General features: G+C 54.3%; 12 protein-coding genes across 34 annotated transcripts in view; 10 read left to right on the top strand and 2 right to left on the bottom strand.

Annotated features, from left to right (window-relative positions):
• FIZ1 (FLT3 interacting zinc finger 1) overlaps positions 1 to 1,639 on the bottom strand; it is a 5,143-nt gene extending 3,504 nt beyond the window's left edge. The window contains exon 1 of one of the 3 annotated variants that reach the window (XM_056796540.1): positions 960 to 1,639. The gene's annotated coding sequence lies outside the window, so the exon portion shown is untranslated. Of the gene's footprint in view, positions 274 to 702; positions 893 to 959 lie in introns of those variants that run through there. The other 2 variants (XM_056796538.1, XM_056796539.1) reach the window with 2 other exon arrangements.
• Positions 1,640 to 1,773: 134 nt separating this feature from the next.
• Positions 1,774 to 7,815, top strand: ZNF524 (zinc finger protein 524). Its single transcript, XM_056796545.1, has 2 exons — positions 1,774 to 1,859; positions 6,589 to 7,815. The coding sequence occupies exon 2, from the start codon at positions 6,628 to 6,630 to the stop codon at positions 7,498 to 7,500; it is 873 nt and encodes a 290-aa protein (XP_056652523.1). The 5' UTR covers positions 1,774 to 1,859; positions 6,589 to 6,627; the 3' UTR covers positions 7,501 to 7,815.
• A 2,476-nt stretch (positions 7,816 to 10,291) lies between these two features.
• Positions 10,292 to 15,745, top strand: ZNF865 (zinc finger protein 865). Of its 5 annotated transcripts, none has more exons than XM_056796529.1 (3): positions 10,292 to 10,834; positions 11,911 to 12,021; positions 12,168 to 15,745. In XM_056796529.1, exons 2-3 carry the CDS (start codon positions 11,992 to 11,994, stop codon positions 15,252 to 15,254), a joined length of 3,117 nt encoding a protein of 1,038 aa, XP_056652507.1. In that variant the 5' UTR covers positions 10,292 to 10,834; positions 11,911 to 11,991; the 3' UTR covers positions 15,255 to 15,745. The 5 variants fall into 5 exon arrangements, with proteins under 5 accessions (XP_056652507.1, XP_056652511.1, XP_056652510.1 ...); XM_056796532.1 differs by having other exon boundaries at positions 10,296 to 10,834; positions 11,911 to 12,059; XM_056796530.1 differs by lacking the exon at positions 10,292 to 10,834 and adding an exon at positions 10,843 to 11,591.
• A 17,639-nt stretch (positions 15,746 to 33,384) lies between these two features.
• Positions 33,385 to 36,573, top strand: LOC130453992 (zinc finger protein 580-like). The gene has a single exon (XM_056796550.1). The coding sequence runs from the start codon at positions 33,385 to 33,387 to the stop codon at positions 33,844 to 33,846; it is 462 nt and encodes a 153-aa protein (XP_056652528.1). The 3' UTR covers positions 33,847 to 36,573.
• Positions 36,574 to 46,060: 9,487 nt separating this feature from the next.
• Positions 46,061 to 48,989, top strand: ZNF580 (zinc finger protein 580). Its single transcript, XM_007506385.3, has 3 exons — positions 46,061 to 46,499; positions 46,814 to 47,014; positions 48,078 to 48,989. The coding sequence occupies exon 3, from the start codon at positions 48,152 to 48,154 to the stop codon at positions 48,593 to 48,595; it is 444 nt and encodes a 147-aa protein (XP_007506447.1). The 5' UTR covers positions 46,061 to 46,499; positions 46,814 to 47,014; positions 48,078 to 48,151; the 3' UTR covers positions 48,596 to 48,989.
• A 72-nt stretch (positions 48,990 to 49,061) lies between these two features.
• Positions 49,062 to 50,706, top strand: ZNF581 (zinc finger protein 581). The gene is made up of 2 exons (XM_007506383.3): positions 49,062 to 49,270; positions 49,932 to 50,706. The coding sequence occupies exon 2, from the start codon at positions 49,935 to 49,937 to the stop codon at positions 50,466 to 50,468; it is 534 nt and encodes a 177-aa protein (XP_007506445.1). The 5' UTR covers positions 49,062 to 49,270; positions 49,932 to 49,934; the 3' UTR covers positions 50,469 to 50,706.
• On the top strand, positions 50,600 to 55,596 carry CCDC106 (coiled-coil domain containing 106). 7 transcript variants are annotated; one of them, XM_056796546.1, is made up of 6 exons: positions 50,600 to 50,695; positions 52,151 to 52,226; positions 52,386 to 52,496; positions 52,573 to 52,749; positions 52,838 to 53,047; positions 54,055 to 55,596. In XM_056796546.1, the coding sequence occupies exons 2-6, from the start codon at positions 52,196 to 52,198 to the stop codon at positions 54,369 to 54,371; spliced, it is 846 nt and encodes a 281-aa protein (XP_056652524.1). In that variant the 5' UTR covers positions 50,600 to 50,695; positions 52,151 to 52,195; the 3' UTR covers positions 54,372 to 55,596. The 7 variants fall into 7 exon arrangements, with proteins under 7 accessions (XP_056652524.1, XP_056652526.1, XP_001363994.1 ...); XM_001363957.3 differs by lacking the exon at positions 50,600 to 50,695 and adding an exon at positions 50,763 to 51,727; XM_007506381.3 differs by lacking the exon at positions 50,600 to 50,695 and adding an exon at positions 50,764 to 51,355.
• U2AF2 (U2 small nuclear RNA auxiliary factor 2) lies at positions 54,664 to 66,795 on the top strand. Of its 2 annotated transcripts, none has more exons than XM_056796544.1 (12): positions 54,664 to 56,727; positions 60,478 to 60,613; positions 62,335 to 62,379; positions 62,552 to 62,655; positions 62,749 to 62,900; positions 63,949 to 64,065; positions 64,172 to 64,310; positions 65,032 to 65,111; positions 65,192 to 65,314; positions 65,512 to 65,598; positions 65,857 to 66,105; positions 66,197 to 66,795. In XM_056796544.1, exons 1-12 carry the CDS (start codon positions 56,679 to 56,681, stop codon positions 66,329 to 66,331), a joined length of 1,416 nt encoding a protein of 471 aa, XP_056652522.1. In that variant the 5' UTR covers positions 54,664 to 56,678; the 3' UTR covers positions 66,332 to 66,795. The 2 variants fall into 2 exon arrangements, with proteins under 2 accessions (XP_056652522.1, XP_056652521.1); XM_056796543.1 differs by having other exon boundaries at positions 65,512 to 65,610.
• Positions 66,796 to 67,035: 240 nt separating this feature from the next.
• On the top strand, positions 67,036 to 71,771 carry EPN1 (epsin 1). Of its 4 annotated transcripts, none has more exons than XM_056796536.1 (11): positions 67,036 to 67,182; positions 68,041 to 68,342; positions 68,436 to 68,685; positions 69,051 to 69,175; positions 69,303 to 69,377; positions 69,549 to 69,632; positions 69,711 to 70,002; positions 70,162 to 70,278; positions 70,389 to 70,475; positions 70,688 to 70,945; positions 71,177 to 71,771. In XM_056796536.1, exons 2-11 carry the CDS (start codon positions 68,115 to 68,117, stop codon positions 71,389 to 71,391), a joined length of 1,731 nt encoding a protein of 576 aa, XP_056652514.1. In that variant the 5' UTR covers positions 67,036 to 67,182; positions 68,041 to 68,114; the 3' UTR covers positions 71,392 to 71,771. The 4 variants fall into 4 exon arrangements, with proteins under 4 accessions (XP_056652514.1, XP_056652515.1, XP_056652512.1 ...); XM_056796534.1 differs by having other exon boundaries at positions 67,089 to 67,240; XM_056796537.1 differs by lacking the exon at positions 69,303 to 69,377.
• Positions 71,772 to 89,271: 17,500 nt separating this feature from the next.
• On the top strand, positions 89,272 to 104,029 carry LOC100029905 (NACHT, LRR and PYD domains-containing protein 14). Of its 4 annotated transcripts, none has more exons than XM_007506379.3 (13): positions 89,272 to 89,386; positions 89,935 to 89,994; positions 90,073 to 90,162; positions 90,341 to 90,424; positions 90,846 to 92,526; positions 92,607 to 92,780; positions 93,203 to 93,370; positions 94,361 to 94,531; positions 99,931 to 100,101; positions 101,637 to 101,807; positions 102,026 to 102,196; positions 102,511 to 102,681; positions 103,685 to 104,029. In XM_007506379.3, exons 2-13 carry the CDS (start codon positions 89,973 to 89,975, stop codon positions 103,824 to 103,826), a joined length of 3,216 nt encoding a protein of 1,071 aa, XP_007506441.1. In that variant the 5' UTR covers positions 89,272 to 89,386; positions 89,935 to 89,972; the 3' UTR covers positions 103,827 to 104,029. The 4 variants fall into 4 exon arrangements, with proteins under 4 accessions (XP_007506441.1, XP_007506439.1, XP_056652505.1 ...); XM_007506377.3 differs by having other exon boundaries at positions 89,275 to 89,534; XM_056796527.1 differs by having other exon boundaries at positions 89,302 to 89,372.
• Positions 104,030 to 129,065: 25,036 nt separating this feature from the next.
• Positions 129,066 to 134,950, top strand: part of LOC130453987 (iron-regulated protein FrpA-like) — a 19,117-nt gene continuing 13,232 nt past the window's right edge. The window contains exons 1-2 of one of the 2 annotated variants that reach the window (XR_008911673.1): positions 129,071 to 129,508; positions 133,777 to 133,968. Coding sequence is in view for 1 of the 2 variants with exons in the window: in XM_056796526.1 (XP_056652504.1) it covers positions 130,775 to 131,866 (1,092 nt within the window). In the remaining variant the exon portion in view is untranslated. Of the gene's footprint in view, positions 133,969 to 134,950 lie in introns of both variants that reach the window. The other variant, XM_056796526.1, reaches the window with a different exon arrangement.
• The window catches only part of WDR87 (WD repeat domain 87), a 66,836-nt gene continuing 63,969 nt past the window's right edge, over positions 132,084 to 134,950 (bottom strand). For all 3 annotated transcript variants that reach the window (XM_056796524.1, XM_056796525.1, XM_056796523.1), the window contains one exon: positions 132,084 to 134,950. This exon is cut by the window's right edge and continues 10,642 nt beyond it. In XM_056796524.1, coding sequence (XP_056652502.1) covers positions 132,760 to 134,950 — 2,191 coding nt within the window. In that variant the 3' untranslated portion in view covers positions 132,084 to 132,759.

Raw genomic sequence — 134,950 nt, 5'->3', positions numbered from 1 at the left:
TTCTAAGCAACACACCCTCTTCTAAGAACCTCTTCTCAGCCACTCCCACTTTCCTGTCAGTCCCTACCTTTCTTGCTCAAGCCCCACCCTCTTTCCTAAGACCCACCCCTTCTAAGGACCTTCTCTTTACCCCCCCATTCAAAATTCCCCTCTGCTGGACTTAAGCCCCTCCTCTTTCCTCTAAACTGTCCGGGGAGCACCCTCCACGCTAAGCCACACCTCTACCAAGGACCGCCTCTCAACTCTCAAGCCCCGCCCACTTCCGAGAGCCTCCCCACCCCTCCAGTCCTCCCCCTTTCCCAAGAGCCCCTCCCCCTCTTCTCTGTGAACCCCTCCTATTCATCCATCGAGGGCCATCCCCTCCCCCCACAAAGCCCCCACCTCCGCATGAAAGACCCCCCCTCCACCTCTAAGTCCCACCCCCTCGCGGCCCTCCCCCTAACCCCTTCCCCCATATTCTTTGTGCCCCTTTCGGTCTCCCTCCCCACCCCCACCACCCCCCCACCCCCCGCCGCCGGGCCGTAAATGGTCCCATCCGCGCAGCCCCGCGGCCCCGGGGGCAGGCGGCCCAGCCGGGCCAGCTCGGATCGGTCCATCCGGCTCCTCAGGGCGGGGGGCGCGAGAAAGGACCGAGTCCCGGGGCATTCGGGCCCCAGGGGGGTCTCGGACCGCGCCGTGCCCCTCTCTCCTTTAATTACTTACACCTCCCTCTGGGCGCCGACATTTTGGGCCGCGGGGGTGGCGTCACTTCCACCCGGGGGGGCCCCTCAACTTCCGGGTCCCCCTTCCTTCCTTGCCCCCCCACCTCGGCGTTCCCTTCCCCTCAGATGTTGCGCCTGCACAGAAGCCGAGCTGGAACGGAAGCCATTTTTGATAAGGGCGGGCGCGGGCGCGAGCGGAGGAGGCGTGGCCTGTGCACCATCTTAGCTAAGGGCACCGCGCGGGGGTCTGGAATATACCTCCTCGGGGGCGTGCAAAGTTCACTGGCGCCATCTTGATTGTGGGCAGTGAAACCCGTGCGGACGCCATCTCTGTAGCCTCAGGTTTCCCGGCGCCATCACTTCCTGTCCGCCTCCGGAGCCCCGGCGGCGATGACGTCAGGGGCCGTGGGAGGAAAGCGCGTGCCTGACCTCACTGTGTGACCTTGGGCAGTGCCCTGGCCCTCTCTGGGCTTGTCCAAGCCCTAGAGCCCCCTTATAGTGTCGCGGGCAGGTTCAGATTTTACACTGCGGCGTCCTCCCCATCCTACCCCAGCTGCGAGGCCCCAGTGAGACCCTACCCTCAGTCTCCCTGTCTGTCAAATGGGTGCGGAGCTCGAGGATCTCCAAGCACCTTTCCCAACAGCACAGGTTATTCTCGGACTCCCCAGGGCGGCTTTGCCTCAAGATATTTCATGGCTCTTTCCTTGGTTCCTGGATCTCCCTGCTTCCTTCCCCCTGGATATATCCTGACACTGATGGTGCGCCCACCCTAGACCGGTCCTACAGGTCCCGTGTCGCGTTAGGCTCCGAAGGGAACTTCTTTGGGCCTCAATTCCTTCGACTTTAAAATGGGCAATCAGCTCTGGGGCAGTCACATGGCGCCGAGCCGACAGGGACGCAAAGTTAGTGCGCAGGCGCCGCACAGACCTTAGAAGAAGGGGCACTAGGACCGCACGAGCTCCCCGAGAGCCTCCCTCCGCCTTTGTGGCCCGAACGCGGGGAGGGCCCGAGGGGGCGGGGCCGGCGCTATCACGCGGCCGCCTCCACCTCCGCCCCCTCCCCCGGCCCCGCCCCGCCCTCCCCGGGCCCTGGCCCACGCGCCCGCCCTCCCGCCCTCCCCGCCGCCCCCCGCGCGCCCTTAAGCGACATGCAAATGAGGTACCAGGGCGGGGAGGGGGTGGAGGGCGGGGAGGGGAGGCAGCGGACAGGGAGGGGAGGAGGGGGAGGGCAGAGAAGGGAGGGAGGACTCGGCCACCCGCTGCACGCGACCCCAGCCCCTGAGCAGCGGCCCGCGCGCGCCCCGCGGATCCCCTTCCCCCCTTGCGCGCCCCCGCGGCTACCCCGCCGCACTTGGCCACTGTGCGCACTCCATTGGCTATTTTTCTCTCGCTCCGCCCCTTCCGCTCCAGCGCGCGCGCACCCGGCCCTAGCCTCGCCCTCCCTGAGGTCCAGTAGGCCCTAATGCGCGTGCGCGCTGGTGCCCTCTCCCGCGCACCCCTCTTCCCCCCCCCACCCCACCCCCGGCCCGCGGAAACGAAGCACTGGCGCGCGCTCCCCTGCCCCTCCCCCAGCCTGGCTAGCTGGGGGGGGGGGGTTGGGGGGACCGTCCAGCACTGCGGACTCAGTTCCGGATTCCATCTCTGCAAGCTTGGTCGCCCACAGGAGTGCCCCCTCCTCACCGGGAAATTCGCCGGCTGGAGGGCCATGGGTCACGCCTCCCAATTGCAATCGTTATCCCCCTTGACTACCCCCTCATGTGACCCCGCCATCCCCTTGTGTTGGAGGTTGTCCCTGGACTGAGCCCGGAGCTGACCATGCAGGGAAGGGTCCTGAGGCACAGCCCTCCCCTCACTGCAGTGGCCCACTCAGAGCCTCTGATCTCTTTCCAATGCCTATGCCTTGTCCTGGGGCCCAAGTGTACCAGCCTTGGCTGTGACTGCTGTGCCTTTGGAGGGGCAGCCCAAGGCTAGAGCTTTTTTGGCCCCAGTCAGGCTGGCCTTCTCAGCTCTGGTTTGGGGCCAGGCTGACCCCTAGGACCAGGGGCCCCGGAGGGAGGACCTGCCCTTTGAGTGGCCATTCTTCCTCGTTGGCTTGCCTCTGCCCTACTCCTAAAGCCTGACCATCCTTTGCTGCCCCGTCGGGCAGGATCCCCTGGAGCTGGGCAGGATCCCCTGGAGCAGGGCAGGATCCCCCAGGAGCAGGGCAGGATCCCCTGGAGCAGGGCAGGATCTCCAAGGAGCTGGGCAGGATCCCCTGGAGCAGGGCAGGATCTCCCAGGAGCTGGGCAGGATCCCCTGGAGCAGGGCAGGATCTCCCAGGAGCTGGGCAGGATCCCCTGGAGCAGGGCAGGATCTCCCAGGAGCAGGGCAGGATCTCCCAGGAGCAGGGCAGGATCCCCTGGATCAGGGCAGGATCTCCCAGGAGCTGGGCAGGATCCCCTGCAGCAGGGCAGGATCCCCCTGAAGTAGGGCAGGATCCCCCAGGAGCAGGGCAAGATCCCCTGGAGCAGGGCAGGATCTCCCAGGAGCTGGGCAGGATCCCCCTGGAGCAGGGCAGGATCCTCCAAGAGCAGGGTAGGATCCCCCTGGAGCAGGGCAGGATCCCCCAGGAACAGGGCAGGATCCCCCAGGAGCAGGGTAGGAGCTGGGCAGGATCCCCTGAAGCAGGGCAGGATCCCCCGGGAGCAGGGCAGGATCCCCCAGGAGCTGGGCAGGATCCCCCTGGAGCAGGGCAGGATCTCCCAGGAGCTGGGCAGGATCCCCCTGGAGCAGGGCAGTAGCTGGGCAGGATCCCCCAGGAGCAGGGCAGGATCCCCCAGGAGCAGGGCAGGATCCCCCAGGAGCAGGGCAGGATCCTCCAGGAGCAGGGCAGGATCCTCCAGGAGCAGGGCAGGATCCCCCTGAAGTAGGGCAGGATCCCCCAGGAGCAGGGCAAGATCCCCAGGAGCAGGGCAAGATCCCCTGGAGCAGGGCAGGATCTCCCAGGAGCTGGGCAGGATCCCCCTGCAGCAGGGTAGGATCTGAGCAGGATCCCCTGGAGCAGGGCAGGAGCTGGGCAGGATCCCCCTGGAGCAGGGCAGGATCCTCCAGGAGCAGGGCAGGATCCTCCAGGAGCAGGGCAGGATCCCCCTGAAGTAGGGCAGGATCCCCCAGGAGCAGGGCAGGATCCCCCAGGAGCAGGGCAGGATCCTCCAGGAGCAGGGCAGGATCCTCCAGGAGCAGGGCAGGATCCCCCTGAAGTAGGGCAGGATCCCCCAGGAGCAGGGCAAGATCCCCAGGAGCAGGGCAAGATCCCCTGGAGCAGGGCAGGATCTCCCAGGAGCTGGGCAGGATCCCCCTGCAGCAGGGTAGGATCTGAGCAGGATCCCCTGGAGCAGGGCAGGAGCTGGGCAGGATCCCCCTGGAGCAGGGCAGGAGCTGGGCAGGATCCCCCAGGAGCTGGGCAGGATCCCCCTGGAGCAGGGCAGGATCCCCCAGGAGCAGGGTAGGATCCCCTGGAGCAGGGCAGGATCCCCCTGGAGCAGGGCAGGATCCCCCAGGAACAGGGCAGGATCCCCCAGGAGCAGAGCAGGTATCTGAGCAGGATCCCCTGGAGCAGGGCAGGAGCTGGGCAGGATCCCCCTGAAGCAGGGCAGGATCCCCCTGGAGCAGGGCAGGATCCCCCAGGAACAGGGCAGGAGCTGGGCAGGATCCCCCTGGAGCAGGGCAGGATCCCCCAGGAGCAGGGTAGGAGCTGGGCAGGATCCCCTGAAGCAGGGCAGGATCTCCCAGGAGCTGGGCAGGATCCCCCAGGAACAGGGCAGGATCCCCCTGGAGCAGGGCAGGAGCTGGGCAGGATCCCCTGAAGCAGGGCAGGAGCTGGGCAGGATCCCCCAGGAGCAGGGCAAGATCCCCTGGAGCAGGGCAGGAGCTGGGCAGGATCCCCCAGGAGCAGGGCAAGATCCCCTGGAGCAGGGCAGGATCTCCCAGGAGCTGGGCAGGATCCCCCTGGAGCAGGGCAGGAGCTGGGCAGGATCCCCCAGGAGCAGGGCAAGATCCCCTGGAGCAGGGCAGGATCCCCCAGGAACAGGGCAGGATCCCCCTGGAGCAGGGCAGGAGCTGGGCAGGATCCCCCAGGAGCAGGGCAAGATCCCCTGGAGCAGGGCAGGATCTCCCAGGAGCTGGGCAGGATCCCCCTGGAGCAGGGCAGGAGCTGGGCAGGATCCCCTGGAGCAGGGCAGGAGCTGGGCAGGATCCCCTGGAGCAGGGCAAGATCCCCTGGAGCAGGGCAGGATCTCCCAGGAGCTGGGCAGGATCCCCTGGAGCAGGGCAGGAGCTGGGCAGGATCCCCTGGAGCAGGGCAGGAGCTGGGCAGGATCCCCTGCGCTGGGCGAGCTCCTGCTCCCTTCTTCCCCTCCTCAGTGCTGCCCAGGCACCTTCTGGCGGTTGCGGGGTAGGACGGGCCTCCTCCAGAGCAGCCACGGGCTCCGGCGTCCAGCTGCCCAGGCCCACTCCCCGCCCGCCGTGTGGGCTTTGTGCTTCCTTTGCAGAGAAGCAGAGAAAGCGGCCGTCGGCGGGCTCGCTCGTGCCAGGAGCGGCCGCCTTCTCCCGGGCCTCGCGGTTTAGGAAAAAGGAGGCCAAACTTCTGCTTCGCTTGCTTTGCGCTCCTTCCGTACCGGGTGATCAGCACGACCCGGTTAGGCCATTTTTCGTTGGGACGCTCTCAGGGCCCCCGGAGGAGAGCCTCAGAGGCTCGGCGGGGAGGCAGCCTCGGGAGCCCGGCGGCTTCTGGGCTCGCTCCTCGGGCTGGTCTTTGCCCTCGTCCCGGCACCCCCATTGCGTGGCGCTTCGGGGACTCCTCCCTTCCTGGCTTCTCCCGCCTCTGGAGAGAGGAAGCGATTCGTGGGGAAGCCCAAGCGCCCCTCGCTTTGCTCAGAGAGCTCCGAGCCTCAGGCTTGGCCTGCACGGCGGGTCCCGCTCCTAATCTGTGGCCCTTTGGGGCTCCCACCTTGCCTCTCCCCGAAATTCATTTCCCTTGGCCTCGCCCGAGCCTGCCCTCTTTTTGTTTTTGAACCCCGACCTTCCCTCTAAGGGTCCGAGCTGCGCGTTCGCTCCGAGGCCCAAGGGCGCCCAGGTGCGCAGCGGGGTGACGTGACTTGCCCAGGGTCACACGGCGAGGCGCTTTCAGAGGCGCTCCGTCCTCTTGATGGCCGGCCCTTCTCTGTCTCCTTACTTGTCTTTGAGAGGGAAGAAGCCCCCTGGGCCACGGTCCAGGTCTGGGTTTCCCCCGTGCCTCCTCTCTGTGGCCCGGGGGGCTTCTCTCGGGCCGTGCGCCCTCCGTCCCTGCTGTCTGAGGCTGGGGCAGACGCCGGCCGCTTCGGGAGCTTTGGGGTCCCAGGGCCGCTCCGGGCTCCTTCAGAGAGCGTCGTGGGTGCCGCGGCCCGGGATGGGGCAGGCGTCCCCCCGTCTGGCCCCCTGCCCCACCCCGCCCCCGGCACTTTGGGCTCTTCTTTACGGGGGGGTCTTTTCTCCCCGCAAGCTGGTTCCCTTCTTTCTCCCCCCATCCTGGTCCTCCTCCCCAGCCTTCTCCCCTCGCCGCCACCCTTCCTTCACTGGGGCCGTTTCGTCGCCATCCCGGCCTCCCCCCGCCCCGTGTGGCCCTTCTTCCTCCAGCCTGGGCCCGCCTCTGCGGGGTGACTCTGCTCCCCGTCGCCGGCTCCTTCCCCGGGTCCTCCTGGCTCCTCCTCGCCAGCCCCGACTCCCGCGTGCCTCAGTTTCCCCTGTAGCCCCTGCCTCCCGTCGGGCCCCGAGGGCCTCGGCGTGCCAGAAAGGAAAGGCCGCGTGGGAGGGCCGGACACTCCGTCGCGATCGATCGCCGCTCTGACCGCTGCCTGCTTTCTCCCCCCCAGCCTAGGTCCTGCGGACAGCCCCCACGTCCCCGGCACCCGATGGACCCTTCCAGCCCAGAGCCAGCAGCCAAGGAGGCAGAGCCCTCCGGCCCGCCGCCCAACACCCTGGGCGTCCGCCTCCGACGCCGGCGCCCCCCGGCGGGGCGGGGCGCCCCCTCCACATTCTCCCCGGCCGCCCGCAAACGGCGCGGGCCCCGAGGCTCGGCCCCGGGGGAGCCCGCCGAGGCCCCGGGGCCGCCGGCCCCGGCCGAGGACGAGGGCGGCGTCCTGCTGATCGACGCGCAGGGCGTCCCGTACACCGTGCCCCAGGCCGGCGAGGAGGGGGGCGGACCCCGGGCCCGGCGGGCCCCCCATTTCTGCCCCGTCTGCCTGCGTGCCTTCCCCTACCTCTCTGACCTGGAAAGGCACAGCATCTCTCACTCGGAACTCAAGCCACACACCTGCCCGGCCTGCGGCAAGGCCTTCAAACGCGCCAGCCACTTGCGGCGGCACCGGAACATCCACGCCGGCCTGCGGCCCTTCCACTGCGCCCTGTGCCCCCGGCGCTTCCGGGAGGCCGGGGAGCTGGCCCACCACGGCCGCGTGCACTCGGGCGAGCGCCCCTACCAGTGCCCCATCTGCAGGCTCCGCTTCACGGAAGGCAACACCCTGCGGCGCCATGCCCGCCGCAAGCACCCGCCGCCCCCGGATTCCCCCAGCTCCCTGGCCGGCCCGGGCATGGATCCGCCCTGGCTGCAGGCCCTGGTCCCGGAGCCGTCCCCCAGCCCAGACCCGGCCGGCCCCGAGGAAGGCCCCGAGAAGCCCCCCAGCCCGGAGCCCGCATCCACAGACGTGGAAGGCTCTGAGGAAGGCCCCAAGCGGCCCCCCGCGGCCCAGGAAGCCCCGGAAGATGTGGGGGCACCGCCTGAGTGAGGGTCCCGGCCCTCTGCAGCGCCCGCAGAGCACCGCCTGCCTTCAGACAGCCGGGCCCCCCCGCAGGTCAGGCACGTGCCACCCGGCCTGAGGGTCCCCCGCGGGCCCCGAAGGAGACGCGGCCTGGGCAGGCTCGAGCTGAGGCCGGGGCCCCCGGGCGGGGCTCAGAACAAACGACGGGGGCTGGGCGGGGGGCTGGCTCTCCGAGGTAAGGCTCCTTACTCAGAACCGGATCGGGGGCCACGTCGGGGCCCAGGAAATAAATGTCTGTCTGCCGGCCATCAGCGTGTGCTCACTGGGGGAGGCGCCGCAGGGAGAGAGGCCGAGCCGGGCGTGGGCAGAGTGCAGGCCGGCCGGAAGGCCCGGGGGCTGCGGCGGAGAAGGCTGCAAAGGAGGTCCGGGGGCTCCCCGCTGGGAGACCCTGGGCCAGTCACCAAAGCCCCTCAGAGCCCACAAGCAGGATGCGGTCTAGGATGGATGCGAAGGGCTTTTAATGAGCGTGAAGCAAACGTAGTAATTATATTAGAAAAGGAGGTCTGAGGCCCCGTCAGGCCCGGGAGCCAGGCCGGGCGCGAGGAGACGCTGACAGGAAGGAGCCCGTGGGTCTTCTCTGCGGGGAAGACGGTGACGCCAGGGGCCTGGAAGAGGAGGCAGGAGTGGGGGGCCCGGGACACCCGAGGTGTCTGCAGAGTGTCCCCTCGGGCCCGGGGAGGGCTGGGACCCATCCAGCCTAGGAGTGGCCACACCGCCCGGGCCCGGCGAGAGGGGGAGCAGCACGAATGCCCTCCCTTGAAGCCACACGAGGGCTGTTCACGCGAAATGAGAGGTATCCGGGGAGGCCCGGCTTGAGGGGACGGAGACAAGAAGCCTCTGCTGGGCACCGAGGGGGAATCCACAGGGACGGCCCCCGGCAGCTCCCAGGGACCCGCCTAGCAAAGGCCTGATGGGCCGCACTTGCTGCCCCATGTCTGGTCTGAGCAGCACCCTTTCCCCTGGCAGAGGATGTGTAGCGGGCCTGGCATTCGAGGCCCTCTCAGCCCCCTAGAACAGAGGACACACTCTTGACCCTGGCATCAAGCTAGGCCCCGGCCCTCCTTTCTCCTCTGTTTCTCAGGGCTCTCCTTCGCTGCTCCACCGGAAGGCCTCTTTCCCAGTTCTGGTGTGAAGGCTGGCCCGCGCTCCCATTCCATCTTGGCCTTTGGAGCCGGAAGTCAGAAGGGAAAGGGCTTGGCGAGGCTCTGGGGACTTTCCCCAAGTAGGCCTGCCTTGGTTCCTGCCTAAGAAGCCTCTCACTTTTCATTCACTTCCCCTTGAAGTTGTGAGTCCCAAATCCGTTCCTTTCTTCCAGATCGGCTACAGATGGACCCTGTGTAGTCACGCCAAGCACTTCCCCCACGAGTCATTTTGTGGGGGACCTCAAAGGAAAGTCGAACAAGAAAAGGGGTGACCTGGCGATCGGAGGAGGGGCGTTCAGGCTTCCTGGGTCCTTCACGCCCTCTTGGATCCCTGCATGCCGAGGTCCTTTGCTCCCCTTCAGCCAACAGTAGCACCATCGCTGCGCGCACTGCTCCCTGGCTCCGCTCACTCCTCCCGCGCGGTGGCCCTGTCCTATTCCATGGCCGGCATGCCAGCAGACGCCCAGGGCCGGGCCCAAGGGCTTCTCTCAGTCCCCCTTTTCCTTGGCGTCTCTGACCTCATTCTCTAGGTTTTTGGGGTGCCCCCCTCGAGTGGTTTTCCTGGAGTAGAGGCCCAAGCACGGCACACCTCACCCCCTCCGTAAACTCCAGTGGCTCCCTGTTGCCTCCAATGCTGTTTGGCCTTCAAAGCCTTTCATAAGCGCCAGCCTCTCTGTGCACCCCCTTCCCCACGTGCTCTGCTGCAGAGACGCTGGCCTCCCTTTACAACAGCCCCAGGCCTTTCCTCTGGCGGCCAACATGCCTGCCATGTTCTCCTTCCACTCCACTACCGGCCTCCCAGGCCTGAAGTCCCAGCCGAAATCCCTGCAAACCCGCCCTGGCTCCGGGCCTTCCCTGGGACCCTGCTTCCCATTGACCCTGTGGGAGTGCCTGGAGGGCAGGGGCCCTGGGCTGGCCCTTCGGATGTCCTGAGGCTTGGCACAGTGCCGGGCACCTAGGATTCCCTGCTTTTGCATTGCCATAGAAGTAGCCCTCAAAGCCCGGGTGGGAGGGAGGGGCAGTTCTGCCATTAATATGGCGCCTACTCGGCGCTAAGGGCCTCACAGAGTCATCTCATGATCCTCACAACTCTGGGAGGCAGGTGCCTGTTATTATCCTCATTGTGCAGCCGAGGAAACTGAGGCAGACAGTGGTTAGGTGGCTGACCTAGATCACCCCGCTAGGAAGTGTCTGAGGCTAGACCTGAATTTGCGTGCCCCAGACTCCAGGACCAACACCCAGAGCTGCTCCCTGGAGTCCCCAATCCCAGATGAAGGGCTGAGAGGAGGAGCTAAAATAGGCGCTGAAGAGGCGGGGCTGAAAGCTCATGGGGGAGGAGCTAAAGAGGAGGGGCGGGGCTTGAAGAGGATGAGGGTGGGCTAAGGGGAGGGACTAGGCATGGTGGGTGTGGTTTGGGGGCTTCGGTGAGCGTGGAGCTAAGAATAGGGGCAGGGATTTAGAAGGGGAGGGGGAGGAGGAGGGGAGAGCGGGAGTTGAAAGGAAGAGCAGGGCTGAAGGGGGCCGGATGAAAACAAACCAGGATGGAAGGCTGAAAGGAGTGGGAAGCAATGATGACAAATGTTGGAGGGCCTGAGGGGAGGGGAGAGGGGCGGCTGTGGTTTAAGCGAGGGGATGGGAACGAGGGGAGGGGCGTAGAGAGCGGCAGAAAGGAGTGGCGAAGCCAGTCCCGGTGCGCAGACGCTAGCACCGCACAGAGAGCGAGGACAGCTATTTTCCCTCCCCGACGCATATAGCGCACGCGCAGATTCTTCCGCTCTTCCCCGCCCCACCTTCTGCTCTCAAAAGTGCACAGGCTGACTCCCGCACGCGGCCCCTTTCCCGTCTCGCACTGCGCAGGCGTTAATTAATCCGCTCGGCCACCCCGCCCCGTTCCCCTCTCGTACTGCGCAGGCTCAGACTCCCTCGCTTCCCCCATTCCGCCCGCCTATCTCCACGCCAGCGTCCTCCTCTCCCCCTCCACTTCCACCCGAAACCCTACGTTACTTCCGCTTCCGGCGGCCGGCCCGGCGATCGACGCGGGAGGGGGCGGGGGCCGCGGGGCGGGGGGGCGGCACTTCCGGTCGGGCCTTCGGGTCTCCCCGGAGCTGCGGCGCCTCCTCCGCCCGCCCGCCCCCCATCTGCCCCCGGCCACGGCCCAGGTGAGTGACGCGCGCGGCCGGGGGACGCCCGGGAGCCGCCCTTTGCCCGACCCGGCGCTTGGAGATTCCTTGGCCGGAAGAAGGTTTGGGGATCCTCCCGCCAGCGGGGGCGCGCTCGGAGATCCCCCCCGAAGGCCCGGGGTCCGAGAGGACTCGCGCCAGGGGCGCTCTGAGATCTCCCCCGGTCTGGGAGGGTTTTTAGAGATCCGCCTTCCCTCCCCCAGCGGGGACTGGGTCGGAGTGGGCTCCGGGCTTGGAAGGTGCTTGGAGATCCTTCCCGTGCTGGGAGGGCGCTTAGAGTTTCTCCTGCCTCCAAAAGCCTGGAGCCAGTTTCCAAGAGAATTCGAGGACGAGAGTGCTTGAAGATCCTTCCTTGAGTGACCAGGGTCCTAACAGACTTAGGGTCAGGTTAGAGGACCTTCTTGGAGCTCTAAAGGTGCTTGGACACCCCGCTCCAAGGGCCCCTTCCTGGGGAAGATACTTGGAGATCTCTCACTGGAGAAACGCGGGGTCGGGGAGGGCCAGCAGGGTGCTTGGAGATCCTCCCCAGACTGACAGGGCTTGCGCGAGGGCTCCAGACCTGCAAGATGCTCGGAGATCCTTTTCAAATAGGAAATGTTTTGAAAGAAAGCCATCTGTAGGATGTCCCAGATGCCCTTGCCCGTTCTCCATCCCATTGTACAGACAGGAAACTGAGGCAGGTCTAATAGAGGCTGCAGGCACCCCTGGTGGGGGGGTGTCCTCTGGAGCAGCTCAGGTGAGAGACCTCCCCAAGGCCCCCAACTAGGCGGGGGCTCCCGTGGGGGACCAGGAGGAGGCTTCCAGGGCCTTGGGAAGAAGAATGGAGAGAGATGCCAGGATGGCTGGGAGAGGGGAGGAGGAGCAGGGGCCAGAGATGGGGAGATGGAGGCTGGGTTCCTCAGTTTACCGCCCCCAGCCCCACATGGGGCAGAGCCCATGGGATTCGCGGTGAGCTTGGAGGAAGGAGCAAGGGGAAATTCAGTGAAGACCAGGGTGGTGCGGGGGTGGGATCAGGGCGGAGGAGACTTTCCTTAGCTTCTGTGTGTCCGTTCCAGGGAGAGCCCCCTCGCTGCCACCCAGCAATGGGAACTAAGGGCAGAATCTGAGAAGAGACTCGGGGAGGGCCTGAGCGGGGCATGGAGCAGACTTGGGGTGAGACCGAGAGGGTAAGGCCGAGGAAGGGTCACTGAAGAGGAGGCTGAGGGTAAGGCTGAGGGGGCACCTGGGGGGACCCTCGAGGCCGGCGGGGGGTTCCATGGCCTGGGCCCCGGGCAGCGGCGTGTCCTCACCCGACTCCCTTCTCCCGTCACAGAGAGGACTGCTCTCCCCGCTGCCCGCGATGGAGGCGAACCCTGGTGGCGGCGGGGGCGGGAGCGGCGTGGGGGGCGAGGACGGCGTCCACTTCCAGAGCTATCCCTTTGACTTTCTGGAGTTTCTCAACCATCAGCGCTTCGAGCCCATGGAGCTGTATGGGGAGCACGCCAAGGCCGTGGCGGCCCTGCCCTGCCCCCCCGGGCCCCCTCCCCAGGCCCCGCCACAGCCCCCACCCCCCCAGTACGACTACCCGCCGCCGCCACCGGCCTTCAAGCCCAAGGCGGAGACGCCGTCCTCCTCGTCCTCCTCCTCGTCGTCGTCCTCCTCTTCCTCCTCCTCCTCCTCCTCTTCGTCCTCCACCTCCCAGGGGAAGAAGCCTGAGCCGGCCCTGCCCCCCGGCTTCGGGGCGCCCCCACCTCCACCCCTCTTCGATGCCGCCTTCCCCGCCCCACAGTGGGGGATCGTGGACCTCTCTGGGCACCAGCACCTTTTCGGGAACCTCAAGCGGCCGGGGACGGCGGCTGGGCCCGGGGCCGGACCGGCCACCCCGGGCCCCCTGCCCAGCCCCAGCCCCGGGCCCCCGGGGGCTCCCGTGGCCGGCGACCTGAGCGCGGCGGCCAAGGACGACAAGGGGTACTTCCGCCGGCTGAAGTACCTGATGGAGCGGCGCTTCCCCTGCGGCGTCTGCCAGAAGTCCTTCAAGCAGTCCTCGCACCTGGTCCAGCACATGCTGGTGCACTCGGGGGAGCGGCCCTACGAGTGCGGCGTCTGCGGGCGCACCTACAACCACGTGTCCAGCCTGATCCGCCACCGCCGCTGCCACAAGGATGCCCCTCCGCTCCCTGGGGCCCCCCCCGCCCCGCCCCTCCCCCCCCCGCTGCCCCCGCCAGCCCCCGCCGCCTCGGCCGGGGTGGAGGGCGGGCCCCCCGCCCCCGGCATGGCGCCCGTGGCCCCGGGCCCCGGCGGGGAGGGCCCCTTCACGTGCCCCCTCTGCTGGAAAGTGTTCAAGAAGCCCAGCCACCTCCACCAGCACCAGATCATCCACACCGGGGAGAAGCCCTTCTCCTGCACCGTGTGCAACAAGAGCTTTAACCGCCGCGAGAGCCTCAAGCGCCACGTGAAGACCCACTCGGCCGAGCTGCTGCGGCTGCCCTGCGGGGTGTGCGGGAAGGCCTTCCGCGACGCGGCCTACCTCCTCAAGCACCAGGCGGCCCACGCGGCCGCCGCCGGAGCGCCCGCGCCGCGCCCCGAGTACCCCTGCGACCTGTGCGGCAAGTCCTACTCGGCCCCGCAGAGCCTGCTGCGCCACAAGGCGGCCCACGGCCCGAGCGCCGCCGCCGCGGGCGGCCCCGAGGCCCCCAAGGACGGCTCGACCCCGGCCCCGCCGCCCGCCTTTCCCCCCGGGCCCTACCTGCTGCCGCCCGAGCCCCCCGGGGATGGCGGAGACAAGGCGGCGGCGGCGGCGGCGGCCGCCGTGGTCTACGGGGCTGTCTCCGTCCCGCTGCTGGGGGCCCACCCGCTTCTGCTGGGGGGTGCGGGCCCTGCGGGAGGAGGGGGCGGCGGGGCCATCGGGCCAGGGGCCCCCACCCCAGGGAAGACCTTCTGCTGTGGCATATGTGGGAGGGGCTTTGGGCGCCGGGAGACGCTGAAGCGCCACGAGCGGATCCACACAGGCGAGAAGCCCCACCAGTGCCCCGTGTGCGGGAAGCGCTTCCGAGAGTCCTTCCACCTGAGCAAGCACCACGTGGTGCACACACGGGAGCGGCCCTACAAGTGTGAGCTCTGTGGCAAGGTCTTCGGCTACCCGCAGAGCCTCACCCGCCACCGCCAGGTGCACCGGCTCCAGCTGCCTTGTGCCCTGGCAGCCCCCGGTGGGCTCGGCCCAGCCTCTGGGCCCGGGGCTGGCCAAGCCTCCGCCCCTGGAGGGGCTGCCCCTCCCGAAGGCCTCAGCTACGCCTGCTCGGACTGCGGGGAGCACTTCCCTGACCTCTTCCATGTCATGAGCCACAAGGAGGCGCACATGGCCGAGAAGCCCTACGGCTGTGATGCCTGTGGCAAAGCTTTCGGCTTCATCGAGAACCTCATGTGGCACAAGCTGGTCCACCAGGCGGCCCCCGAGCGCCTCCTGCCGCCCCCGGCCCCTGATGGGCCTGGCCCGGATGCCCCAGCCACCGGCCTAGACAACGGGCTGGCAGGAGAAGTGGGAGCGGCCGTGGCGGCTCTGGCGGCTGGAGAGGAGGCGGGCACGGGGGCTGGGGCGGGCACGGGCCCCGGTCCTGGGGGCCCCGAGCGCTTTAGCTGTGCCACTTGCGGCCAGAGCTTCAAGCACTTCCTGGGGCTGGTGACCCACAAGTACGTGCACCTGGTGCGCCGGACACTGGGCTGTGGCCTGTGCGGCCAGAGCTTCGCGGGCGCCTACGACCTGCTTTTGCACCGCCGCAGCCACCGCCAGAAGCGCGGCTTCCGCTGCCCCGTGTGTGGCAAGCGCTTCTGGGAGGCGGCTCTGCTGATGCGCCACCAGCGCTGCCACACCGAGCAGCGGCCCTACCGCTGTGGTGTCTGCGGACGGGGCTTCCTGCGCTCCTGGTACCTGCGACAGCACCGTGTTGTGCACACCGGGGAGCGTGCCTTCAAATGTGCCGTGTGCGCCAAGCGCTTCGCCCAGTCCTCCAGCCTGGCTGAGCACCGCCGCCTGCATGCCGTGGCCCGGCCCCAGCGCTGCGGCGCCTGCGGCAAGACCTTCCGCTACCGCTCCAACCTGCTGGAACACCAGCGGCTGCACTTAGGGGAGCGTGCCTATCGCTGCGAGCACTGTGGCAAGGCCTTCTTCTACCTGAGCTCAGTGCTGAGGCACCAGCGGGCGCATGAGCCCGCGCGGCCTGAGCTGCGCTGCCCAGCCTGCCTCAAGGTCTTCAAGGACCCCGGCTACTTCCGCAAGCACCTGGCTGCCCACCAGGGTGGTCGACCTTTTCGCTGCTCAGCCTGTGGAGAGGGCTTCTCCAACACGTACGGCCTTAAGAAGCACCGATTGGTCCACAAGGCCGAGAGGCTGGGGGCCGCCACCGCTGGGGCCAAGGAATCCTGAGTGTTAGGATGGGCTGCCTCCTCCTGCTCCTGGGCATCACCAACAGGCTGGGGGATGGGAAGGGGGTCTCCACTTGCCAATCCCCCACCTTTCTCCCAAAGCCTGGTCGGGGGGGGGCTTCACTCCATAGGGATCTGGCCACTCCTGTCATGAGGGATGGACTGAATTTTTCACCTCTCTTTCCCCTGCCCCCTCCCACATCCTGGGAACTCTAGGACCCCCTCTAACACCAGACTCCTTTTCCATCTGCCCCTTTGTAATCCTGTCCCCCCATGCCCGACTCTGTAGGAATTGAGGCTCATTACCACCACCCTAATCACCACCACCATCTTGGAATCTGGCTGGAATAGGGGAGGGGGAGGTGGGTTGGGAGAGACATGGGGTTGGGGGGCTGATGGCCGTTTGGATGTGTGGGGAGGGGGTGGGATGGGGGTGGGGGGAGACGCAGTTTGTACAGACAAAGTCGGGAATAAATATTATCCTTGTGGCACGACTCCATCCTTTGCCCCTACCTAAGAGACCCAGGGTGCTTTGGGGTCTGATGTAAGCGCATCCTCTTTTCTTTTCAGACACGGGATATCCTTTTTCTATTAGCTTCTTCCCTGTACTCCAACTTCGAGGGAAAAGAAAATAATGGCAGGTCCCCTAGGGAATATGTGATGGGAATTTGGGCCCCATGCTGCCTTCCCCACAAGCCTCTAAGAGAGAGAGCCAAGAGCAGGGCCCTGAGGTGGTTCTGCTGAACATGTGGGGAGAGCACCATGAGCCAAGCTTAGCTCTTCCCTTGCCAGTGATGGGGGAAACACCCCAGTAGCCCTCCTTGGCCTTGAGATAAAGCCACTTTGGTGTTTCCTCATGACCCTTGATTTAAATCCTATCTCTGCCCTTCTTCCTTCATTGTTTGACCCTGGAAGAGCTTGTTCATCTGTGAAAATGGAGGTGAGACCCTAGCTTTGTGCTTTGCAAAACTCTCGTGCCTATCCTTTCCACCCAGGATCCCCATTAGAGTGTAGGCCCTCTCCTCCGTTGAACTCTTCATTAACTTCTTTCATTGGCTTCCCTTTCTTACATCTCCACACAACTCCCAAATTGGTATTCCTGAAGCGCAGAACTGCACTACTCTCCAGCTCAGGAAGTTTGAGTGGCTTCCTGTTGCCTCCAGGAAAAAGCTCAGTTCTCTGTGTGCCTTTTAGGGTCAATCCTTTGTCCCTCCTCCCCAGCCTCCCTGTGGGTTCCTCTCACACTGTGTTCTCCCATCTCTGCCTTTGCACTGGCCATCCATCACATCTGGTATGCTCTGCCATTCTCTTCTCATGATTCAACACAAATGCCATGTCTCGTACCAGGCAGGCCTTTCCCCTTTCCTTGTGCAATTGTTAATGCTTTCCCTTAACCCACATTATCTTCTCCTTACCTAGTAGTATATTTTGTACTTGAATAGTTTGATGACATACACCGCCAATGATGGCAGCTCCTGGGGACCTCTCATCAGCTTGTGCATTGGAAAGGTATTGGCAGCTTTCTATGTAGCTTTAGGCAAGGCATTGGCTTCATCTTTGGGAACCCCAAGCCCTTCCCCTAAAACTATCATTGTGGACAGGAAGTTCTCCAATTTCCTATCAACTTGCCAAGTAAAAAGTTGTTCTGGGGGCAGCTGGGTAGCTCAGTGGATTGAGAGCCAGGCCTAGAGATGGGAGGTCCTGGGTTCCAATCTGGCCTCAAGACATTTCCTAGCTGTGTGACCCTGGGCAAGTCATTTGACCCCCATTGCCTAGCCCTTACCACTCTTTTGTCTTGGAACCAATACACGGTATCGATTCCAAGATGGAAGGTGAGGGTTTAAAAAACAACACAACAAAACTTGTTTCACCTGGTCTTTGAGGGCAGAACCAAGAGCAAAGACTAGAAGCTACAAAGAGGTGGACTTCAGCTTGATATCCCCAAATCTTCACTGACTAAAGTGGAGGTGGTGGCTTCTCTCCTTGTAGAGGTCTTTAAGAATGAGCTGATGATGACCACTTGTAGTGTAAGTCATGGTTTACAGCTGCTTCTCTCCTCACATGGGGTGGGCTAACCGGTCCCTTATATTTCTTCTAACCAGAAGATTACGTGGTTCAGTGATTTGACAAGAGGCATCTCTTAGCATCCCTTGTCCTATCACTTTGTACGTTTCCACATCTCGGGCCCAAGTTATTCTTCCCCATCAACCTCCTCCATTCCTGATCTCAGTGCTGGGCAACAACAGTCAGAAGACAGAATGGGTCCATTGCAGATTGATGTCAGCTTGGTTTCTTATTTCTGCCTAATTAACTATTCTCACAGTCCAAGCTTCCCTTGTCAAGGCCCCTACACCACTACTTCCTGCCACCCTCTAGCAGAGAATCGCCCTGAAAACAGACCACTCACGATGAGTTGTACCTGATTTCATACTCTAGATAGAACCTTCTTGGCGTTGTTCTGCACTATCTCTTGATGAAGTCTCTTGAGGCAAAAGTAGCCTTTCCCCCCAATGCTGACCACTTTCCCCGTGTCCTTCATCTCATTCCCTCCTACTTCCTCCAAAAACTTGTTCACCTTTAATAATTCTTTCAATTTCTTTTATCCATTTGCTACTTCCAAAGATGGCCACAGTTCTTCCATTCTGAAAAAAAAGCTTCACCTGACTGCCATCCCCCCAAGCTCTCATCCTGAGTCGGCCTCATTGCCTGTGTGACATTAGGAAAGACACTTTGTGCTTCAATTTCCTTCTCGGAGAAATCGGGGCATGAGACTAGGTGACTTCTGGGGTTCTTTAATTCAAGATCCCTTCTCCCTCAGGCCTTTTCTTCTGCTCACAACCTGATTCATAGAACGGCCACTATACTCATTGTTCAATCGTTATGCAAAAAACAAGTTTTGTGAAGTTCTATAGGCCAGGCCCAATTCTGGATGCTGGAAATCTGAGGTCAAAAGGGAAACACCTTTTGTATTTGTGGAGCTTCCATTTTACAGGGAAGCAACATGTATGCCTATGAATGACCCCATCTTGGCAAAGGTAATCGAATGGTTTGCCATTTCCTTCTCCAGCTCATTTTATAGATGAGGAAACTGAGACAAATGGGCTAAATTGACCTGCCAAGAGTTGGAGGATCAAAGAGTATGTGGAGGACAATAAGGCGTAAATGTATTGGAAAGGGATGTGAAGGATAGATTATGAAACACACGATAGAGGAGCTTGAATGTGTTTAGTGGAATGTGTGTGTGTGTCTACACACATGATGTGATTGGACAGTTGGGTGGAGGATGGATTAGAAAGGGGAGAGACAAAGGAGAACTATTAGAAAGTTATTGCAGTGGTTCAGCTGAGAGAGTGTAAGAACCTGTACTTGGGTAGTGGTTGGCCACATGAAGAAGTCGGAATATATTTTGCTTCCCGTGATTACCTCCATCCTTCCTCTTTACCACCATCACTCAGCAACTCTTCCTCCTTTGATGCTCATTTTCTCCAAATGTATTGCTCAGTCCAGATCTTAAATGCCATTACCTCCTGCTGCCCCCTGGATATTCCGCCTCCTTCCTCAATAAATCTGGTACCTGACTTACAATCTCCTTTTCCATTCCCTCTCTTGCCCCTCTGCTGGAAGGCTTCAGCCCACTTGATGCTCTCTCTGCGTACGACCCGATTGCTCAGTCTGTTCCACTTGCACCTCAGCTATGCACAGGGTTGGTCCAGGCTCCATGTCATCTCCACTTGCAGGCATTTCTCGGCTGTGGTCACTACCCCGGGGTTGTTCCACCTCTCCCTTTGCCTTATTCCTGCTAACTCTGGTTTACATCCTTACTAGTAACTCAAGTTCCTGCAGCTCCCAGTACGTTACCAAGCTCTCACATTCTCCTCCTTTCCCAATCTTGACTCCTCGGGGAACTGGTTCAACTTGATATGATTCTCTACCCTGGAGTCTGTGTGTTATTGTCAGTCACACCTTGCCAAGCTGTAACCCAGACTTTCCCACCTTGGGTTGCTGAATAAATAGCTTCTGTGACAGTCACATGCTAAATGGATCCACTATAGATGGTACCCAAACCCCAACTGTGCCCCGCAGTTCTTTTCATCTTCCCTAACTAATTCTTCATCCCACTCTCCACAAGGGCTATTCTAAACTCCTGCTTTCCTCAGGCTTCCCAGAGCGCTTTCCGCTCCACTCTCGGCTGAGAATGTTGCCTCATAATTTGCCTTTTCCCTTTCTCATGCCATATCCCATCTTTCCTCTTGTCTCTGATGAAGAGCTGGTCCTCGTCGGGCTTGGCCCTACTACATACAGCTTGGGTTCCATTCCCTGCTATCTTTTCTATCAAATTGCTGCACCATCACCCTTCCTTTTAATTAATATTAATAATAAGTTGTGATTGTAAGACTGTTGCCGTGGTCCAGGAGAGTAATTTAATCTCTCCCTATAAGTTCCTTCTCTGCTGCTTGCAAACATGCAGAAGTCTCTCCCATTCTGAGAAAACCTCCACTAGAACTAGCTATGAGCCTGTACCTACCCCCCCCCCCAATCGACCTCAGAACTCAGTTTAGGGGAAAAGCTGCAACCTTGGTGTGTCTACATCTCCTCCCGCTCCCTTCCCAACTCTGCAGTTTGGCTGGAAACCTTAGCACCTGCTGAACCTGCTCCCTCCAAAGTCACCAACGATCCCTTAATTGACAAATCGAATGGCCTGCTGTTCCCGAGTCCTTATTCTTCTTGACCTCCTGGCAGCCTCGTACCCCTTGAACACCGTCTCTCCCAGATACTCTCATCTACTCACTTAGTTCTCTTACCTGTTTTGACTGCTGCTTCTCCATCTCCACCGATTCCTCACTACCTTTGATACACCCCAAGGTTCGCCTTCAGCATGTCCTCAACCTCTTTGTCATCTGCTTGCTAACTTTCTGGGGATGTCTTCCTTGACCTTATCTACATGCATCCTCACTTAATAGACACTTCGAAACCCAGCCTGTCTATCTGGGTGGAATCTAAAAGAACTCTTGCTATGGCAATGAGATCTCAGAGAATCTGGGATTTCCTCAGTACTATAGTGGGGCCTTAAGAGAGGTCTTTGGTGAACATTTCAACTAGAACATATTTTTAAATCGTTTTAAGTTCTTCATAACTGAGTCACTCAATTCTCAGTTGTTTTTTATAGGATGAAAGAAGCATGTGAAAGAGTTTAATTCATAAAAGGAGGGGTTTGGACCAGCTCTCCCATCTCTAAATCCTATAGCTCAGTGATGGCGAACCTATGGTGTAGGTGCCAAAGATGCCATGCAGAGCCCTCTATGGGTATGAGCTGCCTTCCTCCCGCCACCCCCCACATCCCCAGAGTTTGTTACTAGAAAGGCAGAGGGACTTGAGTGGAGCTGCTCTCTTGGCCCTCGGCCCAGTAGCCCAATGGGAGTGCACAGGGGGTAAGGTGGGCGGCTCATAGGCAGCAGAGCTAGAAGTGAGTGGAGGGCTTGGGCCACTCCCTTCCCCTCTCAACACACCCAGAAGACATTCCTCACTTGACCCACCCCTCTGGGTGAAGCAGCCCAATAGGAGTGCTTCCTCCCTTTCCTGTGTAGAGTAAGGGTGGTGAGGGGTGTGGCAGGCAGGGAGGGACTCAGCAAGTGGTCTCTGGTGAGGGTGTCTCTAATCTAGGGGTCCCCAAACTTTTTACACAGGGTGTCAGTTCACTGACCCTCAGACTGTTGGAGGGCTGGACTATTAAAAAAAAAAAACTGAACAAATCTGTATAGCGCTGTCTGGGATAGGGGAGGCTGCAGCACTGGCTGGGATGGGCCTGTCACACCTTGCACAGGCCCGTCACTACCACCATTATACCTGGCAGCAGTATACACAGTGTGGAATCCCCTCCCCCAGATTGCCCTCACCATGCTGACGTCTTCCATTGTGCAGCCACATAATCCTTTGAGCGGCACCTCGTTCTCCTTCAGTTACTCTCAGAACAAGGCACCAGGCAAAGGATTGTCACTGGAAGTAGTCCTGTATGTGAGTGATGCTCTCACATACAGAGCTCCTCCCACTGACCACCAATGAAAGAGGTGCCCCTTCCAGAAGTGGGGTGGGGGCCAGATGTGACTCACAGGCTGTAGTTTGGGGATCCCTGCAAAAGGTTTGCCATCACTGCTACAGACCCTCTGGAGAGGGGTGGAAAACTATGAGGGTGGAGTATTTTGTTCTTTTGGAGATGGGATAATTGTCTTAGTTTTGCTTAGCTTTTAAAAATGAAACTTTTTTTTTTTAATGAAAAGATGTTTGGGGCTTGGCAGATTGACTCTCCAGTTCCCTTCCAATTCCAAAATCTTGATTCTGGGTTCTCCAGAGAATACAACTTGTTTTGTTTTGTTATGGCTTGGAGGGCAGAGGGGTGGAGTAGATCTCCCTAGAAGTGGGAAAACAATGGGCAGCAGTCCTCCCCATCCCTCATCCTGACTGTAGAATCCTCAGCAGTGGCCCTGTGATTTCACAGGGCACAACAGCACCATCGAGGCCCCTTTATGCTGGTAGACTCTTTCCCCTTGTCCTGCCATAAATTAACTGTAAGGGATCCATCTTATAAAATGGGATTTTGTTCCCTCTGCATTTTTAAATATTTTAACATTAACCAGGTACTAGTATAGGATATACTCACCTCCATTTCTAATCCCTCACTCTCAATGCATGGCTCTCTCACCCCCTTTCCTCCTCATTCATCTTTTTGATGGCATCTTTTGCTTGCCACTTGTTGATGATGATATGCTGAAATGCCCACCATGCACCTCTCTGTTGTCCTTTTCAAGCAGACCACAATTGTGATTCTTTGGAAATTGTGAAATTCCATGACCTGCCGTATCACTTGAAGAATATTAGTGTTCAAAGGGTTTGGGGGGGAGAGGAACTTAGGTGATTCAGTGGATTGAAAGCCAGGCCTAAAGGCAGGAGGTCCTGGGCTCAAATGTGGCCTCAGATACTTCGTAGCTGGGTGACTCCACGCAAGTCAGTTGACCCCAATTTCCAAGCCTGTATGTCCCACGCTTCTGCCTTGAAACCAATATTTATTATTGATTCCAAGATGGAAGGCAAGGGTTTTTTAAAAAGTTTTGGAGGTTTGCAATTTTTCTTTTTTCTTTCTTTCTTTCTTTTTTTTGAACAAGGGAAAAGCTTGGTCATTAAAAATACTGCACAACTTCCTGGGACAATTCAGACCTCTTTCCTCTTATTCAGTTGTGGGTGCTACTTATAAATACTTTTAAGTCCAGTTCAGCAGGTTTTCTATCCAATTGCAAATTCAATTTTGGACAAATTCATCCACTTAGCTGTAACTGTGTGGATAGTTCAGCTACCCATGGATCCATTTGGGATGATCTGCAACAAACTAGGCCTTGTTGAACTAGCATGTATCCCTTGAGCAGCCTGAAGAAATTTTGTAAATCTCTTATTCCTCTGCCTTTGTACCTCTTTATGTCCTCACTTTTATCCCTATTCCAAGATCTCTGTTTACCCCTTTTTTGCATTTCAGGTAGAGAGCTGGAATTTGAACATAGGCCCTCTGATTCCAAGTCCAGCAATTGTTCCACACTACCATGCTATCCTCTTCCGTCCTCACTTCTTCATGTCTCCCTAAGTCACAAATTAGTGTCAGAATGAAGACTTAGGACTTACTATCATAGGATTTAGAGTTGAGTAGTCCCCTAGAGGTCATCTAATCAAAACTTCCCTTTGAGATATGACAAGAGAGTCTTAGAGAAATTCTGCAATTTGCCCAAGTTCACACAGGTAGTTGCAGCTGTCTCCAAACAGAGTATTTTTTCCATTATTAGGATTGGCCACAGGACTCCACTTCATGATCTAAAGTTGAATAAATTCCATGGATTACTTTGGAAAGAGAGAAGATACCTTTAACCTTCCGCATGTGACCTTAAATTGGGCAGCACCAGCCTAAAAATGTTGGGGCCCTGCCCAAGGGCTCTGCTCCTCCACCTTTTCACCCTCCAAAGATGGTTAGGTGGCCTGGATGGTCCTGAGTGTGCTTCTCATTCCATCTCTAACCATTAGGCAAACCCAAGCTTTTGTGGAAACTCTGGAAGACCTGACTCCAACTCCATCTACTTGGTGCTTTCTATCAGTTCTGTCTGACCTGTTTCTGTCCTGGATCAGGGATTGTTCAGTTTGGGGCCCAGAATGATGGACAATGTGGTTCCAAAGGATGCTTGGCTTCTATAACAAGTCCATATTTAGGGACAATTCATCTCCTTGCCTGACTCAAGCAGTTCTGGATAGTGTCCTGTATTGAATCATATTCCTCATGCCCTGGCTCATAATGGTATTTTCAGCCTCAGCAGGATTCTAGAGAAGGGGGTGATTTGGGGGGAAGAGTCAAGGTAGGGGAAGTCAGGTGGAATCTAGAAAACAGAAGATTCCCCTCTACAGTGTTACCCCGCCCCACTTCCCCATATCCCTGGAAAACTGGCTACTGTTCTACTTCCCTTTGGGACCAAGAAATCATTCTCACAGGATTATAAAATCATGAGTTTAGATCTAGAAGCATATAATAACAGCCTGGAGAGGTTATGACACCTCCCTCTCCATCCTCCTGTGATCATGTGAGCCCATTGGGGAAGGGGGAGGAATTCTGAAAGGGATTATCAGCCCCAGATTATAGATGTAAGGAAGGCAGTCATTTGGGTGTAGTGGGAATGCAGGATAAAGTTTGCCACTGCCATCTGTATTGCCATTATTTCTAGATGAAGATCTTAGGTAATTTGAATAGCCAGATCTGAACTAGGAACACTTACTGTCCTTGTGTAAAGTTATAGGTCTGACTCACAAAAGAGCTAACATAGGGCTCATTTTGCAAATGAGGAAGTTGAGGTCTAGAAAAGGATGATGAATTGCTCATGATCAGACAATCTGATCAGGAAAGGGACATGGTGTACAGAACTCAAGTTTCCTGAATTGCAGAGGGTGGAGGATCAGTCGAGAAATCCAGATGATACTGAGAACTCTTTTTACAGCTTAATCTTTGGTTCATACGGTCAATTTTCATGAGACTTCCCATTGGTGGATATTAATTACTGAGTGCTCTACATCTGTGTGAGGGACAGGGCAGAATCCATCAAAGGCAGAGAAAGAAAACCCTGGAACCTTTTGATTTCTAGTTTTGAGACAGAAGATCCACAATTCCAACCTTTCTTCAGGTCCTTGGACGGAGAAAGACTGGGAAGAAACCAACATGTAGTTCTTTGATTGGGTCCCTATTTCCAGTTTGCTACACTTTGGGGAATTTCCCCTTGGGTTAGGTCCAGCACTTTCTCATGGTTAAACTTAGTTATCTTCCAAATAATGTCTGGTATATGTTCATATGTATACTTTCTCCAATTTCTGTTTTGCCATCAAATGGATAAACCAATATCTTTGCTATTTGCCAGATTGTGGAACTGGCATTTGGCAGGAAGAGGATCAAATCTTGGATATGGAACTTGGGGCCTTCCTTTTCTCATTATTAGAAAGCAATCAGGAGTTTAGCTTGAACCTGAGCTGTATTTCCCTAGGCTAATAAGATTTAAGGAACCAAATAGATCCAATTCTGGCCCAGAATCCCCTCCCTCTGAGGAGAGCAGAGTGGCCATTCTCTGGCCCCAACTTCTTGTTTCCCCTTCTGGCAGGAATGTGAGTCTCCCTTGAAGAAGAGTAGGGAGGAGACACTAGAGATGCCTATTTATATTTCCCTGTGAACCATCTCCAGACAGACCCACGTGGATATATATAACTACATAGGTAAAAACAACAACAGCATACACACATCCCTTTACCATTGGAAAATGAATTTTATCCTTGAGTGCCTTCCTCAGTACCCACTCTTTCTCTCAAACAGATCCAGCCAAGGAAATCCTCATCCTATCCTTTGCCTTGATTGGAGGGATTTGGGGTCTGTGAGGTTGTTTCACAGGAGGAAAGGGGGGAAAGAGGTCATCAAAAGTGGAGAGCGAGTCTAGGAAGCTCAAGAGGACCAGTGCAAGGTCATAGAGAAATCTGGGAGAAGGAAGGAAGAAAATGAGCATTTATTGAGTGCCTGCTCTATGCCAGGTATTGCACTAAGTGCTTTATGCATATTATTGAATTTGATCATAATAAACTGCTCTCACTTGTGGCTTCCAGTAGCTGCTAGCATGCGGCAGCAGCCACACTCCGGGCAACGGCTTTGACAGGCCAGCCAAACCTTGTGAGAGTAGCCATTGGATCGTCGACCCCTGGTGAACCAGGGCCTTGCTCACCCAGCATGTGAAGACTGCTTCAGCTGAACAGACGGAAGAAACCAACAAGAAGGTGCCACGGCTGAGATGGCGACGCAGCAAAGCACTGTGGAGTGCTCAGGGCATGTTGGAGCACAAAGGACAACACTGTTGGAGCACAAAGGACAACACGGCCATCCAATGCAGCTGAGGAAGTTTCCAGCTGTAACGACTTTTCATGCTGCTGGACCCAGGCTTCCAACACCGAGAGAGTGGGACTGTCTCTGTGCATCGACTTTTCCACTTAAATCTTCACACACAAGTGTCTTTGTGCGCAAAAACACACAAAGACAGTCATCATCCTCGGTTACCAAGAGACTACTACTACTCCTCATAATAACCCTGAAAGATAGGTGCTATTATTATCCCCATTTTACAGTTAGGGAAACTGAAGCAGACAGCTGAAGTGACTTGCCTAGGGCCACAGATCTAGGAAATGTCTCTGAGACTGGATTTGAACTCAGGTCTTCTTGACTCCAGGTTCAAATTCCTATCCATCACAACATCTAGCTTCCCTGAAAGGGAAGTGAGACAGATCAGTAGGATCACAGAGAGGAGGTAGACAGGTAGGGAGATCTTGGGTGATGAGATTAATCCAAGAAGATCAAACTTAAGAGAGAGAAATGTTCAGGTCTTTGAAGTTCCATCAGATGGAAGCAGGATTCGACTCCTATTTGAGATTCAGAGGGAAAAGCTAGTGGCAGTGGTTGGCAAGAGGCACTTTGAGACTTTGTATAAAGAAAAACCATCCACAAGTGGCTTGAGCTGCCCAGGAGGTAGGGGATTTCTCCTCATATTAGAGGTCTAGGAAGACCCTGGAAGCCCACTAGTTGGGAATGGTGTAGAGGGCATCTCAATCCTGTCCAGGCTGTACCAAATAGCTCAGAGGCCACTTACACCTCTGAGAACTTTTGATACTGTGAAATAATGGAAATCTTGAGGGATCCTGGGTTGAAGGGAAAACCAGAGAATCTTGCTCAATGAGGCAGGCTTCTGAGGTTTCAGGTTAGCCAAAGGAGGAGAATAAAAAGACCCCGTGATGATGAAGAAGGAAGAGTAAGATGCTGAGACCTGCTGGCTTCTGAGGACCCTTCCAAACCCAAACTCTGTGACAGAAGGATGACTAGAGCCTGGGGGAACAAGGTGAAAAGACTACATTGTGGCCGAGACAACATGAGCATACCATGAGAACAATCAGCCGTGGGTGCCCTAATGTGCTGAAGACACGAGCGGCCTTGGCCGTGCCGCTCCTATGTGTGTGCTTACCATGGATGCTGTGACCACTCATGGAAGTACCCTCGGCTTGGAGAGGGAAGGTTTTCCAGAGCCTTTTTTAAGGAACCATGCCTTCTCAGTAAAAGCAGCTGTATCTATTGGCTGATTACTAAAGGAGAGCACATTGGTAGGGGCTGCTACTTACATCTTATTAGAATGTCCAGCCATTTTCAAAACTTCCGATGAGGCACCTTTTTTCACGTTGGCTCTGACCAGTCAGTATATGTCTGTCGATTAGAGGCCAAGCTTAAGCCAATGGCTTTTTTAGTGGGCCTCATCTGGAGGGCCCCTGAAGTAGAGCTGGGGACTTCATCCCTGTTGCATTCCAGTTTCAGTCCAGAACCCCTGGGTTCCTTGAATTCACTAGCTGGCCTGCAGTCCGGGATGTGTCCATCTCAGGTTAGAGACTTGTTCCTCAAAGATTCAGAAAGAACAAATAACAACTAAGGAGAGAGGAAAGCGGGAGCCCCGCCTAGTGGAGTCCCTTTGTACCATCTAGCTGCCACATGCACAGAGAAACCAGCAGGCTAGATTGGAGAAAAGCCTGTCCTTCTTTTGCTCTCAACACGAGAATCAGATTACTTGATGCCACTTGAAGAGTTGAAGGAGATGCCCAGCCAGAAGCTGGCTCTGCAGAGTTCAAAGTGGTCAGAGGGCAGTAGGAAGGATAAATGACTACTCAGGGCTTTGCCTCATCACACCTTTCAGTGCCAGGCCATCGTATGACTGGAAGCTGGCCCCAAAGCTTTCACGTAATCAATCAATCAGAATTGGGAAGGGGAGCTTGGTGTGCTCCAGGGAATGGCACCATCCCTGACTCTCATGTTACCAGACTGACATGTCCAGACAGCCCTGGGCCACTCCTGTATGCCCTCAGTGACACATCCCAGCCAGGATTCGGGAGCCCTCATTTGTTGGAAGTGGCCACCCCTCTGGAAAGGACCTCAACTTGACACACTGAGCCCCTTGTGGTCAGGGCCTCTGTGAGTGGCCATCCTGGATGCCACCCATGCATCCGTCAGGGTGAAGAGTGATGGCTTTGCACCATGCCATCATCCAGAGGGAAGCTGCTTCACTTCAACGTCAATCACTCTTCTCACTGGGAAAGCCCCCAGCTTTCTCGGGCATGATCCATGTAGTTGGTGCCCACAAAAGACCAGCAGTCTTCCGTCCCCTGATGAGTTACGGCAGCCCTCGCCTCAATTCTCAGTCCCAATGTACCCCAGTGATGCAACGGTGTTCATCAACAGCAGCGCTTCAATGTACTTTGCAAGCAACAGTATAAATTATGGCAAATATCTGAATGCTTTTAGGTCTTCAGGTGTGCAGGCCAGGCAGTATAAGTGACCTTGGCCAAGTCTGCTGTCAGGGTCACAAAGCAGATGTGTCATCTGAAAAAGGAAGGGAGTAACCACAGCGGATTCCCACAATGCCAGAGAGATCCTGGACACCCCTCACAGTGTTGTCCCTCTGGCATCTCACCCCCTCCAACCATTCCCCACACCGATGGGCCCCTTGAAAAACTTTGCTTGGCTTTGAGGCAAGGTTTGGGCCAGCCAGTACTCAAAAGTATGTATCAAAAGCCCTCCCAATGGGTTTGCCCCCACAGACCAACCCAAAGATATATTGCTTCTCTCTACGTTGTAGTGTTTCCTCCCTCCCCAGGACCTTTCCCTTGGCAGCCCTTTTGATTCCAGGGGCCTTAGCAGCCAGCCCATGCTAGTGTATCCCTGGCCGGCCACCCCAGATGGACTATATTTAAACGAGACCCCAAGAAACTAGCCGTTCACTTCCTCACGGACAAAGCATCACTTCTCAACTCTGATGTTCTCCTCCTTCGAAGGCCAGGAGAAATGTGGTAAGAAGGCAGTGGGAACCCCAGATTGGTGCAGAGGTGGTAAGAGAGCATTTAGCTGCTCTGCATTCAGTCAAATGGCCAGGACGGCCAAACTACAAAGCTCGCTCTTCAAAACCTTGTGAGGTACCTAGTGCAGGTTTCAGTATTCCCATTTTCCGGAGGAGAATCCCGAGTCATCATCGTCATCAGTCTTGCCGCCATTTTGGTAATGTTTCACGGTCGGCAAAGGACTCCACACATGTTGTCCGACTTCATCCTCACAACAACCCTACAGTGCCCCCATCTTACAGAGGAGAACACTGAGGATAAAGCAGTTGACTATTCCGTCAGCTAGTTCCTCATCCAAGTCTGATAATCCGACCCTGGAAGTTACTCGAATTGCCCAAAGCTGCCTAGCTGATGAGCGGGAGAGTTGGGACCTGAACCCTTAGCTCTGATCAGGGCGACAGCTGAAGACAGAGAGATACAGGACAGGGACCAAAATGGGGAGGGAATGAGAACAGAGAGAACCACCAATGGAAGTCAATGGAGAGTTCCAGGAGGTTCAGGAGCCTCATTCCTCAGATCCCTTATTTATCCTTGGTGGAGGAGGCTGGGAATCAGAAAGTCAAGATCCGGGTTGGCAAAGCCGTGGCATGGGTGCTGGGGTGACACGGAGGGGGCTGCTCCATTCCCCTTCTCCATAGCGCTCGAGGACATTTTTGGCATGCCCTGCTCCTCTGCCTAGCTGCCTAACTCACCCTCTGCTGGCTGGGGTAATGGAGGTAAGGAGGGCACACAGGCAGTTTGTTGCAGTTTGGGCACGGGATCTGGAGAATGTTTGCCTGCACTGGCCTAGACTAAGCCTGACCTTGCAGCAGCTCTACGGCTTCTCTACACCTCACCTTCTTCAACTTTAAAATGAGGTTGGGGGGCAGCTGGGTGGCTCAGTGGATAGAGGCAGACCTGGAGAGGGAAGGTCTTGGGTTCTAACCTGGCCTCAGATACTTCCTAGCTGTGGCCCTGGGCAAGTCACTTAACCCCAATTGCCTGGCCCTTCCTGCTCTTCTGCTTTGGAACACACAAGTACCTCTAAAGCAGGAAGTAAAGATAAAACATGAGGGGGTTGGCCTGGATCATTTCTAAGCTACCCAAATGATCTCAGCAGAGGGGATGGGGACGAGGCTCGGCTCAGACCCAAGGTTCCTCCAGGCCCAGCCGGAGGCCAGGATCTTATTGCAGTAAACCAGTGACCTCTAGCAGTGAGGCTCTTCGGGGGGCAGGGTCAGAGTCCGGGCTCTGAGGGGGCACCACGGGCCCAGGCCCCTTTGGTAAGGGGGACCAATGGCCTGAAGAAAGCCTTCGAGCAGGGCAGGACAAGATCTGGTTCTCCTCCTCCCCAGAACCTGTCCCAAGGCCAGCCCCAGCCGCTGTGTGAGGCCTCTCCTGCCACCGGCCTGCCGTCCCCCATGGCCTGGCTTTTGGCCCCTGTTTACCAGTCTGTAACCAGCTTCTCTCATGGACTAGAAGTTCCCAGAAGGCCCAGCGCACACAGCGCAGGCTCTTAATAAAGCTCCCCATTCTCCTCCGAGGTCTCCCTCCCTCGGGCTAGGGGAAAGGGCAGGAAGGCCCTGAGGAGGGGCCACCAGGGGCAGGGACGGTGGCCAAAGGGCTAGTGAGGGCCGGCCCAGGCTGCCTCAAGGTCCCCAAGCCTCCAAGAGGATGGGCTACAGACCCTCGTGATGATGAGCAGTGCCCATGCAAGGGCTAAAGGGAAAGTGCTGCCAGGGGCACAGGAGGCACCAAATCACGGTGTCTTGCCCTCGCTGGGCCCGTTTCCCTCGTTTGTAAAATAAGGCTGGACAAGCTGGCCTTCTAGCGTCCTGCTGGCCTTCACTAAGTAGCCACGTGGGGAGGCCCGGGAGAGCCTCAGGTTCCACATCTCGGAAATGGGCTGGATCATTGGGGAAAACGCTTTGTCAGCTTCCGGGCCACAACACTGCTGGTCACGAAGGGGCGTCGGGTGTCGGGGTCCCCTCAAAGGGAGATGCACAGAGCGCTGCAGGGGAGACACGGGATAGAGACCCAGAAGATGAACAGCGAGAAGAGGGGAGGAGGGCTAGAGAGGATCCGCTCCCCCCAACCATAGAGAGGCCCTGGAGGTGCAGGCTAGAGACTCCTCTTCCCTCTCCCCCCTCCCCCCAACACACCGTGGCCCGGAGGGGTCAGGGGACCGCGGCAGCGGGCTAGAGACCGCCATCCCTGGAGTGGGAGAAGCTGGGTGGTTGGGTGCACTGTGCTGGCCCTGGCGGCATGAATGGCGGGTGGAAACCCGAAGCTGTTGTTTATGCGGCTCCCCTCCCCGCCTCAGTTTCCCCAGCTGTAAAGCGAGATTTGGGGATCTCTAAGCACCCTCCAGCTCAGACTCTGGATCTGCACCTGGGTCCTGGACATGCTGTGAGAGAACCTCGGACTCAGTCCAGACCCAGATGAGGATCCCATCTCGAGGCCTTTCTTCCCTTTCACCCCTTCCCCCACGGTGGGCGTCAGTTCCTGGGGACCGAAAGGGGGCGTGCCTCCCAACCCCAGGCAGGCCCCCCCCCCCCTGCAGGGCGCAGCTCAGTGCTTGTGACTGGGGTGGAATGGCAGGAGGAGCCCTTCATTGGGAATGCAGCTCAGACAAAGGAGGGTCCTGGATGGACAGTATCTGGGAAAGCCAGAAGGGAGACACCAATAGTTTGGGCCCAGAGATGTTGACAGTGATGAACGGCGGGACTGCGTCTGGAGGCAGAAAGACCCGAGTTCAAGTGTGACTTCAGACACACTGCCGGAGTGGCCCTGAGCAAGTCACTCTCCCCAGATTGCCTCGGTTTCCTCGTCTGTAAGATGAACTGGAAAAGGAAAAAAAGGAAAAGGAAAAAAAGAAAGAAAAAACTGGCAAACCACTTCAGTATCTTTGCCAAGAAAAACCCCAAGAGGGCCCCCAGTGAGTCAGACACGACTGAACAGCAGTTTGTAAGGCCAGAAAGAAAAACCCGGAGGATGGGCTCCAAATAGAGCACTGGGGAGGGGAAGGGAGGGAGGGAGGGAAGGAGGAAGGAAGGAAGGGAGGTGGGAAAAAGGAAGGAAGGGAGGGAGGAGGGAAGGAAGGGAGGAAGAGAGGAGGGAAGCAGGAAGGAAGGGAGGGAGGAAGGAGGGAAGGAAGGAGAGAGAGAGGCAGGAAGGAAGGGAAGTGGGAGGAAGGAAGGACGAAGGGAGGGAAGAAGGGAGGCAGGGAGGAAGGAAGGAGAGAGGGAGGCAGGAAGTACGGGAAGTGGGAAGAAGGAAGGGAGGGAGGAAGGAAGGGAAGACGGGAGGAGGGAAGCAGGAAGGGAGGGAAGAAGGAAGGAGGGAGGAAGAGAGGAGGGAAGCAGGAAGGAAGGGAGGGAGGGAGGAGGGAAGGAAGGAGAGAGAGAGGCAGGAAGGAAGGGAAGTGGGAGGAAGGAAGGACGAAGGGAGGGCGAAAAAATGCCCCGCTGGGGCCCAGGGAAAAGGAAGGTGCTGGAGGGAGGGGAAAGATTGCGAGGTGGCAGAAAAAAAGGAAGAGAAGGCTTCCACCAGAGGGAGCCGGGAGAAGGAGAGGAAGGGGCATGGAGCTCCAGCGAGGGATGAGCCGGGCTGATGGGGGAGGGAGGCCCGGGAGTTAGGAGCCTGGAAGCCGGAGGAGGGACGGTTGGATGTTGCCTGGAGGCAAAGATGGGCTGGCTGGGCTGATGGACAGGTGCAGAAGCTATCCTTCCCCGCTAAGATCCCGGCTCACACGAGCCTGCTGTGGGCGGACTCGGTACCACTTGGGCTCTCGTCCCCCCCACCCCAGATTACAGAGAAGGAAGCTAAGGCAGAGGGCGGGTCAGTGAATCGGTCTGCGCCCCACAGCCAAGAGGCGGCTAAGGTTGGATTTGAACTCGCGACTCCTTGGCTCGGCGCCCAGTGGCGCCCCCTAGCGGCCCCGTTAGGCCTCCGCTTCCCTGAGGGTAAAACGTGGGCTTAGTTCGGATAGGGATCTCAAAGCACCTTGGGCCCAGACCCTCGGCATGAATGGGGGGAGCTTTGGGGCTGGGGGGCTCGGGGGAATTAGGCCCCAATCCTAACAATCTGCCCGAAGAATTGGGCGAGGAGGGGGAAAGAGAGGGTAGTCCCCAGAGGGCGTGGCCTTGTGTCCCCTCACACACACCTCGGGCTGGGCGGAAGCGGCGGACTCCTTCTTCCGGGGCCTTCTTTCCAGCCGGAACCCTTTGCCGGGAGCGAGCAGCTTCACAGTCCCCGGGGTCCGCCCAGTACGGAAGGCGAGAGGGGCCAGGTGGGGTGGGGACCTAGAGGCTGGGCGGAGGCGGGCCTGCGTTAGCTCGCTCGGGTGTCGGGGCGCCCCGGGAGCGTGGGCGCGGGTGACTGGGGTTGTGGCTATGGGCGTGCCCGCGGGGGGCGCGGGGGGAGGAGGGGATGAGCATCGATTGAGCGCCTAGTGGGTGTCCTCGTGGGGGGGGGGCTTACGTCTGGAGACACCCGGCTTCGGCGTCGGCTTCCGTGCTGGAGGCGGACTGGGCTCCTGAGCGGGCCAGACCCGGGGGGGGGGGGGGGGGGCGCTTCCCGGTGGCTGCTGGGGGCTGCGGGCGGAGGCGCGCCTGCCTGAGATTCTCCGCCACCTTTCCTCCGGTCTCCTGCCGCCCCTCGCGGCCTGTGACTCCATGGAGCCCTGCCCCCCTCAGGCACCTCCCTCCCCGGAGCGGGGCCTGGGCTCCCCCTCCCCCTCCCCCGGAGCCCTGGCTCCCCAGGCGCCCCCAAAGCTGGGCCGCCACCTGCTGATTGATGGCAACGGGGTCCCCTATATGTACACGGTTCGCCTGGAGGAAGAGCAGCCCAGGAGGGAGCTGAAGGCGCCCCCGGGGGAGGCAGCCAAGGCTTACAGCTGCCCCGAGTGCTCTCAGCTCTTTAAGAACCCCGACTGCCTGAAGCGCCACGGAATCCTGCACTCGGACCTCCGGCCCTACGCGTGCGGCTTGTGCGCCAAAGCCTTCAAGTGGCCCACCAGCCTGCGGCAGCACCTGCTCACGCACGGCACCCGGAGCAAGCGCCGGCACGCCTGCCCCCTCTGCCCGCGGCGCTTCCTGGCCCCCCGGGAGCTGGCCCAGCACCTCCGCGGGCACTAGGCGCCCCGGACCCCCCTTCCATCCCCTTTGGGCGGCGCTCCGGCCTCGCCACCTTCCCTGTCCGCCAATAAATCCCTCCCTTTCTTTTGAAGCTGCGCTGCGCTGGTCCTTGCCCTGGGGAAGCGGCGCCCCCCAGCCCACCCCCACGGAGCCGGCCCTGGCGCTCTGGGGGCTGTGGAGAAGGCTTGACTTCCCCAGATCTGCGGGGGACCTGCCGGCCATGCCTCGCGGGGCCGCCCCGCCCCCTGGCCCTGCGCACCACCTCCTGCCCCCGGCTGGCCCGGGCTCCCCTCCGGGGTCCTGCGCCCCAGGCCACCGGGTGGGGCGGCGTGAGCCAGGCTCTCCCCTTGGGCCCCTCCTTTCTGTCATTCTCATCCCACAGGCATGCCCACCGCCCCCTATTCCAAGCCTTCACCTCATCCTGCCTGCTCCTCTCAAGTCACTGATGGGCAAAAGCGTATTAAATGCTTGGTACGGGCCAGGTGCTGGGCTGGGAATTGGGGTCCCCCCAAAAATGTTCTCCTCTCAAAGAGCCGGTGTGTGCATCAGTAATACATGGGAGGGGAGCAGCTGGGGCTCAGTGGAGAGCCGGGCCCAGCTGGGTGACCCTGGGCAAGTCACTTGGCCCCCATGGCCTAGCCCTGACTCTTCTGCCTTGGAGCCATACCCAGTGTTGACTCTAAGATGAGGGTAAAAAAAAGTATGTGGGAGACAGCGTAGTAGTGAGGGAGGCAGCAGCAGTAACCGGGATTGGGAAAGGGCCCGCGTTTGACCTGCATCTTCGAGGAAGGTAGGGGTTTGAAGGGCAAAGCTGAGGATTCCTGGCATAGGGAATGGATGGTGCCAAGGCACGGAGGGAGGAAACAGGGCCTTGTGGTCACTTACCCTGTGCCAAGGACCTTGCAAACACTTGGCGGAGGAACAGCCACCTCGTTCCCCAACTCCCCCACATTCCCTTCCTGATCCCCCCATTTCCGGTGAGTGTAGCGCCCTCTTCCACTGACCCAGGTCAGCGACTGGAGTCGTCTTTGACTCTCCTCTAGCCCCAGGAGCTGCTCCACCAAATCTTTCATCCGCTCGTTCCGGGACCGTCACTTCCAGTCTCAACGCGTTGCCCAGCGGATCCATGACCTCAGCCGTGTGGCTCTAAGCCGGCGGCCCATCCTGTGGAGCTCTTTTGTCCACAACCCACGGAGAGATTGCAGCATGGGTCCACCCACTGTGCTTCCTCCCGTCCTAAAGAGATTGGCATCGTTTGGGCAGTCCTTGGGGCTCCCTGCTGCCATGTGACCAGCCCATGGTCTTCTAGAGATCCTGGATCCTTCCCACCGTCCACTCCTGGCCAGTGTGCACATGGCCGCAGATGTCTCTTTGGGCGATCGTTTTCTGGCATTTTGTGATCCGTGTTCCCCTCCCCCGGTACATAGCCAGATCTCGGCCAGGCCAGTGCCTTCCGGAGAGATGGATTTCCACGTCTCTTTCAAGCGCAGGCTTTGGTTTTAGGGAGGAATTTGGGGTCATTTGCAATTTCCCAGAAACGATAGAGCTTGCTCCACTCATCTTGCTTATTTCTGGTCTCAATTTGCCGTGTGTGTGCGTGCGTGCCACGTGTGTCTTCAAGGCCCAGCTTGAACTCCGCCATCTAGGAGAAGCCTCTCCAACCTGTCTTGTCTCCAGTGCCTCCCCTCAGTGGATGATCTTCCAGTTCCTCTCATTAGACTGTGAGTTCCTTGAGAGCAGAAACTATCTTCAGCCTTTCTTTGTACAGTCGGCATTTAGTGCAGTGCCTAGCACACAGTAGGCACTTCATAAATGCGTGTTGACCAACCATCCAACTGCATGTCTCAGCTGGCCAATTGGCTTCATTCACTGGGTGGAAGGTCAGCCCAGCCTCTTTTATTTGAGAGGTTATAGATGTCCTGGAGACGCCGCCATGCGCGGGGCCACCCACACAACGCACCGGCCAAACAGGAGCACCTGGAGGATCTCACTCCCCAGAGAAGGCCCTTCTGGATTCAGCCCCCAGCCGTGCCTCCCGCAGCACCACGCTCAGCTTATGGCTTGCCTGCTACGAAGGATCAGAGGGCCTTCGGACAAGGCTCTCACTGTTGTAGGTCCCTGGAAATCTTTGGCTCTTTTTGACGTGTTCTTGGGAGACACTCATTGCAGGAGAGCTAAAGGCCACTATTTGCCTGTCAAGTAGCTGCTTCTTTTTTCAGTCAACAATGAGCCCAGACGACAATGCATTCTCCCTATCTTGTGGTCTCCTGTTAAATTTATTTGTCCCATTTTTTTCCAGGTCCTTTCTGACATCTGCAGATGTCTACTTGCTCTTCTCATTAAAATTTAATACGGGGACAGCCGGGTAGCTCAGTGGATAGAGAGCTAGGCCTAGAGATAAGAGGTCCTGGGTTCAAATATGACCTCAGACACTTCCCAGATGTGTGACCCTGGGCAAGTCACCTGACCCCATTGCCTAGCCCTTACCACTCCTCTGCCTTGGAACGCTTCCAGGGCAGGACTTGCTTCTTTTATCTTTGTTTTCCCATTTCACTACTCCAGGCCCAAAGTGGGCTTCTGACAAATTCCTGTTGATTGACGGCTCTCTAGTCCAGCTTTTTCAAAACTTGGTTTACTTTATTTAGATCTGACCATGTCACTCCCCTATGAGAAGTCTTCCCTGGCTCTCTGTGCCCTTGAGTGTGACATTAACATGCCTTTACAGTTTGCCTTTTACACGATCCATGTTCCGTCCGGGTGGGATGGCGTCAAGGACAATGGGCCCACAGAAGTGCAGCTCAGAAGCCAAAGTGGGAGACAGCAGTTTATTCTTTTGCAAAAGGGACATTCTTAGCTCTAGATGCCTAAGGAATGTCCAAGTATTGAGTCCAAAGATTTAATTTAGAGAGCAGTGATGGCAAACCTTTTGGAGACCTGCCCCCTCCCAAGCGCCCCAGACCCAGTGCCATACCTGCTCCCCTGATAGAGACTGAGTGCCAAGCCCCTCCCCCAGTACATGCTGTGTGTGCCCCCCCCCCCCCGCCCTTACCCCACACAGGGGACAGAGAAAGTGCTCCCATTGGACTGCTGGGAGGAGGGGTGGGTGAAATGAGGAATGTCCTTAGTAAGTGTAGAGAGGGAGAGGGGAGTGATTGAACCCTCCACTCCCCTCTAGCTCTGCTGCCTGTGAGCCACCCACCTTACCCCCTATGTGCTCCCATTGACTGCTGCGCTAAGGGGCAGGGCAGAAGGGGAGCAACTCCACCTACATCCCTTTGCCTTTCTAGTAATGAATAAGGGGGTGGCTTTGTGTGCCATCTTTGGCACTTGTGCCATAGGTTTGCCATCTCTGTTACATGGTCTCCCAATCAAAGAAACTCCTCCCCTTCTCTCCTTTTGTTCTGATAAAAGATGAATGAATCACCAGATTGTAGATGAAAAGATTTGATGGAAGGTGAGCTGTTCTACCCCTCAAGGCCTTTGAAATGGGAAAGGCCAACATGTTTCTTTTTAGAGGAAGGTTGATGTCTAAAAGGCAGGGAAAGTGCTAATATAGCAACCTCCCTTGGGAGTCCTACAACATTTACTTGTGGGAATAACCTGAGGTGGGGAGAGGAGGCTAAGGAAATGGGAGAATAATAATGACTCAAAGGCAGAAGTAGAAACACACAGGGAGTAACACGAACTCCGAGGAAGTAAGAAGATTAAGAGAATAGGTGGGGAGTATCAACCCCTTGATACTCCTATAGACAAGAGAGTCTGCTTTGGGGGCAACAGCTTTGCTAGGAAAAGTGGGGAGCCTCAACTCCTTGGTGCCTCCTATAGACAATAGAGTCTAAGCCTTAGTAGGAGGCACTGGGAGATAGAGAAGCAAGAGCTGTAAGAGGAGAGGAGGGTAAGGGAGAGAGAGGCAGTAAGTGAGAATAAGAGAGGAGATTCGCACTAGTACCCCAGTATTTATTGAGGGTTTTAGGACCCTATAGGTATCATGACATAAGTTTTAACATTGGTTGAGTTGACAATGACGAGATCAAAGAGGTGGAGTTTAATCCATCCCGGGCTTTGCAAATGAATGTACTCCACACTGAGGGCTCTAATAGAACCGCCCTGTGTTAATGACAGTACTCAGAGCTGAGGCAGGGTGGCTGTCCACGCCCAGCCCAAGGATTTGCCCGACCCTGGCTAGTCCCCTGAACTGTCCCTATTACACAATGACCATTAGGAGGTCTGACCATGTGTCTGGTGATACAATATCAATACATCAGTCATACTTCCCAGATGCTAACATGCCTGGTGTGCTACAGCTAACCTCTGTCCAGGTTCTTAGTACTTCTTAGGAGAAAGACACAGATCTGATTTTGTGCCATTCACAGCCAAAACTTGGTTCTCTTTTATTGGGTGATATGAGTTGAATGGTCCTCCACCCTTCCTGGGAAGATTTGGAAAATGATTCTGGAATCGAAATCTGGTTTGCCTTTTGACTTTCACATCTCTGTTTGCCAGATGAGCCAAGCATTGTGTTGTTGCTGTTGAATGAAGGTGCTTCTTAGGTCTCTGTTATGAGAATGGATTTGTCATTGACTTACATCAGTTCTGCTTGTATTTGGAGCAACTGGGGTGGGTGGATAGAACAGCAACCCTGGAGTCAGAAGGACCTCAGTTCAAATCAGACCTTAGACTCTTACTAGCTGTGTGGCCTGGGGCAAATTTCTTAACTCTGTTTGACTCAGTTTCCTCATCTGTCAAATGAGCTGGAGAAGGAAATGGCCAACTACTCCAGTATCTTTGGGAAGAACACCCCAAATAGGGTCATGAAGAGTCCGATGCAACTGAAAGGCCCGAACAACAGAAGCTTCTATATGAAAGTGGTGTGGTCAAAGTCGATGTCTTTTCTCCTAGTCCATGCTCAGTTTTCCTTATCAGTGATTTAAACAGGTAAACTTGACTCACACACCATGTCTTTTCCTTTACATTTTTCTTCTTGTTTAACATGAATAGTGATCCTTGTATCAACCTGTTGGTGGGCCAACTGTATGGACCATTTTGGGAAATGAATCCAGCATCAGGAATGCCGTAGTTTCTGGCTGTAAAAATATAACCACGTTCTCTTTTGGTCATTTTATTTGTCACTTTTATATGTGAGGCACTGGGAATACCAGAAGAGATCCGGGCCTCCCGGTAACGACTACCTGCCTTTCACTCTGTGGATGTGGATAAGGATTGCTTGGACCTCACCAATCTCAAAGCTTGTTTTCCCTGGTAATGTTCTGTCTAGGATCCTCCCTGGTCATGTGGGGCAGAACCAAGAGCAGAGTGTCTTCTTTTCTTCTTCTTTCCTTGATAAAAATCTCCATGACAAGTAGTAAGGAGACTTCTGCAAAGTTTACAATTCTTCATCCTCTCTATCTGGTTTTCGCTAGTCTCACTAATCCCCACTGTAATCACTGCATCTCTTCCCTCTGCTAGATTGTTTTATTTGGAAGGCTTTCTTGAAAAATTATTTTGATTAAATTTTGTTTTTCTTCAGTCACATGACAACTTTTGACAATTGTCTCCTGATATTTTGTGATTTGGATTCTCTTCCCCCAAGCAGTGACCAGTCTGATATAGAGGATCCTGGTGCTAGCATGCAGTACATATTTCTGTATTTCTCCCCCCCCCCCCATGTTACATATATAATAAAAAAAACTCCTGAAGGAAATAAAGGGAAGGATGGTATGAAATTTAAATTGTGGTTGGACTCTGAATGTATATATTAGGTGGTCGCCAAGGATTTAATTCTAAATCCCAAAATGAATTACTGAAGTAAATAGAATTTTGGCAGTTTATTTACAATATTTACAATAGAAGGAAGAAAATGAAGGGAGGGGGAGAGAGAGAGAGAGTGAGAGAGAATTCTGGCTTCTTCTGATACCAATGAAAATTTCTAAGCCCCAGCCAGGGGAAGAGAGTCTCAACAAGTCGGGCCTTACCTAGAGGTTTCACACCTCCAGGCTAGGTCACTAAGTCAGCTTTTCACTCACCAACAGTAACAGTCTAAAAGAGGTCTGGGTGTTGGTCTTCCAGTTGCTCCTCCAAGTCAGTGCCCGAATCTTCACATGCTCGAATGTTTGAATGTCCATCTTCCCTTTAGCTCCGAGTGACTGATCCTTCACTCCAGGCCCAGGGTGACTGACTGTCTGAATCTGAAAAAAGTGATTTTGCCTTTTGGTCCTCTTTTCAAAGATCTTTTTCTCTTGTGTCACCTCCCCTAAATTTCTGTAACATACCAGGCATATTAGCATTTGGGAAGTATGATTGATGTATTAATATTGTACTACCAGACACATGGTCAGAAATCTGGATGTTAAAGGAACAGTCCTAGGTACTAGCAAAGGATGGGCAAATTCTTGGGCTGGGCGTGGAGACAGCCATGCTGCCTCTGCTGGGAGCAAGCTCATTAACATAGCGCAGTTTGAATCAGGGCTTTGCTGGCTCAGACTTCATTTACAAAAGTGCAGGATGGATTAATCCCCACTTCTTTGATATCATCATTGTCAATTTGACCAATGGAAATACCCATGTCATGTTATGTGTACATTCCTAATACCTTCAATAAACACCGGGGGACAAGCGTGGACTCCTCCCTTACTAACCCCTCTCTTACCCTTACTAACTCCCCTCTTGCTCTCTTACCAGCTCTCTCTCTCTCTCCCTCTCCCCCCTTATCCTCCTCTCCTCTTACTGTTCTTGCTACTCTGTATCTCTTTCCTAGTGATGCAAGCACCCCCAGTACCTCCTACTAATGCTCAGACTCTTGTCTATTGGAGGCACCAAGGAGTTGAGTCTCTCCTCCTTTCCAGCGACCCTGTCACCCCAGTGCCTCGGCACCAGGGAGTGGTGACTCCCCCCCTTTTCTAGCAACACTGTGGCCCCCAAAGCAGACTCTCTTGTCTAGGAGTATCAAGGGGTTGATACTTGTAACCTCCCCTCCAACAGGGACTACAAAAAGGGATTTTTCCTTTGTGGGTTGGGAATCAAGAAGAAGCGAGGAGTCTGAGAATATGAGACACGGACAAGTCAAAGTAATTGACAGGGCAGGCGTGATCCCTATGACATTCTCCTAGGTAGGAGAATGGGAGAAGTTTGCAGACAAGTGGAAGTAAAGATTCCGAGATAGAAAGCATGTGGCCCAGAGAGGCCTTAGTAAAGAGACAGTCGGGAAGCTTTAAGATTGCTGGAACCAGAGAGAGGAGGAATCACGCCTTTACCCCAGGCTTTATTGGGGATAGCCAGGATCAATGACCGCGTAACAAAGCATAGATAATTCAGATTGGATGGGAAGGTGAGGGTGACACCTTTTGGGCATGTTGACTTCAATCCGCACTTTTACAAAGGAATTCCACTCTGCACCAAATGTTAATGAGTCTGCCTTGAACAAGGGCAGCATGGCTAGGTCAAGAGTGTCCGCCCACAGATATCAGCGGTATAACCTTGTGTCTGAAGACACAGTAACCATACAATCATTTATATTTCTTAGATGTGAATATGCTTGGAATGCTACAATACTCCCCACCTGTTGTCTCATTCCTCTTGCTTCCTCAGAGTTTGTGTTACTCCCCATGTGTTTCTACTTCTGTCTTTGAGTCATTATTATTCTCCCATTTCCTCAGCCTCCTCTTTCCACCTCAGGTTATTCCCACAGATAGATGTTATAGGACTCACGTGGGAGGTTGCTACACTGCCCTTCTCGGTCTCTATAATTTCATATCTACCAACCACAACAGACACTTTTCTCCAGGACTGCCCATTCTTTAGTTCTCACCTTCTCTGGTTAACTTTATCTTTTTGGGTTACTTAATACCTCTTTTGGTAAGGTTACCTTTTGTAGTTACTTAACACCTTTTTGTGATTAATTTACCTTTTGTAGTTACTTAACACCTTTTTGTGGTTAATTTACCTTTTGTAGTTACTTAACACCCTTTTGTACTTAAAACCTAAAAACAGATTGTAGCTTACAATCCTAGCTTCACTATAAAGGAAGAGCTAAGTATCTTCCTTGTTACAATCAGGAGATTACCATTTTATCTTCACAATAAAGGAAGAGCTAAGTACCCTCATTGTTACAATCAGGAGATAGCTAGATCCAATCTTCACAATGATATGCTTTGGTCTGCAGTAAGAGTTGAAAATTCTTTAGTCTCCATTCCTTTGATTCCACTGCAGCAGATGTTGGGTCATTATTTTATTATGGTCTTTTTGTGCAGAGAATTTTCTGAATATTATTCCCACTGCCACTCACATTGATGAGTCAAGTCCCCAGAGCACAGAGCTAAGCGACTCAGGGCTCAGTGGCAGCCATGACGGGGTAAGGTAATGTACTCCAGTGCTCTTCTAGCTCACAAGCCCCCATTGGTGTGCTCCACCCCCATACACATACAATGAATATTTGAGAAAGAATTTAACCAACCTTAAGTAGCTTTTAGAAAGGGATATAGAGTAGGGTGGTATATTCAGAACCTTGGTACAAAAAATCCCCCCCCCCATTGTGTGACACCTTCTCCCACAAGTATAATCAGCATCCAGGGGAAAGTAGACCCAAGTTTAGAAAGCATATCTCTTGGCTGCTGAAGCCTTTCTCCTCATTGTGAGGTGCTCCATAGTTCCCTCTTGGCATGGTGTAGCTTCTTGCTGGCTTCCTTGTGAAGCCATGGACTGTAATCTACTTTGTCCTTGGATCCTCGTAATACTATACCTACCCAGTTCAGAGATACCACTAAGATAGTGATGGGCAATCTCAAATCCTCCAGATCTTTCAAAGTTCATCAGGTCCTTCTCCAGCCAAAAGGAGAGGAAAAGAGACCTAGCCTGGGGCTAACACTGTGGCTTCTTCTTCTCCCTCCCATTCAACTTGATTCAATCTCTGGAATAGTTCCAGTGATAAACTATTTCATCAATGACTCCTAGGGTGAGGCCAAGTTTCAGCCAATCCAAAGGTGATTCTTCTACAAGCACTTGCAGTTCTGAGGGCTTTTGTTCTTACTCTAAAGCCTGTGATTTTTAAAAATCCTCATCTTTCAATATTTTCTTCCTCATATAATGGGGAATGTAAAAATTCTGTGTAAAAAACAACTTTCACATTAGTTTTCTAAAATGGTGAGTAAGCAAGTTGACACAGGTTATTATGTAATATTCTGCAAAACATTTCTATATTGGTTGTGTTGTAGAAGCAGACACCTATCAAAAACAAACAAATAAACCAAAAACAATCCCCAACAAAAAACAAATCTGAATCCCTGAAGAAAATAAAGTGATAAAATAGTATGCTTTGATCTGCATTCAGCCTCCATCAGTTCTTTCAATGGAGGTGAAGAACATTTTTTCCATCCTAAGTCCTTCAGAATTGTCTTAGATCATTGTATTACTGAGAATACCCAAGAGTCATTCACAGTTACAATATTGCTATTACTGTGTACAATGTTTTGGTTCTGCTCACTTCACTTTGTATCAGTTCATGGAAGTCTTTCCAAGTTTTTCTGAAATCACCCAGTCGTCATTTCTTATAGCACAACACTATTTCATTGCAATCATGCACACTTTGTTCAGCCATTCCCCAACTGATGGACACCCCTCAATTTTTAATTCTTTCCTACCACAAAAATAGCTGTTATAAATATTTTTTAAACTCTTACCTTCTGTCTTAGAATTGATACTAAGTATTGGTTCCAAGGCAGAAGAGAGGTAAAGAGTAGGCAATTGGGGTTAAATGACTTGTCTAGGATCACACAGCTAGGAAGTATCTGAGGCCAGATTTGAACTGAGGATGTCCCATCTCCAGGCCTGGTTCTTTAACCAGTGAACCACCTAGCTGCCCCTGCTATAAATATTTTTGTACAAACAGGTCCTTCTCCCTCATTTTTACTTTGGGATACAATAAATATTTTTGTACTCTTTCCCATGTTTAAAGAATAGGTCCTAACTGTGGGAGTAAAAACACCGAGGAAAAGCAACTGCTTGACTACAGGGGTTTAGGGGATATGACTGAGAAGAGACTCTAAATGAACACTCTAATGCAAATACCAACAACAGGGAAATGGGTTCGAGTCAAGAACACATGTGATAACCAGTGGAATCGTGCTATGGGATAGAGGGGGTATGGGGGAGAAAATGATCTTTATATCCAATGAATAATGCTCGGAAATGACCAAATAAAATAATGTCAATTAAAAAAAAGAATGGGTCCTTCCCCTTCTTTTTCATTTCTTTGGGTATGGCTGGATCAAAGGGTATTGTGAATTTTCTAAATCTTACTTTCTGGAGAGGTATTCTGGAGAGAATACTCATCAAAAGGGTTCACAGATTCCTGGCTGACTGAGATGTGAATTCTCACTTCCTGGCTGATTGAGTTGAAAGGGTGGAGAGCTCCTCCACCTAGTGCTAAGTAGGGTCTTCCAGCTTTTGTTGATTCAATTCAAAAGTAGACATAGGAGAGTTAATTCTGTCTTCAGTCTAGTGAGTCTACTAAGTAGGGATACTTAAGTTAGTGTTAGCTCAAGATAGACAATAGAGTAAAGAATTGTCTTTCAAGGTATGCACAATTTTATAACCCTTTGAACATAGTGCCAGATTGTAAAGCATAGGATTCAATGAATACCATTCATTTAGCACTTATTATAGGCAAATCACTGTGCCAAGCCCTGGAAATACAAATGGAAAAGTAAGCCAGTTACTGCTTTCCAAGAGCTCCCATTTTAATTGGAGAGACAGCTCTGAGATGGATGGCAAAGTCCCATGGTGCTTAGGAGGCACTGGCAAAGCTGATGGTCATGCTTCTTTCAAGTCATTTGCACTGATACAATTCCATCCATTTGTGATGTTGAGCCATCTGGCAGGGACAAGGCCTTCGGTGAGAACTTTCTTTTCTGGGTCTTCAGTAGCTGTGACTGAACCACCGGCAGGAGCTGTTGCCTGACTGCATCTCCCCAGGAGTTGCTTCTAATGGTTGAGGGTACTATGCATTGGGGTTCTGAGTTCTAGGCTGTCTCCATTGTGGTATGAGGGAGGATGGCGGTCCAGGTTGTGGTTGAAGTGTGACTTGCCTGGCACATGCTATCTTCTAAGTGAAACTCCCTTAGGATGCCTTGCTCCTTTCACTAGGACGGGCCACTAGGGAAGGAAGGATTTGTTCATAACAATTCAAAATGGAGAAAAATACAAGATGCCCCGGCGAGCAGAGTGGTCTCCTGCTACGGCAGTGACTTGGCAGAACTGAGGGAAATAAGGCGGAACGACGGAGGACTGTAGCCAGTCTACAAACGTTAATATGCCTGTGAGGGCCGAGCCCTGGGCTTGCCTGGCTCGGGTTCAGCAGCTGGTTGCCAGTCGGTAGAGATGGCTGGTCCCTTCTCCACAGAGTTGCCTCCCCAGATGATGGCTGTGAGCAGTGGCATAAAGGGTGCCATGCGCACACCAGAGCTTCTGTTGCCCCCGACATTGGTGGCCGGCGGTCAGCAGCTGTTGCTTCTGGTGATGAAGAAGGGGGTTTCCCTCCTGCTTGAAGGTTGGGCATTGCCCTTCCCAAGGCTTTTGGGCCCAGGGGTCTGGGCTGGAGGGTAGTGTAGACGTTTGCCTGGCCTGGCACCTCCGCTGCTTCTTGCTTCTCCCTTTGGGTGCCCGTTGTCTCTGCTAGTTCCTCGTTGGCCAATACTGTTGTTTAGGCATTTCAGTCATGTCTGACTCCTTGTGACCTCACTTGGGGTTTTCTTGGCAAAGATGCCTGCCCGAGTGGTTTCCTGTTTCCTTCTCCAGCTCTTTTTTTAACCCTCACCTTCCCTCTTGGAACCAATACTGGGTATTGGCTCCAAGGCAGAAGAGTGGTAAGGGCTAGGCAATGGGGGTCAAGTGACTTGCCCAGGGTCACACAGCTGGGAAGTGTCTTGAACCCAGGACCACTTCCCATTTCTAGGCCTGGCTCTCCATCCACTGAGCCACCCAGCTGCCCCCTCCAGCTCTTTTTTACAGATGAGGAAACTGAGGTAAACGCGATTAAGTGACTTGCCCAGAGTGGCCCAGCTCAAAAGTGTGCGGCTGGACTTGAATTCAGGAAGGCAAGTCCTGTTGACTCGCCCCTGGGGAAGTGCTGGATGCGGGGCGCTGGGGGAGGGGGAGCTACAAAAGAGCCCTAGCCCTCGGGGCCGTTTCTAGGCTGCCCATCTCCTGGGGCCCTCCCTGCTTGCCGGGCGCGGGATGGCCAGAACCGTCCAATGGAGAGCTGCTGCTCTGGGGCGGGATGGCGTGCGGGGAGGCGGGGAGCTCGGCGCACCCCAGGATCGGGGCCGCCCGCTGAGTGCCCCACGGGGAGAGATGGAGACCCCGAGCTGCCTCCAGCCCGCCGGCCTCCGGAATCTTACGCCCAGGGCGCGGGTTTCCGTCCGGAGCGCTTTCGGGAGGACTCCGAAGCGTCTCCCGGCAGCCCGGCCGCTTCCCCCGCAGCGGAGGAGCCTCTGGAAGCTACTGCACCGGGATTGGGCTGGGGTGGGGCGAGGCCGAGAGACCCCCGCCCCCATCCCCGCCCGGAGGAGGCTCCGGGTAACCAGGGACGCTGAGGGAGATTCCCCGAGCTGAGCTGCGGCGGGAGAGCCAGCCCCTGCCCTCTGGGGAGGGGGAAGACGGACGTGAGCCGGGGAGAGGAGAGATCATTTGAGATGGGAGGAGGCTCTGGGGGTTGATGGCGTCAGGGAAGACTTCTTGGAGGAGGCGGCCATCCGAAAGACGAGTGGGAGGGAGGGGAAGGAGCGTCCTGGAGGTCCTCGAAGCCTGGGTGGAGGGCTAGAAGGGGCCCAGAGTCACCTCATCTACTAACAAACTGAGTTTCAGAGAGGTTCCCCGACTTCCTTGAAAACGCTGGTAATAAGTGGCAGCTGCAGGATTCCAACCCAGGGCTTGGACTCCAGACCAGACAATTGTTCTTCCCGTTGCACCCTGCCAGTCTTTGCTAGCCACGTCCTGGAGGCCAAAGTTCCAGATTCCTTCGGTGCAGCCCCAGCGCCAGAAGCACCAACCCGCAGAGGGGAGAGATGACAGGAAGGCACAAGAGGGCCAATGAGAGCAGACATGGCGGAGCCTGGGAGGCCCAGGGGGCCCCGGAGGTGGCTGCAGCGTGCAGGATCTGAGGAGAGCTAAATGGAAAGTAAGCTGGAGAGCCTCGAATGCCGGGCGCAGTGCAGATTCAGAAGGAGCTTCGTTCATTAGTTCCTGAAGCCCATCCTGTGGGGCTCCAGACACAAAGCTAAGGTCCTCCCTGCGGCCAGGACCCGACTTGGGTTGGGAAGGCAGTTTTGGCCCCCCTTTCCTCGGCTGCTCAACCAAAGCGTGGCCAGAGAGAAGGGCCCCTCTTTGAAGCCCTCCATCCTCCAAGGGGATTTCGAGGGGCTGGAAGTGCCTGGAAAGGCTCGAGGCCTTCTTTCATTAAACCCTTCGTGAGCACCAGAAATGCACAGAGAAAGTAGGAGCAGACTAGGGTGGAGGCACGTGGGGGGACCTGCCAGAGCCAAGGAAGGGTCTTGAGTATGGGGTTGCTCTGCAGTGACTGGCTGACTTCAGACTACATCCGGGCCTTGCTTTCATTCCTTGTTTTCCGGGCTTTTTTCCTTTAAACCCTCACCTTCTGTTTTGGAATCAACACTGTGTGTTGGCTCCCAGGCAGAAGAGCGGTCAGCGCTGGGCCATGGGGGTCAAGGGACTGGCCCAGGGTCACCCAGCTGGGAAGGGTCTGAGGCCAGATTGGAACCCAGGACCTCCCGTCTGTAGGCCTGGCTCTCCGTCCACTGAGCCCCCTCATTCCCTGTTACACTAAGCCATTGGACTGGATCTCTGGGTCCCTTCCAGCTCTAAGTCTCTGGAAGTTTGGCATGGGGAATCCACGGGCTTGGCTGAGGCCTTTGGCCTGCAGGCGGTCAGCTGAAAGGTGGGCCGGCAGAAGAGCAAGCCTGGGGCCCTTCTGGTGGGCTGCTGTGCTTTGAGATCTGGGTGCGAATGTGGAAGGGCCGGAGAGCCTCTGGGAGGGGAGATAGGCGCAGGCTGTGGGCGGAGCCCTGCTGTCAGACTGGCAGGGCGCAGGGAAGGGGGGGAGGCTGGGCCGCTGCTAGGGGTCCCGGATCTTCCCTTGGTGGGTAAGATGGCCAGAGGCTGGCAGTGGGCAGGAATGGGGCGGCGATAATCTCTTCTCTACTGTCTTTTGTCTGCCCTGGCAGGTCTCCCTGGGACCAGCTCTCTGTCCTGATGCGGCCGCAGCCCCCAGGACCCCTCATCCTCCCTGGAGAAGGCCATGGATGCCCCCCCTTCAAAGGCAGCTTCTTTTCCCAAGCCAGACCCTTCCGCCGCTTCCATGTCTCCCTCCCCCAGGCTGGGCCGGTACCTGCTCATTGACGCCAACGGGGTGCCTTACATTTACACTGTGCTGGTGGAGGAGGAGCCCCCCCGGGTGGGCCCCAAGGGGGAGGCCGGCCCGGCCCCCCGGAAAGGCTACAGCTGCCCCGAGTGCGGCCGGCTCTTCGAGAGCCCCTGCAGACTGCAGAGCCACAGGATCTCGCACTCAGACCTGAAGCCTTTCGTCTGCGGGGCCTGTGGGAAGGCGTTCAAGCGCTCCAGCCACCTATCGCGACATCGCTCCATGCACCAGCCGGAGGGCAGCCGATGCCATGCGTGCCCCCTGTGCCCGCGGCGCTTCCGGGACGCCGGAGACCTGGCACAGCACTTCAGGGGCCACTAGGGCCGCCCCGAGTGCTCGGACCAGGGTTTGAGCAACTGGCTTCCGACCTTGGGGCTCTCATCCCTGCCGGGAGGGGGCTGGAGCCGCTGCTTCCAGGGACAGGAAGGGCTGGCTGGCTGTCGGCCGTCAGAACCAGAAGTTCAGGCCTTGAGCCTCAGCTTCTCCCCCCAGCGGATGGGAGGATCTGGACGGAGCAGAATTCAAACCCTGGCCCCAAGGGGCTTGTATGGGACCCTCGGCCTGGCCCTTGTCTCTGAGCCTCAGTTTCTTCCTCTGTCAGATAAGGGGATCGGACTTGAGATCTCTAAGCACCCCGAGATCTCTGGTGGGGGTCTCTCGATCTGATCTGTGGCTCTTCCTCACTCCCGCCTTCAATAAACGCTTCTTGATTTGATGTCAGCTGTTTGAGGGCGGGGCTGAGGCGCGCAGGCGCACAGAGCACCGCCGGGAGGAACCCTTCTGAGCCCTCGGAACCTTCTAAGCGCGGAAGCAGCTGCCGGCCGGAGCTCTTCCGGCAGCCCGCGCCCCGCCCCCTCGGTCGCTCCCTCCCGCCGCCCCCCTCGTTCATCCGCGCCCCCTCCCATCCCCCCGACGCTGCGGGACCCAGGGGGGGGCGGCCAGGCCCGGACCTCGGATCCGGAACCCCGGCGCGCCGGCCTCGAGCCTCTGCACCGAGTAGGGCTCAGGGCATCAAGAGGGCGGGAGGGGCTACAGCAGCCCGGGCGGGGGAGGGGGACGGGGAGGGGCGGGGCTGGGGAGAGAATGAAGGAGGGGAGCCCTAAGGGGGCAAAGGGGCGGGGCCTGGGGAGCCCCGAGGAGGACAGGGAGGGGCGGGGCTAGGGAGGTGTTGGGGGAAGGGAACCCTAAAGGGGACCGAAGGGCGGGGCCAGAGAGGTGAGGAGGGCGGGGCCGGGAAGATGGGCGGTACGGAGTTGGCAGGGGGCGGGGCCAAGGTATGGGCTGGGAGGGTTGGGGCTAGGGGAACCCTGGAAGCTAGAGAAGGGTACCCAGGGAGGGAAGCGGGGTTCAGAGGACCCTCTCAACTGTCCTGGGTGCCGGGGGGGGGTGCAGCTTCGCCTTCTCGGAGAAAGATCCGTGGTCTCAGTTGGGGAGATGGGGGATGGAGATCTGGGGAGGAGGGGACTGTTTAGTCCAAAGCTGTGGGTTCAGGTTTCTCTGGGCCAGTGGCTGTGTGACCTTGCATCAAGCCCATGAGGTCTCTGGTTCGGGCTGGATGGGCTTGAAATCTGGGGTCCTCCGATGGTGGATGGTGGATGGAGCTGGCTCTTGGGGGAGCAGTGGGCGGCCAATCTTTTAGCCTGTTCTCTTTCCGCAGGCCATGGAGCCTCCGCCCCCCCAGGCGTCCCCCTCCCCAGAACCAGGCCCCTCCTCGACCCCAGAGGCACCAGGACAACCTCCGAGGCTTGGCCGCTACCTCCTCATTGATACGCAGGGTGTCCCCTACACGGTGCTGGTGGAAGAGGCCCCCGAGGCCCCCACAGGGGAGGTGTCTACAGGGTCGACCTCCCGAAAATGCTACAGCTGCCCAGTGTGCTCCCGGGTCTTTGAGTACTTGTCCTACCTACAGCGGCACAGCGTTTCGCACTCGGAGCTCAAGCCCTTTGTGTGTGCTGTGTGTGGGAAAGCCTTCAAGCGGGCCAGCCACCTGGCCCGCCACCGCTCCACGCACCGGGTCGGGGGTGGCCGCCCGCACGCCTGTCCCCTGTGTACTCGGCGCTTCCGAGACGCGGGGGAGCTGGCCCAGCACAGCCGCGTCCACTCCGGGGAGCGCCCCTTCCAGTGTCCGCACTGCCCGCGGAGGTTCAGTGAGAGAAATACCTTGCAGAGACACACTCGGAGGAAGCACCCGTGACAGGGAATGCTGGGATTGCAGGGGGCTCCTGTGCTTCCCCCGCTGACCGCTGACCGCAGGGCCGGACCTCTACTGATGACCTCTTCCAGCTTTATGGACGCCGACATACCTCGTCCCCCGCCCAGAGGCGCCCCTCCCTTCCCTGCCTCCTCCGCTGGGCTGGGGGAGCTGGCCATGTGGCCCGGCCTCCGGCCAGGCTGCCAGCCCATGAGCAGAATAAACGGGAAGTGAGTTTTCAGTGAGGAGACTCAAGATCTGTAATTGAGACAAGTGGGAAGGAAGGAAGGAAGGAAGGGGGACCCAGAGCTTTGCTGGGGATCTGGGGCTCCCTGGGCCGGGTTGAGCTGTGCTTCTCGGGCTCAAGTGGGGGAAATGGTCTTCCCCTCCCAAAAGGTGCCCCCCTTGCCCTTAGCTAGCGGCCTGAAAGGGCTGTTGGGGGGGGTGCTGCGATCTCTCCTCGGGGAAGGCTTTAGGGTGGGTAGGGTGGCTAGCAGAACGGCCAGGGGGCCCCCCTCTGGCTCTCCATTCTGGCCTGGAGCTCGGCTTTGGGAGTTCTGGGTTCGAATGACCCCAGAGCTCCGAGTGCCCCTGCATTCTGGGGGGGATCTCAGTTTCCTTCTCTATAAAGTAAGGGAGTTGGGCAGCATCCACCGGAACTTCAGACTCTACTTGGAGAAAAGGGGGATGGGGAGGGAGAATCCCTTTACGTTTGACAAAGTCCCAGAATTTTCCTACGGTCCCTAGCGTTCCCTCATCTGCCTTCCCCCGCGCTCTTCCCGGCCCTCGCCCTCGCCCTTTCCTAAGGTCCCAGCATAAGGAATTTGACGACGGTTCCTGGCGACCCCTGCGGCGCTCTCGGCGGCGACGGCGGCGGCGGCTCTGAGAAGGTGGGGTGGCATTAGGCGCTCAGGCCGCCGGGGGCCGTCGCGCAAGTGCACACCTCGTTGCAGGCCGCAAGTCCCTCTCCCACACTACTTCCAGGCACCCGGGCGCCCCACGCGGGCCCAACCCCAGTCCGCCGCGCAGGTCCCACACTTGGCTCTGGCCAGCAGCCTTCTGGCTAGCTCCGCCCGGGGCGGGGGCGTGCTCACTCGGGGCTCAGCTCTGCGGGGGAGGGCTGCGCGGGCGTGGGCTGGGTGGGGTGGGGGGAGCTTGCTTCCGCCCCCCGTGCCCGGTGGCACTTTGCAGACGCTCCCCGGAGCTGGGCATGGGCGCCGCCACCGCTGCTCCCCGGGCCGGAGTCCGCGTCGCGCGGGTGGGTGAGCGGGGCCGTGGGCGGGGGCCGTAGGGAGGGGAAGCTGGATCGACCCCGAGGTCCAGTCCTGGCTTTGCCCACATTCTTAGGCCCCTTTCCCCGCCACAAGCCTGGAGGGCCCCCCCCCACAAAGGGCGGGGGCGGAGGGGGCGCCCCACGCGGGACGCACCCCTCCCCCGTCGCGGCGCATGCGCCTGCGACCTTCATGTGTCCTGGTGGACAATGGGGCCAGAGGGCCAAGCTGGCAGGGAGGTCTGCATGAGGCCCCCATGGCAATGTCTTTGGGGGAGGAGGAATGCCCTGGCCGGCCTGGGGATGGCCCCGGGCCCTGCCCCACAGCTAAATCTCCCCACTGCCCCGAGTGCTCTCCTCCGGGCTCAGCTGCTCCCCGTGCCCCAGCTCACCTGTGGCTGCTCTTTTCGTCCAGTGCCCGTGAGGCGCCGGGACGCCTGGGTCCAGCCGAGGCTGCGTCATGAGTGAGAGAAACGGCCGGAGGCGTACAAGTGAGCACAACCCCCCTTTCCCTCCCGGGGTCCCCCAAAGCCCCACTGCCCCGGGCCCAGGGGCTGCCCCACCATCCGCCTGTCATTCACCCCCCCTCCCCCGCAGCCCGGTGGGCGCCGGGGGAGCGCTATCTGCCCGTGTCCCACCTTCCCTTCCAGTGAAGAAGGATGACGAGGGCTTTGAGATCTCCATCCCCTTCAACGAGACCCCTTCTCTAGAGTCACCGCACATCTTCTACAGCCTGAGCCCGCCCCAGGGCAACTTTGAGGGTGAGCCTGCGGGCCTGGGGGGCGGGGAGCCCGGAGCCCCTCGCCAGCCCCCTGACCCCCCTGCCTGTGCCCCCAGAGCCCCCAGAGCCCGCATCCCCCACCCTGGCGCTGATGAACAGCGTCAAGACGCAGCTTCACATGGCTCTGGAGAGGAACTCTTGGCTCCAGAAGCGCATCGAGGACCTGGAGGAGGAGCGGGACTTCCTGCGCTGCCAGCTGGACAAATTCATCTCCTCCGCCCGCATGGATGCAGGTAGTGCCAGGCTGGGGGAGCCCGAGGGCCCAGCCGCCCGCTGGCCCCCTGCCTGTCTCTTGAGGGAGCCTTCTCTCTCCATCTCCAGAGGACCACTGTCGGGGCAAGCCTGGCCCACGGCGGGCGGAGGGTGCCGACGGCCGGGGCGGAGGGGAGGCCTCAGACCCCGAGTCAGCCGCCTCCTCCCTTAGCGGGGGCTCTGAGGAGGGGGGCTCTGCTGAGAGGAAGCGCCAGAAACAGAAGGGGGGAGCCAGCCGGAGGAGATTTGGGAAGCCCAAGGCCCGGGAAAGGCAGAGGGGTGAGTGCCGGGGGACAGAGAGGAGGGGCCCGCGGGTGAGACCTCTCTGACCCATAGGCTGCTGGTTGGACCGGAGCCGAAGACCTGAGTCGTGTGACCGGGGAAGTCCCTTGTCTTGTTCACCTCAGTTCCTCAATGGCAAAATGAGAGCCTAACAGTGTTGGGAGTCGGTTTTTCCAGCACTGAGCACTATGCCTGGCATGCAGGAGGCGTTTAATAAATGCTTGCTCCTTTCCCCCTCCCAGGTGGCAGGGCCCTGGCTCTCCCCCCCAGGATTGTCAGGGAAGTCCATGAGGGTGGTCCATGCTCTGGTCCCCCTCCCAACAAAGACGGCTGGGAGGCCCCGAGCCCTCTAGAGGCTGTGGGCTTGGGAGTCGGGATGTCTCAGCCAAGGCCTGGCACTGCCACTGTTGCTGACTTGCCAGAGGAGACCTCTCTCAGCCAGGCATCTTAGACATCGAGCCCAGAGCCTCAAGGGCAGCCCCAACTCAGGTCCTGGTTAAGTGTATGTTCCTGGATGAGCTGTTTTCTCATCTGTAAAAACGGGAACAAGGATACCCTCTCCCCAGTGTCATGAGAGGTTTGTAGCCTTTCGGCCTCTGGAAATGGGGTGTTCCAGTAGGAGAGGCAGGATGGGGTGCCACCTTATCCTCTCAACATCCTCCACAACCTTCCAATAGGTCTGTAAGGGAGAGAGCAGGAAGCCAGTACTTTGCAACAGTCAAGGGACGCGTTCCTACACAGATCTGAGCCTAAAAAAGAGAAATTCAAAGAGGTGACCCGAGAACCGGGAGGGACCCTTGAGACTGCCTTCATTTGATGGGAAGTGGCCCCCTGCCTGCCTCAGAGGGGAAAGCCCTTGCTCCAAGTCACCCCCACCTCTGGGGCCAGACAGGGCCATAGAGGCTGCCTAGAGGGAGGAGGATGCCGAGGCTCAGAGACAGGCGCTTGGGCTGCCCCCAGATGTTCCGAGGCTCTCATTGGCTGTGTCTTTCCCTGCTCTACAGTGAAAGATGCCGATGGGGTCCTGTGCCGCTACAAGAAAATCTTGGGCACCTTTCAGAAGCTGAAGAGCATGTCCAGGGCTTTTGAACATCACCGGGTGGACCGAAACACTGTGGCTTTGACCACGCCTATTGCTGAGCTGCTCATTGTGGCGCCCGAGAAGCTGGCTGAGGTGGGCGAGTTTGACCCGTCCAAGGAGCGGCTGCTGGAGTACTCCCGCCGCTGCTTCCTGGCGCTGGATGATGAGACGCTGAAGAAGGTGCAGGCCCTCAAGAAGAGCAAGTTACTGTTGCCCATAACATACCGCTTCAAGCGGTGATCCTGATTCTTCTTGAGCCAGCTGCCCCACCAGCCGTCTGGCTCTCAGGCCCTTGCGCCCTTCTGCCCAGATCCCCCAGATCAGCTGTTGGCTTTCAAGTGACGAGTCTGCTGGCCACCTTCGTCATCTCTGTTGGCCCTTCCTCATTGAGGGACCCCTTCCATCCCAATGGCTTTCCTATCTATATCTCCAAGCCAACAGCCGTGTCCTTTGCCATTGCACCTCACCCAGCCAGTCCCCCTTAATGGTGGCCCTGTAAGAGTCCCCCAAATGCTCTGGTCTTGGGTGGGTTCCTGTCCTTGTCCTTTATGATCCCTTCCACCATACCACCCCCCCTGTAGCGGCTGTGTGTGTGTGTGCTGGGAGAGAGCAGGCATGTGAGGCGTGTTTACATGTGATTCCAGGTGGAAGCGTGGGTCTTCTGCCCCGTCCCTTGCTATTCCTCCATGGAGCCTGGCTGGGGGGTGGGAGGCAGTGTATAAGTATGTACATATTTCCTGGATGTCCCCCTTTAGCCTTCCACAATATCAGACTGTTTCCCAACCCCATTTCCGTGACTTGGGCTCCTTCTGCCCAGTTCAGATCCCATTGCACCAAATCTAGAGACTAGAGTCTGTCTCTGTACAGGGATTCTCCACGTGGCCAGCCTCCATTGCGTTTGGAGAGAGGGCATGGGACCAGTTTAGTGAGCCATTGATGGAGGATGTGGACCTGGCTTCTCCTCCCCACTTGGGTTTGACTAACTTCCTTTCCCTTCCCGAGGCCTGTTTGCTTCTTTGTAAAATAGGAGTTAAATGAGATGATTTCTAAGCTGATTCTGAGACCTTGGATGAGTCCTTTCCAGCCTGGGCCTCTGTATCCTTCCTGATACAAGTTGGGACTAGGTGCTCTCGACAGGCAGGTCACTGTGTGACCTGTGATGATAGCGATGCCTTGGACTGCTGGCTGAGAATGCTGGGAGTGCTTCTCCTCCCTTGACCACTCAATGAGCCTGCCGGGCACTGTCTGGGCCACCTTGCAGCCATGGCAGGGAGGCCTGGATTCTGGATGATGATTGGTCCTCTGGCAGCCTTCCTAGGGGAAGAGGCCCCAAGGAGCTCCCCCTCACCCACCCGAAGGTGAGGCCCCACCCTGAACATCTAGCTGCCTGCCTCCAAGGGGACGAACAGATAAATGAATTATTCACAGAGTTTAAATTAAAAGTGAACCAGCAGATTTGGAATAATTTTGGCCTTGGTTATGGCTGCGGGAGAAGGGGAGGGAGGGATTGGGGCTGGGGAGGGGGTCTGCTGGAGGAAGCCTGACTAAAGGCAGGGGGAGGGATGGAACGGTCTGAGCTGCCCTTAAAATCGCTACTTCAGGGTGCGCTTGCCCATTGGCGAGGCTACTGCGCAGGCGCGGCTTTGGTTGGCCCGTCGTTACTAAGGCGACGGGAAAGGGAAGAACACCGTAACTGTCCTGGTCCCGGACCAGTAGGCTTCAGGAGGAAAGAGTGCGCGTGCGTACTCCTTAGAGAAGAGGTGGGGCGGAGACGAGGGAGAAAGGGCTAAGATCTCCTTTCCCATTGGTTGGCTCATTTCGCGCTTGCGCGGTAGCCCTGGGCACCCTGTCTACTAGCTGCAGCGCAGTTGCAGCTTAGATTGGACTCGACCTCCCGGGGCGGCCCGCTCAGGCGCACAGAAGCCCCGCCCCCGGGCAAGCTCTACGGCGGCGCGGCGATCCGCGGCCTACCAGTCGGCGCCCTCGGCTCCTCTCGCGAGCCGCGCCCCAAGCCGGAAGCCGCTAAGGCGCTAGGAGTGGAGAGGCGGGGGGTCAGAGGCGCGCCTCCGGAAAGAGCCGAAGGTGGGCTCGAGCGCCTCCGGAAAGAGCCGAAGACCGGAGAGGGCCGCGCGGTCGCCGGAGGGAGCAAAGGAATACGACGCACTCCTTAGCGTTCGAACTCCAGGGCAAACTCGAGATTTCCTCGGCGGGATCCGTGCAGCCTCGCGAGCCGGAATAAGGGTGCCTTCCGGCCGGAGCCGAAGAGCCCCTTAAGCCGAGGCTGCGCGGACCATTCGGCCGATTGAAGCGCGGTGGGGGCCGGAAGCAGCCGAAGCATTCCGAAAAGAGCCGAAGGGGCTCGGGCCCCTCCTCGAGAGCGAGCGCGCAGGAGGCGGAGTTTGCAGAGAACCGGAAGCGGGCGAGGCGGGCGCCGGAAGTGGGCGAGGCGGCGCCGAGGGCAGGCGAGGCAGGCCAGGCCGGGCCAGGCGGGGGGGACGGGACGGGGGAGAAGGTGCGAGCGCGGGCCGCGGCCGGCCGCCCCTCAGCATGTCCGACTTCGACGAGTTCGAGCGGCAGCTCAACGAGAACAAGCAGGGTGAGTCCCAGCCTCGGCGGCCCTACCGGGCCCAGCCGCTGCCTCCTTCCTTCCCTCCCTCTGGTCCCTTCTTCCCTCAGCCCGCGCAGCTACTCTCCCCCTCCCCCTCCAGGTCCGGCGCCCCACGTGACCCCCGCGCGCCTCCTGCTGCGGCACGTGATCGCGCCCCGCACGTGACTGGCCCGCGCGCGCACCCGCCGTGGGCCCAAGCGGCCCCCCGGGCCCGGACCCGGGCTGGCGAGGGTCCCTCGGAGGGTCCCCCCCCACGCCCTCTCCTCCCCCTCCTGCACCCTCCTCTCTCCCTTCTTCCCACTTCCGTTTCCGGTGGCGGCCTGTTCCTCCTCCACGCCCCCTTTGTTCCCAAAATGGCCGCGACGGGGGCTTTCCCCCCCACGTGGAGGGGTTCCTTGTGGGCTGGGCCCAGGCTGGCCCTGGTGGCCCCTGCTGACCTGCAGCCTTCGTTCCAAATATTCTCCTTTACCACCTCCAGCCCCAGGTTCTCCCCCGCTCCCCCTCCCACCGCTGTTGTGGCAAGGGGCCGTTATGGGTCTCCTGGACTTTCCGGTTCTCTAGAGGCCCTGTGACCTCGCCCCTGCCACCATCTGTCTCTTAGCGGGGGAGATCCTAGGCATGGGGCAGGGAGAGACCTTGAGTCCTGGGGAGCGCGAGAGTTGGGGGGGGGTGACAGGTTCATCCATGGCTTTGTCTCGGCGTTGCTCGCATACTCCTCCCTCCTTCGGAGCTGCTGCTGACCTCCCCCGACTTCTAGGAAGGGGCTCCCCTTAAAAAGCAAGGACACATTTCCTCAGCACCTGGCTTAGCTGGCAGTTCGAGCCTGCTAATGCGGGGAGGCGGAAGGGGGCTTGTCTCCCCCCCACGTGGAAAGTCAGAACCCCTTTTGGTTTCGGTCCTTCTTCGACCCCTGTTAGCCTTTGGCCACATTTATTGCCCCCCTCCTCATTCTGTGGCTTGCTTTATCAGTTTTCTCTCCTCCCTTGGGGCCTGATCTGCCCTCTCTTTACATTCTTCCTCTAGACAGCCTGGAAGATGAGCAGTCTAGCCGTTACTGACAGGTTCCCAAACCCCATCCCGCAATTGACTTTCCCTGAGGCACACTGGGGGATCCCCTTCCCCTCCTGGCATGGAATCTTTTCCTCACTTGAACCATCTAATTGCAGGAGTTTGTTTTTGCCTGAAGAAGGAGGGAAGGAAATGGCCCCAGCAGAGTGGAATCTACCTGGGGGGAGGAGGGCAACAAGGCCAAAGTTCTTTGAATCTTAGATATGAGAAAACTGGGTCCTAAGGAAGGAAATTGACTCTCCCATAGTTATTCCAACATGCCCACTAAAAAGTCTTCAAATTGAGGAAGGCATAAACTGCCAAACCTCACAGGCTGTTTGTTGTACTAGAACCCTACTGCCCCCATTCTCTGGGTCCTCTTTGTCTCTTTGTTTTCTATTCTGTAATTTGAAGGTTCCTTCAGCTGGGCCCCAAGTCTCCCCTGTGGCCACAGCCCACCCCCAACGGGACCTGTTTGGGGCATTAGCAATCAAGGCTAAAGCCTCCCAGCGCGTCTTATTTAGAGAGGGGTAAATCTGTCTAAAGAGCTGCAGACTTGCCCTAGGTCAGGCAGTAGATCCAGGTTGAAGCTGAAACTCTCAGCTCATAATTCCCATTCAAAAGAAACCATGTTTCAAGGGGAGAAAGTGTGTGTTCTCCTGTTTTTGAACACCACGACCTTGGGCAATGATGCTTCCTTGCCGAGCCTAATTTTATGAATGGAATGGCTTGCAGGATGGCTGCTCTCCTTAATTCTGCTGTTTTGTGATGAGTGGAGTTAAGGGAATTGGGTGCTGGAGTGTGAGGACCAGCCTCATCAAAATCAGCACCTTACTTTCCAGTGAGAGATGGACTTGGCCAAGGTCACCCATTGAGTTGGAGCAGAACTGGAACCCAGGCCTCCTGTTATACCCTCAGGGATCTGGAATTAGATCAGTCAGAAATGGTAGTTAAAACCATTCTGATCTCTTGGTTTCAGATAATGTAAGTCCCAGTTGGGACCTGGGACACACTGTAACACTGGATTCTTAGCTCAAATTCTTTCAGGGATCTCCTGTTCCTAGCGGAACTCAATGACCAAGGCTTCCTGCCTCCAAAGCCTTTTTGTAGACTCCCTGTAGCATAGCTATAGTGGGCCTAGAGGTCTCTCCAGTGCATCCCCTCCTGAGAATTAGGAGGAAGAACCTGGGGAGGGTCAGGGAACAGGAGAAAATGTCTCGAACATCTGGGAGGGATTAAGATTGAGTCCAGTATTTTGCCTTGAACCGAAATGAGCTGAAGTGGGGGCATGTAGGGCCCTGAAAGAAAGAGTTGGATCTAGCCCTCTGATTTTGGTAGGCTCCTCCGATGCCCGGTCAGCATCTGTGGGTGTCTGTGTTTCCACATCCCTTCACCCCTTTGAAATTAAATGTAGAAGTTGTAAGGTGAGTGGGAGGTTGAAGATGAGGCAGAGAACGAGTGAGTGTGCACATCTGCCCCATGGGCCTGGCTTTTCTTGCTAGTGTTGCCACCAACTGCTGCCTGGTGAGAACTTTTTTATGAGCATGTGCTTCTGGTCACAGCTGTTCTGCTCCTGGTTTTCTTTCCTGCTATGTACCATATTGGCAGCAGCCTTCCTCGTCTTTGGGAAGGACTCGTGAGTCCTTTTAGAGAGCAGTCAGACCTCAGCTACCTTTGGAAGCTGGAGGGGTGGGGTGAGAGAGGAGAGTGTTTGGGGAGAGAAATGGGTCTGGATCTGCTCCAACTTTGGCTTTGATCTCTTGTGTTTGTACATCTGATCCCTTCTAAAGTGCACACCTTGAGCCATAGGGTAGAAAGCCCTCGGCGGCAAATTGGGCAGCCTGGCCTCCTCTGTTGGCTCCTCTCTGACTTTATCACCTCCTATAAATCTTGCTCCTCTCTACCACGCCTTCCCCATTAGACAACCATAGATTTGGGAGGATTCGAAAATCTCTTAAATTCTCTTGTTTGTTTTTTTCCTATAGTCGTCCTCATCTGTCTTAGAATTGGTACTAAGTATTGATTCCAAGGCAGAAAGAACGGTAAGTGCTAGGCAGTTGGGGTTGAGTGACTTGCCCAGGGTCATATGGCTAGGAAGTGTCTGAGACAAGATTTGAACTTGGGACTGGCCAGCTGTGTCCATTGAGCTACCTAGCTGCTTCTAGCCCTCTTTCTGACTGTGTTTTGGTTATGGTGCCAAGGAGGAGACACATAGCATGGGATCAGCTATCAGTACAATCCACGAGGAGTCTTTAGGTAAAGGTGGTTGGGTTTCAGATCTTTTCCAGCCTCATGCAGGGGGGGTCAGTGGCTGAGGAAAGCTGAGCCTCCTCAGAGAGAGCTTGTGCATTATTCACATTCAGACAGTGGCTGGGCAGGGGTTGGATTTCTTCTCCTCGGGGATATTGGATCGTGTCTTGAACCTGGACTACCCTGGGAAAATAGGGGGTGGTACGACGGGCAGACAGACTGCGGACGATCCTGGCGCATCCCACGTTCTCGGCCTTTGGCCTAGCAACCATTCCAAAGACCCAGCTTTCTCAGCATTGAGGCCTCCAGCTGGGTGGTCCCCTTTGGCCCTTCTCGCTTCCCTGCTTCCTCTGGGCAGCCAGACGAGGTGACGGGAGACGAGTTCTGCTGCGGATCATCCCCATCTCTCAGCTCGTCCTCTTTCTTTCCCCCACTTCTCAGAGCGAGACAAGGAGAACCGGCATCGGAAGCGCAGCCATAGCAGGAGCCGAAGCCGAGACCGGAAGCGTCGGAGTCGCAGCCGGGACCGACGCAATCGGGACCAGCGAAGTGCTTCTCGGGACCGGAGGCGGCGCAGGTACCAGGGTCAGGGGCTCCCCAGCCGGGGTGGGGGCGTCCTTTTCTGTGTACTCCATGCTCAAGCCTCGAGACCTGTGGCTCCGGGGTTTGCCTTTGTCCTCGGACACAAGGTTTCATAATCTGTCTGAAACACTTAAATGACTTGGTCGAGTCGGACATTTGGGCTTGAAAACTCCGCTTTTCCAGTTTGAGATGAAGGGGTTCGAGAAGAAAAATCGGAGGGGCTTAGAGGCCTCTGAGCTCAGCATCAGGACGTGCAGTGGGCCCTGGGAAGCAGCAACAAAGGCCACCTGGAGGGTCCACAGGTCTCCGCCTGGTGCCTGCAGAGGTCTAGCTCAGGGTGGGGGAACCCGGATCCTCCCAGGGCCGTCCCAGGCTCCTTTGGTTGGCTCTGAGGAACGTGCTCGTTTCCTTTCTCTGCACCATCTCCTTGCTGTCCCTGGTTCTCCCTTTGGGGCCAAAATGGTCCCCTCTGGTTTTCCCAGGTGCCTTCACCCTCGTGTTGCTTTATTACAACCACACTGAGGCTCTCACGCTGGCCAGTTGTTGCGGCCTCCACTCCAGGTCCTCCTGGTTGCCCAAAGAAGCCGCAGAATTCAGACCGCGGCTCTCTCGTGGCCTGTGCCTCGGTCTGAAAGGCTGGGCGTCCGCCTGGGGAGGGGTCCAGGGGAGAACGGATTTCTTCTCCGCCTTAGTCCCCCTCCATTTGGGGGGCCGTGAGATCGGGGAGAGCTCAGGGCCTGCCCCTTGTTGGCTCTGAGGCTGGGGGCGCATCAGCTAGCCTCTCGGACCCTCCAGGTTGGCCTGGGTGAGCTACCATTGCTTTTACGGGGCCTCAGGGCAGATGGCGAGGGTTAAAGTTGCTAAGAGGGATTTGGGCATGATGCCAGGACAATCTGAAAATCGGGCGAAGAGCGTAGTTCCCAGGTACTTTGTGCCCGGCTCGCAGGCAAACAATGCACCCGGGGGAGGGGAGGGGAGGGGAGGTGGGGACAGGCTGCTGCTGCCGCCGCCTGAGGAAGTTGGGGGCCCGCCGGGGCCAGGCTCAAAGCCTGGGGGATCCGGACGGGGGGGGGTCCTCGGTTCAAACTTGGCCCTGGACACGTCACTTAACAAATCGTCTATCCCTCACTGTTGTTCTGCCTTGGAATCAGTGCGTAGTATTGATCCAGGTGGAAGCTGAGGGTTTGAAGGAAATTTCCACCCAAGGAAGACCGATTTCTGGGGAGAGGGAAGAAAGGCCCCTTTGTAGCTCGGGGGGACCAAGGGGTGCCTAGGGGTCAAGGCCAGTGCGGAGCACCCAGGCACAGGCTGGGTAACGGGGACAAAGATCGGGAGTTGAGGTGATGTGGAGGGCGCCAGGCCAGGAAGGCCCGCACGGTCTCGGGGGTCCTTTCCGCCTCAGATTTGGGGTGTTGCTGACAGCCAAGCAGCAGTTGTTTATTGAGCGCCTTGAGATACTGCAGACACTGCGGGGCCCAGGAGATAAAGGCAAAATGGGACATGGGATGAGACCGTGGGTCTCTGGGCTACTTTTGTGTGTGCCCGGGGATCCCCCCCCATTAGGGCTCTTCTGTCCTAGCCTGGGAAAGGGTCCCGATGAGTGGGGCTGGGCTTTGTCCCGCATTCCTGCCCGGGCCCTGTGCTCGCTGGGGGAGGGCTGGGTATGGGGGGCACAAAGGAGCGAGGAGCCTCCAGCTGTTTCTCCCTCTCTCCCAGCAAACCTTTGACCAGAGCTGCTAAGGAGGAACACGGTGGAGTAATGTGAGCCTCTCCCCCGCCCTTCCCCCGTGCCCTTCCCTCTGGCCCCTCCCTCTGGCCCCGCTTCCCACGGCCCCCCCCCCCCCCCCAGAATGGGAAGGGCTGGGTGGGGGGAGGGACAGCCGGCCTGTTCCAGGCGAAACTGAGGGGCTGCTTCGCCCCCACCTCTCCCCAGTCGTTCTCCTCGTCATGAGAAGAAGAAGAAGATCCGCAAATACTGGGACGTCCCGCCGCCTGGCTTTGAGCACATCACCCCCATGCAATACAAAGCCATGCAAGGTGGGTGCGGCCTCCCGGGGCGGCTGATGGCGGCTGGCCACTGCCCAGCAGGAATTGGGGTGACCCGCTCTGCCTTCTCTCCGCTCCTCCCAGCTGCCGGTCAGATTCCAGCCACTGCCCTTCTTCCCACCATGACCCCCGACGGCCTGGCAGTGACGCCCACCCCTGTGCCCGTGGTTGGGAGCCAGATGACCCGGCAGGCCCGTCGCCTCTATGTCGGCAACATCCCTTTTGGCATCACAGAGGTACTGCCCCTCCCTCCTTCCCTCTTCCCATTCCCTCCCCACTCCCTGCAATCCACATGGGTCAGACCCTCCCCCCCCGGCCCCCTTCCACTGCAGACGGATGATGGCGCTGTTTCAGGGGCCGGGGGGTGGCCCTCCTTTCCTCCCCTCCCCTCCCTCACCCCAGGGAACATACCTGTGCACCTACTGGAGAGAGGGACAGAGACTCACGCACGCCGTCTCCCCGACTCCCGTTTTTTCTCTTGTTCTCTGGCGCCGTCTCTTCCCCTGCGCTCCCTCCCGTCGTTGCAGTTTTTTTTGGCCCATTCCCCATCCCACATCCCTCTCCCCCCCCTTTCCCTCCGCCCCAAGAATCCCCAGATCAAAGAGTTGTTTCCATTTCTCTTTAAAGTGAAAATTGTGGGGCTGAGATCCCTCGTAGCAATTTTGCTACCGTCGTCCAAGGCAAGTAAGGGCCATTCTGGCTTTTCTCAAACCTGCGCTTTTTGCTACATTTGATAAACTAGCCCCCGGAATCCAGGGCCAGGCCCCTCCACATCACTCTTCTCTCCCTCCCCTTCCCCCGTCCTCTTCCCTCTGTCCCTGTCCACTTTCGTGCTCTCTCCTCCCTGTCGGTGTGTCTCTCCTCCCTCTCTCTCTGTGTCTGTCTGTCTGTCTCTGTCTCTTTTTTTTCTTTCTCTGCCTCCCTTGGTGACATCCCTGCCTCCCTCCTCCCTGACACCACCTCTGCCTGGTCCCTTTGGTGCCTTCTGCCTCCCACAATTCCTCTCTTTCCTTTTTGTTCCTTCTCTTCCCTCCTCTCCCGGTTCTGTCCTCTTGGGCCTCCTCTTTGGGGCCTTGAGTGCTGCCTCTCTGACCCTTTCCTGCTTCCCTTTTTGCCTCTTATCTTTCTCTCATGGTTTCCTATCTTCCCCTTCAAACCCCAAATCTCCCCATCTCCCTTCCCACCCCTTTCCCACCCCCCACCCCACTCCGTGTCTCCCTCTCTCACCCCACCCCTCCTCTCTCCACCTCCCCTGCCCCCCCCCTCTCTCCTCTCCCCCTGCAGGAAGCCATGATGGATTTTTTCAACGCCCAGATGCGCCTTGGGGGGCTAACCCAGGCCCCTGGCAACCCGGTTTTGGCTGTGCAGATTAACCAGGACAAGAACTTTGCCTTCTTAGAGGTGAGGAGTGGGAGGTCGTGGGGCCTGGGATGGGCTGGTCGGTGAGGGAGGGGAGTTGTGACGGGGGTCCAGGTGACCCCCGGTTCCATGGTTCTTCTTTCCTTAGTTCCGATCAGTGGATGAGACGACTCAGGCCATGGCCTTCGATGGCATCATCTTCCAGGGCCAATCGCTCAAGATCCGCAGGCCCCACGACTACCAGCCACTGCCCGGCATGTCCGAAAACCCCTCTGTCTACGTGCCGGGTGAGGGAGCCCTCGAGGCTGAGCCTTTGCTGCATTGTTCATCCTCACTCGGGCCTCCTTTCCAGGGCCTTGGAAGCCTTGGTGGATCCTGAGGATGGGGTGCCGCCAGTGTCAGTGTGGTGTGAGGCCTCGCTTGGCATCTGGAAGGAGCCTGCTCGGACTTGGGGGCCACCCTTTAGGCCCAACCTGGGGCATATCCAGAGGACAGATGCTGGGCCCGTGCAGAGCCCGAGGATGAGAAGGACCATTTGGAGGAGCTGGGCAGGGGGTCTGGGGGGAGGCGGTAGTGTCAGGAGGGTCGGGGGCTCGGGGATCCCCCAGGGGCATTCCTTCCTGTCCTGCGCTCTGGGGCCTCGCTTTGCTCATCAGCTTCTCACAGTGTGTCCGACCACTGGCACTGGCACGAGCCTCCTTTCCCCGCCCTGCCAAGCTGAGAGCCAAAGGGTCATCCAGGCCCTGACCAGGCCCGGCCTCTCAAGAGGCCACCAGCTCAGTGATGCTTGCTTTCTCCTTTGCTTTCCTTTCCCCAGAATTCCCAGCTGGCCTCTCCCGCCTTGGCCCTCTCCCTAGGGGCAGGTGGCCATTTCTGCTGCCCGCCTCCCAGCTGCCCTACCTGGTCCGCCAGCCTGCCGCCCTCGTGCTGGGAATCTGGGGGTGGGGGGAGCCGGGCCCAGGCCCTTGGCAGCCCAGCTCAAGTGGCCCTTTGCCTTCCCTCCCGCAGGTGTCGTGTCCACTGTGGTCCCCGATTCTGCCCACAAGCTGTTCATTGGGGGTCTCCCCAACTACCTGAATGACGATCAGGTGAGCCCCCCCTCCCCGCAGCGCCCCGCCCCGCTCTCTGCCCCAGCGGGCCCCTCCCGCCACCCCGTGTCTCCCCGCAGGTCAAGGAGCTGCTGACTTCCTTCGGGCCCCTCAAAGCCTTTAACCTGGTCAAGGACAGCGCCACGGGCCTCTCCAAGGGCTACGCCTTCTGTGAGTACGTGGACATCAACGTCACTGACCAGGTGAGTGTGCGGGCTCCTCGGGGGCAGGGCGCGGGAGGGCCGGCCAGCCCCGGGGGGTGGGGATCGAGCGGCCCTTCTGCCCCGCCCCGCCCGCCCGCTCTGTCCTCCCCGCAGTCTGGGGAAGGGGGAGGCCGGGAACCTGGCCCCTGACCCACGCTCCCCCCACGCCCGCCCCCCACCCCCCCCACCCCCTGCAGGCCATCGCGGGGCTGAACGGGATGCAACTGGGGGATAAGAAGCTACTGGTACAGAGGGCTAGTGTGGGAGCCAAGAACGCAACGCTGGTGAGCCCTTCGGCACGTCATCTTCCATTGGCTAGGGGGCCCCGGGGGGCGGGGGGGCGGGACTGGGAGGGAGGAGCCGAGCGGACAGGCAGGCCAGGCAGCGGGGGGCAGGGCCTGGGGGCTGGGCTGGGGGGCGGCCGTCCCGGGGCGGAGTGTAGGGGCGGGGCGGAGGGGGGGGCTGAGCTAGAGCAGCGCGTGGGCACGGGGTCGAGGCTCCGGGAGCGCCGCCTGACCCCCGCCTCCCCATGCGCCCCACAGAGCACGATAAACCAGACGCCGGTGACGCTGCAGGTCCCGGGCCTGATGAGCTCCCAGGTGCAGATGGGCGGCCACCCCACCGAGGTGCTGTGCCTCATGAACATGGTGCTCCCCGAGGAGCTGCTGGACGACGAGGAGTACGAGGAGATCGTCGAGGACGTCCGGGATGAGTGCAGCAAGTACGGGGTGGTCAAGTCCATCGAAATCCCCCGGCCCGTGGACGGCGTGGAGGTCCCCGGCTGCGGCAAGGTCAGGAGCCCCTCCCCCCTCCCCCCCCCCGGGCTTGGGTGGAGCGGCCCCGCCCCCCCGCCGGCCCCAGCCTGCCCTGCTCTCTCCCCAGATCTTTGTGGAGTTCACGTCGGTGTTCGACTGCCAGAAGGCCATGCAGGGCCTGACCGGCCGCAAGTTCGCCAACAGAGTGGTTGTCACCAAGTACTGCGACCCCGACTCCTACCACCGCCGGGACTTCTGGTAGAAGCAGCGGGAGGGGGCCGGGTCAGGGGGCCAGAGCTGGCTGGGGGACCCCCTCCCCTCCCCCTCCCTTGGCCCCGGCCTGCAGCGGCGGCGGCGGCGAGGAGGAGCGCCGGGGGGCAGGGGCGCGGACACACTCACACACTCACACGGGGGGTGGGGGATGGGGAGGGCACTGGGGGGGTGGGGTGGGCCCCCCTCCTCCCCTCGCGGTAGCAACATAGCGTGTTTCTATTTTACGGCCAAAACTTTTTTCAATTTTGTTCTCCCGCCCCCGCCCCGCCCCGCCCCGCCCGCCCAGGACCATGAAGCCCTTCCCCGCCCCCACTCCCGGGACCCCTCCCCTTCCCCTCCGTCCCGTGATGGTTTCTTATGTAGTAGAGATGTTGTTTCTCCGCCCCCCCCTCCCCCGGCAGTTTCATATTTGCTAAAGACGAATTTGCTCATTAAACATTTTGTTGTATTTTACTTTCTGGCGCTTCCGTGTGGCCTCGGGCCGGAGGGCGGGGCAGGGGCGGCTCTGGGGACGGGGGCGGCGCTCGCGTCAGCAGTCACTGCTCCGCGCGTTGGGGGAGGGACGCTGCGAGGAAGATGACGGCCGGAAGGGAGGGGCCTGTGGGAGCGGGGGCGTGGTCCGCTGCGCGCTCGCGGCGCTCTAGCTCTTCCACTCGGTGGTTGGGGCGCGGACCGGAAATGACGCGCCGCGAGAAGCCCCTCCGGGCGGCCAGCTGGGGGAAGCCGGAAGCGGACGGGGTGCGACTTCCGCTTCCGGTCGTCCTCTTCCCGGCCGCTTCCTCTGCGCTCGGCGGCGGCCCCCCGCCCCCTCCTGGGAGCAGGAGCCCGAGGAACCCCGGGGTGAGCGGGCGCGGGGGGCGGGCTGTGGCCGGGACTCCTTTGCCGCGGGTCTCTCTGGGTTTGTCTGCCTCTTTATCTTTTCTGCGTCCCTGGCTCTTTCTTTTTCGGGTCTCAGTCCCTTCCTCGTGTCTCTCCTGTGTGTCCCCCGTCTCTGTCTCTTCTTCGGATCTCTCACTTCCATCTCTCTAACGTGTCTGGTTTCCCAAGCCTTTGTCTCTCGATCTCTAGGTGTCTCCCCTTCTCTGTTTCTTCTCCAGCGCCCCCTTTCCTTCCCTCTGACTGCCCTCATCCCCACCCCCACAGCCCCCCCAGTTTTTCGGCTTCTAGGTCTACGGGATTCCCTAGCTCTTCAGCGTCTCGTCCCCCTCCCCATCTGTCTGCCTCTCCCACTCCTCAGCGTCTCTACTGCCCTGGCTCTCCCTATCTCTGTAGTTTCCCTTGGTCACAGGTTGATGAATCCCCCTGCCCCCCCTCCCCCTCTGTCCCCTCTCCTCCAGCCTTATCCTGGGAGGAACTGGGGCCAGGCAGGATCCTCGGGCTCTGCCAAGGTCACCCCCTCCCTGTGGGGATGCGGCGGGCAGTTCTGCATGATGAAGGGCCCCAAGGCCCAGAGAGAGGACAGCAGAGGCCCGTCCACCTCTTTGGAGGCCGGGCTTCAGGTCGCCATTCTGATTGCTAGAGGGGACACGGCTTCTCTGATCTAGAGACATGGGGGGGTCGCTGGCCAGGTCAGGACCCACATCAGGCGGTTTGGATTAGCGTGTGGTGAGCCAGGAGTTGGTGTTGGTTCCGGCACAGAGGTTGGCCATTGGCGCTTTGCCCTTGCCTCAGGCTTCGGGCCTCTGCTGTCTTCCCCAGATGCGGTGACTGGCTCCCTACTCTCCGCCCCCCCCCACCTCTGTGGCCCCGGGGGGCCCAGACCAGCCGCCAGCATGTCCACGTCCTCGCTCCGCCGGCAGATGAAGAACATCGTCCACAACTACTCGGAAGCGGAGATCAAGGTGCGGGAAGCCACCAGCAATGACCCCTGGGGGCCTTCGAGCTCCCTCATGTCTGAGATCGCAGACCTCACCTACAACGTGGTCGCCTTCTCCGAGATCATGAGCATGATCTGGAAGCGTCTCAACGACCACGGCAAGAACTGGAGGCACGTCTACAAGGTCAGGCTTCGGAGGCTGGGAGGCCTCGAGGGGGTGGCGGGCCCCGTCCAAGGCCTGCAGGCCTGCCCACGCGCCCGCCTGCTCCCGTCTTAGGCCATGACCCTCATGGAGTATCTGATCAAGACCGGCTCGGAGCGCGTGTCCCAGCAGTGCAAGGAGAACATGTACGCGGTGCAGACGCTGAAGGACTTTCAGTACGTGGACAGGGACGGCAAGGACCAGGGCATCAACGTGCGCGAGAAGGCCAAGCAGCTGGTGGCCCTGCTGCGGGACGAGGACCGCCTGCGGGAAGAACGGGCCCACGCCCTCAAGACCAAGGAGAAGCTGGCCCAGACGGCCACAGGTGAGGGCCGCTTGGGCTCTTGGGGAGGCGCAAAGATCCCCGACCTGCCTCTCGGCCTCTTTATCAGGCAGACTTTGCCTCCCTGAGCCCGGGAGCCGCTGCGGGGCGTGGTCCTGCCTGCAGCCTCCTGGGAGCGGGGAACCCCAGGGTGGGGCTCTGAGGCCTCCCATCCCCTCCCGCCTCCCCCTCTGCTTTCTCAGCCAGTCGAGCTGGGGGCGCGTCTAGGGGGAGGGGGCTCCCCGGGGGGCCGGTGGGGGTGGAGGGTGCACAGAGCTCTCAGGGGCCTCCCTCCCTCTCTCTCTGCGTAGAGCAGAGGGGTGTCCCCTGGGGTCCCCCTTCTCCCCTTTCCTCCTCTGTCTCCCCAGCATCCTCAGCCGCCGTGGGCTCTGGGGCGCCCCCTGAGGCGGAGCAGGCCTGGCCCCAGAGCAGCGGGGAGGAGGAGCTGCAGCTGCAGCTGGCCCTGGCCATGAGCAAGGAAGAGGCTGACCAGGTAGGCGGCCGGGGGAGGCTGGGCGGGACTCTGGGTTGGCCTCATCTCATCTCATCTCCTCTCCTGCTCGGCCTCCCTCCCCCAGCCTCTCCGGCCCCCCTCACGCTCTCTCTCCCCACCCCACCAGCCCCCACCCTGTGGTCCCGAGGATGACGTCCAGCTCCAGCTGGCCCTTAGTTTGAGCCGGGAGGAGCATGACAAGGTCAGAGGCGCCCCCCCCCCACCCCCACCCCACCCCGGGTCGCAGCTCCCCCCATTCCACCCCCCCTCATGTTTGTGGGAAGGCAGTTCTGGGGAAGCGGGGAGGCAGCTGAGTGCTGGGGCCGGGGAGCCTTGACCTCTCCCCGCCTCCGCCCCGGCCCCTTTTCCCCAGGAGGAGCGCATCCGGCGGGGTGACGACCTGAGGCTACAGATGGCGATCGAGGAGAGCAAGAGAGAGACGGGGGGCAAGGAGGAGGTGAGGGCCGGGGAGGGGGCCGCTTGGAGCCTCGGACTGACGGCCCCCTCCTCACCCCCTTCTCTGCTCTCTCTGCAGTCGTCCCTCATGGACCTGGCCGACGTCTTCACGGCCCCGGCTCCCCCCTCCTCTGATCCCTGGGGCGGCCCTGGCCCCACCACCGGCCCACCCTCTGACCCCTGGGGGGGGCCCCCAGGACCTCCTGTCCCTCCTGCGGCTGACCCCTGGGGGGGCCCAGCTCCTACCCCTGCGTCTGGGGACCCTTGGAGACCCGCCCCAGCCCCTGGACCTGCAGCTGATCCCTGGGGGGGGCCCCCTGCTCCCCCTGCTGGAGAGGGGGGGACCTCAGACCCCTGGGGGGCGTCCGATGGTAAGTGCTGTTTCGGTGGGGTTGGGGTGGCGTGGGGCCTGGCCTAGTAACTTCCTTTTCCTTGGCAACCTGTTACTCCCCCCACCTGTCCCCTCGGACCCTCCCCTCTAAAGCACCCCCGTCCTGCCCCCTTGCACATTCCCCTGATCTTGTCCTTAGGCCCAGGCGGGGCCCCAGGCGGTGGCCCGTCCACGGCTGACCCGTGGGCACCGACGCCGGCCTTCTCGGACCCCTGGGGAGGGTCCCCAGCCAAACCCAGCACCAACGGCACCCCAGGTACCTGGCCTGCACCCCAGAGTCCTCGGGTGGGGGGCCCGAGGGAGCAGGGAGCCCCTGGGTTGAGGTGGGCCGCGGGGTGGGCCCAGAGCTTGCCGTGTCCCCCGCAGCGCCCGGGGGCTTTGACGCAGAGCCAGACGAATTCTCCGACTTCGACCGCCTTCGGACGGCCCTGCCCGTGTCGGGCAGCAGCACTGGTGAGGCCCCCCCAGTCTGGCTCCATCCCCCCCCATTCCTCAGCCCCATCCTTGCCAGCCGGGGAATCCTCGGCAGGTCCCAGAACCTCAGCTTCGGGGTCGCAGCTCCTGAGCCCCTCTTGTGGGGGTGGAGATTGGGGGGCCGGGACCATCCCCGAGGGGCTCCCCTGTGAGCCGTGTACCCCTCATCTCGTGGTTTCTGCCCCAACCAGGGGAGCTGGAGCTTCTGGCCGGAGAGGTCCCAGCACGGAGCCCTGGGGCATTTGACTTGAGTGGGGTGGGGGGCTCCCTGGCAGAGGCTGTGGGGAGCCCCCCTCCAACGGTGCCGCCGGCCCCCACGCCTCCAACCCGGAAGACGCCAGAGTCGTTCCTGGGCCCCAACGCCGCCCTCGTGGACCTGGACTCCTTGGTGACCCGGCCGGGGCCTGCCCCCCCGGGCCCCAAGGCCTCCAACCCCTTCCTGCCGACCGGTGAGTGGGCCCGGCCTTGAGGCCTCCTCTCCCCAGGAGCCCCCACGGCCCTTCCCTCGGGCCTCCTTCCTTTCTGTGGTCCCATCCCTCCTCTCTGCTCTGCCGGCCGGGGCTCGTTCGGGGGCGGCCCTCGCTCCTCCCGGCGCCCCGGGACCCCCGGCCGGCACGCGTGTCTGTCCGTCTGCCCCCTCCCTGACCGCCCCGCGCCCCTGTGTCTCTCGCCCTCCCCAGGAGCCCCTGGCACAGCCACTGGCCCGTCCCTCACCAACCCTTTCCAGCCTCCACCTCCGGCCACGCTCACTCTGAACCAGCTCCGTCTCAGCCCCGTGCCCCCTGCTCCTGGGGCCCCAGCAGCCTTCATCTCGCCCCTGGGTGGGGGGCCCGGCCTGCCTCCCATGATGCCCCCAGGATCCCAGCCCCCCAACACTAACCCCTTCCTCCTATAACCAGGCGGGGGGGGAGGGGGATGCCCGCCCCTCTCACCCACCAGGAGGTCAGTATTGTGAGTGCATGTGAAAGGGGGGGACCCTTCCTCCCCCTCCCCCCCAGCCTCGGCCCCACCCTGACCCACTCACACTACACCCTCTCCCCGGCCCCCTCCGCAGCCTGGAAAGCGGAGGGAGGCTCGGTGAGGGAGGGGGACGCCCCTATCCTGAGGCATTAGATGGGGTTGGGGCATTTGGGCACCCCCTCCCTGATTCCCCCCAGCCTTGAACCCCCATCCCTCCCAATCAGTGTTTGAGCCCTGATCGTCCCCTTCCCCCCAGTGACTGTCCCTGGTGATCACTCTTCTGACTTCTGTAATAAACGACATTTCGGATGGGCACGGGCCCCTCGCGCCCCTCTCTTCTCGGCCGTCTCCCCGGGGAGCCCCCGGTCCTTCCCGCTCACGGTTGGGGCGGGGGAGGTCTCCGGAGGCCTGCGAGGAGGAGGAGGGGCGCGTCGGTCAGACGGGATGGGGCTTGGCTCTACTGGTGACTCCGGCCTGCCGTGGCCCCGGGGGGGGGGGGGTGGCTGTCCTCGGACGGGCCCTGGAACCCCGGGCTGTGGCTCGGGCCCGCTTGGTCCCCAGAGCCGGGGCAGCCCGTGGCCTCCGGGAGAGCATCGGGGCTAAGAGCGGGCCGGCGCGTGCGGACGTCCTGGGTCTTGGGAGAGCGGCGGCTCTCCGGCCCTGCGTCCGCGCTAGGCGAGGAGCGGGGCCGATCCGATCCTCACTTCCCTTGCCCGGCCCCGCGCGTGCCCAGGCCAGTGTCTCCCCTGCTCCGGCGCTGCCCTTCCCCGCGTCTGACGCGGCGGGCCTTCAGCGAGTGACGCGCAGGGCGGCCACGTGGTCGCTTTGCCCGATCGCCCGGCCCTTGGCGCCCTTCTGCTGAGGACGGGGGCCCTCGGGCAGCGGCCGAGCCCATTCTTACCCCAGAGCTCTGCCAGCGTCAGCAGCCACGGGAGCCCAGGCCGGGCCCCGTCTCCACCCAGCCGAGCTCCAGGGACGAGGAAGGGCTCCCCGGGGCTCTGGGCCCTTGTTTGAGGTGGGGGTCGGGGGTGGGCTACCAGCCAGGAGATGGAGCCGGGCCCTGGGCTCGGAGGACCACCGGGCTGCTTTACGCTGGGTGAGGCGGCTTGAGGAGCCTCTGACTTCACCCCGAGGCAGGGCAGACAGCTGGGCCTCAGACTCCTGCCCTGGCGACCTCCCTTCCGTCTGCCTCCATCCTAATAGCACCTAGACCCGAGGCCGGGAAGAGTCGCTATAAAGCGCTCAGTGCTTGTTTCCTTCCTTCCCCTCCCCAAAGAACACGGGGCTCATCTCAGAGGCCCTTTCCAGCTCCAGCCCCTCCCCAAGCAGCGAGGCTCAGGGTTCAAGTTCTCCCCCGGGGCTCAGTTTCCTCACCCGCGAAGTGGGGGCACTTCCTGGGGCTCGGTTATTCCTTGTGTTAACTTGCCATTAACAAGGTCCAATGCTTTTTGATCATCATCAGCGATTGGCACTCTGTGATCCAGGCATCCTAGCACTGCCCGAGGCTGTCCTCCCTGCCTCCAATGCCAATCTCTGCTGCCTGCTTTCCCTGGCCCGAGGGAATGAGCCTCCTGGCTCTCTGGGAGCCCATAGGAGGTCTGCTATTTGTGCATTTGACAGATGAGGAAACTGAGGCAACTTGCGCAGGGTTCAGAGCTCGGCCCTGATAACCCCGTCCTGGAGCCTCTCAGACGCTCATTGTTCCCGGCTCCCTCGGTCTGCAGTGTTGGGCGTGCCTCGGACGCCCGGTTTACACATCTCGTCCCCCACTAGAATGCAGGGACTGTCCGCCTTGGCATGATGCCCACTGCGTGCTACCTCTGGGTTCATTGGTGACAGACAGCAGTGGTGTAGACAGCAGCGTTTCTCTTCTCTCGGGCCTTCCATCTCTCCGCGGCTTGGGAGCTGCTGCTCATAGACAGGCTGCCGCTGAGGGTTCCCGTCGCCCTTCGGGTGACTCCCAGGAGTAGCCCTGCTCTAGTACCATTGACCTCAATGGTGGGCACAAGGGGGGGTGGGGAGAGCTGGGAGTTGTTGAAAGGCAGGTTCTGCCTCCCGAGGCCGGGTAGCCCTTCTCTTTCTGCTTGACCACTGTGCGATGGGGCCTGCCTTCTCCCTTGGGTTCCACCTCCGTGACCACTCCTCTGGGCTGGCCGCCCTGCTCTTGGTGGGGGCTCTCTAAGGAAGAGGGGAAGTGCCCAGTGCCCAGTAACTGAGCTCTCCAGACCGGGCCCTAGTCTCTCGAGCTCCAGGCCCACGTGACCCACGTTGCTTGCCAGGCGATTCGACTTGGGTATGCTAGAGAGCGAATCCACATGGAACTCTTCCCTTGAGGGCACCCAGGTGCGCCATTTTGGAGTCCTCGCCTCCGCTCCAACGGGGGGACTCTGTTCTTGCAGCATGTCTCCACGTCCACAGGCTGCTCTGGTTTAGGCCCTCTGCCTCGTCATCTGGACTGAGACCCAGCCTCCCATGGCTCCCTGCGTCAGAGCAGACCTCCCCCCACACAGCTACAACGTCTGCCACTTCAGTATTTGCCAGAATGATCTCTTCCATTCTGGGGCTTGCCAGTATTGGGCCCGTGGTCTGCTCAACCACCTGGCCTCCTGTCCGACTCAACCCGGTCTTCCGGTGTCCCTATCCCTTCTGTGGAGCCCGATGGAACAGCCACTCCAGAATTTTCACTCATTTTCCTCTTGAGGTTCATCCTTTGGCAAAATGGGTGAAGTGACTTGCTCAGGGTCACGCAGCTAGGAGGTGTCTGAGGCCAAATTTGAACTGAGTTCCTCCCAAGTCCAGGCCTGATGATCCATCCACCGAGCCATCTAGCTCCTCCAAGGTAGCCTCTCACGCCAAGACCAACCCATCCACATGCATCTTGAGCCCCGTCCCCTCCCGTCTTCTACAGCTTGCCCATTCTCCCTAAGTGGCCATCCCACCCTGTCTCCTCAGTTCTTCCCTGCTGCCAGTGAACCAACCAGGGATCTCCCATCCTCCACAAACTCTCGACCCTCCCATCCCATATTTCTCTTTCCCATTCTTCCAAATGCCATGAAAGTCATTTCCACTTGGTAATCGCCTCCTTTCTTCTCACCATCTTCAACCTGTAATTTAGTCTCTGGCCTCGTCATTCATCTAACTGTTCTCTCCACTGCTCCCAGTAACCCCTCATTGCCAAACCCAAGCAAGGTTTCTTTCTCGGTCCTCGTCCTTGACTTCTCTGGCCATTTGGCACTACTGACCACTTCCTCGTGGCAGACCCCTCAGGAGGCTGCGCTCCTACCTTCGCCTCCTTTGCTGGCTTTTCATCCTCATCCGGTTCCCCTAACTGTGTTGTGCGCCCCAAGGCTCTAGCCCGGGCCTTCTTTTGCTTTCTCCATTGGGGATCTTGGCTCCCCTGGGTTAAATTGTCATCTGTAGACAGGATTCTCAGCTCTCTCCCCAGCCCATGTCTCTTCTGATCCTGCATCTCCAGATATCTGTTAGACATTTTAAACTGGGTGTCTTGTAGAGATCTTAGCTTTGTGAACGTCTGAGGCCAGGCCTGTACGCAGGTCCTCGTGATTCCAATTGTCCCAGATATTCAATGTATGCAGTTTGCTAAGATGTATCCTTGTGGAGGACAGAAGGGATCTGCTCCTGTAGGCGTTCTGTGGCTGCTTCCAGTTGGCCTTCCCCATGGTTGGCAGGAGCCTTGGGGCCAGACCTGTCAGCCTCTTCCAAAGAGCCAGAGTCATTTCCAGATCTCACTCCAAGGGGAAGAATCAGGACGTCTTCCCCTTGACTCTCACCATCCTGAGACACCCCCATGCCAAGAAATGGGCCATAATTGAGAGCCACCAAAGGATCTGGTGTCCCACATGGCACTGAAGTCAGGAGGGACAAGGAATGATCCATCATAGAGAGTGAATTTTAGGGTTCCAGCTCGGCAGAAGGATTCATCCTGCTATAACATGGCCTTTGGGCAGGATTTTGGATGCATCCTTTGTGTAGGAATAGAACCCCCAAACAAGGTGATATAGGAGGGACTCTGTTCCCCAAATGCTGCGAAATGTCCATATGTTCTTGCCCAATCTGTTGAAGCATAAATTCCTTTTTAAAAGCTAATCCAGAGTTAATGAAAATAGAATGGTAGTCATTGGCCCCCTAAGATTGGCGAGAACCCAGCCAACACGTGCCTGAGTCACCTGGCTTTTCCTGCCTGTCCAGTCCTCACATACTTTCTCCCCTCTGAAATCTATAATCTTGATAACGGCCTGCTTGCTGTTCCTTGGTCACTCACTCTCACCCCAATGCTTAGAATGTTCTTCCTTACTTCCAAGGCCCGACTTCTTTCAGGACTCAGGTCAAACCTTCCCTTCTATTGATCCCTCCCATCTCCTGGGCCTTCTCCTTTCAATTGACCATCTCTATTTATTGTACCTAGCTACTGACTTACATCTTGTCTCCCCTATTTGTGACCTTGAAGGCAGGAATAATGTGTTTTGCCTTTTGTATTCCCAGCACCCAGCACTAGGCCTGGCACACAGTCAACATTTCATAAATGTCTATTATCTGCTTGAGGTAGTTTCTAGGCTCATTTGGCCTCCTTCTGGCGATTTACATTTGTTAAATTTACTTCTGAAATGTTGGTCCATGTGGATATCTGTTCTTGTATCTGTTTCTTATTGTAGGTGGGAGATGTCTCAATAGTCTCTCCTACAGATATTATAGATACACTTATTACTGCATTTTTAAGAGACACTGGAATTTTAGATAATAACCATTTAACAACTGTCTTTTAAAGAGTAATCTGTGAGGAGACAGTTTAACTGGCATTCTGGAGAGACTTTTAATTATGATTGAAGAGACGTAAAAAGGACTAAGAGGACTCCGTTTCTAAGACAATGGAGTTTAATCATTATACAGGAGGGAGAACCCTGAATATAATTTTTGACACCACTTTAATTGGTATTGAGAGTATTGAATGGTTCTGAGAACTGAGAAGTCAACAGTAGAGTCATCATTAAAAGTGACTTTTGCTGTCATAGTTCTCACAACTGGTAGGTTATAAGTAATTACATTTTGTGGTTAGTGGTGGTCAGTTGTTTCAGTTGTGTCCAACTCTTCCTGACTCTATTTGGGGTTTTCTTGGCAAAGATCCTGGAGTGGTTTGCCATTTCCTTCTCCAGTTCATTTGACAGATGAGAAAACAGGCCATCAGGATTAAGTGATTTGTCCAGTCACATAGCTAGGAACTATCTGAGGCTAGATTTGAACTGAGGCCTTTCTGACACCAAGCTTAGCTCTCAATCCATTGCACTCACTACCTAGCTACTCCAAGTAGTCATATATCTGTGTTTTTATTATTGGGTTCACTTAAGAAGAGGTACAATAACTTTAGTTGTGATTTAAAGCTAGAAAATTAGGGGCTTGCTATTGAGAGAGGAGCAGAAGCTTATATGAAGATGTTTTCTAGTTTTTTATATACAAATAATTTTAACAAAATGGGCCAATTCAACTAATTAAGTGATAATAATAGCGAACATTTATATGGTGCTTAACTATGTGTTAGTTGGCACTGCCCCAAGCACTTTACAATTAATATTTAATTTTTGCTAAGCTCTAATTACAAATTCACGCCTCATTTGATTCTCACAACAACCCAGGGAGGGGTGCTAGTATTATCCCCATTTTACTGATGAGGAAACTGAGAATAAGTGACTTGCCCAGGGTCCAGTCGGTGTCTGAAGCTAAATGTGAACTCTGGTACAGAGCTCTGTGCACTGTGGTGCCACCTAGCAGATGTGTGAGATGTTGCAATTTTAGTCATTAAAAAGGAAATAGAAAAAATGTAGCCCTTTGATTCCCTCAGAACACAGGACAAAGCAGGGAAAATGAATTAGTAGCAGGGACAGAGAGAGATCACTCCACCTAAGCTATATCCATCAAGGTTGACCCTAAAGCCTTGTGAACCACTTCTCTGCCTAGTATTACTAGCTTGTTCGAAAGATCAGGTTGAAGCTAATGTAAATGCATATGATGGCATTTTCTCATCTTTAATCTTCTAGTTTGGTGTTCATTTTGATCTTGGCTACCAAAAGCCAGTGGTCTCATTAGAAACCATCTCCCCTCCCTACAAAGATCCAGTCAGTTGTGTTTTCTGTTTGTCATTAGGTGCTTGCCTTGTTCAGTACCTTCTGTCTCTCTTCTCAAAGACAGTATTCAGAATCCATAGGCACAAGGCTTCAGAATGAACCGCAAGCCTCTAGCCCCAATTATTGATTGATCTTGAATCACATTGTCTGACTTAAAAAACAAAACAAAACATTCCTCCTTTGTGCCCATCTGGCCTCTCTGCAGTAGTTGACCACCCCTTCCTCAGGTAGCATACATACTCTTTTTTGGTGACATTGATGTCTCCACCTCTCTGATCACTCATTCTCTCTTGCTGTCCCAGGTGTTACATGTCGGTATATCCGAGGGCTCCTTTCTGGGGCCACTTCTGTCTTTATACTTTCTGTTGGGGATTTTATCAGCTCATGGGTTCCACTGTCATCTCCATGAAGAGAATACCCAAATCTCTCTTTCCCCAATCTCTCCTGAGTTCCACTCCTACTTCACTAATTGCCTCATGGCCATTTCCAGTTGAAAATGACTCAAGTAGAACTCATTATCTTTCCCTTAAAACATTCCCCTTTCAAATATCCCACCATCTTTTTAATTACCCTCATTTGTAATCTTAAAATCATCCTTCAGTGGATAAAATGCTGGATGTGGATTTAGAAAGATCTGAATTCTAATCTGGCCTCACACACTCACTTAGCCACATGACTTTGGTCACTAATCTCTATTTGCTTCATTTCCCTCAGCTGTAAAATGGGGATAAGAATAGCTGTTGTGAGGCTCAAATGAGATAATATTTGTAAAGAACTTAGCACAGTGCCTGGAGTTTACTAAAAGAGAGTAACTCTTCCTTCATTTTCATCCTCTCCCCCAAATCCAATTCATTGTCCCATGATACTGGTTCTTCCTCTGTGTGGAAGCAGGGTGCATTCAGGCCTCAGTTGGATTAAGAATGACAAAGAAGTCCTAGTTTGAGAAGATTTTAGACTGAAGCCCTTGGTTTCAGCTGAATGAGAAACCTGATGAGTCTTCCTTGAATGGAAGATTTAATCAATGGACATCTGACTCACAAGTCCTTGGCTTCACCTGAACGAAAGACCGAATCAAATTGAGTTTGTCTTTGGGGTGACCAAAGCAAGAGTGAGAATATCTTTTAATTAATCCAAATGTGAAAAGGAGCTCTGCTTTCCCTTGAGCCAGTTGAAACAGAGAGTTCCTTAAAATTGAAGTAAGTGGGCAGGGACAGCTGGGTGGCTCAGTGGATTGAGTGCCAGGCCTAAAGATGGGAGGTCCTGGGTTCCAATCTGGCCTCAGACACTTCCCAGCTGGGTGACCCTGGGCAAGTCACTTAACCCTCATTGCCCAGCCCTGACCACTCTTCTGCCTTGGAGCCAATACACAGTATTGTGTCTAAGATGAAAGGCAAGGGGTTGAATAAAATAATAAGAAATAAAAATAAATAAAAATAATAAATAAAATAGAAGTGGGCATGGCCTAGAAGGGAGAGGGGCCAGGACATAGAATGTAAGCATAAAGCCCATGCCAGGTGGAGTCCCTCTATGAGCTGACAACTATCCGCAATACCGGCTTGTGTCGGTTCAGGACCAGGGATGAGTCTCTGTGGCATCAGGAAAGGAAAGGTCGAAAGCATTCTGTTGGGAAAGCTGACGTGGTAACAACCACACGTTCGGGACAGAGCAGACGTTTATCTGTTACTTTGGGGCCTCACTATCAGTCCCAGACAACTGAAAACTTTGTTGAAGTGGGTGGTCCCAGGATTTGCCCTGAACCAGACACAACTAGGTCAAGTTGGGGAAACTCCAATCCAAAGATTCCTGAGTGCTGGCCCTTGGAAAGAAGGGAAGGGCTGCACGGGGGTGTCATTCCAAAGAATAGCCTAGCCACACTGCCTTCTTCCCCTTCCCCCAATTCTGGGGGCTGCCACGGTGGAAGATATGAGCTTAGACATAATCTGGGGCAGCATTGGCGAAGGTTTTCAAGTTTACATGCCCAAACTACGACGTCAAGCTGCCTGTGAGCCCCCCATGTTACCCTGGAGAGCAGAGGGACGAAATGGTCGCTTTGGTGGCTGGGCAGAAGGGCAGAGCCCGTGGAAAATGTCCTCAGGCCAGGGAGGGGGCATGGAGCAGCACTTCACCAACACTGATCGAAGGTATATGTATGGCAGTGGCCTAGGCAGGGAAGTTAGGACCACGATTCGCCTGCGGCTTACCACCACTTTGAGATTCTCTTTCTCTATCCGATGGTTTGCTCTGGTCACATACAGACTGAGCTAATAGAAGGTGGTTGTGGTAAGGCGCCGATTTGCTATGAAGATGACGCCATTTAGCCTCAAGAAGGAGAGATGACCGTGAAGGAAGTCAAACAGTGCCTTCCCCAAGATCCAGGAGAGACGAGCGACCCTAGGGCTTCCATAACAGCCGGGGATGACTGACCTCTTGGGACCAGCCGTAGGAGTAGTATTAGTCATAACAATAAGCAATAGGCAAGGTTTTGACCCAGAGCAAAGGCCTGGGGCTGGTATTACTAAGGATAACTGAGTTATGGAACGGCCACCCATGATCCCAATCAAGAGATGGAATGTGTCGGGCTTTGGAAAGATCCTGCCTCAATCCTCACTGAGACTTTGTCCCTAGATTAAAAAATACATATTATCCCATCCTATTCAGCTCACTCCCCTCCTCCTTTTTATTATTATTTATTTATTATTATTAAGTGCCTTCTATGATGTTAAACAGCGAAGACGCAGAGAAAGGCCAAACGTGATCCCTCCCCTCAGGAAGTTCACAGTCCAGTGGTTGGGACAGCATGCAAACAACTGCGTTCAAACAAACCATCTGCAACTGGCATTGGGCTCAGTCTTGCATCATGGATCCTTGCCTCAGTGTTTGACAACTCGATCCTTTCCCGCCCACTTTAAGAGATATATATTCCTTGGCATAGCCGAGCGGATGAATATCCAGGCCTGGAGTTGGGAGGTCCTGGGTTCAAATCTGGCCTCAGACACTCCCAGCTGGGTGACCCTGGGCAAGTCACTTCATCCCCACTGCCTAGCCCTTACCACTCTTCTGCCTTGGAGCCAATACTTAGTAGTGATTCTAAGACAGAAAGTGATGATTTAAAGAGAGAAATCTATAACTCCCCTCGGTTGGACCAATCCCTTTCATCATCTTGATATGTGAGCTGTCGGAAGGGAATTTCTCTCTCCATGAACTATTGCACAACTAAGGTTGACTTCCTCACTCTTTGAATAAGCATCAATACCCTGAGAGGCTCCGATTCCCCACTGCTGGGTTTGGGAGCCCCTCCCTTTCCTCAAGGCTCACATCAAGTGGTACCTCCTGCACATGGTCTACCCTAGTTCTCCATCACCAACCGTATTTTCTATTTACTTGATATGTATTTTGAAAGTACACAAGCACTTCACGCGGGTGGCTCCTGCTTCTTCGGCAGGATGTAAGCTCCTGGAGGGCAACAACCAGTTTCTTTCTGCTTTCCTGTCCTCCGTGACGAGCTGAGTGTCTGGCACACCCGAAACTACTCAGAGGTCCGGAGGGACTGTGATTTGCAATGAACTTTGGAAGTCCGTTTTAGCAATGCCACTCACAACTCGTTTATGCCAGCCCTTTCTGTGAGACTCTGTCCATATCCATGTCCATGTCCATGTCCTTCCCTCCCTCCTTCCTTCCTTCCCTTCCTCTCTCCTTCCTTCCTTCCTTCCTTCCTTCCCTCCCTCCTTCCTTCCCTCCCTTCCTCTCTCCCTCCTTCCTTCCTTCCTTCCCTCCCTCCTTCCTTCCCTCCCTTCCTCTCTCCCTCCTTCCTTCCTTCCTTCCTTCCTTCCTTCCTTCCTTCCTTCCTTCCTTCCTTCCTTCCTTCCTTCCTTCCTTCCTTCCTTCCTTCCTTCCTTCCTTCCTTCCTTCCTCTCTTCCTTCCTCCCTCCCTCCCTCCCTCCCTCCCTTTCCTTTGACTTCTCCCTTAGAATACATTTTAAGGCAGAAGCGCAGAAAGGCCCAGGCAATTGGGGGTTAAGTTGTGGCACACCAGGCATGTTGGCATCTGGGAAGTGTGGTTGATGGATTGATACTGTATCCTATATCTTCATTTATCAGATACTTGGGCAGATCAGTTCATGATCTTTGTACAAGAAGTTACAGTCCAGAGGGCAGGAGAGCTCCCGAGCCTGAGCCCCAAAGGCTTTGCCCTCACCTGGTCAAGCCTCGTTCCTCTGAAAAGCGCATGTCAGGGGGATCCCCGCCTCTGATCTGTCATTGTCTATCCAACCAATGCTGAGACCTACATGCCATGTTATGTATTCATTGATCACCTCTCAATCCACAATGAATGCTGGGGAAAGGAGCGCTAATTTCTCTGTGATTTCTGCATCCTCGGAGTTCTTCCTCCTAATCTCTCTCCTTATTGGTCCTCGCGACACTGTCGCCCACTTGCTTTCTATCTAGGAGTTCGTACTCCCGCGTGATTTCTTATTTCTCATGTTTTCCTTTAATTGATCCTCAAGGGAAAACATTATAGGAGCTCGCACCGCTCCCCATAACTTTTACCTTGTCTTCGAGGCTCCATTTATCACCCATTTCGCTCCGGCTCTCATGTTATCACCCACAGGAAAATTTATACAGCAACCGCAGGCCGGATCTTTTTATATAAGTGACCTGCCCGGATCACACAGCTAGGAAGTGTCTGATGCCACATTGGAATCCGGGGCCTCCAGACGCTAGGACAGGTGCTCTATCTACTGCGTTATCTAGCTGCCCCCTTTGTCCAGAGGATTTCAAAATTTGCAATCGGGGAGATACCTGAAGCAGTCAAGTTCTTCATTATATTCTCATGACACTGAGGGAATGCCCTTGGACCCTGTTGGCTGTCTGTCTGTCTGTCTGCCATCCTTTCTCACCGAGTAATCAGCCCAACTTCTGGTGTTGTCACACATTCCTTTGCTCTTATTTATCTTCTGCTTATCAGTCTTCCAAGCCTTTTCCCCATCTCCTGGGGAGGTATAGTAGGCTTGAAGAGACATAGATTCTATTTTATGGACTTGTTTAATGCAAACTTGCACATCTGTGTTTGAAGTATTTCTTTTGTGGTGAAGGCAATAAATAGCTGTCCTATACCTGACAGATTCAGTAGTGCAGTGAGTTCATTTCTAGAAAGGACCCTGTTAATCTTCTTTAGAGGAGTCCCTAGACACAAGTCAGAGATGGGTAAAATTAGCCAGCATTTATGAGAAAAAGACTGAAATTCCTTCTTTTTAGATGTAGGTTGGGATCATGTAGGAAGAAATCTAGTCCATGTGAGCCTAGAACTGGGGCCTTTTTGTTGGAAAGACACTCCTCTCTGGGCCATTCGTGACTAAGACCTTCGTCAAGGATGCCCTTGCTGGATTTGTAGATACTCATCCTAAGGATTCTGTATAGATGAGAAAGTAGATATGCTCTTCCTGCCAGTGTTCTCTTGGTCATCCTTTTTTTTCCACAGTTGAGGAGGTCCAAGACTCATTTCCAGCATTTAACCTTTTCTCCTCCAGTCAATATCTTGCAAGTCAATTAAGACCTTGATGCTTTTTAAAATTTTAATTGTTTTGCTTTTATATTATCTAGATTCCCAACTGTTATTCCTCCTCTTTTCTCTTCCTTAAGAGCCATCCCTTACAAGTTAGGAAATTAAAATTAGACCCTATCAAGCAGTTCTTAAGATGAAGAAATCAAAACTATCTAGTCATGTGAGGAAATGCTTCAAATCACTATTGATTAGAGAAATGCACACTAAAACAACTCTGACATACCACCATACACCTATCAGTGTGACTATTGTATGACCAAAAAGCAAAATGATAAATTTTGAAGGAGATGTGGGAAAATTGGCACACTCATACATTGTTGGTGGACCTGGGAATGGATACAATCATTCTGGAGAGCAATAAAATGATGCATATCCTTTGACCCAGCAAATACCACTACAGGCTCTGTATCCCAAAGAGATCAGAGATCAAAAGAACCTACATGTACAAAAATATTTTTAGCAGCAAATTTGCAAAAAAATTGGAAACTGGGAGTGTCCATCAACTGAGGAATGACTGAAGAGTTGTGGTTCCCATTGGGGTGATTCTGATTTTCTAGCCAAGATTACTGGAGGCAGCTGAGGACCATAAAGCAATGAATATTCCTTCATTGTCAGAGGGACCTGGTTATCCACACCTGAGGGTCAAGTCTCCTTTCTCAGCTCTTGCCAATGGTGATGGTCCCCAATTACGCAGAATTCCTCCTTTCCTTTCTCCTCATGCTCACTGACCTAACTGAGGGGCTGGCTGGGCTGGCCCACTGTATTAATAGTTATACAGGGCACTGTTCATAAATTGTTATCTTAATCGGAGAGAATGCACCTCAGTTTGCCTTTGTTGCATTTTATTCACCACCCAACAGAATTTTCTTAAAAAGAGAAGGGAGAGAAAATCCTTAAAGCCCATCAACATATTGAACCATCTGATAGTGCAGGTAGTGATGGGAGAATGTTTGCTTCACAAACTCCACTACCTGGTCTGCTGCCTTTTGCATCATCTTTGGGCTCCTTAGGAATGGCATTCCAATGGACGTCTCCCCTTTTAACAGAATTGGGGAGGATGAAAGAGTGAGACAAGGATTCTTTTGTGACCCCCATCATCTAGGGAAGGGGAGGGGTGGAAGGTTGGATGGGCCACTTCCTAACTAGCTGTATACCAATTAGACATGTCTTGGCGTCTTTAAGGGAGGGGCTGAATAATGGACTCCCCAAACTCTACAGATCTGCTGAAGGGATATTTGGGGTCTTTGGTCATTCAAGGGGGCCAATGGCCTATTTTATGGGTCATAATGCTAGCCTAAATCAACAAATTAATATTCTTATCTCAAATCTCTTGAAATAATTTTAATCATAACAGGGAGGCGTCTTATATGTGAGGTATCCAAGTGGCCCAGTGTTTCGAGAACTGGGTCAAGAGTCGGGAAGACCTGAGTTCTAATCTGTCCTCAGCCACTTCCTAGCTGGACAAGTGACTTAACTCCTGTTTTTCTCCATTTGCTCATCTGTAAAGTGGGACTAATAACAGCGCCTCCACCTCAGAGTTGTGAGGATCCAATTAGATATTTCCTAAGAGCGTAGCCCAGTGTCTGGCACATAGTAAGCCCTGTGTACATGTTAGCTGTCATTATCTGCCCTTGGAGCCATGCTTATTCTGTGGGGTTTTGGGGTGGTTGTTTTTCAGCATACATCATTGTAGTCATTTGTATTTGGGGTTCTGCGTATTTACTTTGTGTCGTTTCATCCAAGTCTTTGCAGGATTCTCTTTTCATCCAGTTTGTCATTTTTGACAGCACAGTCGCATTCACTATATTCACAGGCTCCAAGACCCATTCCTCAGTCCATGGGCATCCACCTTTGGCTCTAGTTCTTTGCTGCCATCCCAATGTCCTCCCCTCCCTTTCCCCTGTGTTGCCTCTAGCCCAGAGATCCTACCTGTACACCCCACCCCGTCAGGCTGCTTGGCTAATACTAGTTCTCTTCAGGGACATTTTCTATCTCGTCTTTGAGCACATCCAGGTGATATTAACATCTTAAAATGGTGGCTCTGCTGCCCTTGATGGTAAATTAAATACAGATATTTCCTTTTTTTTTTAACCCTCACCTTCTGTCTTAGAATCAATACTGAGTATTGAGGCCAAGCCAGAAGAGCGGTAAGGGCTAGGCAATGGGGGTTAAGTGACTTGCCCAGGGTCACCCAGCTGGGAAGTGTCTGAGGCCAGATTGGAACCCAGGACCTCCCATCTCTAGGCTTGACTCTCAATCCACTGAGTCACCCAGCTGCCCCCAATAGAGTGATTCTTTAACATCAAAATCCTAATCACATCCCTGTCACTCTACGTGATCATGCATATATTTTTGTAATGCATTTCTGCTCCCACAGTTCTTTCTCTGGATGTAGATAGCATTTTTTCTCTCAAGTCCCTCAGCATTGACCTGGGTCATTGCCTTGCTGCTAGTAGAGAAGTCTGTTACATTCGATTATGCTACAATGTATCTGTCTCTGTTTACAATGTTCTCCTGGTTCTGCTCCTTTCACTCTGTATCAGTTCCTGGAGGTCCCCAGTTCACATGGAATCCCTCCAGTTCATCATTCCTTACTGCACAAAAGTATTCCATCACCAACAGATACCAGAATGTGTTCAGTCATTCCCCAAGTGAAGGGCATCCCCTCATTTTCCAAATTTGTGCTACCACAGAGAGTGAGGCTATAAATATTTTTGTACAAGTATTTTTTCTTACTATCTCCTTGGGGTACAAGGCCAGCAGTGGTATGGCTGGGTCAAAGGGCAGGCATCCATTTAAAGCCCTTTGGACATAGTTCCAAATTGCCCTCCAGAATGGTTGAAACCCAGTTTATTTGGGAATATATATGAGTCAGTGGAAATGGTAGGGTCATCTCAAGACTCTTCTGGAGAGATGTGGGCCATGGCTTCTCCTGTGACCAGGTTGGTCCCTTGTTCCTTTGAGCCTGGCTTAAAAATGCCTAAAGCATACCAGCTGCCACTTCCTCTCTTGAGACTTTTGTTGTATTGTGAAGTGTGTCTTCTACCTATGGAAAAATGGATTGCATGAAAGTACTGGTATAACCTATATCAGACCATTTATTGCCTCAGGAAATAGGGAGAGTCGGGAGAAAATCAGAATTTGAAAAAGTCAGAAGACAACTGTCAAAAATTGTTTCTGCATATAACTGAAGAAATAAAACTAAATAAATGCTTTAAAGAATGATTGGCTAATGAGCCATCCGGAGTGGGGCTTCAGTTATTGACCTTTGTTCTCGAAGAGGACCGAAGTGACATCACTGGTGCCATCTTTCGACTTTGACATAAACTGGATTGAAGTGAGGCAGAGTTGTACAAAGCCATCAGCCTCGATCTCTCTTCCGGGCATAAAAGCCAGGAGGGCGCGTGATGGCTCAGGATGCAGTGGAAGACCCTGGCTTCTTCCGTGTCTGTCCAAGCTCTGAGGGCTCCACACTGCCTGCCTCTCCTGCCTTCGTGGCGCTGGATCTTTTCCTTCCGCCTTCCTGTCTTCATCTAGCCGCTTACTAATTCTGGCCCCTCTCGGATGAGTCACCCCTTGGCTGTCCACAGCTGGAGGATTCCGAGACGATTCCCACACTGTTGTCTGTTAAAAGATACTCACTCGGTCGCCTTTATTGGGCTTGCCATGCGTAGCTCCTACCAAGGCTTTTCTTGAAGATGCTATACAGGATGGAAAGACGTGATCCAGACGTCTTGGGTCGTCTTCCTGTCCTGTACTGGCTAATCTATTTGTCCCATCTTCCCCTGCTCCTGCCTTTGCCTTGAAGTCATTGAATATCAGAGTGATTGTTGGCTGCATTTAGAGGCTCTTGTGGAATTCCTGGTCACATTTCTCTGGTTCTTTATCCCCTGTGGTTGACGCCAATGTCCATGCTCTGCATACCCTCGTGGTGGTCTTTGTAAGAGCGAGAACTTTGGGTTGTCATCCCTTCCCCGCTGTGTAAATAAAGCTAATCTCCCTCCCTTCCTCTGACATGTGCAAGGCAAGGCAAGGCTAAGAAGCCTTTAATAAAAGAGCGAACACGGGTGCTGGGCTAGCCCTTCCCTTCCCTTCCCTTCCTGAGTTCCAGGATGGTCTGGACAGAGTTCCTGCGATGCTGCCTTGCTCTGAACTCCCGCTTAGGGAAAACTCGAATATTTAGCCAGAGAGCTTGAACTTCTGACTCGTTGCCTCCATCATCGTCTGTAACATTCGGAATCTCAGGGAAGTCAACATCCATCAGAGTTTGGTTGAAATCCAGTGGGGAATGGGGGCTCCCGACGTCTGGGGACGATCGGGGGACTCAGTGAGGGCTCAGCCAACCGCAGTGGATCTGAGAAGGCGCGGATGTGCCAGCAACGGGAGAGGGGCCAAGACGGACGGGCCCATCGTCCCCTTGGGCTGACCAGGGCCAATTCAAACTATCGCATTTCCAGCGTTCACGAGAAAAGCTGGTTCCAGCCCGAAACCTTTGCCGACCTCCAGTGATCAGCCCGGCGATGCATTTTTTTTAAACGCTTCCTTTCAGTCTCAGGAACACCTCGAAGACAGAAGGGCAGGGGCTTGGCAAAAGGCATTTATTTCGTGACGGGCCTGGGGCACAGCTAGGGCACAAATCTGAGGCCAGATTTGAACTCGGGTCCTTCCAACGCCAAGCCTGCTGCCCTATCCACTGTGCCACCTTGCTGCTGTTCCTGAACTAACTTTTAACATTTTCCTCTTCCCGAGTTTTGTTCCGAGGCAAAAGCCTGAAGGATTTCCCTTTGAACCTACCCTCATCACCAGCTGCTTCCTCTCTTCAAGGAGATACAAGGGCGCCATTTTGACTCTTGTTAGGCAGTGCTGGCAAGCAGGGAAAACACCAGCTGCTTTGATGCCCTCCATTTCTGCTCCCATCGATGCATCTCCTGGCACTTTCCGTGTTTCCTGGCCTTCGTCCCCAGCAAGCAGGGAGGGACCCCGGACCCGGCCGGAGAATGTGCCGAGGAAGGCCTCCTCCTCCTCCTCCTCGAATGTAGCCATGGCCTGTCCACGTCTAAAGGCCTCTGCACCTTCGCCTGAATGAAGGCCACTGGATTCGTCCTAGAAAACCAGAGCCCCCACCACACGTGGCCCCGTTCTCCCAAAGCCCGGCCACTTCCTGGGGGGAGATCGGGTGGGGGAGGCTCGGAACGGACTCACGCCGAGGTCTGCGCTGATCTCGGGCCCTGGACCAGCCGAGGAGCCTAGGAAATGATGCGGGGCATAATTAAGGGCCTCTCCGTCCCTTCGGGCACAAAGTGGCTGGGCAGAGAGCCGGGCCGGAGTCAGGAAGGCCCAAGTTCAAATCCAGCCTCACACACTCCCTAGCCGTGAGCGCCAAGCAAGGCGGGATAATGGCTCGCCTCCGTTTCCTTACGTGTAAAATGAGCCCAAGGAAAGGGCACCCCAAGAGTTGGCTGTGAACGGGCCAGCAGGTGGCCTGGCTCTGTCCAAGTACAAAGTCCGGGCTTGGTTTCAGAGTGTCAAACTTGCATGGTGCCTGCTGCTGGGCAGCCGGGCTTCTTGTGGGTGCTGGAGCTACAGGCCCCGTCCGTTCCGTTCTGTGGGGGGCTCCCCTTGTCTCTCCCCACGCCTCCCCATTCCTGGGCCAAGGGCACCTTTCCAAGGCCTGTGGGAAAAGCCAACTCAGGATTCGGTGGCTGACCTCGGCACTAGGGGGCGCTCGCTCTCCCAGAACACCCTGTACACCCCATGATTAATACTAGCTAACGGGGCACTTACTTTGGCCCAGCGCTTCCCAAGGACGACCTAATGGGATTTACTCTGGGAGGTAAAGGTGTGCTTCTCAACCCCATTTTACAGATGAGGAAACTGAGGCAAAGAGAGCGAAGCGATTATCCAGAAAATCTAGGGTCGGATTTGAACTGACTCCAGGCCTTAATTAATGTGGGAATAATGTCGGATTTTCAAAAGAATTGTGTTTAGCTGTAATAGGTGAAAAAGCAAAATATTTGAAGAAAACGGAGGGCTTTGACTATTGGGGGAGGGCAGTGACGTCACAGATGCCGTATTGTGATTGGCTGCTGCCCAGGGGTGGGGCGGGGGCGGCCCAGCCCAGTGGGTGTATGGGAAATCGCTTTGGAGGCCCCCGACTGTCATCATGACAACCCATGAGATGACTCATGACAAAGTTGCCACTAGTTCTTAATTATGGTCTCTGTACAGTCGTGAGTAATTACTAATATAAGATCCGAGCTCCCCCGCGCCGCCGCCAGTGGACGAAGTTGGCGCCGCGCGGGGGCTTTCGGGAAATGTAGTCTTCGGATGGAGGCCCGGAGGCGCCGGGCGCTGGGTCTCCCGCAGTTTCGCCCCAAGGTGCTGCCCCCCAGGCTTCCCGCGCAGTGGGGTGGGCTGAGGGGAGAGCCAATGGCGAGAAGGAGGGGAGGGCGGGGCGTGGGGGCGGGGCCATGAGGGTGTTTTTCCTCTCCCAGTGACTGGAAGCCTTAAGTGCGGAGAAACCAGCTGTGGCCTCAGGCGAGCAAGCCCGGGCAGGGGCCAGTTTCCGTCCCCCGTCGGGTTTTATGGGCGGGGTCCTGGGGTAGCCATGCCCGAGGGGGAACTGAGGCAAGGCCCCCCCCTTCCCCCCCCCCCCCGGAAGAGGAAGCCCGAGGAGCCCCACCCCGCCAGGTGCCCAGGCTGCCCAGTCCTCCAGCTGGCAGGAATGAGAGGGGGAGGGGGAGTTAAGGGCGCGCTCTCTCTCTCTCCCCTCCCCCAGGCCCCTCGGAGCGCTGAGCCCCCGGAGGCTGTGGAAACATGGAGCAGCAGCAGGAGAGCAGTATGTGGGAGCCCCGCCCCCCAGGGAATGGGCCCCTCCAGGCAGCGGCGCTCCCCAGCTGTGCTCTTCCCTCCCCAGGTGCTGAGCAGTCGCTGCGCCCCTACTTTGTGTTCAGGGCACACAGACCGGAGCTGGGAATATGCTGGGACCCATCAGAGCCCCTTCGGGGTAGGTCATGCCGGGGTGTGGGAGCCTTCCGGGCCTCCGCAGCTCCACCAACCATGCACCAGTGCCGGGCCTCTGGTTACCCTCTGGGGGGGCACTTGTTTCCCCTGGCCTGGGCGGGCTGGAGCTCTGCTTCCCGGCGGGCTCTGGCCGCATCCATCGCCATCGCTGCCCTTTTCAGGGTCCCCAGAGGCGGCCCAGACAAGAGGCCCCGGGGGAGCCGGCCCAGGAGAGGACGGAGATGGTGAAGCGGAGGATGACTCGGGTGAGTGGGGCCCGACCCCTGCCCAGGTGTTGTGCCTGGGACGGCTGCCACAGTGGCCCGGCCTTGGGCCCAGCGTCCGAGGAGGGGGAGCTCGTGGGGCACCTCCCCTGGCTCGGTCCAGGGTCCCCCACTCTTACGGGGCATTGGCTCCGCCACGGGGGCTAAGTGACTGGCCCAGGGCCACACCGCCAGGGTATGGGTGGGACCCGGGGCCTCATGCCCGCTACCCCTCGCTCCTCCCAGTGCCCCCCACGGCCTATCCCCCTGCCAGCCTTGGCTCAGGCTGGGGGACCCCGACGTGGGAAGGGTCTCGGATCGAGAGACGGCGAGAGGCAGAGACGGGATCTGAACTCAGGGCCAAGAGCTCGGGGCCCCCCGGCCCCCTGCCTTCCCCGTGACCCGTGCTCTTCCGCCCCGACAGATGACCAGAGGCGGTACCGAGCCTGGGTGGCAGGAAGGTTCTGTTCCTTGAGGGCCGGAGAGCCGTGGCCCGGAGCGCCCGAGAACTTCCTGTACGGGCCCGTGACGCTGCAGTTCCACCACAACTGCGCCAAGCTCAGGGTGGTCGTGGGAGGGGAAGGGCCAGAGCGGCCGCCCGGGGAGGGGCCAGAGCGGCCGCCCAGTGAAGGGCCTCCGGCCGCCGGGGCCCCCGAGCGGGCCGGCCACCTGGCGGCGCTGTTCCAGCCCGACGAGAGGACCCAGAGGCGGCCCAACACGGTGATCCTGCAGGGGGCCGTGGGCATCGGCAAGACCGTGCTGGCTCGGAAACTGGTGCTGGACTGGGCCCGGGGGCGCCCCCGGCGGGACGCCTTCCGCTACGTCTTCTACTTGGACGCCGGGGATCTGGACGCGGCGGCCGACAGGAGCCTGGCCGAGCTGATGGCCGCCCAGTGGCCCGATCCGCCGGCGCCCGTCTCCGAGATCCTGTCACGGCCCCGGAGGCTCCTGTTCGTCGTGGACGGTCTGGAGGATCTGAAGCCCTTCCTGGACGGGCCCGAGGCCGAGCTGTGCCGGGACTGGGGGGCGCCCCGGCCCGCGGGCCGCCTGCTGCAGGCTCTGCTCCGAAAGGCCCTGGTGCCCGAGGCCCGGCTGCTCGTGGTGGTGCGGCCCTCGGGCTGGGCCCGCCTGGCGCCCTGGCTGGGCTGCCCCCGGCTCGTGGAGGTCCTGGGGCTGTGTGCGGCCGACCGCGACGACTACTTCCACAGGTTCTTCGGGGCCCCGGCCGGCGCGCGGGCCGCCCTGGCCGTCGTGCGGGACAACGAGACGCTGAGCGCCCTGTGCCGCGCGCCGCTGGTGTGCTGGCTCGTCTGCGCGTGCCTGAAGCGGAGGCTGGACGGCGGCGACGACCTGCGGCGCGGCCCCCTCACCGCCAGCAGCCTGCTGGCGTCCTACGTGGCCGGCCTGTTCCGCGGCCGGCCCGCGCCTCGCGAGCTGCCGCTGTGGGGCCTGTGCCGCCTGGCCGCCGAGGGCGTGCTGGCCCGCGCCACCCGCTTCGGCCGCGGCGACCTGGAGCGCCTGGGGCTGGCCGAGGCCGACCTGGAGCCCTTCGTGGCCTCGCGCCTGCTCCTCCCGCGGCCCGGCGGCGCCTTCGCCTTCCTCCACTTGACGCTGCAGGAGTTCCTGGCCGCCCTGTACAGCGCCATGGAGGTGACCCGCTGGCCCGGCCTGGCGCCCTCTTCGCAGGACCTCGCCACGGAGCTGGAGAAGGTCTCGGGGGAGGACGCGAGCTTCGTGGGCACGGCCGTGCACTTCCTGTTCGGCCTCCTGAACCCCGAGTGCGCCGGGCCCGTGGAGGAGGGGCTGGGCTGCCGCCTGGCCCCCCAGCTGCGGCGGGACCTGCTGCTCTGGGCCGCCGTGGTCAGCGCCGCCCCCCCGCACAGCCACTCGCTGCACCAGTTCTTTCTGAGCCTCTACGAGGCCCAGGACGCCGCCTTCCTGACCCAGGTCATGGACCACTTCCGGGACCTGCGGCTCGTCCTGCGCGGCAAGGCCGACCTGCTCGTGTCCTCCTTCTGCCTGCGCCACTGCCGCCGCCTCGAGAAGCTCGTCCTCCACCTGGACCCGGACGTGTTCTCCGACGACGACGGCGAGCCGCAGGCCGGGTGAGGGCCCCGCGGGCGGGGGGGGCGGGGGAGCGCCGGGCCGGGCCGCCCTCTGACCTCCATCCGCCCCTCCTGCCCAGGCCCCAGGCTTCGGACCTGGCCACGGCCTCCCTGTGGAAGGCCTTGTGCTCCGTGCTCACCACCAGCACCAGCCTGCGCGAGCTGGACCTGAGGTTCTTCTCCCTCAACGACCTGTGCATGAAGAGCCTGAGCGAGCAGCTCCGACACCAGGACTGCCGCCTGCAGAACCTGAGGTGGGCCCCGCGGCCGAGACGGGCCGAGGCGGGGGGAGCGCGATGAGCCCGCCGAGCAGCCGGCGGGAGCAGGACCCAGGCAGCGAGCGGGGCGGCCGTCCGGCGGATCCCCTGGGGGGCCACAGCGGCCTTTCGGGGACCCCTTTTCCTCTTCACTGGCATCTTTCCTTCCGGGTCTGTAGATTTTCATTCTCGACTTTCCCGTCCATCCTTCCTGGGGTGACATCGGCAGACTCCCAGGCTGGGGGCTCCCGTCGGGAATGTCCGAAGCACCCGACCCGTCCGCCTCGGCCCGCCTCGGCCCTCCTGCCCCCCTTCCCTTCTCGTTCTAGCCGGGCTCCTCGGCTCCGGGGCGGGCTCTGCGGGGGCACCGTCGGGGGGACGCGGGCCCGAAGGCAACCCCGTGTCCGTTTCTGCCCCAGGGTCCAGCAGACGGCCTTCGTCCCCTTCGCCTGCGGAGATTTCCCGCTCGCTCTCAGTGGCCACCAGCATCTGACGTGGCTTGACCTGAACCTTCAGCTGGGGGACGACGGGATGAAGCTGCTGTGTGAGGCCTTGAGACACCCGCAGTGTAACCTGCAGTATCTGAGGTAGGTCCCCCCCCCCCATCTCTCTCTGGGGAGCCCCCGGACTTTATGGGTGGCGGGGGGGGCCTGCACTTTAGGCCGAGCCCTTTGGGGGCTAAATGGAGGATGGAGGGGCCGGGACGAGGGCCAGGGGCCCCAGGCAGAGCTAGCGGATGGCTTTCTCCAGCTGCGTTCCGAGGCCGCCGAGCCATTCCCGACAGCCGAGAGCCGAATGGGTTCAGCAAAGGGTCGTGGTGGGGTCGGAGGTCAGGCAGGGGAAGCCGAGGGGTCAGAGGTCAGGGGGAGGGACTCCAGGATCCTCAGGCTCTGGGGGCTGAGGAGGAGAGAGAAGCTGTGAGAAATGCGGACCAGCAGAGGGGCGACAGCAGCCACCCGGATTGGGATTGGGGTGCGCGTGACCAGCAGGAGCCCCACAGCGGGGACGTCGAGTGACAGGGAGGGGCGGGGAGGAGGCCGGGGGAGTCCGTCTAAGATGGAGCGGCGAAGGGCTGCTTGGGGCTACGTTGGAGCTTTGGGGAGGCTGGGGGTGGCCATGCGGAGTCGGGCGTGGGGCCCCGTGAAGGGACAGGCACAGCAGGACACGGGAGGCCTGGAGGCGAGGGATGAGGCTCTCCTTTGCCCTCACGGTTCTCCACGTCCCATCGGGAGAGTGGCCGGGGCAGGAGGAGGACGATGGCCGGCCCTGCCTGTGCCCCGTGCTGCCTCCCTGCAGCCGTGGGGAGGCTCGGGGTGTCCTCCGGCTGAGGTCTCCTCCCTGCAGAGGCCGGGGTGCCTGGAGCTTGGCTGGAGGCAGTGCTTGCCCGGCCTTCCTGCCTTAGCCTCTCCTCCGCTCCCTCCTGGGGCCCTCTGAGGAGCCTTCCCCGTCCCGGTCGTGTGGCAGTGCTGCCCGCCCCTGGGCATGGTCCAGCCTCTCCTTTTGGGGCAGGGCTCGGGGTGGAGAGGCCCGTGGAGGCAGCCTCGCTGATGCTTTCTCTGCCTCCCTCCCTCCCTCAGGCTGAGGAGCTGCGCCCTCACCGAGGCCTGCTGCCCAGATCTTGCCCTGGCCCTCACCTGCAACCAGAGCTTGAGCCACCTGGACATGGGGGGCAATCAGCTCCTGGACCGAGGCGTGCAGGTGCTGTGTGAGGCCCTGAGCCAGCCCAAGTGCCGCCTCCAGAGCCTGCTGTAAGTCGTCCTCATTCTCCTTCCTTTCTCCTCAGTGGCTGTCCGGCCCCAGTTTTGGTTTGGTTTGTAGGACGATGGCGCCGCGGGCTGCTGCCTCTTGGGCTGGGCTACCTCCAAGGCTGTGGGGGCCCAGAGGAGGGCTTGATTTGGAGTTTCAAGGCGAGGATTTGAGCCACCCTTCGGGGTGACTGTGCCCCCCTTTTCTGGATCCCTTGTTTCCTTGTCTAGAAAATGGCAGCACTGCACATGACGGGACTGTAGCGGGCATCATGGGAGGGCCTGGATGCCATCTTTGAAGACGAGAGCTAACAAGCTAGAGTGTGTCCACAGGAAGGCAGTGGGGGAGCACTGAGGACTTCATCTGGGCAGGGGAATAGCGATGTCAGGGACTCGGAGGGCTGCCATGTGGAGAAGGGTCCAGCCTTGCTCTCCTTGGCCCGGGGCAGCTCCACAGGCAACTCTGGGACGGCCGAAGAACTTCCTGATCGTCAGGGGGATCGTCAGGGGTGTTGGGTGGTAGAATGTTCTCTCTGTGAGGTCATGAGCAGGATCCTTCCTTGTCACCAACGGTCTCCTAGATGTCCCCGGCCTGGCCTGGAGCAAAGGGCATCCCACACCCAGCACACAGGGGCCTGAACGGAGTCGGACAGGCTGGTGCTGCTGCCTCCCTAGCCCTTGGCCACAGAGTGAGGAGGGAAGGAGAAATGATAAACCGAGTGCCTGTCACTGTAGTTTCCTATCTAAGGATCTCAGTCGCCCTAGACTTTAGCATCAGTGCAAGCGGTACCAGTTCGTGTCCCTGATACTTGGAGAACTGTTTTCCGTTATTGCATTTTCATGAAAATAATTCCCATTTGTGGGGGGTTGTTTCTGGTTTGTCGTTTGTCCTTCAAGTTTCTAAACGTGTGCCTGGAGGCAGGGATGGGGCGGGCAGCATGCTCAGGCCCTGAGCTGTCTCATGAGACAGGAGTGAGTTCAGAAGCTCAGGAGCCAAAGGGAAGCCGCCAGCTCTGTTGTTCTGACCCTGCTGGCCAACAAGGGTAGAGTCTGGCCATATCTACTCTTGCTCTGATCAGAATCAAGGACAGGAACTGGCTGGCAAAGCTCAGACCAGGGATAGCGATCAGACTTTGCCGTGGATCAGCCCCCGTGGGAGTCTGGAACGTTGTCAGGTTCCCAGCTTGTAGCCTGTCCCAGAGGTCCTGGTATGATAACAATCCTCACAACAGGTCCAGCTCAGACCTTCCCTCTAGAAGTGAGGCAGAGCTTGGTCAGCCCTACCGTTAACTCCAAAATCTAGGCTGAACAAATAAGCAAACAAAAAAAAGAATCCCACCAGAAAAAGCCATTAAGTTGAGAGGGATGTTTGCTTTTTTTCTTTAAATTTTTTTCCCGATTCTAATCTGCATGATTATATTTTACTTATTTATTTTGGAGAGTTTTATTTAATTAGTTAATTTAGAGTATTTTTCCATGGTTACAAGATTCATGTTGTTTCCCTCCCCTCCCCTCCCAGTCAATGCCTAATTCCACTGGATTTTATATGTGTCATTGATCAAGATCTATTTCCATATTATTGATATTTGCACCGGGGTGATCATTTAGTCTCCATCCCCAATCATAGAGAGGGATGTTTTGGATTGTTACAGACAAAAAAGTGGTTGCCATAAACTGTGACTGTGAAAATGTGGACTTCAAGACTCTGAATTGCCCAAACTGTAAAGATAATTTTTAGTGTCTTGATTTTATATCAAAAATAAGTGGTCGCCATGGGAAAAATTCCCAAATATGAAATGCCCAAGTCAGCTGGGTTTTATGGAGATTTTAATTAATATAAATGAAGGAATTAAGGAAAGGGAAAGAGACAGAGTAAGAGGAAATAGGAAAAGGCTAGGGCCTAGGCCTTTCTCTTTAAGAGAGAAACTAAGTCAGTCTTTAATCACTCACTACAAGATCTTTCCAAGCAAGACTCTAGTGTTCAGAGAGACCCTCCAGTTCAGCTCCTGAGCTCAACTAAGTTCGGCCACCGAGAGACCTCACAGAGAGAGAGCCCAGCTCTCAGTTCCTGACCTGACCTCCTTTTAAAGAGAATTTTCTCTTATGTCAGCTCCCCTAAATTTTCACATCTATCAATCACAGTAGAAGTTTTCCAAAGGACAGACCATTCTTAATTCACATCTTGTTATCACCTTCTCTGGGAAGACTAAAGCTTCTGAATATTTCACATTGATTTGTTAAGGTTGTCCCTTGCAAGTTGCCTGACCTTTCAGTGATTAATTTGACCTTCATAGGTACTTAGCACCCTTTTGTATTAGATCTAAAAATAGACCTAGCATAAGGGCTTTTAAACCTCACTATAAGTATGAGTTAAGTACCTTCATTGTTTACTAAGGAGTTTTACAACTTTATCTTCCCCTAAAGTATGCCTAAGTATGGGTGGAGTAATTTTAAAGTTCCCAATACATTCCTGACTAAGTACCTTCATTGTTTAAAATGGGGAATAGCCTTAACCAAATGTTTTAAGGTAGAGTTTGAGCAGTTTTAAGATTCACAGGATGCAAACCCAGAAGAAGGGAATGACTCTGAAACATCTACAAACCAAGCCTTGAAGGAAGACAATAACTACAACAGGAGCATGTTAACTACAACAGGGGCACACATTTAATTAGAATTCCTATATGGGATGAAGCAGGAATTTTTTTAAAGAGTTTAAAATGTTTTTTATAAACGAGAGCTCTAGCAGCAAAAATTAGAAAAGAATTGAGAGCAACGGAAGAAAGAACTAGGGAATCAGCAGTTGGGTACAAAAGGTACAAAACTTTGTAAAAGCAACAAACTTCCTAAAAATAGAATTGGCCAGATAGAGGCCAGTGACTCTGTATGGCCATTAAAACAGTCAGAAGACTGAAAAAGTAGAAAATGTGAGTATCTCATAACAAAAACAACTAGCCTAAAAAATAGAAGAATGGAGAATAGAAAATTAAAGAATGATTGAAATACCAGGCATGACCAAAAAAGGAACCTAGACATCATGTTAAAATTCAAGAAATCTTTAAAGAAAACTGACCAGATCTCTTAGAACCAAAGAGCAAAGTGGTAATAGAGTCTACCAATCAGCTCCTGAAAGATACCCTCCACAAAAACTCCCAGGAATATTATAGCCAAAATTCAAAGCTCCAGAGTCAAAAAAATGACCACAAACAGTTCCTGAGGAGCCACAGTCAGGATCACACAGGATTCAACAGCTACCACATTTATGGAGTAGAGAGCTTGGAATATGATATTCCAGAAAGCAAAATGATATGGGCTTACTAGCAAGAATAACTTGCCCAGCAAAAGTGAGGCTGATGCTATAGGGGAGAAAATGTACCTTCAGTGATGGACGACTTCCAAACATTCCTGATAAAACAACCAGAGTTTTGTAGAAACTTTGAAATGCAAACACAAGAGTCAGGAGAAACAGAAGGTAAGTTTAATGAACAATCAAGGATCAACTGTCTACATTCTAATATGAAGAGATGATTTATGAGCCCTACTATTATCAGAGCTCATGGTGGGGAGTCTGATTAAACAAGGACTGTTATGTGTTAATGATCTTAGATATGGAAAGAAGGGAAGAGGAATACTCTGGACAGGACAGGAGAAGGGAGAGGAAGGTTAGGGGAAATTCATAATCAGCATGAGCAAGTAGATATCTCCATCACCAGGAAGGGATTCAGCGAGTGGCTGACACTTGAACCTCAGTCTCATCCAAACTGGTCAAAGGAGAGAGGAATACACACACACGTGTACAATTGGTTACAGAAATGCATTTCTCTCAACAGTAAAATAGCAAAACCAATTCTAATTGATAATGTACAGAAATAGCTAAAGAAGCTCCTTTTTTTAATGGCAAAGAATTGGAAACGAGTGCCCATCCATTGGGGAATGACTAAACAAGTTAGGTTATATGAATGTGATGAAGCACATGAAGAAATAATGAAGGGGGCGATTTCAGGGAAACCTGAGAAGCCTTGTATAAACAGAAGTAGGAGAACAACTAAGAGAATAACAGTACTATAAAGAGAGTCGACTTTGATAGGACCTCTGAGCTGCCTTGATTATAGAAGACAAAAGAGGAAACTTGTTTTGGTTAAAGCCAATGTGAATATTTTGTTTGGCTATACATGTTTATATTAGGGGGCTTGTTTTCTAACTTTTTGTGGGGGGAGTGAGACAAGGTGGATTTTTGCCGATTGGAAAAAAAAAAGAAAGACGTCAGAATAGATGCCAAAGATTACAGAATAGCAGATGCCTTCACAAGAAGGAAGAGAACAAAACCTGCAAACTCTAGGCCAATGAACTTGACTTTGATTCCTGAGAATACTCTAAATCATTTATGGCAAACTTTTTAGGGATGTTAGACATTGCCCAAACTGCAACTCTCATGCTACAAGTGAGCCCCCCCCCCCTCCCACCTTACCTCAGATGGGAGGGAGGAAGTGCTCCCATTGGGCTGCTGGGCAGAGTGGCAGGCCATGTGAGAAATATCCTCAGGTGCACATGGAGAGGGGAAAGGGAGCAGCCCTCTCTGGCATGTATGCCATAGTTCACCAACATGGCTCTAGACTGAACCATTAAGAAGCTGAGGCAGTGATGACAAGGAGCCAGCCCATTATCACCAAGATAGGCTACACAGACTCACAACTAAGTAACTATGGTAGGAAATGGGGAGAAGACTACATACCTGCATCCTAGCAAAGCTTTTGCTCCAATAGCTCATTTCCTAGTGGAGAAGATGGAGAGATGTCCACTGGACAAGACCACAGTCTGGTGGATTCATCACCACTTGGATGGACAGATCATTAGATCATGGCTCTGCGGTGACAAAGGCTTGAGTCCAACCCTCTAATATTACAGATGGGCAAATGAAGACCGAGGAAGTGATATCCAGGGTTGAGGGTTGGAGGCAAGATTTGAACTCTTGTCTTCCTGGCTGTATTAAGAGGGGCTCGGCTCCCAGGAATAGGGAGGTGATATCTAGCTGGATGACTAAATCCAGAGAAGGACAGTCAGGATGGGAAGGAAGAGGGCTGTGACTTTAGCATCTGAAGGACTCTTATGTGGAGGGGCATCAAGAGGCAGGTTTCATGTTGGGGAAAGCTTTCTCCAGGGAGGTCAGGGCCTGGATGACCATTGGTTGGGTGGTTTGTATCCCACTTTAGAAACTTTCTCCATCCCCACTCCTCTTCCTTCTCCGGCTTGCCCCTTCCCTTACTTCTCCTTCTCCCCTTCACCGAGTACCTCCGTCTTTGCCTACTTAGGAGCCCCCTCTTCCCAGAATCTTTCCTGACTTTCTCATTGTCCCAGGAACACTCCAAGGGTCATTTGCCATCTGTGTGTGTGCATGTGTCTTGCAGGTTGCCGGCATGTGGCCTGACGGCTGGTGTTTGCCAGGATCTCTCTGCTGCTCTCACCTCCAATCAGAGTTTGACACGTCTGTGCTTGGCCAGCAACAGCCTTCGGGATGACGGCCTGAAGGTTCTGAGCTCGGCTTTGAAGAGCCCCGAGTGTCCTCTCCAGAGACTGGCGTAAGGCCCTAGTGGTCTTTGATGGTGGCTCCCTTTTCCAGGGGCTCATTAAGGAGAGAGGAGAGGTCTTAAGGGTCATTGTTTTGGACAGGGAGGTCATTTTCTTGAATGTTTGTTACTCATCTATGGGGATGGAGGGGATGCTCCCTCCCTTCCTCTTGTATTTAATGTTGTCACTTGTGTGATACTTTGAGAAGTAAAGAGGAGATGCCTTGGCCTGCCAAGGAAAGGAGGGAGGGAGAAAGAAAGGAAGAAGGAGGCAGGGAGGAGAGGAGAAAGATAGGGAAGGGGGAGGAAGGCCTTTTTCAGCCTGTACCATGTTCCAAGCTCTGAGGATACAGTGGAAGGAGCTCCAAGAGGCCTACTTTCTGGTTTGGGGAGATAGTGCACAAAAGGGAGATGAAAAGTAGAAATGGGGTCTGGGCCAGATGGGAAGAGTCAGCCCGGCCTGGGCCCTTCCTTCTACAAGAGAGGAGGTGGGGGCTGGTCTGGGGAAGATATGCTCCAGAAGGAGCCACAAAGTTGGGAATGGGGAATGGGACTGCCAGAGGGAGAAGGCACTCCCAGGGTGAGGAGGAATGGGGAGGGTAGCCTTTGGGCACCAAGGGCTGTTTTGCCTGGTAATCCCTGGGGCCTCTCCTAGCTCTAACCTTCCGGAGAGTCAGCAGGGGTCTGCAATCCCTGACGCCAAAGTGGTGGTGGTCTCTAGAGCCCTCCCCAAAGCTTGGAGACTATCCATGTCCTGAGGCCAGGCCCGGACTGTCCTGGCTTGGACCCTGGAGGGGGCATGCTGGATTCTCCGTATCCTGGTGTCCTTGTCAGATCTCCATGTAGCCTGTCAAGTGTCCCTTCCCCCCACCCCTCTGGATCTGCAGCCAGTGCTAGGGAGGTTCCACCATTCTTGTAAGGGGCCCACCTTGCTGCCCAGAACAGGCTCAGGCGGGGACCCATCTTCCTCTGCTGGTATGTGCTGGGAAGTGGCCTTGGAGCGCAGAATCGGGAGCTTTGTGGGTGTGTGCGGTGTAGAAATGCTAGACCCTTTGTTCTAGTGAAGCCCAGTGGCAGGTGGGCCATTCAGGCCCCATCGTTGGCTTTCCCAGGGCCTGCACCTTCTCTCATCCCCAGTGCGGGGGGGAGCTGAGAGACTGGTGGGGCGGCAACCCCAAGGAGCCTTTCTTCATTTCTTCCATTAGATTTTCCATCTTCCATTCTTGGAAACTTCAAATGGGGCCCTTTGCTGATCTCCATGGGAGGAAGATGAGTGGGCTTAGGCTAAGGCGGAAGGCACGGAGGGATGGGTTCCGTTAGAGCTGGCCAGCATGAGGCCCGACAGCCTCGGGGCTGAGCAGGAGCCCTCATGAAGGGGCTGGGCTGTTGGGGATTCAGGGAGGGGCTGCAGGAGATGGGGAAGACTTAATGCTGCCTCCTGAGCTCGAGGGAGCTGGAAGCATTAGAGCTTCATGGGTGCACGTGTGTCTGGGAATGTCTGTCCGTCCACATACATCTATGTCCATCTGTCCATCCGTGCCCTCCAGGTTATGGAGCTGCGAGCTCACCGCCGAGGGGTGCCAGGCGCTCTCGGCTGCTCTCCACAGCAACAAGAACCTGACTCACCTGGATCTGGGGGAGAACGATCTCAGAGACGATGGGATGAAGCTGCTGTGTGAGGCTTTGGGGCAGCCCCAGTGTCCCCTTCAAGCCCTCGAGTGAGTCCTTGTTCCCTTCAGCAGTGATTAGAGACCTCGAATGGATGCGATTACAGGAAAGATAGTCGCCCTCATAGTAGCCCTGAACTAATGTTCTCTCCTCCCGTCCCTGCCACAACGTGGGGAGGGAGGCACTGAGGCCGACAGAAGGGAAGGGTCACCCAGGATCAGAACTCGGGGCTTCCTGACTTGGGCTGCTGCTTGGGTGTCTCCTGCAGCATGCTGGTCTGCTTCCTCACCGAGGCCTGTTGTCAGGACCTCTCAGCTGCCCTCGTCCTCAACCAGAATCTGCGGAGCCTGAACCTGGGCCACAACGCCCTCAGAGATGAGGGAGTCAAGCTGCTGTGTGAGGCCCTGAGGCACCCTAGCTGCCCCCTCCAGAGGATCGGGTACGTTGGGTGTCCAGACTACCCTCATGGAGAGACAAAGATGAGGTAGAGGTAGAACTCCACGGGCCTTGAGAGAGAGGCCGACCAGGAGAGCCCCTTGGGTTTCTGTGAGGAAGAGAGGAAAAGCTGAGGTGGCTCTGAGGTCCCGAGATGGGGAGGAGGGTGGCCTGGGCGATGGGGTGACTCCAGGAGGATGAGGGCCAAAAGGCCATTCGTGCTCTTGGCTGTGGACTGTTCCAGGAGAGCCTGAACACTTTCTATGGGGGTTCCCCAGCCCAGCTCCTGCCATTCCCGTGCTTGTCTCCCTCCGGTAGGCTGGAGCGATGCCAGCTCAACACGGCTTGCTGTCAGGATCTCTCCTCTGTTCTCCTCTGCAATCCGAGGCTGAAGAGTCTCAATCTGGCCCAGAATGCCTTGTGGGACGAAGGGGTGAGGCTGCTGTGTGAGGCCTTGGAAAAGCCTGAATGCGGCCTGGAGATCCTGTCGTGAGTGCCCTCTGGGGATGCAGGATCCTGGGAGCTTGGCGCAGCTGGGCATGGGCACTGGGAGTGGAAGAGCTGACCGGCCAGCACCAGATTGTGTCCAGGGTGGCTCAGTCAGGTGGTGCTGGTGCCCAGAGGCTGACAGTAGCCATGGGCACGGAGAAATGGAATCTGTCCCTTGGGAAGGGGCTGTGGTTAGCTTCCTGCCAGCAGACTGGTCACTGTTGTCAGGGTGCCTCTCAGGAAGAGAGGGGCTCATGCCATTCTTGCAGATCAGGGAAGGCACTCGGGGTGCTGGGCTGGCAAAGAAGCCTGTGAAACCCGCCTTTCAAGGGAGTGCATGAGTTGTAATTCCCACTGGTGGAGAGTTACCCACACTGACAAGATACCGAAATAAGAATTCCATAATTGGGGATAGCTCTGTAGTTCAGTGGATTGAGAATCAGGCCCAAAGACAGGAGGTCCTGAGTTCTAATGTGGCCTCAGACACCTCCCAGCTGTGTGACCCTGGGCAAGTCACTTAACCCCCATTGCCTAGCCCTTACTGCTCTTCTGCCTTGGAACCAACACACAGTATTAATTCCAAGACGGAAGGTGAGGATTAAAAAAAAAGATTCCAGAATTGTCCCTCAGGACTGCCCTTTCTCAGGGACATTTCCATGTGGCCTCTCCGGGGCAACTTTGCTCCTGGCCTTGACCTCTGAGCCTAGTCTGGGTGCCTCTGTCTCCTGGGTCAACCCCACATGGCACCTACCCAGGAGGGCAGAGTCCTGCCCAAACAGCCACAAAGGGGGAAGCAGGTCTGGATTGAGGAAGGTCTTTCCTGAGATTGCATGGCAAGTGAGTTAGTAGAACTAATCTCTTGGGAAAACCTGGGACAAGGCAGCTGGGAATCCAGGCCCGAGAGCGAAAGCCATGGCAGGGGAGGCCTTTCCGTGTGGACATGGCTTGGTCGCCTAGCAGGCGCTTAGTGCTCATCTCCTTGCTCCCTCTGCTCCTTCCGCAGGCTGTGGAAGGAGGCGTTCAGCAACAGTGCCCAGCAGATGCTGAAGGCCGCCGAGGAGCGCAAACCCCACCTGATCATTACCGGTGACTGGTACAGTCAGGACCCTGAGGATTACGGTTCTTCCTGGTGGCTGGAGACCTGACCCATGCCCTGCCCCCACCCCACCTTCCTCAGTCTGTCCCCAGGGCCTGGGGGGCCAGAAGGGCTCGTAGCCCTTAGGGGGTGGCATGGGGCAGCCATGGGTGTGGGAGCCCCTGGGCAGACCCCCATCACACCACACAGTGCCTTTGCCCTCCTCCCGAGGAAAGCCTTCTTGCATTAATCAAATACAGACTGATTTCTGTTCTTGGCCTTCTTTGCTGGGGGTGTTCCGCCATATTTAGAGCTGGAGAGGACATACAACGGCATGGTCTGGCCCTTCTTTACCAGGAGACATACGGTGGGGATGTGGCCGCCCACAGGGCAGTGTGCCAGGCCTTGTGGAGGATCCGGAAAGGGCACAGGACCGTCCCTGCCGGCTAAATTAGGGACGGTCCACAGGCTGGATCTAGCTCCTGGAAGGCCAGGGCGGGGCTCTCTCTGGTCAGTTGGGAACTCCCTAAGGAGAGTGGCTGCTGCTGCTGCTGTCGGGCCCTCTGGCTGGCTGTCATCTCCTGTCCCCCACCCCCAAAGGGGTTTGGAGAGGAGGAACAAAAGGACTTGGTAACCGCTCAGGGTCGGGGCTGACGAGGATCAAAGGGGACCCAGGGTTCCGGCCGTGGCTTCCCGGACGGACAGGGTGAAGGATCAGTCCTCCTGGTGAGCCAGGCCAGCAGACTGCAGCAGGACAGATGGGACGGCCCCTGCCCTCAAGAAGAGCAGCCCAGGCTTGTCCCCCCGGCCCCCGAGCTTGGAGCCTCCACTGGCTGGGTTGGTTCTCGGGGATTTGGGCCCCAGATGTTCCTCTTTGGCTCCGGTTCTCCCCATGAGTGACTTCTGCCTAAGGTTTTTGGAAATGAGGATGAAAGGCTCCTGGGTGAAATGTGTATGTTGGTGAGGGCTCACTTTCGGGCTCTGGAAGGGAAATTATTTGGGGCTCCTGGCGGGGCAGCGCACCCATTTTTGTCTGGGAGCTCTTGAAGCCCCAGGCGCTCTGTTCCCCCAGCAGTGTGAATTCATAAGGGAATCCCACTCAGAGTGGTTTTGCAGGGAAGCTGGCGAGGCCCACTGATCCCAGAGCACATCCCACAGCCAGCCCTCCAGCATCACCCAAATGCTTGAGTTCTCAACAGAAGACGAATGAATTTGGGCTGCTAAAATAGGCCACCTGTGCTGTCCGGCTAGCTTCACTCTTGGAAACAGCAGAGGGCTTTTGGCTTTTTGTCCCCCTCCAGCTTCCACGAGGGGGACGTCTTTGCTGAGGCGGGTGCTGCTCTCTGGAGGATGAACCTGGCTCTATGCAGGAAGCAGCTTCGGGAACTCTTCCCCTTGGACCAAGTAGCGCCCTCTCCATGGTTGCCCTCTTCGGGGCTGAGGTTGGGCCTCTCTTCCCAGGGCCAGGAAGCTGGGGATGCCTAAACTCTCTTCTAGGACTGAGCGGGCAGGGCCACTTCGAACGGGTCCTCCTAGCTCTCTACCCATTCTCTCACCTCACAAATTGCCCCAAGTCTCTGATTAGCTCTGCTGCCCAGAGATCTCTGGGGGAAAGGCAGAAGAGCTAAGAGGTGTAAGGATGATATTAGAAAATCAGGATTGTTTTATTAGTTTGGGGATAAGAAATAAAGTGGCTGCTGGAGAAAGAAGTAGAGTTTGAAGCACAGCCGAGAGAGGGTGTGAATTTCAGATGTTGACAGTTACACCCGGTTTTCTGTGTCAATTATTACTCTCTGGCAGTTGGCAGAGACACACTCAGAGACTCTCAGGGCAGGAAGAGGGAACATCTTGGCCTCTCTCTGCCTGAGGGAAAGAGCTGAAGGAGCTCAGGGTTTTCCTCTCCCAACTTGGGAAACACTATTGACTACTTATTGCAGTTTTTATAGATTGCTTTATATCTGAGAAGACCAAAGAAAAACCTGGTCTTTGGTTTACCAGACTCAGAGTCCTAACCAGATTCCTGTTGAGACTCCACCAGCAGCCTTTGCTATTTTATCATTTGAAGGAAGTTAAGATTTATAAGGATAATAGCACTAGTAGCAGCTTGGGGGCTAACCAGGGTTCTCTGGGGGCAGGGACAGTGCTGATACTGTTGTCTGCTTTTCTCCATCATTTAGCAGCAAATGGGCTCTAAATGAATGCTTTTGGGGTGAGTCATTGTCCCTGCCACAGGAGGGAATGCAGGGCAGTCCATTAGGCACTTTCACTGATAGTCAAGTGGGTTTGGGGCCCCTGAGGGCCAGGGTGACTCGGGCACAGGACCCATTTGGAGTCTTCTGGCCAGGCTTTGGGGGAAGCCACTGGCCGATGCAGGGATCAGAGGCCACGCCTGCCTTGTGATTGTGCTCCTAGGACGGGCTTTTGACCTTTTTGGGGTCACAGACCCCCCAAGTCTGGTTAATCCTAAAGACTCCTCAGTCACATTCGCTCGCCCACATTCATAGGCAGTGCTGAATTTCAGGGTAGTGACAAATCCTGAGAGAATTTTCCCCCATCCAAGTTGGTGGAGCCCCAGAGCTCCCTGCCCACAGATCCCCGGCCTAAAAGCTTGGCTCCCTTCAAGCCCAAGGAACGAGGGAGACTCCCTGGTCGCAGGCCAAACTGTGAGCCACAAAGCATTGGCTTCAGCTCCCAATCTAAATGCCCAGCGATAAGATCTGGTCAGCCTCATTAGTGGCTGTCCCTAAATGGGCAGCTAAATTATGGGAATGGGATTACTTAGTCTCAATGTCTTGGCTGCGCCCTCGCCCACCATAGTGCATCATTCTTATGTTTGCTCTCCTGATGCTACAAGACATTTCACGAGCCTTGCTGTGTGGATGGTGTGGCTGGGCAGGGTGGTCTCCGTTCTGGGATATCACGACCCTCTTCTGCATTCCCAAGTGCTCTCCTTTTGTTCCAGGCCCCAGAGGGTCTGTCCAGCTCCAGTCTAGGCACTTGCCTCCTCTTGGATGCACCTTTCCTCTCTCGCCCATTGGTTCCCTCCCCCGCAATTCCCAGAGCAATTTGGACGCTCCCCCGGATGACTGCTGGATGACTCCTTTGGGATGCACACCACACCAACAGCCCATTTCCTTGGGGCCTCACTCCAAACACCTCCATTGGGCTGATGTGGGGTGGACCTTCTGCTCTACCGCCCCCGTCCAGAATTCTCACCCTGTCCACCTTAGGACAAGAGTCATCTGAAAGATAATGAAGCTGAGTAGAAGGGTCATCAGTAAAATAGCTCAGGGCTCCCAGGAGGCCAGGACCATTGGGCAGGGGCTGAAGTCATCTCCACATGGGGAGATGGAGGTCCAGGGATGGTAGGATTCTTCTGGGGTCACACTGGCAGGAAACATCTGAGGCAGGATTTGAATGCAGGATCCCTGAGTCAGGGGACCTTCCCCCCTGCTTCTGAGGGATTATGGGGACCAGTGATGTGGCTCATTGAATATACAGACGCATGCCTCCATATCCTCACATAATAGGGAAGACTGGAGTTGTGGGTAGGAAAGCAGCACCCATGCCTAGGCTCACAGGGGCAGGAACTGAAGCTGGGTCTTGCTGGCTTTATTCTCTGCCATTCTGCCTCCCCTATAAGTCTTAAAAAAACAATCTGAAGCTGGAAAGGTGTTCATTCAGCTTCTTCCCAACACTGCCAGATCCTGGAGGAAGCGCCATCCAGTGTTGGGTGCCCAACAAAGTGGAGCAGGTCTGGGTTGAAATCAATCCCACATCAGAAATGGCCTGATTATCCTTGGCAGACCTCACTGGCCTATGTGTGTGCCAGTATGCAGCACCCCGAGTCATCCCTGCAGTTGCTGCCACGTTAGTGATGACGAGGATCTCTCATTTCCCAATTTTGCACTCTGGTCGCCATCCCAGGCTTGAGGGAGGATCCCTGAGGAGTGAGAAGACGGCATCGTTGGGAATTGGGGGACAGGCGTTTGAGGGGGCAGTTTCAGAGTGGAGTGAGCAAGGGGTGAGGGGCCTGCGGAGTGGTGGGGAAGTGGAGACCCTATTGGAAGGGATCGATGGTGAAGTGCCCATGAGGCGGCCCGAGCACAGGACTGGAGGTCAGGGTTTGGGATTGGCAGGTGGAATGACAGCAGGTGATCAGATGAGGGAATTTCCGGGTGCAGGAGCGGGGAGGTGGGGCATTTGTGCGGGAGGGCAAGGTCCAGGGGATGGTTGTCTTCCTGTGGAGTGGGCATGGACTAATTAAGCTGAGGGACTGGGAAGGCTGAGAATCCCGCCACAAGTGGAAGCCTCCCTAGGATTGGGGCAGAAGCAGGCCAGGCAGGAAAGACGGAGCCCCCCACGCTGAGGAAAGAAGGGTGGGAGACAAGAGCCACCCTCCGAGAAGCTCCTGAATGGTAGAGGTAGAGGGGGGCCCAAGAGCGGCTGGCTATGTGGGAGCAAGGAGTAATCCAGGCCCCCTCCACTGTGCTAGCCTCCAGGGGAGGGGGTGGGACGGGGGGTTTGTCCTTCCTCCTGCAGCCCAGGGCAGCAGAATGCTGAGTGGAGGCCCCCACTCCTGGCTCTCCTGGCCTCCTTGCTGTGCCAGCTAGATTCCCACCTTCTACAGAAAGTCTCCTGGGCCCCTTGGCTCTGTCTTCCATTGCTTCCTTCCATTCTCCAGGGTTATTTCCATGCTGCCCTCTGGAGACTGAACTCCCTTCACTGTGAATCCATCCCCCATCCCTACCCAGCACATAGTAGGTGCTCAATAAAGGTTCCTCGTTGGCTGAGTGTGTCTGTGTGTCTGCCTAGCCATCATCTGTCTGTCTAGCCTATCCACCTCCGGGCCAGAGCCTGGGAACGGGATCTCCGGCTCCACAGAGAATGAAAACCACCACTAGAAGAAATGTAAATAGCCAAAGAAGCTCCATCCGCCCGGGGGAGAACCTGCCTGGCATCTCTGTTCTGTTTCCGGGGTGGGGGCCCATCCTTCATGTCCTGCTGCCACCCAGGACCACCGGCACGTTGTGAGTAAACTCCCAAGAACCCCTGTAAAGCCGCCAAGCAACCAAGCTGCCACGGGCCCCTTTTCCTATATGGGCGTCCTCTTAAGGGATAACCAATGCCAAACAGACCTGCCCCCTTGTGCGCTACCTGTCACCTCTCCTCCCTATCTCGTCCAATGATCCGCCATCTCTGCCTGCCTGCGTAAATCTCGAGCGTCCCCTGTGGAGTCATGTTGGAGTCGGCTCAGTCGTTTCAGCTGTGTCCAACTCTTCTTGGCAAGGGCTGTGTCAGGTCCTTCTCCGGCTCATCTGGCAGATGGGGAATGGAGGCAAACGGGGTCGAGTGACTTGCCCAGGGTCACGCAGCCGGGAAGTGTCAGAAGTTGGGGTTTGAAGATCATGAGGATGAACCTTCCCAATTCCATTTCTAACAATCTACCCACTACGCCAGCTAGCGACTCAAGGGCCAGTCAAACACTGAAGCAGGAGCACAAGTACGTTGTCCACAGGCTGAGAAGGCAGGACTCATGGGAAAGTCTTGCATCTGAGCACAAAAAAGTAAGCACGAGGGTGGGGAGGGAGGCGTTCTTGTACCGCAGTCTGTCTGGAAAAGGTTCGAGGACCTCCTCATCTGTGTCAATGGTGCCTCGAATGTCCCATCCTTGAAGCCCGTCAGCCTCCTAAACTCCCAGCAGCGCCATTTTCACCAAAAGGCCCAAGCCCTTAGGTAGCTGGGGCAAAGAAAAGAGATCAGTCCCTATTACTCACGTGACCAAAATGGAGAAACAGTCTCAGAGGCCCCCACCTTCAGCTTCCTTCAGAGCAAGCTTCTCAGAGCACACTCCAACCACTCAGACAAACTCCTCAACCACCACCTCTGAGTCTCCAGACCCCTCTCTCTTTAAGGAAACCATCCAAGTTCCCTCCCCTCAGTTCTCATATCTACCAATCACTGTCCATCAATTTCCCTGTGCCAATGGAGGCTCTAGCTTAACCCAGGACCGCCCAGAGGTCTCTGGCTTTGCACATGTCTGTTGAAGGTCATATTTTCAAATAATTAAATCTTTGATCCTTTGCTACAGCCCTTCCTAAATCCTGTTAACCTGAGTATGGTAGAGATTGGAATAATTAAATTTTGATCTATGCTGCAGCCCTTCCTCAATCCTGTTAGGACTGAGTAGGGTGGAGATTGATTCCAAGTATCTCCATTGTATCAATTCTAAAATCAATCATGACTCAAAGAAATTCCTGTTCTATGCTTAAGCATAGGTCAAAGTCCTTTCCATTGTTCAGCAAAAGGTTTCTATCCTAAAGTAATCTTAAGAAGGGAGGAGAAGGAACCTCCCATGCCAATGGGGTTCACATTCCAATACACTATCAGTAAGAAATTTTTCAAGTACGAAATTTCCCAATGGTGAAATTTCCAACATTTATAAGTCTAAGAAATTTTAAGGTTTACAATCCCCCCTGATGATCATTGCGAGACTAGTCTCCCCATTGATCATTTAACATAATAATTTTGTAGTTCTAAATTCACTTCTAACTAAAGATATACACAATATTCAATTTTCTAAGAGAAATTATAATAGTGAGAGAGGAAATAGAAAAGAAAAGAAAGCAAAACCAATGTTTTGCTAGGCGCATTGACAGAAAGCCAAATTAGGGGCAGTCCCTTTTGGCATAAATGTGTACAGTTACAATAAATGTTCAATCAAAAGTTCAGTCCAATCAATCACATCCAAAGTTCATTCTTGATCTTCTTGATGAAGTGTAGGTTTTCGGCATCTTTCTGCAACAGTTCATTCTCTGGATATAAAAATTTCAAGCTTCTTTCTTGAAGATCTTTTCTCAAACAGAATCAAAATCTTTGAATTTTTTAAGTAAAATTTTAAACAAAATTCTTGGATTTTTATAAAAATACAATCTCAAACAACAAAAAAAAATTCAAAAATTCTTAGATTTTAAATTAAAATACAATCCCCCCTGAAGTAAGTATTAAAAAAATATATCAAGTTTAGCTCAGAACGCAATGTTCAGTTATGGGGGTGTATGAGTCAATTATCAAAAGAATAGAAAAATAATCAAAAACATAAGAAAAATTCAAAATAGGACTTGTATAGGTCCAGTTTAAAGTAATTTCTATCCCACAAGTATGTAGGACAGAATGCAGTAATATTTCACTTAGCCATTTGTAGCCAAGACTACAGGAAGTTGCCATAATATAAGAAGGAAAGAATTAGAATTCTATTTTGATGGGGAAATGTCATTCCCTTGTCTGATTTTTTCCTCAGGGATATCGGGAGCCAGCATGATAGTCAAGCTTTGTACTTGTTTGAGTACTTCGAAAAGAGTGTAGATACAAGGAAGTCCTACGACTTAAACATAAGTTAAGCGTCACAACCTCGAGTCTCACTTTAATATTTCTGGTGTGCTCTATTGGCACTATTCAGGTTTAGTCTGTGCTCCTTGTTTTTATCCCTTTTCCTGGAATCAGACACAAACATTAATCACAGTCCTATAATATTTTATCAATAAATGGCAGGTTCCCATAGTTTAAAGCTTTTAGGCATATATTGATATTATAGCAAGAGTATATATATTAACTTGTATTACTGCAGGGAAAAATAATATTAATATTAATTATGTGTACCTTCAGTACAAGAAATGAGAAAAAAATCAAATATTTTGATAAAAAAATAAAAGAAAATAAGAAAAAATAAGAAAAAAATCAGTAATTCAATATATTCTTGAAAAAAAAACAGCATCCATTTGTCTATGGATTATTATCTCCAATTCATATGATAAGATAGAGTCACAATTCATATGATAGGATAGAGTCAATCAGTCTCAGCAGAAGATGCTTTTTTCACAGGTGAGCAGTGAATCCAAGAGTCTCTTTCTCCAATCTTTATAGATGTTGGAGTAGTTAATAATATTTGGAATGGTCCTTCCCATGAAGGTTGAGTTGCTCCAGTTCGCTTGAAATTCTTGATATAAACTTTATCTCCTGGGTTCAGGTCATGCAGAGAAAAGTCTAATGGTCCGGCTTGTACTGCAGCTCCGGATTCATGAAGTTCACGTAGTTTGTGCTGTAACTCCTGTATAGAGGAAGCAATAGTAATATCTCCCCCTAATAGTGATGTATAAGCCGGGGAGAAAGGCTTAGCCTGTATAGGTGGATGTCCAAAAAGCATCTCAAATGGTGAAATATGTAAGTCTCCTCTAGGCCTGCTTCCAAGATAAAATAGGGCCAGAGGGAGAATTTCAGGCCATTTTAAATGGGTCTCAGTGCATAATTTGCCAATCATAGTCTTAAGTTCTTTATTCATCCTCTCCACTTGGCCTGAGCTCTGGGGGTAATATGGGACATGGAATTTGGGAGTTAACCCCAAGCAAGAATATATTTGATTTAAGACAGAATTGGTAAAATGACTCCCTCTATCGGAGTCAATACGTGCTGGTAGGCCAAAATGAGGAATAATTTCTTTTAAAAGTATCTTTGCAACAAAATCTGCTGTGGCTCGGGTCGTAGGAAATGCTTCCAGCCATCTGGTTAGTTGATCTACAATTACTAGACAAAATTTATAACGTCCAGCCTTTGGCATTGTTATGAAATCTATCTGTAGATGTTCAAAAGGTGTGTAAGCCAGAGGACGTCCCCCAAAAGCTTTTCCACGATATGCATGTTGGTTATATGCCTGGCAGATAGGGCAGGTTGAACATACGTTAGAGGCTATAGTAGTTATACCAGGGGCTATCCATACTCTCTTGACAGAGTCCACGATGCCCTGGGTGCCAAAATGACCATTTTTATGAATAGATTGACAAATTTGGTGATAGAAACTTCTAGGGAGCAGGGGTTTTCCTTCAGATGACACCCATACTCCATTAATTTGTTTTGCTTTAAATTTTTGTTTCCATTTTCCCACTTCCTTTTCATTATAGGAAAGTGATAAATTTAAATTATCAGTGGTTGTTAATGTTAAAATTAATCCAGGTCCTTCTATGGCTGCTAGTTTTGCAGCAGCATCTGCTTGGTCATTTCCTCTAGAGACAGGGTCAGAGCCACCTGTATGGGCAGAGCAATGAACTACAGCTAGGGCTTTAGGCAGTTTGAGAGCAGAAAGAACTTCATCAATAATTTCTGCATTAGCTATGGTTTTTCCAGCTGAGGTTAAAAATCCTCTTTGGAGCCATAACATCCCGACTGAGTGACAAATGCCGAAAGCATATCTAGAATCCGTATAAATTGTTGCCTTTTTATCCTTGGCAATTATACAAGCTTGTTTTAGAGCTATGAGTTCTGCTCCTTGAGCGCTATGTTAGAAGGTAGTGAAGCTGACCATTCAGTGGCAAATTCTGAGACTACGGCAGCTCCAGTGTAACGTATGCCATCCCTCATAAAAGAGGAACCATCGGTAAATAAAATCAGATCTGCATTGTCTAAGGGAGTGTCCAAGAGATTATCTCGAGGCTTTTCTGCCATGAACACTAATGTTTCACAGTTATGTAATGGTTCTCCTGATGTAGGTAAATCTGGAAGCAAGGTGGCAGGGTTAAGAGTTGAACAGCGTTTCAAGGTAATATTTTCACTATTTAATAAGGTTATTTCATACCTTGTAATTCTCTGATCCGAGAATGCCTGTGTTCTATGTTTTATCAATAATGCTTCAATCTCATGTGGGCACATTATTGTTAATGGACATCCCAATACTAAATCAATGGTTTTTGTTACTAGTAAGGCTGTAGCAGCTACTCCTCTAAGGCATGGTGGTGCTCCTGCTGCTACTGGGTCTAGTTGGGCAGAATAATAAGCAATTGGGCGCTGAGAAGGTCCCAAAGTCTGAGTTAACACACCAGAGGCTACTCCTCTTCGCTCATGCACATATAAAGTAAATGGCTTGTTGTAATCTGGGATGCCTAGAGCAGGGGCAGACATGATAGCCTTTTTTAGATCTGATAGAGCTGACAAGTGTTCAGGCTCTAATTTGAGGGGTTCAGGAACCGAATCCTTTGTTAATGCTATAAGGGGTTTAGTGATTTCCCCATAGCAAGGAATCCATTGTCTACAAAACCCTGTTGCTCCTAAAATTGCTCTCAGCTGTTTCTTAGTGGTAGGAGCACTCAATTTTTGAATGTTCTCAATTCGTTTTGGAGAAATATAACGAGCACCCGCAGTCAAGATGAATCCCAAATATTCTACTTTTTGGAGACACCATTGAACTTTATCCTTAGAGATTTTATGTCCTCTTTTGTGCAATTCCAAAAGAAGGTGTTTGCTATCTTCTTGACATGTTTTTGCATCTGTTGAAGCCAAGAGTAGATCATCTACATATTTGATTAATTTGCTATTTTTAAATGTTATATTGTCTGTGTCTTGGCTCAAAATTTGCTCAAATAAGCTCGGACTTTCGACATAACCCTGTGGCAGCCGACACCAGGTATATTGTGAGCCCTTCCAGGTGAAAGCAAAAATATGCCTGGAGTTTTCATGTATTGGTATGGAAAAGAAAGCTGAACACAAGTCTACTACTGTAAAGTATGTAGCTGTGCTAGGAATAGATGAAATAATAGTATGTATGTTAGAAACTATGGAGTGTCTCTTTATAACGTGATTATTCACTGCCCTTAGATCCTGTATGAATCTATAGATGTACTTGCCATCAGGCCCTTTTTTTGGTTTTTTAATTGGCAGGATGGGCGTGTTGTATTCAGATTTGCAAGGGATTATTATTCCCTGTTCTATTAATGAGTTAATAACTGGTGTAATACCCTCAATTGCCTCCTTTGAGAGGGGATACTGAGGGATAGAAGGAGGTGGGCTAGATTTAGTTTTTATCTGCACAGGAACAGCAGATTTTAGTAAGCCTACATCAGAAGAAGATGTGGCCCAAAGAGACTCCAGTATATCTTTAGGTATTTCAAAAATGGAAGGTTCTTTTGCCTCCTGGTTTTCCGAGAGAAGTACAGGGAGTAAATTTAAAGATTCCTCTGGTACTTCTAATGATAATGAGCCATCTGGGGAGCAGGTTATTGTGGCTCTGAGTTTGCATAGAAGGTCCCTCCCCAGCAAATTTAAAGGGGAGTCAGGCATCAAAAGGAAGGAGTGTTGTAGTTCTAGGGGTCCTATAGACACCATTCTAGGAGGAAGTCTTTTAACTCTTTGGGTTATTCCTGATACTCCCATTACATTCTCTGAGCCAATAGAATAACATTGTAAATCAGGTGTTCTCTTTAATACAGACCAGGAAGCTCCGGTGTCTAATAGACAATCATAATAGGTGTTACCCACCTTTAAGGTAACATGGGGTTCATTAGTATGGGGAGGGCAGTGGATAGGGACAACGGGTAGTAGGACATCAGGGTCTGGGAAATCAAAGGTTGTATCCTCTGATTCCTGTGCCCCAGCCCCCCCCCCGACACCATCATTGTATTTGGAATATTCCTTGGGCACCCCCCTGAAAGGCACCTCTCTGAGGGTCATTAGTACCTCGAATATTTTTTGGACGAGCACCATTTCTCATATATTGTTGTTGTTCATTATCATTATAATTTTCTTCAATTTGAACATTGTCATTAATTTCCCAATTCCTATTTCTATAATTCTGGTTTCTAAAGTTCTTATTTCTATATTAATTATAGTTATTTCCATAGTCATTATTATAATTTCTAGAATTCTGGTTTCTATAACCATTATCATCATTTCTATAGTTATTATTTCTAAAGCTATTATTAAACTGTGTATTCCTTCCAATCATCTTAAGAAAGGTTCTACATTCCATCATTTTGTGGCCCTTCTTCTCACAGAAGTGGCAAGTAATGGATTGATAATTGGATTTCTGGAGAGGGGCAATTGTCGTTGGTTCATTATCATGTCTACTTTCTAATTTAGTCATCCTATCTATTAAATATCTCATTTTTTTCTTTATTTCCTCTATGCCATCATTATTTTCTTTCTCCTTTTCCTTGTTTCCCTTTAAAACATATATAGCTGTTTTTCGCAATTCTTCAAGGTCCATATCTGACCATCTTGGGCATTGTGTTCTAAAATAATTCTTAATTGCTTTGCAAGAGTTATTTACAAAGATTCTTCTAACTTGCCTTAAACTACTCTCTTTAGTTAAGTTCCAATCTAAGTATCTGTCCCCAAACTCGATAATTCTATCCATAAATCTGGAGGGTGTTTCTTCTTCTTTTTGCTTAATTTTTTCCAGTTCCATCCACGTATCTGTACTGTCTGCACATTCCTTCATGGCCATGAGGATGGCCTCTCTACAACGGTATAGTTGTAGATAATCCTCAGGATTGTTATAGTCCCATTCGGGATCCTGAGATGGCCAATGTGCTGCATTACGCCCCCGGGTTTTGTTGACATGAGCAATTATTTTATTTTTTTCACGTTCACTTAAAAAAGCCTGTAGTAAGTTCTCAACGTCCTTGTAAGACGGATTATACTGAAAAAATATGTCTCCCATCTTTTTTGTTACTAGAAAAGGATCTTGTTCATATGTGGGGATATTTCGTGTAAATTCATTTATTTCTTGGGGAGTAAACGGTATCCTATGTCTTAAAGTCACCACATTCCCATTCCGTCCTATTTCAGGTACTTCTCTTAGAGGAAACAGGCCTCTAGTTGAATTTTGTACCTGTGGGTCAGTTTGACAAGGACAGGTTTCTCTAGGAGGACAAGATCTCCCTTGCATTGGAATTTGGTTTTCTGTAGGAGAAGGAACATGAGAAGCTGGGATTGCAGGGGAAGGGTTTTGGGGATTAAATTCAGACAAGATTTGCACTACACGAGAGAAGCAGTCTGTTAACTGGGCTTTAGGGAAGGTGTTTTCCATCTCTATTTCAGGGAAGGAAATTTCCTCATTCAAAGGTTCAGAAGCAGGTCTGTTTCTGGTAGAGTGTGTGTTTGCCAATTGATCCTGTAAGAAACTTTTTAGATCTTCTAATTGGGCTTGCATTTTATCCTCAATTTTTCCTATTTTATTCTCCATATTTCCCATTTTATCCTCAATATTTCCTATTTTATCCTCAATATTTCCTATTTTATCCTCAATTTTTTCTATTTTATCCTCAATATTTTCTATTTTATCCTCATTTTTTTTATTTTAGCATCTCTAAATATAGTATTGAGGAGTACAAAAATGACAGTACCTATTAATATAAAAATTTGGAGGTATCCTGTCTCAATGCCCCTACTTCTTCAGCTGTGTAATGGTTAAATTTTTAGCTTCTGGGAGAGGTTATAATATTGAACAATGGCCGCCAAGGAATTTACTTATGAAATTCCTAAAATGAAACACTCAAGTCAGAATGGAGTTTATGGAGGTTTAATCACACTGGGAGTAGGGAAAGGAGAGGGAAAGAAGGAGAGAAGAGAAAAGGGAAAGGGGCTACTCAACCTCTGACCAAGGCAGAGTGAGTTCTAGGCCCAAAGGGCCAAGGTGGAAAGAATCAGTCCTTAACTCACGTGAGAGATCTGAAGGAAAGCTGTCTGCGGGCGTCCTCTCCCTCCAAGCTCCTAACACCAACTCCTCTCTAGCTCTCTCCACAGGAAGTGAGCGAATTCCAGAGGCTGTTCCTTACCTCACTTCCTGTGTCTCACAAGTGCCAATGGTTGGCTCTAGCTTAGCTTAGGACAGCCCAGGTGGGCAGTTGGTTATTTCTGATTTGTCATTGACTAGCACATGCCCGTGTAGTGTGGGTGTGCACAATTTTTGGGTGCTAGACCAAGATGGAGACTTTTAAAATTCACAATCCCCCCTGATGATGATTGGGGGACTAGTCTCCCCAATTGATCACTAAACATAAGCATACTGCACCCCAAAAATTTCTAACTGTAAGTGTATACAAAAATTTTTTCCCACTAAGAGGAAAATTATAATAGTTGTAAATATGGGGAAACAGAGGAGAGAGAAAGACAGCAAACCAATGTTTTGCTGGGCGCATTGACAAAAACCAATTAGGGGGCAGTCCCCTTTGGCATAAGAGTGTACATTCAAAAAATGTTCAATCAACCGCACCCCAAGGTTCATTCTGGATCTTCCTGTAGTGAAAAGGTTTAGATATCCTTCTGCAAACAGTTCATTCTCTGGATTCAGTTAGTTAGCAAGCTTCTTCTCTGAAGATTTATCTCGAACAAAATTTAAATCTTGGATTTGATGAAATACAATCCCCCCTGAAGAAAGTGTTGAAAAAAACACTGAGTCCAGCTAAGGATGCAAGTTTCAGTTGTGGGGGTGTGTGAGTTAATCCAAAAGAAAAACACACAAAATGAAAAGAAAATAAAAAATCAAAATCAAAAGAAGAAAAAGGGAAAAAATTAAGGGAAAAAATATAAATCCTTTATATATGCATATTTATATTAAAGAAGAATTCAAAATCAGTATCAAAATTCAAAAATCTATGTATACAAATTTTGAGAAAACAAGAATAAAAAAAAAATTATTTATTTTTTTTTCCACAGGCCCCTGTATTAGGGTCCAGTTAAGTAATTTTTAATCCCACAAGTCTGTAGGACAGAATGCAGCATATTTTACTTCCCCATTTGCAGCCAAGGCTACAGGAAGTTGCCATACTATAGGAGAGAAAAAAGAGGACCAGATTTTTATTTTATATCTAGGGAAGTGTCATTCCCTCGTCTGATTTTACCTTCGTTCTCAGGGATGGATGAGCCAGGATGGTAGCCAACCTTAGGTACTTGTCTGTAGGTACTTTCACGAAGAGTGTGGATACAGGGAAGGCCTACATCTTAACGTCTGTCAAGTGTCGCAACCCCGAGTCTCACACTAGGTTCAAGTCCTTAGTATTGGCTTAGAAATGCATTAATCCTACCTGGATTGGTCTTTTGATTTTTAGACCTGTGAGCTCTTTTGGCATTATCCAGGTTATCTCTGTGCTCCTTGTTTGATCCCGTTCCTAGAATCAGACACAAACATTAATCATAGTCCCACAACAATTATCAATAAATGGCAGGTTCCCATAGTCTAAAGCTGTTTGGGTGTGTATTAATAATAGCAAGTATATATATTTAAACTAATATTGTAGAATAAAATTAATATTGATCATATGTACATTAAGTACATAGAAATGAGAAAAAGGGAAAAAATAAAATAATGTGAAAATGATTAATAATAATAAAGAAAAGAGAAAAAAGGAAAAAAGGAAAAAAAATTAAATTTAGGAATTCAATGTGTCAAAAGCAGAATAAAACAGTTCCACTTGTCAATGGGTAGTTATCTCCAATGCATGTATAGGATACAGTCAATCAGTCTCAACAGAGGATGCTCTCTTTACATGAGAACAGTGAATCCAAGAGTCCTTTTCTCCAACCTTTATAGATGTTGGAGTAGTTAACAATATTTGGAATGGTCCTTCCCAAGAAGGCTGGGTTGCTCCTGTACACTGGAAGTTCTTTATATACACGTTGTCTCCTGGGTTCAGGTCGTGAAGTGAAAAGTCTAGTGGTCCAGCTTGTACTGCAGCTCCGGATTCATGTAGCTCACGCAGTTTGTGCTGTAATTCCTGTATATAGGAAGCAATAGTAGTATCTCCCCCTAATAGCGATGTATAAGCCGGGGAGAAAGGCTTAGCCTGTATAGGCGGATGTCCAAAAAGCATCTCAAATGGTGAAATATGTAAGTCTCCTCTAGGCCTGCTTCTAAGATAAAATAGGGCCAAAGGGATAATTTCAGGCCATTTTAAATGGGTCTCAGTGCATAATTTTCCAATCATAGTTTTAAGTTCTTTGTTCATCCTCTCAACTTGGCCTGAACTCTGGGGATGATATGGAACATGGAATTTTGGAGTTAACCCCAAGCAAGAATATATCTGGTTTAGAACAGAATCAGTAAAATGACTTCCCCTATCAGAATCAATATGTGCTGGTAGGCCAAAGCGAGGAATAATTTCTTTTAAAAGCACCTTAGCAACAAAAGCTGCTGTGGCTCGGGCTGTAGGAAATGCTTCCGGCCATCTGGTCAGTTGGTCTACTATGACCAAACAAAATTTATATTTTCCAGCCTTTGGCATTGTTATAAAATCTATCTGCAGGTGCTCAAAAGGTGTGTAAGCCAGAGGGCGTCCACCAAAGGCTTTACCACGAAAGGCATGTTGGTTATATGCTTGGCAGGTAGAGCAGGCTGAACACACTTTAGAGGCTATAGTAGTTATACCAGGGGCTATCCATACTCTCTTAACAGAGTCCACGATGCCCTGGGTACCAAAGTGGCCATTATTATGAACAGATTGGCAAATTTGGTGATAGAAACTTCTAGGGAGCAGGGGTTTTCCTTCAGATGACACCCAGACTCCATTGATCTGTTTTGCTTTGAATTTCTGTTTCCATTTTTCCACTTCCTTCTCATCATAGGAAAGTGATAAATTTGAGTCATCAGTAGTTGTTAATGTTAGAAGTAATTCAGGCCTTTCTATGGCTGCTAGCTTTGCAGCAGCATCTGCTCGGTCATTTCCCCTAGAGACAGGGTCGGTGCCACCTGTATGGGCTGAGCAGTGAACTACAGCTAGGGCTTCAGGCAGCTGAAGAGCAGAAAGTACTTCATTAATAATTTCAGCATTAGCTATGGATTTTCCAGCTGAGGTTAAAAATCCTCTTTGGAGCCATAACATCCCAACTGAGTGACAAATGCCGAAAGCATATCTAGAATCTGTATAAATTGTTGCCTTTTTATCCTTGGCAATTATACAGGCATGTTTCAGAGCTATGAGCTCTGCTCCTTGAGCACTAATGTTAGAGGGCAGTGAAGCTGACCACTCAGTGGCAAATTCTGAGACTATGGCAGCTCCACTATAGCGTATGCCATCCCTCATGAAAGAAGAACCATCAGTAAATAAGATCAGGTCTGAGTTCTTTAAGGGAGTGTCCAAGAGATCATCTCAAGGCTTTTCTGCCATGGACACTAGAGTTTCACAACTGTGTAATGGTTCTCCTGAAGTTGGTAAGTCTGGAAGCAAGGTGGCAGGATTAAGGGTTGAACAGCGTTTCAAAGTAATATTTTCATTATTTAGCAAGGTTATTTCATACCTTATAATTCGCTGATCAGAAAATGCCTGTGTTCTCTGTCTTAGCAATAATGCTTCTACCTCATGTGGACACATAATTGTCAATGGGCATCCTAATACTAGATCAACGGTTTTTGTCACTAGTAAAGCAGTAGCAGCCACTCCTCTAAGGCATGGTGGTGCTCCTGAAGCTATTGGGTCCAGCTGGGCTGAATAATAAGCAACTGGATGCTGAGAAGGCCCCAGAGTCTGAGTTAAAACGCCTGAGGCTACTCCTCTTCGCTCATGTACATACAAAGTAAATGGCTTGTTGTAATTTGGGATGCCTAGAGCAGGAGCAGATAGGATAGCCTTTTTTAGCTCTGATAGAGCTGACATGTGTTCAGGCTCTAATTTGAGGGGTTCAGGGACTACATCCCTTGTTAGTGCTATAAGAGGTTTAGTAATTTCCCCATAGCAAGGAATCCATTGTCTGCAAAACCCTGTTGCTCCCAGAATTGCTCTTAACTGTTTTTTAGTAGTAGGAGCACTCAATTTTTGAATATTCTCAATCCGCTTGGGAGAAATAGAGCGGGCACCAGCTGTCAGAATGAACCCCAAATATTCTACTTTGGGGAGACACCACTGAACTTTATCCTTTGAGATCTTATGACCTCTTTTGTGCAATTCCAAAAGAAGGTGTTTACTATCTTCCTGACATGCTTCTGCATCCACGGAAGCCAAGAGTAGGTCATCTACATATTTTATTAATTTGCTGTTTTTAAATTTTATATTATCTGTATCTTGTCCCAAAATTTGTGCAAATAAGGTCGGACTTTCTACATAACCCTGGGGCAGACGACTCCAGGAATATTGTATGCCATTCCAGGTGAAAGCAAAAATATGCCTCGAGTTCTCATGTATGGGTATAGAAAAGAAGGCTGAGCACAAGTCTACTACTGTAAAGTATGTAGCTGTGCTAGGAATAGAAGAAATAATAGTATTGATATTGGGAACTACGGAGTGTCTCTTTATAACGTGACTGTTCACAGCCCTCAAATCCTGTACGAATCTATAGAGGTGTTTGCCATCGGGCCCCCTTTTTGGTTTTTTAACGGGGAGGATGGGCGTATTGTATTCAGATTTACAAGGGAAAATTATTCCTTGGTCAATTAAAGAATTTATTATTGGGGTAATGCCCTCCATTGCCTCTTTGGAAAGAGGATACTGAGGAATGCAAGGAGGTGGGCTGGATTTAGTTTTTATTTGCACGGGAGTAGCTGATTTAAGTAATCCTACATCAGTAGAAGATGTGGCCCAAAGAGACTCTGGTATATCTGTAGGTATTTCAAAGGTGGGAGGCTCCTTTGCCTCCTGGCTCTCTGAGAGAAATACAGGGAGTAAATTTAAGGTTTCCTCGGGCACTTCTAAAGAGAGGGAGCCATCTGGGGCGCACATTATTGCGGCTTGTAATTTGCATAGTAAATCTCTCCCCAGCAAATTTGTGGGGGATCCAGGCATTAAAAGAAAAGAATGTTCAACAGTTAGGGGTCCGACACGTACCATGCAAGGAGAAAGTTTTGGGACCTTTAACAGTTTTCCTGAAACACCTACTACATTTAAAGAGCCAATAGAATCACATTTCTCATCTGGTTTGCTTACTAGAACTGACCTAGATGCTCCGGTGTCTAAAAGACAGTCATAGTATGAATTTCCTACCTTTAAAGTGACATGAGGTTCCTTACTGTTTGGGGGGGAATATATAGGGATTATTGGCATTAAAATATCAGGGTCTGGAAAATCAAAGGTCTCATTCTTTGATTCCAAGGCCCTCACCCCCCCCTTCACACCTTCATAAAGATGCTTGGGCAGTTTTGTGGGACCCTCCACGCTGTTGGGGTTGTTCACCCTGAATGTAGCGTGGTCGAGCTCCATTTCTTATATATTGTTGTTGGGCATTTTTTGGGGTAGTATCATTTTCTGTATTTTGAGCACTGTCATTTTGATAGGCATTGTGATCCTATAGTTATTATTCCTATAGTTATTATTCCTAAAGGTATTATTATTTCTTGTTTCCCGTAGCCGGCTCCTACAGACTTTCATTGCATGGCCTCTCTTCCCACAGAAGAGGCATATTAAAGGGTTTGTTAATGATCTATCTGTGGATTCCTGCAAAGGGGCCATGGTCTCTCCCTTACTTTTCAATTGTTCCTTTAAAATTTCAATTTCTTTTTTTAAGTCTGTCACTGATTTATTGTGTGTCTCAGGTTTTTTTGTACGATTCTTATAGGCATATGCTGCTACTTTCCTCAGTTCGTCGAGGTCCATAGACTCCCAGTTGGGACAGCTGGTTTCAAAGTAGTCTTTTACTGCTGAACAACAATTCCTAACAAATTGTCTGCATATATGTTTAATGTCTTTTTCTCTGGACAAATCAAGGTCCATATATGTACTTCCTACGTCAATAAGTCTGTCCATAAAGTGAGAGGGCGTCTCATCAATTTCCTGTCGGGATTGTTCAAATTTTTCCCATGCATCAGGGCTATCAGAGCAGTCTCTCATGGCTTTTAATAATGCTCCTCTGGCCAGGACTAGTTTTGTGTGATCTTGTGTAATATTGGGGTTCCAGTATGGATCTACAGTTGGCCAGTGATGAGCTCCTCTACCACTTTTCTTATTAGCTAGAGAGATGACATTATTTTTCTCTCTCTTTGTCAGAAATGTATCTAACAAATTCTCCACATCCAACCAAGAAGGGTCAAAGTTTCTGAATATATTTTCTAATTTTTCTATAACCAACATTGGTTCTGCCTCAAATGATTGAACATTGTGCTTGAATTTTTCTAAATCATCAGGTTTAAAAGGTGTATAGTGTCTTACAGACACCAAGTTCCCTTCTTTATTAAAGGTGGGTACTTCCCTCAATGGAAATAAACTTCTGTCTAAACTATCTGGTGTTACTGTTTCTAGGCTACTTGCTCCATTTTCAATGTTAGGATTATTGGCTGTTGGAGCATGGGGGTTGGAGATTAGAGCAAGAGTGGAGGGGAGGGGAGGGGGAAGGGCTGGGGCAGGAACAGGGGGTGGGGCTGGAGCATGAGCATGGGTGGGGTGGAGGACAGGGGGAGGGGCCGGGACAGGAACAGGGGGTGGGGATAGAGCATGAGCATGGGTGGGGTGGAGGGCAGGGGGAGGGGCTGAGGAGGCAGGGTAAGAGGCATGAATGGAAGGAGGAACCAGGGTGGGAGGGGCAAGAATGGCAGGGGGAGGGGCTGGGTGGTCAGGATGGGGAGGAGCTGGTTGGTGTGAAGGGGCTTCTATTTGAGCCAAATCGTTTTGGGCAGGGTTGGTCAGGGAATCTGATAATGATGGGGGATGGAGAGTTAAATCACTCCTATTGTAGGATGTTTTTAACTCCCTTTCAATGTTTTGCAGGAAGGTTTTTATCTCTCCCCATTTTTCCTCCCTAATTTCATCCAGGGAAGTTTTCATCTCTCCCCATTTTTTCTCCCTAACTTCATCCCGTTCCACCAATTGTTGATAAATAAAAGTATTTTTTTTTTGTAATTTGTTCAATACAAGTATTTTGGTCCCGAATTCTTTGATCAGTGATAGTATTCAATTCTTTATGTTGCTGATCAATAAAAGTGTGCAGTTCTTTAATTCTCTGATCAGTTATAATATTCTGTTCCCTAATTCTTTGAGTAAAAATATTCTGTTCCCTAAGTTGCTGGTCAATAAAAGTGTGGAGTTCCCTAATACGTTGATCAGTGATATTATATTGCTCATTAATTTGTAGATCAATAAAAGTGTGTAGTTCCTTAATTTGTTTAGTAATAGAAGGAACAAGGGAGTGTTCTCTCTTAGAGGTTAGGTATATTATTGTAAGTACAACAATTACAATCCCAAGGAAGATGAATGTAAGGGTCACGAAGAGGTTTATAGTTTCTGAAAAATACCATCCTAGAGGAACACCTACTAAAAATCCAATGTACTTGGTCATTGAACTTATAAGCCAATTTCGAAGCAAAGCAGACATTGGTTGTAGCCACATTTTTCTTCTTTGAGTCAATTACTAGATTGCCTGTAACTTTTTTTTATATATAGTAGGTGGCTCCCTAGTCTACAACCCTATACAGACTAAGGGCCTATTCTGTTGTAAATTCTCCTTATCAAGCTTCTGGGAGGGGTTACAAAAGCCTAATGCAGGAAGGTAGAAGCTATGAAAGGGCTGATTAGGAGTGAATAGACCGTAAACAAAAGGTAGAGCTAAACCTCCTTCTTTTTCAAAGTGTGTATATGGGAGGGTCCCAGCAATCTTCTTTAGCCCTCAGGCTAAAACTGCTAGGACCATGTGCTATCTTCCTTGAGCAAAGCCCACTTAAATTTTTTTAAGACTAGAAAGGCCAGGAAACAGAAAAAATGGGTTTTAAATTAGCTCCCTAGCTGTATTCAGCTGGTTTTTTTTTTTTGTTTGTTTTTTTGCGGGCTAGGAGCTCCTAAGAGCTCCTTCTCCTGAGGTTCCTCGTTGCTAATCAGTTGATTAGGTAAGCCTGGCCTGCCTCTCAATCTACTGAGCCACCTCCTTAAAGTAAAAGGAGACGGAAATGAGAGACAAAAGGGAGAAGAAAAAAAATCCTGTTGACCCCAATTTAACTTAAGGAGAAAAGGGAAGAAAGAAAAGGTGTTTTATACTCACCTATTCTGGCAGCTGTGTCTTTAAGTCAAGGTATTTGGTAAAAGGACTGACGGAGTGAGTAATAAGTGGGGTGAAAAGGCAAGAAAATTCAGGAAATTTATTGAGGTTCTAGAAACCTTTGAAGCACTAAAGCAGGGCCAAGAGCTGGAGTGGGTAGCCGGGGTGGGACCTCTCTCAGGTGATTAGTAAGGAGATCAGAAGACTGATATAGTTCTTTTTCCCTAAGTGGTTATGCCAATTGTAATGGTTAAATTTTTAGCTTCTGGGAGAGGTTATAATATTGAACAATGGCCGCCAAGGAATTTACTTATGAAATTCCTAAAATGAAACACTCAAGTCAGAATGGAGTTTATGGAGGTTTAACCACACTGGGAGTAGGGAAAGGAGAGGGAAAGAAGGAGAGAAGAGAAAAGGGAAAGGGGCTACTCAACCTCTGACCAAGGTAGAGTGAGTTCTAGGCCCAAAGGGCCAAGGTGGAAAGAATCAGCTGCCATATAATTGTCAAAGAATGTAGTACTCATTTATATATATATATATTTTGTCATTTCACAAAACACGTGGGGAGCAGGGCAAAGCAACAAACTTTCCACAAGGTTTTTTTTTTGTTTTTTTTTTAATCCAGGAAGTTGTTCCTTAAGGGAAAGGATATTTAGAAACAGCTCTTCCAGCCAGGACTTTAGGGTCCTGTTGCTGAGATTTAAAACAGCTGTTTTCTGTCTATCAGAGTCACACAGCTGGGAAGTATCCGAGGTCCGATTTGAACCCAGGACCTTCTGTCTCTAGGGCTGGCTCTCAATCCACTGAGTTACCCAGCTGTCCCTTAAGATTAAAGGGAAGAAAAAGAAAAACTGCTGATTCCAATGTAACTTAAGGAGAAAAGAGAAAAAGTTTTTTATACTCACGTGTTCTAGCAGCTGTGTCTTTAAGCCAAGTTTTTTGTTAAAAAAAAAGGGGACTAAGTGGTGAGACGGTATAGTAAAAAGGCAAGGAATTTCAGAAGTTTATTGAGAGGATTCTTTAGACTCCCGTGTGGTCAGCCACAATGTGACAAGGAAATCACTTTAAAAGACTGATATATATTAATTTAAGGTCGCCAAGGAATTCAGCTATGTAATTCCTTAATGAAAACTCAAGTCAGCAGTCAACCTTTCATGGAGTTTATTTACAAACAGGATGAAGAAAGGTATTAGAGATAGAGAGAGAAAGGGGAGAGAAGGGAATAGGGCTTAAATACCCCTTCTGTTTAGGCTGGGCCAAAAGGCCCAAGCCCTTAGATAGCTGGGGCAAAGAAAGGAGATCAGTCCCTATTACTCACGTGACCAAAATGGAGAAACAGTCTCAGAGGCCCCCACCTTCAGCTTCCTTCAGAGCAAGCTTCTCAGAGCACACTCCAACCACCCAGACAAACTCCTCAACCCCTCCCCGAGTCTTCAGACCCCTCTATCTTTAAGGAAACCATCCAAGTTCCCCCCCCCTCAGTTCTCACATCTACCAATCACTGTCCATCAATTTCCCTGTGCTTTGTGTTTCCTCATCCACAGCGGTGAAGCCTTTGTCGAGGCCGAGACTGGAGATCCTTTATGGACATCGAAGGGCGCCGGGCCTCAGCTTGGCACATCCAACGACCTCCCATTGGGCGCCTCTGGAGGCTCCGAGAGAGGCCCGTCACAGCCCAAGAGGAGTTGGGTGCCCGCTCGGTGGGAGCCCCCCGAGGCAGCACCCCCTCGCCCGTGTGGCTGCCGCCACAGCTTCCTCCTGTCCGGCTGGGCCGGGCTTGACTGGGGGTGTTTCCAGGGTGGCCTTTTGGCCTAGCGACTCCTCCGTCCCTCTGTCTGTCCTGCCACTGTTATTCAAGTGAATTTATTTGCGCTTAGAAGGGTGGTGGTCAGCCTGGTGGTGTCCATCCTTTATCCGTCCAGACTTTCTCTCTGTGCCTTTATTCAATCAGAGCTATTTTATGCATCTGGGTGGTGCAGTGGGTAGCTTGTCAGGCCCGTGGAGGAGATCCGAGTTCAAATCCAGCCGCACTCTTACCGGCTGGGTGCCCCTTAAGGGCGACACCTGTTTGCCTCAGTTTCCTCATCTGTAAAATGAGCCAGAGAAGGCGAGGGCCCACCACTGCGCTGTGTCTGTCAGAAGCCCCGGTGGGGTCAGGAAGAGCCTTTTCTTTTTTCTAGACGGTCCGACACCATCGATCCAAACCCGCCTCTTTTGCCCCATTAATTGTGGGGTTTGCCAGCCCCAACCTTTGCTCCCCCGCTGACCCTCCTTTCGCCTCTTCCTCTCAGTCTGGGGCGAAGAGCGTTTGCTGAATGGAAGTGATGGGGAGCCGGAAAGGGGGGGAGGGGACAGCCGAGCCTTTGACTTCGGAACACTTGTGAGGAGGTTTATTACCATCATTAGTCAAAAAGTAAAAAAGGGACCGTCTGATTTCCCAGCTCGGGGTTCAGCCCGCGGAGTTGCGCTCAGAGAGGGGAGGGGGAGGCACAGGGGCCGGTGACCGGAAATGATGCTAAATCATCTAATTAAAACAATAATCAAGTGCTTTGTGGTTTAAAAGAGAGGGGGAGGGCCAGGAGTCCAGGAGACCCGAGTTCCAATCCAACCAGCCTCTTCCTAACTGTGTGACCTTGGGCAAGTCACTTCACGTTTGTCTCCATTTCCTCCACTCTGAAATGGGGCAATAACAGCACCCACCGCTGGGGTGACTGGGAGGCTCCCTATTGTTGTTGCTGAATGAAGTCCCCCCCCCCCCCCCCCCCCCCCGCGGCCGGCCAGGGCAAGGGAAGAGGGAGGCCTTGTCTTGCCGGAGAGAGGGAGCCCCAGCAGCTTCCTCTCTGGGAGAGAAGAACCCCGAGGGTGGCAGAGTGGAGGGAAGGAGGCTGAGCCCACCCACAGCCAAGATCTCGCCATCAAACAACTACCCTTAAAGCGAATCATGACCTCGACTTTTTCGGTAAAGGCCGCCTCGGGGGTCAGCTACTAAGGGGGGGTTCGAAAGCCGGGTTTCATCCCGTCTCTCCTGCTCAAGAAGCTGCAGGGGCTCCCTCCGGCCTCCAGGCCCCTCCTGCCTGCCCAGCCCGCTTCCATCTTGCTCCCCAACAGACGCTTTGGGCACTCTCTCCGGCTTCCTTCAAGCCCGCGCACATCCCGCCTCCTCCAGGAAGTCTTCCCCAAGGACGCTGCTCTGTTCTAGGGCCTCTCCCAGCTCCTCTGTACAAGGCTGTTGGCTGGGTGAGCTCCAAAGACCCTGGCGCGGCTCCCGCCGCTTCTTTCTCCAGCTCTCCAAGGATGAGGAGCCCATTGAGGGCAACAGGGTGACGGGACTTGCCCAGGGTCCCCCGGCTGGATCTGAACTCATAGAGACCGGTGCCCCGGCCACAGGAGGTGTTTAATGAATGCTTCCCTAACCGGGGACGGGAGCTGAGCCGAGCCCTGGTCTTTGCCGGAGCAGGAAACTGACCCCCAAGAAAGGGACCAAGATTTACCCACAATTCCACAGGGCGGGGGGAGGCTCTGACTACAGAGATGACCTTTAGGGGAGGATGGAGGGGGGGGGGTCTCGGGGAGTCCTTGACGCATGCGCACCCTCAGAGCAGAGCGTTGCCTGGCCCGCCCTCGGCCCTCCCTCAACTTCGGTCCCAACAGCGACCAGCTGTTTGGCTGGCAGGTCAGTCCGCCCCAGAAGCAGGCCAATGAGCGCGTCGGCGGCGGGGGGGGCGTGTCCAGAAGGCTCCGTCCCTCCCCCTCGTCACCGCGCCCCTTCCTGGAGGACCCACCTTGGCCTCCGCCTCCTCCTCCCCCCCCTGACCAGAACAAGGGGCGAAGCCTCCGTAGCTGGAGGGCGGACAAAGTTCAGAAGCGGCGGCTTCCGGTGCCCTTTCCGCACTTCCGTCCTTCCCCCTCTGGAGCCCGACCGGTCACGTGTGTGGTGCTGGCCGGGACCTGCGCCGGTCTGGCTGCCTCGCCTCCTCCGTCCTCGAGACCTCATTCCGTGTCAGAGGTGAAGGTGGGAGCCTCAACCAAGTCCAGGCCGAGGTGGGAAAGCGGCCGTCCCAGCTCTTCCCTAGCCCCTCCCGTGTTGAGTTCGGTCCTTGACTAGACTTAAGTACCCGCAGGGTGTCGGGCACCTGGCCCAGCACTCACTGCTCTGGGAAGGATTCTGTTAAGTGATTTACCCAGGATTCCACCAATCCGGAAGCAGGATTTGAACCCGGGTTTTCCTAACCCTCTACCTACTGAACCACCTAACCGCTGTGTGTCACCAACTTAACCTGGCTTCCCTTCTCTGAGTCTCATCTGTGAAATGGGAACGATCCCAGTACCAAGTTCACAGGCGTCTAAAAATCAAATGGGGTGACCTTGGAAGTTGGTGTGAATGCGAATTGCGCTTACCTTATTCTTACACCTCATGACAGGACTGCTAATGTAGATGAGGAAACATCCTAGGATTTGATTGAAATTATAAAAAGCCTTTTGAATTCATGCTGTTCTCGGAAATACGTGGGGACCAGTGAACTAGACAGCAGTGCAGTGTGGATGGTTTAAACCTGGTTGGATGGTGGGTCTCAAAAAGTGGTTAACCACTTTTAATGACTCAGTGTTAATGTGTATTGTTTTTTAGTCAGTGATGAATAAGAACCTCAAGAGGTGGGGGCAGCTGGGTAGCTCAGTGGATTGAGAGCCAGGCCTAGAGATGGGAGGTCCTGGGTTCAAATTTGGCCTCAGACACTTCCCAGCTGTGTGACCCTGGGTAAGTCCCTTAACCCCCATTGCCTAGCCCTTACCACTCTTCTGCCTTGGAGCCAATACACAGTATTGACTAATAGGGAAGGTAAGGGTTTTTAAAAAATTTAAAAAAACCCCAAAACCTCAGGAGGTGAGTTCCCCTTTCCTGGAGTCTCACTTCGGAGACTTAATGACCATTTGCAGATGAACATCCTCACTAGGATGGTCTTTTTGACGATGGGCTTGGCTAGCTGCTTGTTGAGGCTATTTCCAGCTAATAAGTTCTGCAATTTGTATTAGAGAACTTTATATTTAGTCCTAGAAGGAAACCAGTGGAGTTTACTGAAGAGGACAGAAGTGACATGGGCAGAGCTGAGCTTTAGGAAAGTTCTTTTGGTGGCTGGAAGATAGACTGAAGTGGCAGGCAGATCCTCCCAGGAGCTTTTGTGGTAGTCCAAGGGGGAGGTGGTGAGGGTCTGTACTAGCAGGGGAGCAGTGTTAGAGAAGGGGATATATTGGAGAGACGCTGCAGAGGGTAAATGGACCAGAGATGTGCAGGGGAGAAATGGACCAGAGATGTGCAGGGGAGAAATGGACCAGAGGTGCTGCAGAGGGGAAATGGACCAGAGATGTGCAGGGGAGAAATGGACCAGAGGTGTTGCAGGGGGGAAATGGACCAGAGGTGTTGCAGGGGGGAAATGGACCAGAGGTGCTGCAGGGGGGAAATGGACCAGAGGTGCTGCAGGGGGGAAATGGACCAGAGGTGCTGCAGAGGGGAAATGGACCAGAAGTGTTGCAGGGGGGAAATGGACCAGAGGTGTTGCAGGGGGGAAATGGACCAGAGGTGTTGCAGGGGGGAAATGGACCAGAGGTGCTGCAGAGGGGAAATGGATCAGAGATGTGCAGAGGGGAAATGGACCAGAGGTGTTGCAGGGGGGAAATGGACCAGAGGTGCTGCAGAGGGGAAATGGACCAGAGGTGTTGCAGGGGGGAAATGGACCAGAGGTGTTGCAGGGGGGAAATGGACCAGAGGTGCTGCAGAGGGGAAATGGACCAGAGGTGCTGCAGAGGGGAAATGGACCAGAGGTGTTGCAGGGGGGAAATGGACCAGAGGTGTTGCAGGGGGGAAATGGACCAGAGGTGCTGCAGAGGGGAAATGGACCAGAGGTGCTGCAGGGGGGAAATGGACCAGAGGTGTTGCAGGGGGGAAATGGACCAGAGGTGCTGCAGAGGGGAAATGGACCAGAGGTGCTGCAGAGGGGAAATGGACCAGAGGTGCTGCAGAGGGGAAATGGACCAGAGGTGTTGCAGGGGGGAAATGGACCAGAGGTGCTGCAGAGGGGAAATGGACCAGAGGTGTTGCAGGGGGGAAATGGACCAGAGGTGCTGCAGAGGGGAAATGGACCAGAGGTGCTGCAGGGGGGAAATGGACCAGAGGTGTTGCAGGGGGGAAATGGACCAGAGGTGCTGCAGGGGGGAAATGGACCAGAGGTGCTGCAGGGGGGAAATGGACCAGAGGTGTTGCAGGGGGGAAATGGACCAGAGGTGTTGCAGGGGGGAAATGGACCAGAGGTGTTGCAGGGGGGAAATGGACCAGAGGTGCTGCAGAGGGGAAATGGACCAGAGGTGCTGCAGAGGGGAAATGGACCAGAGGTGTTGCAGAGGTGAAATGGACAGGCCTTGACCAGAGCTTAGATATGAGGGAGGAGTTGAGGAAGATCCTGGGGTTAGGATCTTACCCTCTGAAATTGATGGGGCTGGGGTGGTGGCAGAGACCATTCAGAATCACTCCTGTGTCTTCTAAAACAATCACTCCCCCTCTGTGGTGTTGCCTAGCATCCAGCCAGTGCCCCCCCCACTTCCCAAAGAGATAGCCAAGCCAGGGTTAAAGGGAAGATGATACTGCAACTTTTATTTGACGCAGAGGGTTCAAGGCCCCAACCCTGTGAGAGGTTAGAGAAGCATTGGGCAACCAGCTTCAGACCCCAAAGCACTGAATGAGCGAGCCCCTTCTAGCAAAGGAACCATTAACCCTTGTTCCTTTGCACCTGGCTCCCATTATTTTTGCTAGCTCGACTTCAAGAGGTTCCCAGCTTCTGCAGATCCCTTTTCCTTGGTTCCCCTAGGGGAGTTCTAGGGCTTGGGGCCCAGTCATGCCTTTTCTCCCATCAGTAGGTATTTTTCCTTCAATATTCTCAGCTCCGTTGGTAACCCAGTGGAGAAGAGGGAATTGGGGCTGGTTTGGAGAGCCATTACCAGCTTCTTCCCTCACCTCCTGGCTTGCTTAGAATCTGCACAATGAGTCAGCAGAGTTAGGAGCCAGGATTTTTCAGGAGGGCCCTGGGGGGACCATAAGTCAAGTGGGTCTCTTGAGTTTACGGGGAGGGGTACTTGATGGGGAAAAGGAAGAGAGAACTGGGGAAATTGAAGAGCTCACCAGAAGAGCTCAGCAGGAGGACATCTTTCATTGGCCTCATCTGCCTGCCTGGAATCTTTCCCCTAACCCCACAGGGATAAAAATCTGGGAGTTGGGGGAAGAAAGGAGAGGGAAGACCCTGGTATCACCGAGGGATAGTGGTGGGGATTGGGGGCAGAACCTCAACCTGATGGGGGTCTGACTGGGGCAGGCTCCTCCAGGCCAACTCCAGTATGCCATAGGGAGTGGTACCCAAGGGCAGGACAGTGTGCACTTGGTTTTTCTCTGGCAAGGGCACCACTAGCTGAAAGCCAGCTTGCTCTGGTGGGGGAAACTCATTGCCACACAGGATATGGTAGACAATCCGCTCCCCAGGGACCAACTCGGTGACCTTCAAGGCTTTCTTGTAGACACTTTGCTGAATGGGGTGAGCTTTCCGGAGCAAGAGGTCCTGTAGCAGATTCCTCATCCCAGGAGACTTAATTTTGTAGAGATCAAAAACTTGGCAGACCTGATCCGTCAGTTTGGAACTTGCGCTTTCATCCTGCTGCTGGAGTGCCAGGATGACATGATAGAGTGCTAGGAAGGTCTCCCACTGCATCCCCTTCTTTTCATGGGTCTTCAGCAGAGAGGTCAAGGGGCCTCCTGGCCTCTGAGGCCTTGCTGCACTGGGCAGGGGGCTTCCCGGCCTCTGAGGCCTTGCTGCACTGGGCAGGGGGCTTCCCGGCCTCTGAGGCCTTGCTGCACTGGGCAAGGGGGCTCCAGGCCTCTGAGGCCTTGCTGCACTGGGCAGGGGGGCTCCCGGCCTCTGAGGCCTTACTGCAGGGCGTGGGGATACTTCCTTTGTCACCTTCTTGGCGAGCTTTTGGTCCATTATTCTAGACTTCCAGACATTAATATTTTCCTGGAGCCTCAAGATCTCAAACATCTTTTCTGAGTAAACAGGAGAAATCTTAGCCAGGTCTTGAAAGATTGGTTCAAGGAGCTGTGGTTTGGTGCTAGCCGTACCTGAGGTAACTAGCTGGTTGAGGACTTCCTGGATCTTGGATGTTCGTCGGCTTTGTCTCCCTGTGGGCCCAACTAGGGCTGAGAAATCCTTCCCTAGATGTGGTTTGTAGAGAAAAGGTAACTGACCTGGAAATTCCCCTCTTCGGCCTTCCAGTGGTGAGATGGCTTCCTCTCTGGATGGAACTGATGGACGAGGAAGAGGAGGAGGAAGATGAGGAGGAGGAGGAGGAGGAAGAGACTCTGGGCTGCCCCGTCGGGTGGCAGTAGACTCCAACTTCTCCATCTGGACCCAATCCTTCTGCCTGACTGGGGCTGTCTGCTCCAGCACGTCATGAAGGCTCTCCAGGTGTTTTTTAGTAACCATACCTTTACTGTGCACCTTATTCAAGGCAAACTGAAATCGTTTCCAGCCTTCCTTCCCTATCCCACTTTCCATCCCAAACTTCTCAAAGATTGCACGTGCAGCCATCTGGGTTTTCTCAACTTTGACCAGGTTGTCCTGGAAGGCTCTAAAAGTTTGGTGAACCCGTAGAAACCACCTCCATCGGTCTTGGACTGCTGCCTTCTTAGAGGGGGGCAATTCAAAAGGCTTCTTAGAGGGGGGCAATTCAAAAGGCTTCTTGGAGGGAGCCAATTCAAGAGGCTTCTTGGAGGGAGCCAATTCAAAAGGCTTCTTGGAGGGAGTCAAGTCAGCCATCTTCTTAAAGGGAATCTTCTTAGTATCCTTAAAAGGAATCTCATAGGCTGGCTCCAATGGCTTTGGGGTCTCCAGGCTTACTGGTACCCCCGGCTTGGGTGGAGGCCTTGGTGGGAGTTTGCGCTTAGCCCTGGTTTGGAGCAGTTTCAAAAGTCCCTCCCGGGATTCACTAGGCTGGGGCCTACTAGGCTGGGGTTCACCAGGTTCACCTTCTCGGACCTTGGGCTCCTTGGATGGCTCTAGGGCCAACTTCAATAGCTCTTCAACCTCTGGTTTCATCGACACTGTTTTCCCTTCAATTTTCAGCCTCATCTTCATCCCTTTGTCATGGCTCTTCTCCACTGCTTTGGTCACTGGTTTGATCACTTCTGTGGTGGGGATGAACTTCTTGGCAGATTCATCAAGAGCCACTTTAACTTTTCTTTTTCTTTTTCTTTTTCTTTTTCTTTCCTTTTCTTCCTTCTCCTCCTCCTCTTCCTCCTCCTCCTCTTCTTCCTCCTTGGCAAACTCAGCGGGAGCCACTTTTACTTTAACTTTTCTTTTTCTTTCCTTTTCTTCCTCCTCCTCCTCTTCCTCCTCCTCCTCCTCTTCTTCCTCCTTGGCAAACTCAGCAGGAGCCACTTTTACTTTA

The sequence above is a fragment of the Monodelphis domestica genome, chromosome 4, assembly GCF_027887165.1.
Source record: "Monodelphis domestica isolate mMonDom1 chromosome 4, mMonDom1.pri, whole genome shotgun sequence".
NCBI lineage: Eukaryota > Metazoa > Chordata > Mammalia > Didelphimorphia > Didelphidae > Monodelphis > Monodelphis domestica.
This window is presented reverse-complemented; position numbering and strand designations above follow the sequence as displayed.

Bases quoted from the DNA above. Each gene is read 5' to 3' on its own strand.
- LOC130453992 (XM_056796550.1), top strand. From the start codon at position 33,385: ATGGAGCCCTGCCCCCCTCAGGCACCTCCCTCCCCGGAGCGGGGCCTG.
- ZNF580 (XM_007506385.3), top strand. From the start codon at position 48,152: ATGGATGCCCCCCCTTCAAAGGCAGCTTCTTTTCCCAAGCCAGACCCT.
- LOC100029905 (XM_007506379.3), top strand. From the start codon at position 89,973: ATGGAGCAGCAGCAGGAGAGCA. The intron at 89,995-90,072 runs GTATGTGGGAGC...TTCCCTCCCCAG, and splicing joins GGAGCAGCAGCAGGAGAGCA to GTGCTGAGCAGTCGCTGCGC. The intron at 92,781-93,202 runs GTGGGCCCCGCG...TTTCTGCCCCAG, and splicing joins TGCCGCCTGCAGAACCTGAG to GGTCCAGCAGACGGCCTTCG.
- ZNF581 (XM_007506383.3), top strand. From the start codon at position 49,935: ATGGAGCCTCCGCCCCCCCAGGCGTCCCCCTCCCCAGAACCAGGCCCC.
- U2AF2 (XM_056796543.1), top strand. From the start codon at position 56,679: ATGTCCGACTTCGACGAGTTCGAGCGGCAGCTCAACGAGAACAAGCAG. The intron at 56,728-60,477 runs GTGAGTCCCAGC...CCCACTTCTCAG, and splicing joins GCTCAACGAGAACAAGCAGG to AGCGAGACAAGGAGAACCGG. The intron at 64,311-65,031 runs GTGAGGGAGCCC...TCCCTCCCGCAG, and splicing joins CCCCTCTGTCTACGTGCCGG to GTGTCGTGTCCACTGTGGTC.
- ZNF865 (XM_056796529.1), top strand. From the start codon at position 11,992: ATGGAGCAGACTTGGGGTGAGACCGAGAGG. The intron at 12,022-12,167 runs GTAAGGCCGAGG...CTCCCGTCACAG, and splicing joins CTTGGGGTGAGACCGAGAGG to AGAGGACTGCTCTCCCCGCT.
- CCDC106 (XM_056796546.1), top strand. From the start codon at position 52,196: ATGAGTGAGAGAAACGGCCGGAGGCGTACAA. The intron at 52,227-52,385 runs GTGAGCACAACC...CTTCCCTTCCAG, and splicing joins AAACGGCCGGAGGCGTACAA to TGAAGAAGGATGACGAGGGC. The intron at 52,497-52,572 runs GTGAGCCTGCGG...CTGTGCCCCCAG, and splicing joins GCCCCAGGGCAACTTTGAGG to AGCCCCCAGAGCCCGCATCC.
- EPN1 (XM_056796536.1), top strand. From the start codon at position 68,115: ATGTCCACGTCCTCGCTCCGCCGGCAGATGAAGAACATCGTCCACAAC. The intron at 68,686-69,050 runs GTGAGGGCCGCT...CTGTCTCCCCAG, and splicing joins GCTGGCCCAGACGGCCACAG to CATCCTCAGCCGCCGTGGGC. The intron at 69,176-69,302 runs GTAGGCGGCCGG...CCACCCCACCAG, and splicing joins GCAAGGAAGAGGCTGACCAG to CCCCCACCCTGTGGTCCCGA.
- ZNF524 (XM_056796545.1), top strand. From the start codon at position 6,628: ATGGACCCTTCCAGCCCAGAGCCAGCAGCCAAGGAGGCAGAGCCCTCC.